Source organism: Sebastes umbrosus, chromosome 2, assembly GCF_015220745.1.
Source record: "Sebastes umbrosus isolate fSebUmb1 chromosome 2, fSebUmb1.pri, whole genome shotgun sequence".
Classification (NCBI taxonomy): Eukaryota; Metazoa; Chordata; class Actinopteri; order Perciformes; family Sebastidae; genus Sebastes; species Sebastes umbrosus.
Genome location: NC_051270.1, coordinates 6,187,080 through 6,331,258, shown reverse-complemented (window position 1 = coordinate 6,331,258; position 144,179 = coordinate 6,187,080). Strand labels below are relative to the sequence as shown.

The following is a 144,179-nucleotide window of genomic DNA, read 5'->3' as shown; positions in this document are numbered from 1 at the left end:
TGTCAAAAAGGCCTACTGGTCACGTTGAACTCAATGTGAAAATGTAATGCCGATTTATTGCTCCCCCGAGTGAATCCATTGATTCACTCGATCTAATTCCATTAGATATAATTTGATTTTGCCGGGGTATTTCGCCGTTTTAAATGGTGGTGTGACCATTCATTCTTTCATTCCTTAGATCTAAAACTACTACTACAATGTGGCATGTTGAATAAAAAATGGACCTCTAAAGTGCATTATCCTGCTGAACCTACTGTAAGGTCACAGGTCCTCTGCTGTGTGCGCGGAAATGAATATAATAACAGGGAAAACAATCAAAAACAGCTGACAAGGAGAAAGGTTGAAAAAAAAATGAAGGGTCTTAAACAACAAAGACAGGACTTTAGGAAATGAGAGAACAAAGAGAGCAGACATATTAAGACAGACGACACAAAAATGGCATTTAATTAACCATTAACCAATCACAGAGGTTTGAGGAAGGTAAGCGGTGAGGTAACCACTTCAGTTTGGGATTTAATCTTTGTGGTTGAGTGATTCAGAGGTGAGGGACTGTTCTCTGAAACCACGTGTGCATGCGTATATATGAGGTCACATGTTTTTAAGGAGTTAACGTGGAACTACTTATCAAAAATATATAATTCTTCTTTGAAAGTCTAACAGTGCAACATATAATTACATGCAACAAAATGACACTGTAAAAGGTTTTAAATGAGTATGTATTAAGTCAAATAAGTTGTGAGCGATGCTGTTTGACTTAGATGTGTGTGTGTGACATAGTGCTCAGCAGGACAGGGAAATCCTATCGCTGCCAGAATTGCATTATAAGGGATGTCTGCACGTAGAGACCTAGAGTCACCTTGGACAATTTAAGAGGTATGTCTCCTTACTCAGCCATATGCATACACGCACACATAAACACGATAGGACACAGCCGACGCCACCGGTGCATTAGTTTGTCTGTGACTAAGGCGGTCATTATTAGAATAGTTGCTGTTGATGCAGACCTTCATTTAAACCCGGCTAATGGCTCACTGTCGCCTGCACACACACACCCACACACACACCCACACACTGATAATTATACATTCCAGGGACACATTGTCTCGGTATGGCGGGTCTCTCCATGCCAGTCTGTCTCCTTGCGTCCATCTGTCCTCTCTCTCGTCTCACTACATCTCTTGAGTTTCCACAAAGTCGTTATCTCTATCGTCTGGGCTGGGCACCTCTGGGTCACGCTCACTCACACATTTCTAATGACAGACCCTGATTACATCCATTGCCTCAATCGACCTACAGAATAAACCATGTTTACGGGATATCATTTTACTATTCAGACTGATGTTTTGTGATAAATCTAAAGCATATAATACCATAGACTGTATATAAGAAGTAGACGTAGTCACCGTAACGTCACCCATTGGTTTGTGGACTACAGTTTTGAAACCTTGAGTTCGGCTTTTTTGTCGTCGCACATCTTGGTTTTGGCCAATCGCATTCTTGTTTTTTTTACACCGAGAAGTGACACGAGACCTTGTGGATGGTTTTCTTGACTTTCCAAGGTCAGGAAATAACTTTGAACCTCAGCAACTCTACAAGCTACATTGATGCGGTATAGTAGCAGTGATCTCTTTGGTCCCGGCGGGTCCGTTGACCGGAGGAACGCTGAGAGTGCACTGCAGGCTTGCACGTGTTTGCGTTGTCTTGACGCTTAACGTGAGCTGTGAGTTGACTGCTTCAAATCAAAACAAGATCTTCTTCTTCTCTGGGTCTTTGACAGTGTAAACACTAATCTGGCACACTGCTGCCTCTCATGTTAAGGTTTGAGATTGCACCTATAAACAAAAGTTTGGTTTACTCGTCAAACAGTTCAGACTAAGTCCTGCCTGTGAGAGGGCTGATAGCCCCAGGCCACTCCTTGGACAGGCCCCCGGCACTGAGAAATGTATTGCTTCTATTTGCTAATAAAATAAACATGTAATATCTTGTTTTTTTGGATTTATACACAAATATTACTCATAATTAGTGGCTTTACAGTGAGTTACGTGCTGTAACTATTTCTTGCTGAACAGCAGCCAGGCGCAGTGGCTTCGCTGGATTTTGTCATGACCATATTGTTGCCAGCCGACCAGCAGACGCTGCACAGAAGGGCTGCGCTGACAGATAAAGTTCAGCTCGCAATTCCCTCTAAAACCACAATTTGTTGTGTTTACATTTCTGTATGCAGATTAAACAAATGAGATGTTAATTTTGTGCTCTGTGTTTTGCCCCTGCTGCCAGTCTTTATGCCAAGCAAAGATAACCGCCTCCTCACTCTGTAATTACTGAGCCCGCAGACATGAGAGTGCTATTGATTTTGCTCATCCAACTCCTGGATAAGAAATGTTGAATTATGCCTTTATTACCTTTACCCTCTGATCTAATCTCAATCCCAAACTCAAATCCTCGAGTAGCCCACTGTAGAAGTATATGAACCAACAAATTGTCCACATTGTACTGACATCCGCTGTTTAGAATTACAGTCACACACACACCAGTCGTCTCAACCCCCTCACTCTGTGCTGCGTTTTGTCATCAGGCAGCGTTAAAGGCTGTCGTGCCGTGTCAGAGTTGTTGATGGACCAATTTCATTTTAAACATCCCTGACAACTGAAAAATTACACACGCATGATTCCGCACATACCAAACATGTGTACACTCACGCATGCACACTGTCCTTCCATGTACGACTACTGTAGATACACATCAATATGCCGCCCTGCTTCTCTCTGTTTACGAGGACTTGTCCTTTTTCCTGTCCGCTGCTTCCAGATCATAACTCCACCCCTCCGTTGCCCCCACCGGTCGCTGCCTGCAGAGCCTCCACAAATGAGATAAGAGCACTAATGTGATTGGGAGAGAGAGAGACAGAAAGAGAGACAGAGATAGAGAGAGAGAGACTTTCTAATTTAATAGAAACTCCATCAGGCTAATGGAACTGTGGACCGACTGCCCAGCCTCCTACACACACACATACACACACACACAGTCATTTACTCTTCACTATATTGTACCTTGTGAGCGTGGGAACCTATTAGCATTCACCACAATACGTTGGGCCATGGAGTTAAATGAATACGCAGAAAGAGGGGACATGGGAGGTGGAAAGAGGAGGATAAACCAATGAGTGTGATAGATGGACTGGCGGAGAATAAAAAGATGAAATGATACTTTAAGATGGATGTTCAAAGACAAACAAAAAAAGGACCCCAAATTAGAGAGAACAAAGCACAAAGCGAGGCGGACAGGCGACTGATGTGACGGTCACCCAGTGCAGACAGTTCACCAATTATGGCTGTGCAGGTTTATGGGACTTGTTGAGGCTGGGACAACGCGAATGGAGACTGAGGAGGTGGAGTCAGGTTAGAGGGGGGATGACGGATGGTTTTTCACTCACAATCTGTCCGGCACAACGGAAATAAATGAGTGTGTACTTCTTCTCCAGCTATCTCGTACACACAAACACAACTGATTCTCATTCACACACGCAGGCTATCAGCTGATTTATTTCCACTTAGACTCTCAAGTGCGGAAATTTGGACGAGTGACAAAAAGTACAAAGAGGACGTGTCCTTGAGCTGCACGGTTCTTGCTCTTCCCTTTTTATCCCTCCACGCCGGCGATAGCCGTGGCCAAGGGGGGATTATGTTTTTGGGTTGTCTGTAAGTCCGTCCGTCTGTCCATCCATACGGACATACGTCCCATTCTCGTGATAGCTCAGGAACGCCGTGAGGGAATATCTTTAAATTTGGCAAAACATCCACTTGGACTCAAGGATGAACTGATTAGAATTTGGTGGTCAAAGGTCACTGTGACCTCACAAAACACATTTTTGGCCATAACTCAAATGCATATGCTAATTATGACAATTTCACACCGATATCTAATAACATATAATGATGAAGTGGTGACATTTTGGACAGACATGGATGTAAACTGCAACTTGAGTTGTTGGCAGAGGCATTCAACCGTTAGAAGGTAATTGTAGTTTCCCTTGTTCTCTTTCTTTTCTTCTTCTTTTTCCACCAACAGTCAGAATCTTCTCATCTGACTTCCTCATTTCTGACAATACAGCTATACTTTTTTGTTCTTTTCATGCTTCCCTGCCTTTACTGACAAATGGGATGTCATCACATTTCCTCTATTTTGTGATCCCCGAAATTCAAAAAAAAAAAAATCCAAAGTCCAAAAGTTTGAGTAGCCTTCTACATAACGTTTATACAAAAAGAAATCAGCTTGAGCAGCAAATATCTCCGACAGAATGAAACCAAATAACTGTCATCTTTATTTTGTATTACCTCTAATGCAAGACTCAACAATCCAGATGATTAGATTAGAGAACTGGTGCAAAAAGCTAAAAACCTCATTCTCATTCCATACGACAGCATGAAACACAAGTTCCAAACTTTCTAATAAGGAATAAATGAATACACACGAGTTACAGAATTAAGCGTGCCCAGTCTGATATTTTGGAACAGAAAATAACTTCAAGGGCTAGTTCCACATTTAGGGAAAAACTTTGCTTTCTTGCCAAGATGTAGTTGAGAGGATCGATACCACTAACGGGTCTAAGAGTGGTATCAATCTTCTCATCTAACTATCTGCCGGAGAGCAAATAGGTTGCCTATATATCTCCCAAAATGTCCAACAATACCTTTGGAGGTAAAGCAATTACAAGTACAGGGAATGTCAGGGATGTAGAACTCAGACTTGAACTTGAGTCAGACTTTAAGTCACAAAACTGAGAGACTTGACTTGAACTGGACTACTGTGAGAGTTTTAACCTCGAAAATCCCAAAAGAATAAAAACTAAATAAGACAACACAGAGCCTGACATTTTATGTGCGTGTCATTTATGTAGAGTCCACAGTGGATATAAGTGGGCAGTGATGCAAGAATCCCAGAAGATGCAGGGTTCCCCCATTTGTCTGTTTTTATAAACATTTAGCATAATATATGTCTGTTAGTAATTCTGGTGCAAAGCTCAGGAGGCCACCAAAAAGATTGGGATGGATCTGTTGGGAGACCACTTCCCTAGAAAATGTGTTTTTGTGAGGCCTTTCCTGGGAACAAAGGGAAACTGTGACTCAACTTCTCAGTTCAGAAAATCAAGACCACTATAAATGTCTGGGACACTTGATTTGGGGGACAAAGACAAACTGGCACAGAGAGACAGAGAAACACACAGACTAAATCCACTGGGGAGGGGAGGCTAACTAGGAGCAGGTGAGGATGATTGGGAGCAGGTGCAACCAATCGGGGAGGAGAAAGTAATCACACAGGCGGGAAAGTATCTAAAACGAGAGGAGAGGTAAGTAACACAAACTAAAACAGGAAATAATAACTGTAGAAAATAAAACACATAACCTAAGGAGCAGGATGAGACATGACACAAACAGACAGAGCTTGAGAATGACAACTCTATTTACTGAGTGACATGTGCACTGTGTGTGTGAACTCTTAGTCTAGTTTAACCAAGCGTAACCTTGACATAGATGAGAATGACACATGTAACCACGGTGACTGTACACATCAACGATGGCAACCGCTGTATCCTTAGAAAGAAATGGACTAAAATTTTAGTTTTTGTTGAATTAGACAAAAATTGGACAAAAATCAAATGACTAAAATGGCTTTTAAATACTATTTTCATCAGAAGGCTGAAACTAAATTTAAATAAAGCAGCAAAGTCACCACTGTACATAGGCCTGTTGTGATTAAAGGTCAAACTTTACAATTTAAAAAAATACTCTCGCCTGATTCTGACAAGAACTGACTTGATAGTACATCTTAACAGTGCTCTGGCATTTTTTTTTTAAATTCACTGATTGGCTTAAAACAGGTTATAATTAAAGGTCAATTCTAAATGATCCTAAATAGCATGTTCACATTTTTATTCAAATACATTTTGCATTTGTGTTACGGCACTTGATTGGCCTAACAGGGTCGCTGTATTAAAGGTCAAAACCTTGATTATGAATGAATTTAATTTAGATGAAACTCCATGCATAAATATGTCTTTAATATTGGTGAGCTATAAACACTACAATCTGTGCTTGAACCAATGCTGGGACTGAAACAAATATGAAAAGATAAATCGCAAAGCAGTATAGTACAAATAATTAGAGGGGAATGGCACAAGGTGTACAGACATAAATATAAGACAAAGTGGGTACAGTACATCATCTGGGACTCAGACATCATCAGTCCTGCTAAGTAATACAATTAAGCTGAAGTAAGCAAGCGAGGGAGGCCTGTCTCTGTCTGCTGTCTCCCTTCTCATCTCTTTTCCATCTCAGACACCGTTGGTTCTGGTCTGCAACGTCACATAAAGAAGAAGAACATGAGGAAGAAGAGGCAAAGCTTTCATTACCAGGCCGATTACTGTTATCATCTTCTGTAATGAGATTACTGCATATTGGATCATAAAGGGTCCATAGTGTGTTTCATTGATTTTTGCATGTGTGTGGTAAAGCTGGTTACAAGATCCATAATGTATTATAAATGCCACCTCTTCCTAAGAGCCAAGATTTATAAAGGCAATCACACACACAAACACGCACACATCTCCCACTAACAACCCTAATGTAACCCCTATATATTCAGAGCATTAATGTAGCAGCAATCAACTATTTGCTATGTAAAGATATAGTGGAGTAATGTCTACCTGAGCAGAGAATGAAGTCGCTCTCCCTCTGCTACCGCTGACAACGCCATCCCGACTGACGGCGTCGTCGCGGAAGGGTAGAACCCACTGTCCGGTTCCCCCTCAGGTTAACACTGTTAGCTCTGTCAGCACTGTAGCCGTCGTTTGCACTGTTAGCATCGTTAGCTGCTAGCCGCTGGCTGGTTGGGTCTAGAAGGGAACCAGCAAATTGGAGAAACTCTCGCGTGATAGTTAAGGTTGGGCATTGACCTCAAATTGTTATGGGTAAGATAGGTCGTCAGGCAGCGAGGCTTGTGAGAGTTTTTGAAAGTTTTGCAGATCTCAAATCCGATTTCACAAGTTGCGGGTTACCTTCTAGAAATGACCCCGCTGGCTCAGCCGTTGCCATGTTCAGTTGTGTTTTGTGATTTGCAGAGCGTGTCTGTATTTATAAGTTTACAAGTTATTCTTTGGGGTTTACCAAGCAGCATTACCACCACCTCTGGACTGGAGTAAAGAGACAACTCTGATTTGCATGTAGCCCAGGAAAAACCAAGATCAATTGCTATCCGATTGGTGATCTGGCTAATGGAGACGCAAGAAGTGTCTTACATCACATCTGGTTTTTATCTGGATATGAGTCACTTGAAATGACAAGTGTAGATGTGGTCCTCTAGCAGCTGTAGGAATTGAGTCCTTCAGGACCAAAGGAGGAAGTAGTGTGACGTTGTTATAAAGCCACAAAGTCCACAGAGGGAGGAGGTCAGTGTGGATGGATGGGTCAACAAACAACTCTGGACTTTGATATTTTAGACTGCTCTTTCCATCCTGTTTCCTACCGACAGTCAATGTTAGTTTGTCGTTCCCTAACTTTAACTAAGTAGTTATTTTAACCCAACCCAAAAGTGACAAAAGCTGTTGAGAGATCACCATCGGCCTTTGAAGTGTTTATTAATATCAACAATCACACACACTTGTTGCCAGTGTCCACAAAATCAGCCGACCAGAAAGCCACTGGATACACTAACACTGTGCATATTAGTAAATCTGTCATTGAGCAACAGAGAGAGTTTGTTAGCCAATAAGAACTGAATTAGTATCTTTCATATTCATTGACATGTTGGCCAAATTTCTTGGCTTTATTAATATTTTTTCTGTCAAACAAACACTCTCCGACGCATGTACACACATCCTCCCACCACTCACACAGACTCCACCCACTTCCAGTAACAGTTCAGCTACTCGATTAACCCGTCAATGTGTGTGCGCGTGTGTGTGACGTACTGTGACAATGTGAATGGGGAGGTGTGCGGATGGAGCTGTATTGGAACTGGGTGTGGAAATGTGACTGTGAATGTGAATGTGTCCCAACGGACTGGCCCACACACACACACGGGAAAGCCCGTGCGGACGAGCTGGGAACATAACTGGCAGACCGGCCTCAGAATGGACTTGGATAGGCACTGTGCCAGCTGGCTAACAGAGGAAACTGGTGTGTGTGTATGTGTGTGAGTAGGACATAAAGACTGAGAGGGATGTTTATGAGTGTCAAGACAATCGCAGCACACTGTCTATACTGTTATTTGTGTTCACTTTCTATTGTGTTAACCTTCACCTGCAACATTTCCGGAGTGGCACTGTCTGGATATGGATATTAACTACGAGGCCTCATTCAGCTATTCATGGCAGCAGCTGTTTTGGCATTAGCCACATAAATCCAGTGACATTCCCTTCAGTCTAAAAACAGCTCGCCCACAAAGCCCAGCCACTAGATCACTGTGGCAGCCGCTGATGGGAATCAGCAGCGAGGCCCGTTCAGCCTGGCAGGACGACAGAGGAGACAGACGTGTGTGTTCATGCATAACAAACATACATGCACACTTGCATATAATATTCCCCCCTTGGAAGTTTTATTATTTTACAACACTGAATCCACGTAGATTTATTGTCTTTTTTTTTTTTGATGATCAACCAAAAAAGATCCCATAGTGAAAATAATCTCTACAAAGTTTTGTAAATTAATTCACACCAGCCACAACTTCATATCGGGAGAGTATTTATTCATTGAAAAAGATCAAAGAACGGCACTGAAGGCTTTTTGTGATGGAAAAGATGTTTTTGCTCTTCTCCTGACTTGCTTCGGTAAGAGTTTGATTGACAATCACCTTTTTGAAAGTGCCAGCATTTTTCCAAACAGTTGCCAATGATGGATTCTTAGATGGTTCTGTGTAACAAACCATCTGAGGCGTCAGGTTATTTAAATACAGCTGTATCTGGGTCTAAGGTTTAACTTTCGGTGTGTCAGTATCGTGGCAACACCTCAACCAAGACAAAAGGACGCTCTAAACAATTCTGCGAATGGGTGATTGAAAAGCACAAGCTAGAGGATGAAACCAATCAATCATTAAGAAATGGAAAGCTAATGACAGACCTGCCGAGAGCCAGAAAAAAAACTGAGCGATGGTGCAAGAAGGAGAGTATAGTGAGCGAGGCCACCAACAGACCTAAGACAACTCTGAAAGAGAAAGATTGGAGAGACTGAGCAGCACTTGGCTGGGTACTTCACTGAAGCCCCCAGGAATTCAATTCAATTCAATTTATTTTTGTATAGCGTCAAATCACAACGGTGGAATTACAACTTCCGTGTCCGTCACGTGATGCCATTGGGCCAAAAAAAGACTTTTCCCCATAGACGTACATTGGGAAAGAGACATCTTTCATAGGAATGAACGGAAGCCCGTCTACAACGCTGTGTCCAGTTCTCTTTATACATCCGTGGCTTCACCAGTTGCAGCTTTATGGGAGAGTGGCAAAGAGAAAGCCCAGCTCTTAAAAAAAAAATTCATATCACAGCAATGTTTTGGTAGAAGTCAGCTTGAAGAAAGCTCTATGGTCTGATGAGAGCAAAGTTGATCTTTTGCAAGAAGATTTGTTTTCCAGCAAGACATCGAGCCCAAACGTGAAGCCAAAGCAACACAGGAATGTCTTCAAACAACATGTTAATGTCCTTGAGTGGCATCTTGTAAATACTGACTTGGAGGGGGTGAACAGAACAGACAAATTCCTAAATATTTTTCAATCCAATGTTGTATGACAATAAAACATGAAAACTACCCAGGGTGCTGAATACTTTTTAAAGCACTGTATAAAACCATACGTGCACAGAGAGAATGGTTATTATTGCAAAAACAGCTTACTAAGCAGCAGTTCACAGAAATGTAAATATGGCTTCATTTCCAATTGTCTCTCCATCTGGTATCATCCTCTACCTGTACAAACACGCAGGTGTAATAACATTATCTTATTAACACACGCCCTCCCACCTGTACAAACACACACTGCACTGCACGTCCTGTAAATGCACACAGGAATATATGCATGCAGCTGTGCACAAAGTAGGTCAGATCACACTTAAAATCATAAAAGAAGTAGGGACTTTTCGTGGAGATCAAAACTAAATAAAGACACACACACACACACACACACACACACACACACACACACAGGAAGGAATACTTCAGCTTTGCAGTGCCACTGGCCAGACAGGAAGTAGGAAGTGGAGAAAGGAAGCGTGGAGTGGCTGATGACAATACCGTCCACATCCTACTGCTCTGCACAGCACAGCTATAGGTCAGACTGGTAGAAGTCCATTCATCCACAGCCACTGCTGGTCTGAAAGATTTAGAGACTAATATTATAACATGTAAAGACCACTGATGATATAATGCTCAAAAGAATAAAGTAGGCAGATATTAAATGTAGTACAAAAGCTCATTCCAGCTAAATCCAGTCTGACGAAATCATTTACACAGCGTGTATCTTTCCACCAGGTATTAAAATGCAGACAGCAGCTTCACACACTATAATTACACAGAGGTTAAGAAATATATTAAATTCATCCAAGATGACTGGAATATTTGATCAGCGATACAGCCTCTGGAAGTTGTCAGTGATGAATCTGACAAAGAGTCTAAACCATCTAACTGCAGAAATGGAAATATCAGCTATCAGACAGCTTAGACAGTGATCAATGTAAAAAAGGATTATTGTGGATGAGGACTCTGCTGGTTCAGGGGCGGGGTACAGTATCTGGTCAACCGCAGACAGATCATTCAGGGCAGCTTATAATATGATAAGACAGGATTTTATAACTCGGATCGTTGTATCCTTCAGTACAGTAGAAATATACCGTTCACGTTACAAAGTAATCTGCGCACTTGCACTTTGCTCACATTCACTATGCTTTTCACTCCAAACATTTCCCCTGAACAACTCAAATATCAAGATCTAGTGGGAAATGTGCCATGAAATTTACTCGACGTATCCTCACACAATTGTTCGTATAATATCTTACGAAAAGTTTGGTTTTTTTTTGTGCATTTTCCTACGAATATCCAGAAACACGGGTGATCAGTGCACCTGTGCAAGCCCCTGAAGTGTTTAGGGATCAAAACAACTTGGTTAGGTTTAGGAAAAGATTGAGGGTTTGGTTAAAATAAAAGTGGTGCCCCACGGGTCTAAGATCAGCTACAGGTCTCTAGGGGTACTCTTGAAGCTGGACTTCCATCCTCTAAAGTGACACCAGCAATCTGCACACATGCTCCTATTTACCACCCTCGCTTGCCTGTGATACTTTAATCTATAGAAAGCAATACCAAAAGGAATAGAGTTGCAAAGACATGTTGAGTTGGTGATTCCACCATTCTCTTAACAGCATGCTGCTCCCTGCTGTGGAGGAGGCAGTTTGGACTTCCTGTTAGTGATTTCCTGCCAGTATAAATACCAACACCACAATTTCATCATCATTGCCTCTTCTTGCTTTGCTCCGTTTCTTGGGGTAAGAAAAAAGAGGCTTTTTTAAAAAAAAATTCAGATATAAATGGATAGATCAGCTTTAAAGAAATACTCATCAATTACTCATCCCGAGTTACCTTGAATTCTTGAAGAAAAAAAATGTTTTTCTCGCATACCTCCGCGATGCACGGAGAATCCAAAAACGGAGAAGAGTCTTGATGACTTGAAGTAAACAATAGCAAAACTATATCAAAACATCCATTTATAAACTCTCACACAGCTCGAGATTTGGGAAATAGTGAGCATACGACTGGATACGTGAGACTTGGATTATATTGCACGAGTTGTGTGAGAGTTTGTAAACGGATGTTTTGATACACAGTAGTTTTTGCTGTTGTTAAACGCGGCCCCCATTTACTTCAATTCATCAAGACTTTTCACTGTTTCTGGTTCTTTGCTCATTGCGGAGGCATGCAAGAAAATCACGAAAAGAAAAGTTTTCTTCAAGAATTCAAGGTAACATGAGTGATTGATAATCAAATGATAATTTTGTGGTATTCCTTTAATATCTAGATAAACCAGATGTGGATACATTCTGGATCAGAGAGGCATTTTAATTCCAGGTGTAAATAAAGCCAAGATGGCAAAGGTCGTAGCACCAAGTAGCACCAAATCCCCAGGAAGCCGGGCTGAGAAGCAAATTTTCGTAGTGACCAAACGACGGTACTACTACTTCCGTGTCCATCATGTGATGCCATTAGGCCCAAAAAGACTTTTACCCATAGATTTAAATTGGGAAAGAGACGCAGCAATTTTTTTTTTTTTAGGTAAATCAACTTCCCAGTAAGAACACTTGAATAGCCCTTATTTAAATCATTAGGTCCTAAAAGTTATAAAATGCACTAATAGCTGAATATAGTTATTTTCCTTCCTCCGTTCATGTGAATGACACCGGAGCTGGAGCGAGGGCTGGGAGGTGGAGTTAAAGGAAACTCTACAGCGCCTGCTCCACGGGCCCAATGGATGCGGAAGATCACCACCGGCAGTCGACCAATTTTGGCTTCATGCGCCACTGGGCAACTCTCATAGGAATGAACGGGAGCCCGCCTCCAACGCTGTATCCAGTTCTCTTTATACATCCATGAGTAGCACAGTCCAGAGGAGGGATTGTCTCCAATTGTTTATGGGTTTCAGAGTGTCTGTGTGTGGCAATACAGCAACTAATAAATCCACTGATACGCAGTGTGTTAACAACCGCTGGTGACCAGTTAAATCACAAGTTGCTGAGTAGACAGAAATGAGCTGAGCAGCTAAAAAGGACACGACTCCTTAGACCACAAGTTGTCATTGAGGAGGAAGGGGAGTAGAGGTGACCTGATCGTGAATTAGTGGCGGAACCAGAGGAGGAATCATGATACCATTAGACCACAGCGGTCGCAGTATGAGGATGGCAGAGAGGGGGATCAAGGTCAACTTAAGGGTGTGGAGGAGAGCATGTGTTAAGAACTGTCACGCCGGATGACGGTGGAAAAGGGAATGGGAATAAGTGAGCTGTGAAGGGATGAGATGACATATAGACAGACAGAGTTCAGGATCAGGCCAAGGGAGAGCTGCTGCAGGGTGTGGATGGGAATGGCCTCTTTGTGTGTTGAGAGCCTAGCATGGTTTCACAGTCCCTACAGAGCTGTATTCATCCCTATATAAGTACCTTCCATGGCTGGACTCTTCATAAAAACGCAACATGTGTTAGCCCTTTATTTCTGGCTCAGGTTCTGGCACAGTTTCTCTGGCTCGGCATCAGTGCTAGAACCGACACGCAAAGGTCAGAGCTAATAATGTGGCGAGGAAGAGCTGGGCTCAGCAATAAGATGGCTAGTAGAGTAGATTGAGCCCGGCTAGCGGCGTGGTTAACGTGTTGAAACAAAGCAAGAAAACACAGCTCGACTGCCAACCAAAAGTTGCTACGACTGAAATGCTGACTTCACACTAGGCGTTTTGCGGTATCCAACTTCTGGTTCTACTTCAGATAATAGAAAAGACGGCAGATTGGATTGCTGTCGTCGTGTATAATCCATACAGCGCAGCATTTTAATGGTGCATGATTGTGGCAAGTGTGATCGAAGGTAATGGAAGAGTGATTACCCCTCGTGATTTATTAAAGAGAAAGCTATTAGTGGCTGTGTGAGGCGCTGCTGCCGCTTCAATTATCATTAGATCCAGTTCGGACCAGTCAGCTAATTGGTAAGCGAAAAGTGCAAAGCTCATTCAGCATCTCTGTAGGGGTTCATAATACAGTAACTGTAGATAGAGAGAAGTCAGGAGCTGTAACGATGCCGTGGCATTTGGATTTTTACGCATCTTATTTACTCGCATTGGAAAACAGTTCAGGTTACAGGTCAGGGAGAGTTGCAGAGCAGCAGTCCTGGAGCACCTGATTCGACTGTTATCAGCTCATTAAATGAGTGTTAACAGTCACTACAAGCCTCATAGATGTGGGTCAGTAGAGGTCTGCTACGCCTACTACGTTGTAAAAGTGAAAGCGAAACCCGCTCTAACATGTAAAATTGAATGAAACGTTACTAAGAGTGCTTTTTTAGGTTTCGGCAACAAAATCACTTTGTTAAGTTTAGGTAAAAAAGATAAAAGTGAAAGTGAAACTTGAGGTTGTGAACACAAACACCTATTGGTTTCATATAAGATACAAATTCTGGTCTCATGGGTGAAGGTACTGTGTTTTGTCCCATCCATTGCCACTATACGGAGTTTCACGCTGTTTATACAGTACTGCGCCTGTCTTCTGCTTTCACTCCTGTCATAATTACTACGGTCGCTAGAGGTCACTGTCGTCTTCTTTTATTCTTTCTTTCGGTGATCGCCTATGTGACTTGATGATAAAACCTTCTAGTAGGTGTAGCAGGCCCCTACTGACCCACATCTATGAGGCTTATAACCACTGACAACTCACATTTAATAACCTGATAACAGTCTAACCGGCTGCCTGGAAGCGCTATTAGGGATAGTGCCTTTCTCAACCTCACTTCAGATGGGAAGTGTGTTTCAAGTTGCCTAAACAACTCTGACCCCCTTCTTCCATAGAAATGGTTTGTTAGTTTCGGTGGTACTCCTCATTTAATACACTTGATGCTCCTCGCTCCAAACTGACAAGCAATTTAAGAGGCTGAAGTGTGTTAATGTGATGACTCTGCAAAAAAAATATACAAACACACAAACAATCGAAATGTGCTGGAAATAAGCTGGAATTAAGCTTCTGCAAATATACACACAAACTTCTCAATTTGGGGAAGTTTACACTGCAGCAACCCAACCATATTTTGTTAAGTTAATCCTAAAAAGCCTTTTCTCTGGAAACATTAGATGTGAATCATCATCACTGACTAGAAATGAGAAGTTGCTTTTGTCTACCTCTGTCTGAAATCGATGGCCCATTGTTTCAAAAATACAAATATTTTGAAGTGGTAAATTGGCCGTTATCATTTTCAACTTTCATATGTGCCGTGCGAGAATGGAAAGCTTGTTTTATTTACTTTTGTATTGAAGTGGCAGTAGGCAGTATATTTTTGCCATTATTGGGCAAAAATTCCATAATTACCTTTCAGCATATTGTAAAAGTACTACACATCTGCACCTCCTCATGGCTCTGTTTTCAGGCTTTAAAAAAATCTAGCCCGTGATGGGAGACTTTGAACAATCACAGGTCATTTCAGAGAGAGAGCATTCCTGTTGGCTGTTCATTCAACAGGGGCAGCTGTCAATCACTTGCAAACTCCGATCAAACTTTCAAACTAGGCAGCGCTGATCAAATATGAATCAATATTCTGTTACTGTAATGCATGTTTCTTGCATAAAATGTTTTCAGAAAGATATTGTAGCGTACTGTTTAGCTGTAAAATTAGAAAGTTTGCTCCATTCTGCCTACTTCAGCTTTAAAGCAATTGCCTGAAGTGACAAGAGACAAACTTCCACTAGTTTCTGAGCATGCTGTGATGTGGAAAAAGACATGTTTCCGATTCTGCTTAAAATAGCGAGCAGCCTTGAGAGTCTTGAATAATTGAGACCTGCATCAGTCTGACTCCCAAATTACTGTCAGCGGCTGTCATTGACTCTGAATGCCATGCCAGCTAATGTCCCAAATTCTGGAGTAGGGCGAGGCCTGGTGAGGCCGAGGAAATCTGGTCAGAAGGGACCTTGGTGTTGTGGCTCTACCCAGTTTGGCAGCTCCATCTCTGGAGTCCAATGCCAGCTAATGTCCCTTACCCTGCTCCCTACCCTCTGGACAACTGGCCGTCACCCGGGCAACACCGCCACACACAAACCCCCATCACACCCACCTGTCCCCAAAGCAACCAAACATGTACATACACATCCGTTGTACAGTTCATGGTGTATCTGTGAATTCAGTCGAAGTCAATTACTCATTCTGTCCTCCGGTTGTGTTTTCGGGAGTAAACTTCAATGTTGCTGATCTCTCAGCATCATTTATAATCCGGTAAACAGTGTAACTACAGCCACAGCAGCTCCCCTGCAGCTCTGTCGAGCTCAATTTGGCTCCGCATTAGCGATGCAGGATTCAAACTGTTCTCAAGTGGAGTCTGACTATCAACACAAGAGAAGTAGAAGGAAGTCAGGCCCTCGACTCCCACACTCCAAACATGTAAAATATGAGCAATTTGGTGCCCGAGCTCCTGCTGGTGTGGCCGCTGATGTGTGAAGAGAGCGCCTCCGCGCCTCACAGGCCTTGTTAATATGAGATGTAGCATCTACAACCAATCATTTTTACCACATCAGCTATGGATTTGTGGCGCGGCCTGGAAATCCTTTTTAATCCCTCTAATTCTTTCTCTGCTCCTAATCCCTTTTTAATTCAACTCTCTCTGTGACTTACAAGGAGTCAAGCCTAAAATGTAGGTGTAGGATTCTGTCAGCTTATTTTGGCGGACCCCTTTTCTCAAGTTAAGACCTGTTTCAATATGTCTGGAAGAGCACAATGGAGGAAGATTTTTTTTAGAGTTTAGGTGGGACGTACGTGTTGTCTGGCTTCGGGCTAAAGACGGATGCTTTTGGTCTGTAGTTATAAAGTTTAAGTTGAGGGGGTTAGGGTTACAGGTGCTGTATCTGACAGAAGCTCTGAGTCACAACAGCTTTGGGGTTATCTTTGCCTTGTTAAAGCAAGTGTTAACCAGACCTCCTAACCTTTAGCATCGAAACTAGAGGGACTCTTTAGTCATTCTGGATGTGTCATCAGTCCATTAGCATTAACCATTAACAAGACAGACCAGGCTTGAGGTCAGAGGTCAGAGGAAAAGAAAAGGAAGGAAGGAAGATCAGTGGAAGAATGGAGAAAAAACAAAAGGGAGACTTGAGTGACTCACTTCCTTGTCAGAGAGATATGCAATGAGATGTTACTAAGCACCTATAGCCATGTGAGGCTTCATTTTGACACAGTGGTGCTTTGAGTTAAACAGCAAGCTAACATGGTCACAATGACAATGCTAAAACGCTGATGTTTAGTAGGCATAATGTTTACCATCATCTTAATAAGGAGTGTTTGCATGCTAACATTTTCTAATAAGCACTGAACACAAAGTATGCTGAAGCTGCCATTAGTTGTGCAGGCATTTTTGTCAAAGTATTGAACACTTTCTTTTAAAACAATCAACTAATGATGGTGCTATGTTCTGAAGGTCACATGAATGTGTGTACCAAATGTCCCACCCTGTCTCCTACAAAATTGCGTTCCCATACAACTAAACTGCATTCTTAAGGGGACGTCTTTTCTCCCGGAATACGGTCCCAGTTTTAAACACGTGGTTAATGTTGTGAATTCAAACAAAAAACAAAAACACAACATTTCACGAACTGTGGTGAGACTGTGTTGCGACACCTGCTGTCAATCGGCTCATCACTCCTCCCAGTCAGCACGCCTTCCTCCCATCATCTCATCAGCCTGCAGTTTATCAACCCTCGTTCTTCAGTCACTCATCGCCAAATTGTCGTTCTATCTACTGTGGCGGTTACGCTCTCGGCTCTTACTCAGTAAATTATTTCCTAGTGTTGTTATCCTCTCGTGTTTCCCATCGTGTTAACGTATATCTCTTTGTGCTCCAGGATCATCTACGCTTCTGTGCCATTCCTGCCAGCCTGCTCTCCCTCAGGCTCCTCGTCCCATTCCCCGTAGCAATAAAACTCTTTTCACTTTACAAGAAACCTCTTGTCCGTGTCCTGTGTGTGGGTCCACCTCTCAGTTCACAAGGCAAAAATGAGCACGGCTCACATACCCCCCCGCTCACTGCATGACCTCTACTAAAGTAGGGCCAAAGGTTTTGCCTTTTTGGAAAAATTTCAACCACACAGTCAACCATCATACCAAATTTGAAGTTCCTAAGTTAAATAGTTGTCGAGTTCTGCTCCGGAAACGAAAGTGTGACACGCGAACGGACGGAAGGACGGACTGACGGACACGCGTAGCGCTTTATACCCCCGACTACGTTGTCGCGGGGGTACAATAACACATCTCACTCTAAACCACATGTTAACCTCATGGTGGAGCTCGAGGAAAAGTCCGGGGAATCGGTAGGACACATAGTCTGGGATGCATGAATGTCTGTACAAAATTTCATGGCGATCCATCAAATAGTTATTGAGATATGTTGGGCCGACTGACCGTCGCACATTGCCATCCCTAGAGCCATAACGCTAGCGTGGCTTAAAACAAAAGCTTGTGTGGCTGCTTTTGTTGCTAGGCTGTTGAAGTAGAAGAAATGAAATAAAGACACATTTGCAATAAATGCAACCATCAAACCCAAGCACAAGAAATCAACATTATGACGGCTAGAATCGCTGCTTTGCCACCGACCACAAGCAGCCAGTCTATCTGACCTCACTCACCGCAATGTGATTATTAGGCGTACCTCTAAAGGCCTGGAATGCTCTTTAGGGGTCTGCTGTACTTTATGGAACATGTGAATCGTCAGTGCCCGCAGTTTGCTGACAAATCATGTACATGCCTCCCTCTGAGGTGCCCCTTTCCTCCCGGCTTACGACTCTCACCCACAAGTCTCTCACCCCCCAAACTTCCAATAAAAACTAATTTGGCCTCTCGGGAAATCAAGCCAACTTTGGCTGAGGAGTGGCACCAACTCCAAGTATCCCATTGTGCTTTCTGTATATCGCATATCCACGACTCCCCCACTCTCTCTGTGCCTCTCATTCTCTCCGCCATTCACTCAAACTCACAACTTTGCTGTGGCTGTTTCCTTCTCCCCTGACCCTCGCCTGCCCCGCATTGCAGATGAATGCGCAGCTGCAAAAAGGGGCCTTCCACAATACGGTTATTGTGTACACTGGACATTTATATGGATGGGTGCATGATCCCCACTCGCAAATTCAATATTCTGGCTTTTAGTGTCGTCACAAAAAGATCCTCCTGCTCTTCAGATTTCCACCTCTTTCAGAGAGAGCTATCTGTCAAGTCGGTTATGAGTGAACCCGGCCGTCATCACACAGCGGAGCCTCTTCAATCCCACGCAACACTTCCTCCTCGCCTTCAGGGATAATATGAGAATCAATTAACCTGGAAATAGAATGATGGGTAATTTGGTTCCATGTAATGCAATGCAATGAATCTGGTGCATATTGCATTAGCTTTGAACAAAGGCAAGGGGAATCAATGGGTCTTCCATTATCATAACTGATTTATATCCATAACTTGTATCATTACAGAGATAGGAGACCTACTGATGGTGAGGTTCAGGGAGCAGGCTGGTGCTTACATGGCATAATAGTCTGACGGTTGTGATGGATTAATAAACACACTTGAGAACAACCTGTCAAATCATAAATGGCAACATCGTCACATACGACGATCTATCTTACAGGAATACTTGATATACAAATGATCATTTGTATATCAGTTACTCACCCTGTGTTACCTTGAATTCTTGAAGAAAATTTTGTTTTTCTTGCATGCCTCCACGGTGAACGAAGAAAAACTGGAGAAAAGTCTTGATGAATTGAAGTAAATGGGGGCTGCGTTCAACAACAGCAAAACTATATGAAACATTCATTTTCAAATTCTCACACAACTGAGTATAATCCAAGTCTCATTTATCCAGTCGTGTGCTTACTACTTCCCAAACACATGCATCTTCGTTTAAACCAGTGGGAAACCTCCGGATCTGAAAAGTGAAGCCAATGCGAAAGTGCCTGCTTCACTTTTCAGATCCGGAGTGCCTTAAACTTGCATTCTTTCTAGTGGCCAGCAGGAGGCGACTGCTCTGGTTGCAAAAATAAGTCTGATTTTATAGAAGTCTATGAGAAAATGATCCTACTCCTCACTTGATTCCTCAGTAAACATTGTAAAGATGAGTTTATGGTCTTAATCCCTCATTTAGTAAATTATGGTCCCATTTAGAGTCAAATAGACCATAAAGCAGGGTATGCTTTAGGGCGTGGTTACCTTGTGATTGACAGGTCGCTATCACGGCGTTGTCCGGCCTTGCAGTTGTCCTTGTTTTCGACTTACAGTTTTAACCCTTTCACAGTGTGTTTTCAGCTCATGAAAGTTAATTGTAATAATTGTTTTGCTACATTCTGGTAGCAAAAAAAACCAAGATGCAACGACCAAAAACCAAGATGGCGACGGCCAAAATGCCGAACTCGAGGCTTCAAAACAGCAGTCCACAAACCAATGGGCGATGTCACGGTGACTACATCCACTTCTTATATACAGTCTATGGCTAAGCCTTACTATTTAAAACACCACTTCATCAAGACTTTTCTGTGTTTTGGAATTCTTCGTTCACCGTGGAGGCATGCAAGAAAAACGTTTTCTTCAAGAATTCAAGATAACAGGAGGATTAAATGAAATGCAAATTGTCATTTTGGGGCTGACGTATTCCTTTGAATATGAATTTTGGATGTGAAAACCAAGGCAGCTTGTAGATTTTCAGACTAATACCTTTTTTGAAGGAAAAATCTTGAAAGCTGAGGTTCAAAGTTAATTCCTGACCTCGGGAAGTTGAGAAACCACCACAAGGTCAATTTAGATGCTGTTCTGATGCTTTTGATCATATCACATGACCTACAGAAGCAGAAATCTACAATGCTGTCCAGTGTATCCAAGGGGATCCTTTCTTTTTCTGGTGTACAAATTTTGATTCAACTGTGCTGACTTACTTACTGACTGAGAGTTCGTGATTTTACTTGAGGAAGACCTGTAGTCAATCAAATTAAGGGAGCAATGAATCCAGTGTGCAAATACTTCTTGTATTGCAATATTGATTTGTAATATCCACTGAGATTTTGTGGATGAGTGCACGACTACTCTAACTAAATGATGGCAATAACACAGTAAGTGTTTCTACATAAAAAGGAGTGCATTAAGAGGATAATGCAGTGGTTTGGGTGAATGACAAAAACCTTTTTGAAAAAAAAAAAGAAAAAAGTTTTGAATGGATAATGAGGGGAGCTACAAGTTTGTATTTTGAGCTGTTATTTAATGTGGGTTAAGAATACATGATTGCATGTGTGATCTCACTTGAGTGCTTTGGAGAGAGACTATGGAGATTTGTATACAAGTGCAACTCTGTCTTTTTCTTTAGCTGACCACTGGGGTTCGCTGTCATCTGCTGCCCCCCAGTGTTCAACATTAGAAATAACATCAGCTCGTTGGTGTGGTTTTCAATACTATCATATACTGTTGTATTAGCTAGTTTAACCTTCACAGTCACAATATATCTATTTTTTTTTACATAGGTCGATACAGGATCTTTGTCTTGAAGTGTTTCAATGATCTTTTGACTGCTGACTCATCATTAAAATGGAGAAGATGGCAATGAAATATCAGTGAACATTTCTAAAGGAAAAGTCACATTATGTGTAGATAGAAAAAAAATAGTCATAACAACAATTAGAGTTTGTTTTTTCACTTTATCGCTATAAGAAAGGCAGTGCTGGCATCATGAGGAAATAAAAACAAACAGCAAACAAATGTGATGGTTGGACGTACAAAGAAACATTTCTATCAACATATAACGTAAACACGGCTAGACCTCGATCTACTCAACATGTTGGTTTAACACAAAGCAAATACAATGATCCAACTAATTGTTAAGTTTCAGAATGCTTTAGTGAACATCAGAAAGAACAGAAAGTGCTGTTTGTTGCTGTTTAAGTTTAGTTTAACTGGTTATATCTTATAGTCTAATGAGTCTTTAAACCGGTCTATAACAAGGCTGGTATATGACAGTGAACATGCTGCTCTGAACCACAATGAGGGAAACAAGACAAGCGGTTACCTAACCCTAACCTAAAGCTCTCGTATTTCCCCCTACAGTTTGACATGAAAACGACTGAGTGAATAAATCTGAGCACTCAGACAACCTTTAAACAAAGATCACTTAACTACTCATGAGGCAGGTCTTGTCAGTGGAGCCAACTATCTCATTTGGTCCATTAAGCCAGTAGGGCAGCAGCAAAATATTGATTAATAATAAATATATCACTTTTTTCATTCATAATTACTCATTTAGTCTACCTGAGTGCTGACTGACATCATCAAACAACTTAACAGGTGTTAAATTTACAATGATGTAAAACAGAAAAACATCAAATTCTCATATTTTGAGAAACCAGAACCAGCCATGTTTTGTCTTGGTAAATGACTACCAAACTGACAAACTGCATCATGGGAATGTCACAGCATTGTGTAGAATCAACAAGTCCTTCAACCCATACGACCACATTGACCATTTGTTCCTTCCCTCTAATACGACCCACAATGCGTTTCCTAAGTTAGTGCCCCTAATGGTGGCAGGAGATCAACACGTCCTCATACCTAAATGTAACGGTCGCAGTTTTAAACACGTGGTTAACATTGTGAAACGGACACAGTTTGGTTAGGTTTAGGCAAAAAAACTACTTGGTTAGGTTAAGGTAAAAAATAAGCATGTTTGTTACGTAACTTAAGTTACGTACGGAAGATAAAATAACTCAACGTTGACTTTTTCACATGGGACACAAACAGCGGTCTCGTGAATCAACGTGGACTTTGTTGCTCTTTAAATTACGTCACCTGACTTCTTCCTTTGCTCCCGTCATAATTACTACGGCCTATAGAGGTCGCCGCCTAACAATATAAGCAAACATGGGTCGTAATAAGCTGCTTGTACAAACGACCTATGGAGTCATTTTTTGGGGGGAGGACACTTTGTAGAATTGTTGTAGACAACAGGCCACTGATTTTGGCGTATGCTGGTTGAAGTTGTGCTTGGTCTAACTAGCTCCAAAGATATATTGTACTGCTAAAAACGTGTTTTAACTACGTTAAATGGTCACAGCATAATGAAAGCAGCAGACTGGTGTATCAAACTGCCTTTACTAAGGCAGGGAAATATAGCAATGAATTGTCTGTACCTGTATATACAGTACACATGTACAGCTGGCTAAAGATGTATTAGAAATACATGCAAATTTTCAGAATGCACGGAATGTGGTGTTAAAATGATCAGTGTGGTGTATTCTTGATATGTATAAAACGCAAACACACCCCTCATGTTTCTAACCCTTACCCTAACCCTTTACCCCACCCTGCCTCTCTCTCTCTCACTCCTCCCTCTCCTTTCCCCCCCTCTAAAACACCCCAGGAATTAGTCGGGAAGGCACAGCGTCGGTGTAGCGTTTCCAGTCCTTGCCGTACTTGCTGCTGCAGCGGTGCTCGTCGCGCACGCAGCGGTGGACCAGCAGGATGGTCATGTAAATGATGTAGAAGTATGGAAGTATGTGGCCGAAGCCACAGGCGGCGCAGTAGGCCAGCGAGCCCATCAGGTCACCGGTGTAGTTGAGGTGCCGGGCCACTCCCCAGAAACCTGAGGTCATGAGCTTGCTGCGGTGCATGCCACCATCGGCAGAGCGGTACGAGCACTCGATGTACGCCGGCTTCCGGCCCCAGATGGAGCAGGCGCCCTCGGTGCGCCGGAACAGGTCCTTCTGGTGGTTGGCGGAGCGGAAGATATAATAGCCAACCAGGCTGAGTGTCAGGACGGCCAGGGCGTGGGCGTTGGAGAGCTGGACTGGGTGGTACACCAGGTACAGACCCTGGAGAGACAACAACACATGTATTACTATTGCTTAATATAACGGATTATTTGAATGTCCGGAGTGAGAGCTAGAGTGTCACAGGATGTGTTAACACGCATGCATGTGTTTGTTACCTGCAGTGTGTAGAGGTATGGCAGCCAGACACAGTCTCCCCAGCCCAGATACCATCCAAAGTGGTCATGGCAGATATCGATGGTCTTCAGGTACCACGCTTCATTCCAGAAGAAGTCCAACACATAAATGGCCTATAAGAAAGCACAAAAGACCTTCATTATTATGACTCAACGAGCAGTGTTTAAAAAAAGAATGATGGTCTCACATTTCACTCAAACTGCAGCTTCAGAGTCGAGAAGTTTAAACTTAATGATGAACACTTATGTTTAATAGGGCTGTATAATATAATAGACTTGTTACACTGGCCTCCACTCGCCCCGTTTTCTGTAGTTGTGTGATCATCTCTTGCCTCTCTTCTGTATATTTTCTGCATCTAACTAGAATATGCTCCACTATCTCTTTTTTGTGAAACTCATGGACTTGTTGGATATTTTCCAACATAAAGAAAAGTGTACTGTTAAGGTTGTTGTGTCCAGTTCTCAATCTGGTGTTACTCGCTCTTTCCTGTTTGTCCCCCTACTTCTTACTATTCCTGTTTTATTTTGGATTGAGTGAAGATGTCAGCTTTCTAGGGTTATACGTCATTTAGGTAAAATAATCGAAAGGAAAAATGAGACACGAGAAAGTTGAGTTTCACATTACTCTCCAGATATGTTTCCATTCTGCAGCACTTTTGCATCCACAGGATCAGTACATTGGTTTAAAATACATCTTTATTACACCTCACCTGCAGTACGTTGACCAGGATCATGGAGTTGGTGACATGGCCGTACAGTTCTTGCTGCTTGGCCATGTAGGACAGATTGATGAGAGTCCAGGCTACGATGCCGGGCCGACCGTTGAAGAAGAGCTTGAAGTCAAACCACTTGCCAATGCGTGGGTTGAACTCGATGCCCATCATGTAGTTGTAGAAGACGTTCCCTGTGAACTTGCTGCAGAAAAAGAATGGAGGGGGAAGAAAACAAATTCATACTAATACCTAGTATATAACTAGTTTACTTTTAAGATATTAAAAGCAGACATGGAAAACATTTTTGTTGTAGAAATCTGCTCCAACAACGTGTGCATCAGTACTCACCAGTCTTCAGAGTTCGTGGGGAAGAAGTAGGCCTTTATGAAAGCAAAGCTGGATACGGAGTAGCCCAGTATGTTTGTACACCACATCAGGGGGATCCAGTTGTCGAAGATGATGGTGGGAGAAAACCAGTGGAAATAGTGGGCATTTGCATACCACAGAGCATGAGTGATCAGCCAACACTGCAGCCCGTTGATCTCATACTTGTTAATCAGGCCTGCAATAGTGAACGGGTAGACAACATGGGGAGAGGTTGGATTAGAGATACTCTCTGGTTTGATAATGACTGAGAAATAAGTGTTATAAATAGGAACCATTGAAGGTATGTGTGTTAATTACCAGCAGGAGTTCGTGCTCCGTCCTGCACTCCACCAACATAGCCAGGGATAAACTTATGAGTAACATCAGGAACACACATGTACAGGAACACCTGAGGGACAACACAACCTGTTTTAACATTTGCCAAGATCCCTCTCCGTTAAGCAAGAGCTCAAAGCTCAAATTCTCCCGCTTTCCTCTTCTTCTTCTTCTTCTTCTTCTTCTTACCTGGAAGGCCACCCAGATGGCGTATATCTTGGCAGCTGACCAGGTGAAGGAGGGTGCCCGGGCCCAGATGGAGAGCAGCGTGGTCTCTCCTTGGTACAGCTCAAGCAGAGGCTGGGTGACGGAGCACTGGTACTGATCGCAGGCCATCACGAAGTAGAAGACAATGAAGGGCGCAAAGCAAAGGAGGCCAATCACGCTGCTCAGGGAGAACCAGTCCACCTCCCTGAGAATCAATCACATATGTATACACATACAGTATGAGAGCAGTTGAACATGATTGAGGATATCACGTATTTTATGGAAAAATACATTATTCACATGAACTCACAACTCATATTTCTCTAAATCTATACTGTGTGAGGTCCCAAGGTTTCAAATAGGGATGCACCGATCCAACTTTTTCAGTCCCGATACCGAGTACCGATCCGATACCAGTGTTTAATTAATAAGCTGTATTAAGCTGTATTTCTTATGTTCTTTTATGTGTAAGGCAACATCAGGTTTGATTTAAATATTGCTTTTTAACTCTGTAAAACAAAATGTAACAAATAAATACAGGGTTATAAATTTAGTGAATTGTTATTTATCATTAAAATAATAAATTGTACTCCAGCAACTTGGTAAAACATCTTCAAAATGAACAGGAATTACAATCCAAGTGTAAACCTTCTTAATGCTGCAACAGATTGATCAAAACTTAAACAGAAATTAAAATGCCAGTATATAATGTATATAGTATATAAACATAGAACTGTATTTTTATTTCTTCTTTTTTACATATGTAACTACAGTGATTGTGTATTGGTTCTGCCAAAATGTGAGTGACATACATTCAATACTGTGCCTGAACGCATCTTGTGTAGTCACATGTGGAGCACTGAAACTGATGCTGCTACTCTCTTAATGTGCCTGCTCACGATACGCCTCTACAGTTACAGTGAACATCTCAACTCTAGTAACAGGAAAAGCACAGGTGTAACTAATTAACGCTGTCCCAGTGAGGCAGCCTGCTGAACACCAGAGCCCTTTAATCAAGGTGATTAGTTACACCTGTTTGTCAAATTAACATGTCCAAAATGAACCTCTGATTTACACCACTAGGTTGTCAGATTAAAAAGGAAAAAAAAACTTCAACCACAAACTTCAAGTGAAGGATGCTATTTATGCACTATACTACACTATACAAGCAACTAGTAAGAAACAGGAGAAATACAATATAATGTACAATCTGCCATGCTTGTTAGAGACTGACCTGCTCCAAGGAAACTATGCATTAAACCCTGTGCTGACATCTCTGAGTGGTACCCAACCCAGGGCCTGATATATAGCACCTAGTTCATAAGGACATGAGGTTACCAGTCAATCATCATCACCACCTTTCAGCTGTGTGAGGACACTACCTAGGTTTTCTTTTATTTAGTAAGTAACCACAATGAAATACAGAGCAAAACATTGAAGTTTTGGTTTCTGTTTAGTTTTGTCTTTCTCTCTCTCTTCAGGTATCAAGGCTTCTTTTATGTGTTTGGTGGATAAATAGATGGAGATCATAACATTGTTGAATACAAGTATGACTATGTAGTAATCGGTAATTATGCCATAATCCCAAAGGACCAGATGATATTGAGTCTGCTGAGTCTACCACTTAGCAAGTTGTTCCAATATACTGACAAATACTGCGTCAGAGCTTTAATTGTGTGCAGTAATCTAAGTCGTGCCCTTCAATCTCAATTTACGCTTTAACAAGATTTTTTTTGTGAGACTAGATTTGAAGGGGAGCTTAACTTTGTGATGAACTTGTGGTGAAGTATATTAGATGCCAAAATGGCCTTAACATCAACTCACCATGCTCTCCCCCACTGTGCTGGCTGCTCCCCCTGTTCAGATGGTTTCCCATTGGCGCTGTGCTGCTGGTTGCGTTTCCTGGTGGCCTCCATGGCCACTGCACCGTTCATTTCTGGTGAAGGATCAGCAGGTAATCAGGTTAAGATCAGTTATGCAGTGGCACACTGTACTTTGTACACACACATACAGACCCTTTAAGACAGTGCAACATGCAGTGGCATTCACCAAAGCGCCGGTTGTTGATGCCACGCAAAACCTCCATAATTAATGTTATTAATTACACCTGCAATGACATGTCAGAATGGCCGCTGTTAAAAGGCACCTATGGATAGGTAATAGCACCTGGTTATTTTCACCTGGTCTTTGTGTGTGTGTCTCTTTTAACAAAGTGGAAGTGTTATGACACATGAAGGCATGTTTAGTTCCTCAAGCCAATCATTTATAAACAGATAATGAGGTAACTTGGGGAAATAAAGTTCATGTCCATGGAGAGATGAAAACAAACAGAGGCCTTGAGTGGAGATGTCAGCTTGATAAAGCTAGCTTGTACAACCGGCTCTGGATACACTGATGCCACCACGTTTATTCAACTGAAATACTGTAAAAGGTTTTGTTTTCTGTGTCTGCAAATCTCTCTCTCTCTCTCAATTCAATTCAATTCAATTCAATTCAATTTGCGTTATTGGCATGACTGTCAGGTGAACAATATTGCCAAAGCGTCAATTCAATATTAAATAAAAATTAAAAAAAGAACAAAATAAAAACAAAAACATATATATACATATATACAATTCATTAAGCAAATTACAATATATAGATATTTAAAAATAACATGCATGCAAATGGAAGAAAACAATAAAGAAGTAATTCATGTTTGTTCTGTCAATAAAACAAAGAAACAAATAAAAAACAATTAATAACAATATATTGCAATATCAAAGGATAAATGTAAAAAAAAAAAAAAAAAAAACATTAAGTTGAGGAGTAAATAAAAGGCAGAGTGTGAGTTACATCTATTATGTGTTGTTGTTGTGGTTTTCTCTTAAGCTGTGACATGCACTGACATATCCTGCAGCTTCTATGTTGATGTTGTATTTTATTTTTATTTTAAAAAATGGATCAGACAGCTGCAGCTGATTCCTCTGCTAGAGTCCTCACTAAGACCAAGAAAGTCTCTCTAAGAGTTTACATTTCATTTTGGTAAAGAATTGTATCCTAATTTCTTCAAATGTGCTACATTGTAGCAGGAAGTGTCTCTCTCTCTCACACACACACACACACACACACACACACACACACACACACACACACACACACACACACACTCTCTCGCTCTCTCTCTCTTCTGGAGCAAAGGTAATGGCAGGTCTGCTGGTTACACGAACAATGTAACTAACGTGCTGGATGAAAGGACTTGCTGTTGTGTCCAACATGCTCCATTATGAGCATGTTATTCAGCAGTTTGACCCACAGACAGAGGACAGAGGCCAGTGAAGAGGGAGGGAGGACAACCCACTGTTGCATAACATGAACAAAAACACCATACCTGTCTTTTTTTTCAATATGTGTTCAATAAAATGAATTTGAGCACTTTCTCTGACTCCAGATTAGCAGTAAACTGGAATAACTGTGGTTAACGTCGTTTTCTACCCTGAACAGTGACAAATAAATAGATACAGAGATGAAGTGACGTTAAAACACCGGATAATAACCCCGTTACTCACCCGTAGATCACAGAGAGACAGAGAGGGGAGATGCAGGTACAGCTCGTCTCTTCTTTCCTCCTTGGTGGACCAGGTAGGTGGTGGTTATCATATAACAACTGGACACCAAACTCACCGTCAGGCTCCGCCCATAACGCCACTGCATATTAACATTCAACCAATCAGATCCACGCAGAGGCGGGCCCTGGGAGGTGAGCTGGCCTCTGATTGGCTAATACTAACTGGAGCCACCAGCACCTGACAGATGAACCAGTGGTTGAATGGTGAAGCCAGAGTACAAACAAAGAACTGGCAACATTATGAAATAGCTGTCATTGTTATCTTCGTCGCTGGCCTTTGGCATCCTAGATTTTTTTTTATAGGTATAACTATGATACCAATGATTAATGCACAAAGATATAAACTGCCAACATTTGCTTAGATCAATTTTATCATGGTTATTCTCCTTAATGCATTTAATAGATAATAATAATCAATTTATTCATAGCACTTTTGAAAACAGATGTTATAAAGTGCTTCACAAAACAATAAAAGCAGATAAATAAAGTAAAAAATATGGTACCTGTTAAAACAGAACATTACAGAACATATCGATAATAAGAAAGTGGTAAAATGGTAGAACAAGGTGATAAAAACAAATATATATACTGCACATAAATGTGTATAAATGTACACATGCATACACAAACATATGTATACATACATATATACCCATACACACATGTTCTGTACACATACTTCACCACACATAAGCACATAAAAGAAATGCATCTAGGGACAATGAAAATCCTATTTTATTTTCCATTACAGGATATCATGGTTGTCACAGGTGGATGCAGTGGGCAGTTACCTCTAACTGTCCTTCCTTGACAAGTTATTTACCCTTCATATTTATTTTCCAATATTTTTTTTCAAAACAAAAGTCACTCCATATGCCCTATGCAATGGTTACTAAATGTTAATAGTAAAATCTGTAGCACTTGTGATGAAGTAGTCCTGTGTTTCCAGGTGCATGTACATAAACTAACCACTAGAGAGTGGTACTCAGCTGTGACATAAACAGGCACCAGGTTAAAATGAAAAATGTAACAGCAGCTGTAGGTTGAGTAGACAAAAGTCATGAAATGCTGTACAACCACCACCCCCTGCATATGGGGGGGAAGTGCACAGTTGAATTGGATGTCTATTTTCCAGCCTCTTAAAAAAAATCAAACCAATTTAAATGTGGAAAGTTGTGCTAGATCAGGGACTGCACATAACCTGCTCTTCATGTATGATTACAGCATTCTCTGAACTCTGATCATTCTGCTGGAGAACTCATGTTAGTTCTCCCAGCTGGATCTTCATTGTTCCTGATCATTTTTCAAAGCCCTTCGAAGGGGCAGAGCATTTTCTGCAGCCAGCCTCCAACCATCACTTGCTTAATTGTCATGTTTTATCCGCATTGCTCGCAAAACTTGTAGCAAACTGTGCAATACAAGTTGTAGTTTCGCCCACATCATGGGGTTACACATCGAGTTAAAATAACACTGGAAGTGGCGTGACTAACGCACATAAGTTATGTGACAAAAACTACTTAGTTAGGTTTAGGAAAAGATCAATTTGGTTAGGTTTAGGCAACAAAACTTCTTAGTACAGTTTAGACAACAAAACCAAATAACCATTTTTCCTTCATTATTATGACTCAACGAGCACTCTTTAAAAAAATAATGATGGTGTCACAATTCACTCAAACTGCAGTTTCATAGTCATCTTCTTAGTTAGGTTTAGGCAACAAAAACTACTTAGTTAGGTTTAGGAAAAGATCGACTTGGTTAGATTTATGCAACAAAACTACTCAGTTAGGTTTAGGAAAATATCAATTTGGTTAGGTTAAGGCAACAAAACTACTCAGTTAGGTTTAGGAAAAGATCACCTTGGTTAAGATTAGGCACCAAAACATCTTAGTTATGTTTAGGAAAAGATAAATTTGGTTAGGATTAGGCAATAAAACTAGTTAGGTTTAGTTGAAAAAGATCGTGGTTTGGGTTAAAAACGAACTCTCCAAAAAAAGTCCCATCCATCCTGACCTCCTCCCTGTGTGGCGTTTGCTGCTCTTTATACTTCCTGGTTCACAATTATGTGCATTACATACAAACTGATTTTGTGGGATAAACACAAGTATAGTGCAGTAAAGTGCATTACTTTTCGTAGGTATAGTTACAAACGGTGTATGAGAACAGCCTGACAAATAACTGAGTCCCCCTTTGAAATCTAAATTCTGCCTCTGGCCAGCCAACAACAAAGAGCAGAAGAAAACCACCAGGGAGAGAAAATAAAATGACCCACTTCCCACATTTGAATGTTATATCATATCTGAGTCTAAAAAAAAAATGATGGAGGGGAGGGAGGAGGAGAGAATCCTGTTTATTTTTCTATCCACTTTTGGAATGTGTTGAAATGTGAACAGTTGATTAGGGCTATTTTCTCTGCTCTACTGGCTCTGATATCGGGAGTGAGGATAAATTCCTGTCTCAATACTTGTGGCTTTTTGTGCCACGTTAAACATTCCACATTCATGTAATCAGCACCAAACACACTCCTTCTGAATCTCTTCAAGACCCTGCTGGTAAGAAATGCATGCTCATTGGACAGTATCCAGACGGTTTTAAGTTTATTTCAGTTCATGTTGGGAGGATATTGCTAATTTTTTAAACTGAGATAAGACAAAAGGTCGTAGTCCTGATTTGGTTCTTCTCCAGGTCTACTGGTTTCCTCCTCCTGCAGCATCATCTTGCATCATCAAATGACCTCCATCTTTCTCTGTTACTGTCTTTGCGTTACTGCTCTTTCAAACATTCTTCTACGTCTATTAATCCCTTTCCTATTTCCCTCTGCGACTCCCCTTGTTTTTGTTTTCTAGCAGTTTTCTCTAGCTGTCTGTGTTTCTAGTCCTTATTCGGTTTCCCTCTCTTCTTCTCTCTTCTATACTCTTTGATCCGATGCTGTGTTGCTATGCTGTATCCAGACAGTATGATGTATCTGGGCCAAGCAGCAGACAACACTGCTTCACAATGTGTCTGAGACAAAGAGGAGATTTTGTGCTGTTGGTACCTTTTGTTATCTTGTGAAATTTAATGAAAAAATGCACCAGTCTGGTCTCAAGGAGCTCATTGCTAGCAATCCCAGAATGCAATATGTCGGAATTTAGAGATGCAAAAATTAGTGAGACTCTGTGTTTCTCAGAGTGTCCTGCTCTCACTGTTTCTTTATTAAAACACAACAGCAGCCATATTCACACATATAGGGCAGTTACTTTGTCTAGTCCTAACAGGAAAATCACAGGTTTAACTAATAACATTAAATTGTCCCCCAGTTGGCCATACTATAGCCAGCATGCCCGATACCGGGGCCGTGGAAGTAGCTATACTAAATATAGCAGTAATAATGCTATTATTTAATGTTATTAATTTATTTAATCGCAATAAAAAATAATTATTAAAGGTATAGTGTGTAGGATTTGGCGGCATCTGGTGTGGTTGCAGATTGCAACCAACTGGGTACCCCTCCGCTCACTCCTCCCTTTCCAAGACTGCGGTAATGTGAGCCGCCGAGTACAAAACTGTGGCTATGCCGCTTGCCTTGCTCAGAGACCATCTTTACTATAATAATACTACTTCAGGATCAACAGAAGTCAGACAGCGGCTGGTGGTACCACGGTTTTTGCACTCTGCGGCTCACGTTACCGCAGTTTCACAAGCGTGTTGGAGAACTACGCTGGCCTTCAAGACGTAAAAAGGTGAAAGGCTCTCTCTAGAGCCAGTGTTTGGTTTGTCCGTTCTGAGCTACTGTGGAAACATGGCAGTGCAACATGACTATTATATTCCATTTCTGCTAATAGATCCCCGAAAACGTACATACTGTTCCTTTAAGAAATGTTCTCTGTGGGTCGCCAATGCTTTTTGCATTTGGAGGTGAAAGGTTTAGGTTTAGTAAATCAGTACAGGATGTATGTGGTGAAAAGTGCAAAATGTCTAGTCTAGTACAAGTACAAGTCTACTTTCTGGAATTTGGGCTCTCTAGTTACATAAAGGTTAAATAAAATAGTGAGGAATGTATAAAGGGTATTTAATGTATGGATGTTGTTCAGAACAGAAGCTGTAGAATGGGATACTATTAAGATAGATTTGTGCACATTATTTTCACTATGCATGTACGTCTGTTTTTTTGTGATAAGCAGGACTCTTTTTTCCTCACAGTTCATGGGTTATTCAACAAATTGAATGGGTCGATACAAAAGAATACAATAATATTACCAAGTCCAGGGAGGAAGGTCTGTGCACTGTGTGTGTGTGTGTGTGTGTGGCACATATGTGGGTGGGGGGGGCAGGTTGCTTGACAAATCTTACCCTAATCAGCTCCCCTGGGATACTGCACGTGTGTCTGTATGCATAACAGTGTGTGTATGTACGTATATTCTGAATTTATGAATATTGTGTATACATGTGCTGCCATATTGTGTGCATTGGTGTGTGTGTGTGTATGTGTCTCTTTGTTGGTGTTTAAGTGTCTTATGAATACGAGGGCGCTGCTGTACAAGAGACGCAGTGCAACGCGGCTCTTAAATAATTTACTATAAATGAAAGTGAAAAATTAATGAGAGCAGATCTTCTCTCCTGTTGTCCTGATGTAAATGTCCTCCTCCTCCACCATCAGGCATCAGCGTTGTCATCCGACGTTAAAAATCAAGAATCTGCAGGGTTTTTTTTAGGTCTTGCACGTGTCCACGTGTCCCCACATTTTGAATAGACTGTGTTGCCATTCTGTGCTCTCACCTCCTCAGAATAGCTGTTAGCATCGAGGCCGAGGTGTTAGAGAGGGAAATGTAAAACGGTCTGTGTGCTGACTGAGAGTTTGATGTATGAGTAAAGAATATATCAGATACATTTTACTGCTTTCTGATTTCAGACGATTTCAGAGTAGCTTTCAGAATGCAATTAAACATTTTCAGCCCTCCGAGGATGTTCCCGGCTAGTTGTCTGTGTTGTGACGTTGCTGTTGTCCTTCCTTTTCACAGGTTCTCTGCCTTCTCTTCTGACTGAACTCTGAGGTTGTGTCTCAGAAGACTCTACATTATCAGTCAGTCAGTAAAAGTCTTACCCCTGTAACTAGATTGTTCATGGTTCTGAACAATGGAAACACAGAATCACCCAACCTTAATACAACGTTATGTATCAGTAGGACCTGGAACAACAGGATCAATCATATCATGGGAAATTCATATTTACTTGTACAAAAATTAATCTCATACAATTAAATGTGAACCGAATACATAAATACATGTAAAATACTAATTGGAACATTTCACATTTCTCATTAGACATAAATACATATTCATAGTCATTTTACAAAATACAACACAGGTCACTTTTTGTACCACAGGTTATAAAAAAAATATGTGTTTTATAGAATATAGAGGTAATGTGTGTGAGACCATGTTGACAGGATGTAATGAAACAAAAACACACACCATCTCATGGGACCTTTAAAAAGCAGCCCAGATGAGTCACCTCACAATGATTTATTTAGAGAAATTCCAACAGTGAGGACCTTTAATTACAGCTCAGGATGTTTGGGGAAAAAGTGTGTCATATATAAGCACAGATGACCTGTTTTTTTAATTTAGAGAACCGATGCTACACCGATGTTCGTGTTGGGTTTCGGTAAGGAGAGCAGAACAGAGGATGTTTGGCAGATGAAGAAAGGTTTATTGAGTGATTTGGTACTCATTAATGTGCCCTGAATAACTAAGGTAGTGGGAGTACACCATGTTTTGTCTGTCCTCAGCATGTCCTATGTGCTATTAGTGCAATCCTACACGTAGCTGAAGAAAAATCTGTCTCAAGTGGCACAATAAAATGCATTTATAGATGTACTGTATTTTCCTTTAATGAGAAGGGAAAGGTCAGAAGTTTAAAGAGGACCATATGTAGCATCCGCCCTTGTCCAAGAACTGACCTGGAAGCGGTGCTGAGTTCATTTCCTTTAACGTAATGAATGGACTGTATAGCTGGTCCTTGTGCCCTTTGGGGCATTCTCATGAAGAAAATTAGACCAACATAATAAGTGAACCAACAAACTGTTTTTAAATGCCTGCAGCCTCAACGGAAACAAGTAATATGCAGTGGCAAAAGTCAGTTAAATTAAAGTCTGTGAAATGTTTCTTTTTCCAGTGTAACCACAATACTGGCAGCTTGATCAAATCTTGAAAAAAAAAAAAACATTCAACAATAAAACAACATTATTAGTAACAAACTCTGTGTTCTCATCCATGACACTTCCTGTAGCTGCTTCACAAAATCTTCCCACCATTCAACAATTCTAGTGTTAGAAAGCGTTAACATGTCAGCAATAACCCTGATGAGCTCAGAGAGGAACCACAGGCAAACCTGTGCTGTTTAGAGGCAACTAGGCACAGGTGAGCTCAATCTGCACACAATCAGTGCTCCTACAGGAGGGGAGGAGGAAGAATATTTCTCTGTTTGTCCTGCTACCAGCCAAATCTTTTCCCATGTCTTCACCCAGTGTGTCTAAAATAATTTACTTAATTTGATTAATTTAAAGCGGAAGTTCATCTAGTCAAAAGTCCCTTTTTGGTGGAAATATCTGGTCCCTACTTCTGGTTACCTCCTGTCTGATACTTGAGTGTCCCTAGACTCCATCCATCGCCAATTAGGTCACCAAAACAATGAGATATTTCCTTTTCCTTCTTCCCTGATCATGTGTCACACTGTCATCTAGGGCTGGAACCAGAATACCGGGAGGTTGATAAGTTCTGCTATCATCAATGCTTTTTTTCTCTTTGCGGTCAATTCCGAGACAAAAACCGAGACCTTCAAAAAGTTGTCTTGAGACCAAGACAGATTTTGAGTATTACAACACTGCTAGCTGGTGAGCATAGTGGAGCATTCACCAGCTAAAGAGACAGATATTTCCCTCAGGAGGTGGTGGAGACCAAAAACAGAGCTAAAAGAGAGTGAATATTGGACTTACATTCGCCAGGTGTCCAGAAACACGACTCCAAATGAATGGTAATGTTGCTCCGTAACCGCTGGATGTGTAAATAATCAAATGTTTGCTAACATGTTCAACTTGAAAGGAAAATATGTCAGTGTTGTGTTCACAGCTTGTTTATGCTGCCCCCAAGTGGCTAAAGAATTCAGATATTGCAGGTTTAAACCTTACAATTGCGTACATAATGCTGTTTTATACTGTTTTGTCCATGACAAACAATGTGTTTGTCACTTTCAAACACTTTGAAATCAAAAGGAGCAGCTGTTGTGGGTCTGTTTGTGTGCATGTCTTTCACACTGACTTCATAATAAAATGACACTTGGAGAGACTGTGGTTTAATTGCACTGACACAAAGGATAGACTGATTTGCTTATATATGTCAGGCTGATATTAGCCTCTTTCTAAAAAGCTGGCATCGATCAGTCAGTGTCTATAACCCTCTCTGATATAACTAGTAACACAGTGGAAGAGAACATTTATTTTTATGCTAATTTTGGGGAAAACGGGACAAAAAAAGATTTTTGGAGGGGTAAAATTTAAAGATACAGTACTTACTTTAAAGGCATACATTATGTTGGCTGTCATAACTGTAATATAAACACATTTATATCTGAATCAGAGTGTGTGTGTGTCTGCATCACATAAATATGCACAATAATAGCAATATTTTAATTAGAAATATCAAACTTGTTCATCCAAATATCCTCTCTCTGTGTTAAAGCATGAGACATGTTCAAATGTTTGCATACGTGTGCAGTCGTGTTGCAGATCATGCCAGCGTGTGTGTGTGCATGTGTGTGTTCCTCTGAGAACTGCTCCCTTTGTGTGTGTTTCTGCGAGCATATTGTAAGTGTGTCTGTTCCTGTGCGCATTTGCGTGTGTATTTCTGCGTGTTGTGACGTACGTGTGTGTGTGTTTAGTCTGTGAGATGCGTCAGTAACTGGGGCAGAACTGATTGTTGCTGATGGCTGTAGGCAAGCGCAGACCTACATTCTGCTCCGCCGTACAGAGGAGATGAAGGAGGAGGAGAAGGAGGAGGAGGAGGAGGAGGAGGGGTGCAGTAGGGTAATCAAAATTGGGGTCTCTCCTGTACTCCTCTCGCTCTTTTATCTCCCCTCTTCCGTGGCAACCCCCCTCACTTCTTTTCTTGAGCTTTCCAATCTGTGTTTCCTCCTCTCTCCTCTTCCCCTCCGTACATCTCTTCAGCTTGTCGTCTCTGACACTTGACAGACACAGAGACTTACTCAGCACACAGAGAGGAAATGTCTCTGGAAACGAGGGAGAGAAAAGCGTGACCAGAAGAGAAAGAAGAAGGGAGAGAGAGAGAGAGAGAGAGAAAGAAAGATGAGATCAAATGAATGACATCGATGGAGGGGGAAAATAAGAAAAATATTACACCAGTCTCAGTATATTTTGCCTTCCAACACCCCAGGATTATGGGGAAAGACATGCCGCATTGCTGCAACTGCAGATCATAAATGCACTGCCTTAATGAGCATTTAATACTGTACTGTATCATTTTGTCAGCAGCAGTTAAAATGTACACATTTTTTTTTGGTTTAGGATTCAGAATTTGCTTTTTTCTTTGTACTTTTCTACCGAGACTTATTCCAGGCAGTGTAGAAGGAGCTTTGACAGCATCTAGACCTTCATGTTGTGCAGTTGGGGGATTTCCTAATACAGTATTTTCCTAGGAAGTTCCCTGGAAAGGGCGTGTGTAGGGAATACAGTTATTTTAGTTTGTGTTTAGTTTGTTTTATTGAGTTGGAAGCAATAGTTCACCTCTTCTAAAATACTAACTGAAACCTTAAAGCCTCGGTTGGTAGTATTGTTTAAATATTTTTTTGTTATATTTAGTTACACTATAGTTACTCATTATATCCCGACAACAATCAATAAATCTAATGCTCTGACAAAAACAGAAAAATAAATTCGGTATCTGCGCCTGTCACAGGACTGTAATAGAGAGGCTAAGTCCCGCCCTTTCCGGTGGACATCATGTGACCATATTTCGGACAAAATAGAAACTGTAGTCAACGGTGAGAGACAAATATTTGTTTGATCCCGTTTGAATTATGCCATGAATTAAACATATGATGTTTGTCAATTTAAAAGATAATTCTGCAAGTCAATACAGTTGCAGCTTGTCGTAGTATAATTTAGTTTTGTGTGAAACCGCTCAGTGAACTACATCTCTTGTCTCGCACGATAAACATCCCCAAAACTAGCTAGCCAGCTAAGTTTTCTACCTATGTTCCACGCACAGATGAAACGTTGTCTTACTTGATGTGTTTTATCCAGCCACTCTTGTTCTTTATATCAGCCAGGAAGAGAAAGAACGAGCGAGACCCGGTACTCATGTGAGATCCCGGTACGAAACACACAAGCATCGCAGCTTCAGCGATAGAGACGTCACTACGCGACTTTTGGGTGCGTAATCAACAGTTTTACAACAAATTGCGACTTTCTTGTCTTGCAAAATTATATTTTAAATTGACAAACATCATGTGTGTGATTCATGGCTCAGTTCAAACAGGATCAAAAGATTATTTGTCTCCCCCCGTTGACTACCGTTCATATTTTTTCCGTTATAGTGTCCCATATGGTGGTCCGCTAAGCCTGTCAAATCATTTCATTCGGGCTGAATGTAATGATTGGATGGTATACCTGTCTGTCTACCTGTGTGCACTCTGCCTATGCATTCATTGTGCATCACCGGAGTCTTATTTAAATTATATCAGATCATATTTGTTGTTGACATTCATAATGAAAATTTTGGGGGAGTGGCTTCGGAGGGAGGTCTGAAGGGACGGGCTGTCATGGCCGACTTGGTGACTTTCTCACTAGATTTAGGGACTTTTGGAGCTAGTGCTGCTAGCTACATTTACTGGAAAAAGGTTGGTAAATCTGGACTGGGTTTTTTGGTTGGATCATTTTTAAAGTCTAGTCTAATCTTGCTAGTTACTCCAATGTTACCTACCCGTACCCAAGCTTTAAGGTATGGTGAGGTTAGGCATCTAAAACACTTAGTTAACGTTAGAGAAAGATTGTGGTTATGGTTTAATAAAAAGGAAAACTGAAACAGGTCTCTTGCAAGAAGATCTGACTTGCTACACACCCACATCCTGACTCTCCGTACCGCTACATGAAAGGGTCACTTTCTGCATTGGCAGTGGATGTTGGCAGTGGATGTAAAGCATGAGGTGTGGTTCCTACAGTAGGATACTGAGCTGTGATTAGAATCACAAGTTGCTTCTTTTCATTTGCCAACAGGAAGAGTTGAATCAACAAAATGTTTGGGACTGTATACTGTGCTCATGGTGTGTCCATGTTATATTACTTTGCTTGATCCAATTGAGGAACCAAAGTTGTGACTATCCAGTCACCAGTCAAAGTCACATACAAAAATAAAAGACTATGGGAGGTTAAATGTGGTTTTGAAAATCTGCTTTCTGTGATTACATATTGCTGACAAATGCTGCAGTAGCAAGGGTCACTGCCGGTCTTAGATTCTCTTTGGGCAGAACAAAACAAAAAGTCCTTATTAGCTGTCTTTCAAAGGACTTCCAGCTGATAATTAAATCAGCAACTCCCCCGATGACGCCGACACATATTGCTGCACACTGTTGTGTTGAGAACTGCTCACATCTGCTTTCAGTAGGCAACATCAGTTGCTCAAGTTCTGCTGCTTCCTCTCAAAAGAAACGCCTAGCCAGCAGATTCTACTGTCAGCTGACATCTGACCCCTGACCCCACCCAGGGACACGGATCTGAGTCCACCACAACACACAGCTTGAACCTGCTTTCACTCCAAAATGCATTGAGTTATGACATGAATTCTAAAAATATAAAGACTAAACGAGAACTCCATCTCAGATTTTTCTAATGCTTGAATGGTTTGTTTACATAATGGATGCATCTGGATGTGACTCAGCGTCTTTTATTGGACGTACATCTTTTGAAACAGAAACATGTTCATCCTACACTGACTCTATATAAGCTCAGCTTTGTCATTATGTGATTCATTGCAGCATCTGAATCATCTAACTGTCATTTTAAAACCCACTCACTAATCTACCATGCAATTTTACCAAAATGCTCCCTTTTTCTTATTTTATTTCTCATACTCATATTTACATAATCAGACCTCCACTTTAAGATGGAAGCGGACAAATATTTTGATGCCACAATGATGGAAATGTAGAATAGAAACATTCATACTGTACGACCTGTCAATGTTTGAGAGACTGAAAGTTTGACCATCTAAGAAATACCAAAAAAGGGCACATTACGTTGCGTTGTGTTGCGTTGTGTTGCGTTATGCTACACTACTTACGCTACATTACGCACGCTACGCTACACTACGCTACACTACGCTACACTATGCTGCGCGTTGCACATTACACATTGCGCTACACTGTGCGTTACGCGTTAGGCGTTAAATGTTAGACGTTATGTTTTACATGTTTCGTGTTATGTTACGGTAAATGTTACATTACATTATGTTACGCTATGTTACGTGTTACATTACGCGTTATGTTACGCTATGTTACGTGTTACATTACGCGTTATGTTACGTTACGCGTTACGGTACATTACATTATTGCCCACTTAACTACATAACAAACATACTTATTTTAACCCAAACCATAATCTTTTCCTAAATCTTACCAAGTAATTATGTTGCTTAAACGTAACAAAGTTGTTTCCAAGGGCTCAGGAAGAGCGCCAGGAATTGAAACCATTTTTAGATAGCAACCAAACAGTGGAATTTTAACTTCCGGGTCCGTCATGTGATGCCATTGGGCCCAAAAATACTTTTTCCCATAGACTTACATTGGGACCGAGACGTCTGTAAATCAATGTATTTTGAGGTAAATCAACTTTGCAGTACGAACACTTGAATAAACCCTTAGTTAAATCATTAGGTCCTAAAATAGCCAAGTACAGATATTTCCTTAGGCATAATGAACTGACGTTCATGTGAGTGAGCAGAGACCTAGTGGTTGGGAGGCGGGGTGAAAGGAAACGCTAGTGAACTTGCTCTTTGGGCCCCATGGATGAGGAAGATCACTGTAAAATAATTGTATACCCGGCAGTCAAACTTTCAAGAAGAAATTAAAATATACAGATACATGAATTGTGTAGAAAAAGATGTGCCTATCATGCATAGTGTAAATTGGTCACAGATATCTGAACATGAAATCAAACCCTGAATTTTTGAACACCACAACAGTGATGATGACAAAAAGGACAGTTGGTGGTAGATTTTTTCTTAGAATTTGTATAATTTTAAGTCCAATACCAAGAGAATAACAGATGAGAAAATGTAATCAGGGTTTTCATTTGTATGAAGAGAAACAAACAGGCCTGTCTGGCCCTTCAGTAGATGTGTGTGAGACACCTTTAAATAGAAACCAGGTCCACAGTTAGGAATGCAGTAAAACCTTGTCAAATTGATTTAACCTGGCTGGAATCTGTCACTTCACCGTACACAACTGTTAATACACACGGACTGTTTTCATGACTCTTTGAAGTGTGTTTAACTTCAACGCTGATCGGACCATTTTCAGGAAAAGGCCTCGTGGGAGATAAATGAGAGCCAAAGGAGGATTTTGTTGCGACTGGACACGCGCTCTTCAGTCTTCTTGCCAAATCCAAGGGAACCGGTAAATCCGCCGGGTGTTACGGTGGCTGCAGAGTGTGTGAACCAACTGTATACAGGAAGGGTTAGGCTACGACAAGAAAAGCACTGGCTGTGTGATATCTATTACATCCTTCCCTCTGTCAAGGTCACCACAGAGGGCCATCGGAGCCACATGAATGCTCACAAACATATAGAGTGCACATATGGTGTTCACACACACATACGAGATGCTCACTGGGGCGTGTTCTCTCCTGTATCCATATGATGTCTCTCTCAGGATGCGGAAAATTTGGCATGAGTTTAGAGATGAGCATGTGTGTGTCATGTCTGTTGTCACCTGCTCACTATAGATACAAGAACTCCTAAATGGTAATAAATGTCTCAGTTCTTTAGGGATATTAAAGAAAAAACAAGTTGGACTTGCATTTTTTGAATTTTTCTACTTATTTCGAAGAGTTCATGACTTCTTGGGTTAATTTCCACTCGACACAAAAGCTTTTCCAATAAAAATATAATATTAAAGACACCACATTCTGATATCATCATGAGATTATCATGTGACAATAACATCACACTGCCTGAAACCGATACAAGAGAAAGATCCCATCTACCACACTCCATTGATGTGTAATTCCCGAGCACTTCTCCCTGACATGATCCATCTGCGGTCACAGGAATATCCAGGGCTCTGTGACCTTTGACCTTTGAACCATCACTCTAGTTGCTTCCAGTATCGTGTTACTTGAGTGCTCTGTAAGTACAGTAGCCTAAATGTTGCATACAGACACAAAATACCTGCACTTTTACTCCAGATTTATGCACAAACGCAACTGTGTACTTCCCATTATTCACTTTTTTATCCAAACCAAATATTATTATCTAAATGATGATGTTTAAAGCAGCAGCTCTGTTCAGGAGGAGGGACAGTGAAAACAGATCCACATTGGGCAACCCACACTGGAAGGATTTCTACCCATGCAGCCAAGAACTGCTTCGGGAAACATGTTTGTAGTTAGTTGAGGCTTTTAAAGAATTGCATAACTTTCTACACTACAGGCATGGTGATATTAATGGGAGTTATTATGAGACTTATGACCACAGTCCTCTAAATATCTTTTCTCAGGGTCATCCATGAAACTCTTCATAGCAAAATCAGTAGAAAACAAATGGTCATAAAAACATGCATTTGTTATATAAAAGACATGCAGATTATACGTGTTTTAAAGTGGCAATAATAATTTTTTTTATAATAACAAAGTCTCAAATGACAATGTGACGATATGAAAGGGATCTGGGGCCTGAATGTGCAGCTCCCCTCTGCTTTACAGAGCTTTATAGCAGGTTTCAGCTCACTGTTTTCCTTGCAGGTTTAAGCCTAGGTCAATGCAGTTTTTGTGACATACTGTAACTGTTTTATATTAGAAACATCTTGTGTGTTGAATTCACTCCGTGTTAACTTCAACATACTGCAGTCCAACAAACACAACTTCTGCCAGAGCCCTGTTTGCATTAGAGTGAATTTAGGGGGTAGCTATCGTCTCATATTGATACAGGAAATAGTGAGAATAGCTGACAGGAGCCAATAGCTATCTCACAAGATATAACTTACCACGGGAGTTGCAAAGGGGGGTACCAGACTGTTGTGCTTCTACTAAGGATAATATAGGTAAGCACTGAAAAAATGGCATTTCTGCATGCTTAAAGAGAGTGAGGTTTTCATACCAACTGATTGAAAAGTTATAATGTCAAAATACCCAATGTAGAGTTCAACTAATCAAAGTAATTGGAAAATAGATTGGAATCCAAAGATTAAAGGGAGCAATGTGCAACATTTTGTTGGATCTATTAGCAGTAATAGAATATAATATTCTTAACTATGTTTTCATTAGTGTATAATCACTTCATTGAATCTCTATAATCAGTTTTAGTTAGCTTAGAATGAGCCCTTCATATCTACATAGGGAGCGGGTCTGCCATGTTTCTACAGTAGCCCAGAACGAACAAACCAAACACTGACTCTAGAGAGAGCCTTTCACGTTTTTACGTCACCTGAAGGCCACAGTAGTTCTCCTATATGCTTGTGAAACTGCGGTAACGTGAGCCACAGAGTGCAAAACTGTGGTACTGCCAGCCGCCGTCTGACTTTCGTGTTATTATGGTCAGGATGGCCTCTGATCGACTCGGCGGCCCACGCTACCGCAGTCTTGGAAAGCAAGGAGTGAGCAGAGGGGTACTCAGCTGGTTGCAATCTGCAACCACAGCACTAGATGTCGACAAATCCTACACACTGGTCCTTTAAGTGTGTCCTGTGGTTACATTTCATTATATTTTGTTTCATGGTGAGGGGCTGGGTAAGTTAAAAACTCTACATAGAAGGAGATTTGTGAATTTATCAACACCAAAAATGTCCTCAGTTTGCTGCGTTGCATCCCAGCTCGCTGCCATATGAATCTTATTAAACTGTTTTCAATAAGCCAAGCAGATTATGCCTTATAGGAAGTCAATACCACCTAATTTGTAAAGAATGATCCTATAATAGCACCTCAAATAAGAAAGTCATATTTTTAAAAGTGATTAATCAGGGTCATCAGGACACATTCCTACACACACACACACACACACACACACACACACACTGTCTTGGTCGCTAAATCTATTTGACATTCACCCCCCTGCTGAATTTTTCTCTGGTGGTCTACACAGTGTGTGTGTGTGTGTCTGCGCGTGCGTGTGGCCATGTGACAGGTCCGTCCAGGGTTTGTCCAGCCTCCTGTTTTTTTTTTTTTTTGGGGGGGGCTCCTTTTGCAGTTTGCATGGATCGTGTTACTGGCTGCTCTCCGCGCACCGCTGAGCCCACTACCACCACCACCACCACCACCACCACCTCCTCTGCGCCAATCACAGCCTTGCCTGCACTTCACCTACGCGCACGTGCACGCAGACACGGACCCCCGACACACACACACACACACACACGGCGATCAGTCGCTCCGGTTCTCCTCCGCTGCTGCCTTCACATGCGACTCCACGCCGACTCCGCAGCGTAGCTCTGGCTGCGCCAAGATGAGCGGTCCTCCCGGTGCCATCTGAACGTCTCACCGCCTCACTGACCCAGAGACAGAGAGAGAGAGACAGAGAGACAGAGAGAGAGAGACAGAGAGACACACAGAGAGAGAGAGAGACCATCGTTCCTCTCACAGTCACAACCCATCCTCCTCCGTTCGTTTGGAAGAGACCGCAGCGCAAAGATCTTTTCTTTTTTTCCACCCTCTGTTTCCTCCTCCTCCTCCTCCTCCTCTTCTTCTTATTACTGCATCCCTCCGTTATTGTCGCTGTCTCGGTTTTAAAAGGAGAAAACCGGAGAGCCCGGCTGTGATTTTGTGGAAATACATTTTTTTTTCCCTGCTGAGTGTTGGTAGCGCGCAGTCGGTGCGCGCTTTTAGCGAATTCCGGTGAATGGTGGATTTGGCAAACATGGAGACCGTGGAGAAGGAATGCGGGGCCCTCGGGGGTCTGTTCCAGGCGATAGTCAACGACATGAAGGTAAATAAAAGATTGTTCTTTTTACATTTCAATGGATCTGTGCAGTTAAACACATGTGCTCCCACTATGCAGCCTAATAATCAGAATGGAGCTCTCGGTTTCAAATACAATATCTGGACACCTCCAGGCTGCTAATAAAACGGGATTTTGATTGTAGACCTATTTAATATTAACATGGAGAGATGGCACCGTTATACAGACTAGTGATGCTGCAGCCAGTATAGGTTGTCGGTGCAAAACCCCCCATCCTCCTCCTCCTCCTCTTCCTCAGAATACTGGCTGCGCATGTAAACGTCGATGCATCCATTATCGGACATGCTTGCTGTGACGCTCATCCACCTTTCCCCCCCTGCAAAAAAACAGGACTGCCACACACACACACACACAACAGCTGTGTTCACAAAGGTTTCTCAATGCGTCTGGCACATTTTGCCACGATAAATATGGATTGTGTGTGGATTTAAATAGCCTGCAGCCTATATAAGAGCACTGGGGCCCTTATAAAAGCTGTCTGGTGCCTAAATGAAGCAGGAACTCCATCCACCTCGATGGGTTTATGGAGCAAATAGGCACATTGGAGAGGCCTTTTGGATGTGTGTCCGATAATGGAGCCATATGTTGGTTAGTTAGGCTACAGCTTGGACACATTCCATTACACATGTGAACCTGGGTGCATCATCATCATCATCATCATCATCATCACCATCTCCATCGTGTTGTATGAGGAAAAAGATGAAGACATGATGAGCATTGCATATTCTCGCCTTTTTTCAGTGGTTACTGTGTGTCTCCATGAGAGTGCAGCGTCATTGATTTTCTGTCAGGCTGATCTGGCAGCAAAACATGAAGGCGTGAGAAGCCGTGCAGCCGTCAGACACCCAGCCTCCCAGCCTGCCTGCCTGCCTGTCTGTATGTCTGATCAGTCTGTCCGTCAGCCCAGTGGTTCTGCAGCTTGATGGCACTAACAGCGGCTGCTGCCAGGCTTCAGTGGTTCAGTACCCACCCATGCACCCAGCATGCTGCTGCTGCACGATGCTTTGGATGAAAGCACCCATCAATTGGTGCACGGCAGCCTCCAGTCTCTGTCAATATGTCTGCCTGTCAGACAGACGCCCATATGCAGCTCTGCATGCCTCTTCTGTCTGCCCGTCATTCTCTCCTCTCTTTCTCTCTCTCTTTGTCTTTCCCATTCTAAATATCAAGGCTGTTCTCTTCCACACTATGCATGTTTGTTTGACCCCAAATGGTAGAGGTCACAGCCAGCGCTTCACTTTTATTGCTCCATAAGGAGAGCTTATTGGCTTTCTGTTGTGCAGTGAGACGTGTGGGTGTAGGAGAAAGTGATACACACAAGTATGATCCTGGATATCAAGTCAATGCTAATCCAACACATGATACATGGATCAAAGAATATCTCCGATAGTTCAATTTAATTCAGCATTTCAAGTGCATGGTGGAATGACTGAATAAACAAATTAATGTGGGTAATTTAAAGGGGTATTCCAGTGATTTACTATTTCACCTCCATCGAGTTTGGGAACTGAATAAAGCACGATTTAAAAAAAAAAGAATGGTCAATATTGAAGCAGCGGAGGCCAAGATGACTGATTCTTAGTCCCTAGTGTGGGGTCAAGCTCCAAAACCACTGGATCCTACATTTCCCACAATGCACTCATGATAAAATCTTTTGTTAAACCATCTTTCAGACTCCCCCAGTTTGTAATAGGGATGCACCGATACCGATACCAGATCGGATATCGGGCCGATACTGACTCAAATAGCTGGATCGGATATCGGTGACAACGGGGCCGATCTATTCAATTCAATTCTATGTTTATATACTATATACATTATATACTGGAATTTTAATTCCTGTTCAAGTTTTGACCAATTTGTTGCTGCATTAAAACGGTTTACACTTAAATTAGAATTCCTGTTAATTTTGAAGATTTTTTACCAAATTGCAGGTGTATGATTTACTATTTTAATAATAAATACAAATTCAATAAATTTATATTCATGTATTTGTTATATTTTGTTATACAAAGTTAGTCAAGCCTGTAGTTGCCTTACACATAAAAGAATGATCCCAGTTACTTCTACACCCTACATTTAGTTGGTTGCAATCTGTAACCTCACCGCTAGATGCCACTAAATCCTACACACTGCACCTTTAAGAGTTGAAGCAATTTCCAAGCCAAATTGTCTAACCTTCCATAGTTCCAGATTCTAAATTGTTTTGGAGGATTTGCTGCCTCCCTCCTCACTCGGGGAAATTGTGAAGGGAGTTTTCTGACATTACAAGAAATCAGTTTATCCTAAAATTACGCGATAGGAGTGATTTATTGTGGTGTAACACCAAATTAAAATGTCTAAATTAAGTCTAAATGAATGGCAGGTTCTGTAGCATGGGTGTCAGGCTTATTGTCTACAGAGCCTGGACTGTAGACACGGCAGTGATGAATTTAAAAGCATTTCCCATCCTCTGATAGGACATTAGCAGTTCCCACTACAAAGGCCATTCATCTGTGCTTTGGAGGGGATTCTTCTGAGAGCTGTAGAACGGGACGCACCAACCATGCAGATCATAATTTAAGGCAGTTTCAAGGGTCCCTGCTAATGGGAAATCATTATTCCACCAAATGCAACCATTTGGAGACGATAACAGACTTGTTACAATGTTCATCCCTCTGAAAACCATTCGGGTTGGTTGCATAGCAACATCAGCACCTATGACACAGCATCTGTACTGTTCCTTAACAGAGTACAGCACGTAGATATAAAGTGAGAGGTATTGCAGCACAGTGAGATGTCAGTGAGTTGCTTGAGCACATGTTTCTATTGGGACAGTGAGTTACATCTCCATTGGTTCTTGTTAGATGACCCCATAACATGCAGTGGTGGTCTTTTCTTATTAGTAGTAATATTTTGGATAGGTAAGATTTTGCATGGAGACCATAGACTCTAGATAAGAGGCGGACGTAGTCACCGTTGTTGGTTTGTGGACTGCGGTTTTGAAACCTCAAGTTCTGCATTTTTGGCTGTTGCCATCTTGTTTTTTTGCAACCAGAAGTGACACAAGGGGGTAGAGCAACCGAACAATGGATATGACATTTTTAGGCGACCAATTCACTTTCATGAACTGAAAACAAACTGTGAAAGGGTTAAAATTTCTAAGACGAAAACACGGTTGTGTCTAGAAAGTAACCCACAAGTTGTGAAACTCTTGCAAGATGGTTGAGGTTAGGCATTGACCTCGAATGGTTAAGTGTAGTATTAGGTCGTCGGGCAGCGAGTCTGGCTTGAGTTTTTGCATGTTTTTGCAACTTGTGGGTTACCTTCTAGACACGACCAGAAAACGTGGACAACTCCCACACCGGACTACGCCGTGGTAGTGACCTGTCAATCACAATGTAGCCAAGCTCTAAGGCATAACCTGCTTTATGGTCTATTTGACTCTAAATGGAACCATAATTTACTAAATGAGCATCATGCTGTATTGAAGAAGACTTGAAACTAGCGGTTGAGACCATAAACTCATATTTACTATGTTTAATGAGGTAATAAATCAAATGAAAAGTAGCCTCATTTTCTCATAGACTTCTATACAATCAGACTTATTTTTGCAACCAGAGGAGTCGCCCCGTGCTGGCTATTAGATAGAATGTGAGTTTAAGGCATTGGCTTCACTTTTCAGACCCTGGAGGTCGCCCTCTGTTGTAGACATGGCTGAATTGCCCCCCGGGCTACAGAGCAGTATGGTGTCACACTGTTGTTTAAAGAAAGCTGTGGTTTCTGCTGACACTTTGACTTTCTCAGAATTAGCATTGTCATGGCTAGGCCTTCTCAAAATAAGTCTGCTCAATTGAATACATTTCATAGACAGAAACATCAAGAACAATACCACTACCACCTTGCACTTCTCTTGTTCTCTCAGGCACTGATGCTCAAACACAAACACACACAATACAGAACAAGGCTGGGTAATCAATGTTCAAGGAATACCACTTTAAGGGCATCTCCTTGTTTTCTCCTTTTCTTACACAGTCTCTGTCTTCATCTATTATTCATTTGGTTCCTAATGGTCCTCTTGTTTATGTCATCTCGCTCACTCTGATATATGTGGGTCACTACAACCTGGGCCAAAAACCACTACTGGCCTGTCTCGATTCCTGAATCCCCGAGGAGGCACTGAGTGAGCATCAGTGAGAGGATGTTGAGACTCATTGAGTCATCAGCCCACTTTGACTCAACAGGAAACAATGTGGCTTTAATCAGTGTTTATCAAAGAGAAGCCATTTGTCAAGAGGAACAAATGGATTAATAGTTTTTTCTTCATTGGTTCTGGGAAACAGGCTGGTTTTGACAGCTTTGGTTATTAAGTGGATGCAAGACTCGGGCAGTGACACAGTAACTGCAGAGGAGACATCTTTAAAATACCAATGCAGGCCTTCTGCCAATGCAGCTGCTCCACATGGTCCATGTTCACATGCACTATGTACACGAAAAGGCCACTAAAGGAATGCAGAACAGGCGGGATTTATTGGTTGCTGTATACAAATGACTAGATTAGTGATGTGACTGTTCAAATATCTATCAAATCAAACAGTCAAATATCATCCAAACTGTTGTTAAACTCTATAGGTCTTAGTTGGAGTTTCCATTTAGTCGCAAGTTTCATTTTTATGTAAATTGCATGCAAGTAAGGTAAGTAAATAAAGTAAATAAAATTGAAACAATGATTTGATTGACTGATGAGTCAATTGACCGAAGATTAACGAGGCAACTATTTTGGTAATCGATGAATCATTTTGATTAGTCATTTTTTCAAGCAAAATGCTTGTAACATTCACTGGTTGCAGCTGCTCAAATGGGATCATCAGAGTCAGACTCTGATGAAGACGCAGTTGGCGTTGAAACGTTAGTATTTAATAAAGTTGTGTGCCTTAAATCCGTGTGCTCCAGTATGCTTTGGAACTGCTCTCTGAAGTCTCTTCTGTCAACAGCCAACTGCAGATGTCTGGTAAACAGACTTCTTTCTAACTCTATATTCCCAGATTTTCCTTCGCACTTGAGTAGACTCAAGTGAAATCACTTGAGGCAATTTGTCAGATTTTGCTCAGCTCCCTCTGGAGCCACACAAAGCTTTAGACCGCTTTATACAGAAAGGATCTACTTCCAAACACCTGAATTTACAAGATTCAGCAAGAACTATCAATATACTGTAATATCAAGACCAGTTTTGCCCTGTAGGTGGGATGCAGGTCAGCCAGCTATAATGCAACATTCAGTTGGAGTCGTACCTTTGTCTTGAGTTTGTGGACAGCCTCTGTAGCCAGTCTGCCATCCTAAGTTTATTATATGGTTTCATCTTTGTTAATGGACCTGATACTGTACTTGGTGGTTTTAGGTGTCATGCGTGCTCACATTCCCGACAAGAGCCAAGCTAAACTCTTGCTGTCTGCCAATGTCAGCAGATTGAATCCATGCCGTTTAGAAAGCACTTTTTCTTCCTCTTTCTGCATCATCTTCCTCTTCCTCCTCCTGCTCCTCCCGGGGTCCTCCCTTCCTCTTTCTATCCTCAGCAGATCCTCCACCCAAAGCAACCCGTCACTCTTTGTGTGTCTGCTTTATGTGTATTTCTGTGTGTGTGTGTATGTGTGTGTGCATGATATATGCAAATTAGCTTTGGTCTCTTTTGTGTTGCATAAAACTGAATAATGGTGTACAGTCACGATAACAAAACATAAAGTAATAGTATGTGGTTCTGATTTTTACATGTGTTTAAAAATGAGGATGTTTAGCATTTGAAATATACAATACAGTGTGAAACCTTCCCATATGCTCATTATAGCAGATTGTGTGTATGTGTGTGTGTGTGTGTGTGTAAGGGCATTATGTTGTTGTCTGCCAATGTGCATCCCTGGAGGCTATGTCTCGCAACTTTCTAGTGAATTACACACACACACGCCCACGCACACTCACAGGTCACAGAGGGGTAATATGATGAGACACAGAGGTCATGTTCACGGTCAGCTGGCTATATGGACCAGTGCTTACTGGCCACATGGAATATTTAGTTGACAGTCGCAGTACGATGGAATAAAGAAGAATACAATTTTAGTGTTTTTTCACCTTGTTAGTCCTGTTGCGTTTTGTATATTAGCTCATGCATTTGTGATTAGTCCTAAAATGCTGCGTACAATATATAAAAAAAGGATGTAGTTAGATACACATAAAACATACAATGCTTTGTCTCAGGTGTTAAAACCTCCACTGTCACATAGAAGTAGTGTATATCATCTGAAAGCTGGGAACCTGAAGATTAATTTGAGATGCAGCTAAAGTTGTTCTAATCCTTAATAAGAAATGAAAATGTATTAATAAATGAATTAATCAATTAACATATATTGTGAAAGTGTATCAGGGCTTAGAACAGTGATAGCCATTTTTTACCAATCGACAATTGATAAAAATGATCAATAATCCCTCCAGAATACCACATTAAGACACCAAGACCTTGAGCAACACCATAGAAAAGCCATGCTGTGATTTGGTATCTAAAACCTTTGACATTTGGAGATTTCTGCATGAATTGTATTTTTTGGCGATTGGATGGCGAGCACTTCTGTTCTGGAAACATCATCAGTATCGTCCTCAAAAATACAGTACACACACACATGGACACATGCAAATACAAATTTGTTATATTGCAGTTATGTAGGAAACCACTTATTTTCCCAAAAAATCCCACTTATATAGACTCGCATACAGCCATAGAATTATACATGTAGTATCAGTTGAAATCTGAAACATATATATGTTTATATTTTCCTACATACTTATATTGTAACCTATATTAAGTGGTATGAAGAACATTATGCAAAGTCATGCTATGTTATGCTTTACATTTCATATCATTGTAAACTGGATACATTTGATTTTGTAGATTGTTTCTTGACACTAAATAAGGAGTTTTGAAGACATTATTTTTAGCTCTGGGAACTTGATGATTTGACATATATAGACTACATTAATGACTAAATTAAAAATAGTTGGTTGCAGCCTTACTTTCAAACATGAGAATAGTGTCAGCAGACCAAGACGGTTTCCCCAAAACTAGAAATACCCAAAATACTTTTGTTTCTGTACTGGAATCCAGTAGAATTACTGCTTTATGTTATTGTATATGTTCACTGATTGATTCATAGCAAGGACTGCTATAAAACTGTGGGATATAAGGATTTCAATAATTCCATGAACACATATCAGCCATAAATCAAGGCCTTGTTTTGCTTTGAAGAAGACTTGTTTCCGTGCAGAGATGCTTCCTCGTGCAGAGTTAAGTCCTCAGCTCAGTTCTGGTGGGAACCAGGAAGAGGCTGCGGCTTGTGTTGGCCAGCCACATCTGCTTTGCTTATATTCTCTGGCCATGACCATGCTTCACACCGCAGCGTGTGTAGTCTACCACATAACACCAAACATACACAAATTCTCACATGTGCATGTGTCTCTACAGCCTTGTAGCAGTGCTTTCATGTAGATGACTGCCTTGTGGCAGGACTTGTGTTAAATGTTGGCTTTAAAATTACTGTATATGACGAGGGCAATTCCAAAAACACTGGTGCTGGAGTGTCCTGGTGGATGAGTGGTTAAGACTCCTACCCCCATGCCTGGAAAGTCTCTGCTTCGATTCCAGCCAGGGATCTTTGTTGAATGTCATACCCCTCTCAACCCATCATTTCCTGTCTATGTCAACTATCTGTCTAAGAAAGGCAAAATGCCAAAACATTTTCTAAAACGTTTTTGGTCTTGTAGATTGAAAGGTATTAAAGTAATTTACCTACTGTGTGTATTCAGACCACTAACCCCACTGGCAGCGAGCTCTCTTTAAGCTTTCTTTATGGCTGGATGTACTCCAGGAGACGTGAGCACGGACAGTGGATGTGCAGGTGGTTCTGTTTTTACTGCTTCAAGTGTCTGCACCGGCAGATGTGTTCACACATGTGCAGTCGGCATTTTGGTCAGTGCGTTCAGTCCGTCTTCAATTTTGGGCTGCAAGTGAGTGGATGGGGTCGACCCATTCTCGTGAATGCGATATTTCAGGAACGCCTGGAGGGAATTTCTTCAGATTTGGCACAAACGTCCACTTGACCTGAAGGAAGAACTGATTAGATTTTAGGGGTCAAAGGTCAAGGTCACGGAGACCTTACTTCCGGCCCATTCTTGTGAAAGTGATATCTCAGGAATGAATGGAGGGAATTGTATTAAATCTGACACAAACATCTTGTTCGACTCAGGGATGATCTGATTAGATTTTGGTGATTAAAGGTCAACGTCATTGTGACCTCACAAAACACATTTTTGGCCATAACTCAAGAATTCATATGCTAAATATGATAATTTCACACAAATTTCTAATAGGAAAAAAGGATGAAGTGATGACATTTTGGACAGACATGGATGTAACTTGACTGGTTGGTAGAGGCATACAACCACAAGGTTGTAATTCTAGTTTTATCATTTAATCAACTAATAATTTGGTCTACGAAATGTCAGTGAAAATGCCAATTACAATGTCCTAAAGCCCAAGCTGACATATTCAAACTATTTGTTTTGTTCGAACAGTCCAAAGTTCAACGTCAAGTATCATAGAGGGTGAAGAAATCCAGCAAATATTCATTTTTGGAAGCTGGAGCCAGGTATGTTTTTGGCATTTTTGCTTAAAATATGACTTACACAATTAATTGATGATAAGTGGCACCTATTTCTATAGATTTGCAGTTCAGTAGCACCTGGCATTCAGGCCATAAAGGTCACATTTAGTCTCAACAGAGCAAACCTTTTGCTTGATGCCCTCAAAATCTACAGTCTGACAAACTCCATGTGAGTTTTCACGCTATCGTACAGGCTTCACAGCTGTACAGTTGCCCTGGTTGTCACATTACTCTGGAGTTTACAAATATGTACCTACAAGTTATCCAAACAACAATGTAGAAAATGAGACTCAGTACTTGCTGTATAATGCGTTAAAAGCCTTCATTTTGCAATCGATTCTAAGAATGTTGAATTCTGTTTTTCTACAACTTGGGAACAAAATCCCGTCAGTGTGAGTGTGAGTCTTGTCTGTCTCCTCATTAAAGTAGTAAGCTGGAAACAACATCAACAGACCAGGAGAAGTGGAAGTAAACTGGTCAGTATCGTCACAGAGACGGCCCATTGTTTTCCAGCCCTTTAAAAGCCTGCGACAATTATGTCCTATAACTGTGGGTCATGCTGCAGAACTGAAGATGCTCTGTGGAAGCATATCATTAGTCTAATCTGTGGTGTGTTTGTGTCTGTGTGGTCCAGGGAACTTCCCACCGCAACGCTGTCGTAAAACAGAGACCCGGGGTGCGTGTTGGTGGAAAGACGGAGGAAAAAAACAGACTGCTCTCTCGTCCCCCTGGCTCCTGTATGTTCATGCAGCCTTAGTTCCGTCAGACCAATTGGTCCTTTTCACAGCAGACAGTTTGACTTGTCATGAGTACAGTTGTTACTAATAACATTAACCGTGACTTAGTTCTATTGTCAGGCAGCATGTACACTACCAGAAACCAAATCAGCTAAATAAAATTCAGCTATCAATCATTTTTTATTTTGACATGTCTTCCACCAAAAATGACTGTTCCTCCAGAAACTGTTGTTTTTTTGCAGAGAAGCAAAGTCAGACAGATGGATTCAAGGGGGGGAGCTTATTTTGCTGGACATTCATAGGACAACGCATGAAAAATAACAAAATAACTTTTTGCAAGATGTCATACGAACCGTTGTATGAGAATATGTTGCTCAGTCATGCCCTATCAGAATGTGACCCAGTCGTTTGTGAATCCTTGCGGAATTACTGGTGGTGGACGTTTGGTGATGTAGTGACTTATTGCATAGTTTGCATGGTACTGTAGCTGGCGAGCCAACCAGTAACATGCTAGCTAGTTGATACCACACTAGAACTAGCCAGCCACAAATGCCCGACAAGCCAGCTGGCCTTGTTTACTGCAAGCCAGCTAGATTGCTTGCTAAACAGACAATTGGTAGTTGGTTGGTAGTGTGTCACAGCTTACATGATAGCTAGTTTGCAATTGTCAACTGCACAAATTTGAGAGTGAAATTTAACCTATGCAAAAACACTGCACAGATTTGCTTCATTCCCCTTAGCAATTACGCTTATCACAGCAACATCCATTTAAATGAATTGATTTCGGCCTGACATTTCGCTACTATAAGAGCTGCGGTTTTGGGATCTTAGGATATTTTGACTCTGACATCCATGTATCTCAATAATTTATTCAGCAACTTCATATTGAAGGCGAACGTTGGATGAAAAAGATGTAAGACAAGGTGAAGAAGGAATCTAGTTTGTGGAGAAGTTGATTTGTAAAGTCACAGAAGAAGCAGAAGCGAGTTGAGGGCAGGTTTTGTGTGTGTCTTGCAGCTTAAGGGGAAATCATCTCATTGGCATGCACAGTTTTGTTTTTAAATGACTCAGATGACCTTGAAACTTCCTCATTGCGAAAAACAATCATGTAAAAATATTCAGTTCAGTTTCATAAATAAAAGGTGCCGAAGTGCGAGCCGAATCACAGGATGACTAAAGGAGCATCTCCCTCGTTAGAACTCGTTAAAATCTCCGTGGTCGTCAGGGCCCTGGGGCTCGTTAGCGCCGGTAGAGATGAATGAGGAGGACTGGTTCGTGGGAGGCGTGGAGGCTGCTGGGAGCCTGCCAAGACAGCCCCTCTCACTGAGCCCTTTGTCAGGCCTGTCAAAGCCTTCTCATCACACTCAGCTGTTCACTGTAAAACACACTGATCATTATGAACAGGCCAGAGACACAGAATAACAATGACTATGGCAAATCAATATTCTCTTGTTCATTTCAAAAAGAAAGTACTGAATGAACACAAAGTTCTCTTCATGCTCTAAATATCACATCTTCATTTTAGAGAGATATGTTTGATTTAACTCTGTATGTTGCATGATTGCGGTATCAGACTTCAGATTGAGTTAATTTATCAGCATATGCAATTCAATGCTCGTTTCGTCTTTCATGCCAGAAGCTGCAGAGTCAAGTAGAATGGTACAGCTGTAGAGAAATTACAGTGCAGCATCTGCATTCAGCCATAAAGACGCTCCGCCCCTCCTCTCCATCAGCACTGACAGCCTCTTCATCTCACAGCATACTGTAGCTGCTGCTGTGCAGCCCTGCCTTGCTTCCTGTCATGTGTTTATATGCTTTACATTAGAACATCTTCTAATGCATTGCACGGTGGCCACGGATAACCCAACATTAGCAAAATACTGACATTAAGCAGCAGTAAATTCATATTAAAGCTGGTGTTGGTGGTGCTGTTCTGCGGCTGTCGTAGGACTGTAATAAACCCGTCCAATCATTTCATCCAATCATCAAGTCATGGTGCCACACCCATCTACACACCTGCCTACATTTCCCTCATCTGCTCAACAATCACCTGGCCTTCCCCGCCCACCTCCTCACCTGCATGTCATCGTCTAATCAGTCACTCACTATCAGTTCACTTCCTTTGTTCCTTTGTCCGTTGATCATTGCTATGCAGTTCCTTGTTGCCTGCCTGTTATCCTGTCTGCTTATCTGTCTGCCGGATCCACTGCCATTTGGACTTTGAGCACTGTAAGTCTTTTGAAATTATATCACTGAATTCGTCCTGCTGCTTCCTCATCTGTCTGCATTTGGGCCCAAACCTGTTTCCCAAACTGTCAGTTTGATTAAAGTGTTGAGACTGAACCGAAACAGCTAAGTTGCAGGACGCAAAACCAACACATTCTCACTCCCAACTCGTCAAATACCGCCGCTTGGTCAGTGCCCCTCGGCATCTTAGACCAATGCACAGGGTACCCTTCTTGCATTAATTTTGGACGAACCATGGACAGTGTGTCAATATACGGTCGTTACATGCATCGTGTCCTTTCAAAATAAACATTTTCACAGGAAGGTTGAAAGTCTTGTGTTTGTTTGACCCATCCTTCACCACTCCCGCCCGCCCTGAACGGACTCTCATGCAATTAATACTACGTCACTTGCTCCGACCATCAAATAACGCTGCGGGTGGGTTTACATTGGAGTTGGTTGAAAGACCGGTTCATCATGTACTGTTGCTAAATCCGTGCTTTGGTTTCCGATGCCAAAGGGCACTGACCAAACGGCGGTATTTGACAAGTTGGGAGTGAGAACGGGTTTGCAAAACCAAAACAATAAGCTAAAAATTGCTCCACAGAGCTGAGGGGAACCACAGAGTCGGTTGAAAGTTCTCTGTGGGTTCGGAATTTACGAGCGACCCCGTACACATTGCACATAATCATTTGATTTATTGGTAATATAAAAGCATTAACAAGTGCAGCTTTAATGTTTTTTCCTTTGATTTGAATTCTTCCTGGTTTGAAACTAATATTCCAGTCCACAACACAGGCTAATGCTGGAGGTCAACAGTAACTCTTCTAAAGCCACAAATTGTTGCAACCTTTATTAAAATAGGCTCAACTAATGATATACTTCCTCATATGTCTTTATGTCTAACTTTAACCAAATTTGCTCACAGTGTTGAGATTTTGGGACCAACTCGGTCTCATCTGTTTGGTTTTCATCAGGTCAGCTATCAAAGTCAAGTTCTCTCTCTGCTCCTTATCTCTGCATATGTATCTCTGTAAGCGCTGAGGGTCACAGTAACGGTTGCCGTCACTTACTCTAAGTGGTCTGACGGACGCACCTTCAGCGAGCATCAACAGCCCTTTCACGCGATTGGAGCGGTGCAGATAATAATGATTTTCAGCCCAACAAAGGAGGGGGAAAGAAAAAGCTAAGTGACATCTTTATACCTATAAGAGCCCTTGATGATGGACGGCTGCTTGTGAACATACCGTCCAATGACAGATAATGTTCCCGCCTCGGCCTTGTCTTTTATCAGTGTGCAGTCTGCCCTGTGTGTAAATTTCTCTCTGCATTACATAATTCATGCCTGAATATTTACGACAAACTGGAGGCATGGAGAATTTACCAGGCAGGTAGCATTATGGGAAGTGTAGTATCTAGTGTTTTTGAAGCTTTAAACATGCTGGGGACCAAAGTGAGGATATCTCGGCCTCTCCTGCTTTGACTTTGACTTTTTTTTCTCTTTGATTCCATTTTTGCAACGTTGCAACTTAATGGAAGTGCAAAGCTAAATTGCTGGAGTACTCTTTTCCATAAACCGCTTCTCTAAGTTGCAGCCACGATCCTAGTTCAATTTGGGTCACAATCCAAATGATTGTAGTAGCGTCTGAAACTAATGCTACTATCTTTTCCTCCTCATCTCTCATCTTTCATCCCTGCTGTGATACAGTAGCATGACACGCAGCAACTGATTAAGCGTGTACATTCATGGCAACCCCCCCCCAGTCTGCCGTATTGTTTTTCCCAAAACGTGGCGCAGACATCCCATTGGGCAGATGTTTCACTGATAGGGCGTCTATGATCCCTGGCCTTGCCGCGCAGAGACACAACAACACACAGATGGTTTCCTTTTCCCCCTCATCACTGTGTTTAGATTGGAATTAGCTGCTGCACTTCATCAATTATGCAGCGAGGCAGCCTCTGTCTGCTCATCTGCATGCTGATCCCTTTCCCTTTGATACAAAGTGCCAGCCGATGTGCTGGGAGAAGTGTTTTACTCAGCATGGTGGAGGAAAACATGACTCCACTTATCTTACATGATGCTTTTTTGGTTGCATGTTAGTTCTTCTTCAGCTACTTTTTTTTTTAATCGATCATCTCTATGATGTTTTGTACACCCACTGTCCAATTTCTGAACGTTACATGCATTACGTTACATGCGTTACAGTCTTTTAAAAGTATACTTCCATCTTCACAGGAAACAACTTGGTTAGGTTTAGGAAAAGGTCGTGGTTTGAGTTAGAATAACTACCGAAGTGGAGTTACTTAAGTAGGAAAAGTTACGTGACAAATAAGTCAACGTTGACTCCTGGTTTCATACGGGACATGAACAGCGATCTCCTGGGCGAAAGTCTGGTATTTTTTGACCCACCCATCCACTCCGACCTCCTCCCTACGTGGCGTTTGGCACTTTTTACACTTGGGTCATGATTACGTGGATTACATGCAAATTGATTTTGTGGGATATACACAAATTACAGTGCATTACTTTTTGTAGGTATAGCTACAAACAGTGTATGAGCGCAGCCTGGTACAGTAAGTGAATCTAATACACTGTAATGGTGCAGTTGACTATAGAGCAGAGCAGACAAAAGACACCATTCTGTCTGGGAGACGTGCTGATAGATAATATGTAGTATTTTCCTCTGTGGGTTATACATCCTTTATAAAAAATGACTGTGATCCTCCCAGCCTGTCGATTATGCATATGAAGCACTGTGAAATTAGCCCCTTTTGTTTGGTTCTTGCATTTCTCTTTTAACGTGTGAATTGGCTCGATTATACAACAAAAAAATCGGGCTAATCCTCACATCCCTCTCTGCCTGCCTCCACCCCGTCCTCTCTCTCCCTCTGTCTCTCTTGCTGGATTTCCTCTGTTTTTCTGTCTTGCTGTGGGGGAAACAAAGGGAACAAAAGAACGAGAGGAGACAGTAAGCTTCTCATCCACTGTAGTGGACTGGTGGAGTGGAGCTCTCAATGGAGTGCTGGGCAGACTGGGTGGACTGGTGGTGCTCTGAGAACTAGGCCAGAGGACTGTTGACAGCACCCCAGAGTCCAGAGTCAGGACCAGATGAAACGGAGGATTACCGGAAGAAAGACTGTCAGGGGAAAAGGGAAAAATTAGTCAATATATTGCTCGGTATCAGGGATGAGGGATTATTATGGGAGGGATATGGGAAGATGGAAGGGTCCCAGTACACTGTTGGATTTAAGACAGGGATCAAGTGGAGGGTAAAGCACAGTTTAATACAGATTGTATAGAATTTCAAATTGCACCCATTTGTCTCAGTCATAACATACACATACACATACTAATTGCAGATAAACATCCATAAATCTGCTTGGAAATCATATAAAACTGATAATCTCCGTAACTGATCAGATCTTACCTCCTAATTATCATGTTTAGATGTTTTCTTCAGTATCAGAAGTAATCCAGTTAATAGTTGTCTGTACAGTCCTGGTTACAGTGCAAACAGAAACTGCTAGAAGCGAATGCAGCATGACTTTTCTTGGTGCAGATTCTCCAAAATGCAAACACATATAGTAGTCTGATCAGATTGAATTGCCATTTTGTGTTAACTTCATTCATTAAGCTGACTGTGTTGAAGTTGGCTGATTTTGTGTTGTGTTTGTGTTGTTATTTTATTGTGTTTGGCTCGTGGCCAGAGGTATTATGTTTTTGGGTTGTCTGTCCGTTCGTACGTCCCATTCTCGTGATCGCGATATCTCAGGACGCCTGATGGGAATTTCTTCAAATTTGGGACAAATGTCCACTTAGACTCAAGAATGAACTGATTAGAATTTGGTGGTCAATGGTCAAGGTCACTATGACCTCACAAAACACGTTTTTGGCCATAATAGTTGTGACTATTTCACACAAATGTCTTTAATAGGATAAAATGATGAAGTGATGACAATTTAGACAGACATGGATGTGAACTGTAACTTGACTTCTGGTCTTCAGTATTGAAAGTAACCCAAGTGATTGCTCTCTGTACACTTCTGGTTACAGTGCAAACAAAAACTGCTGGTAGCAAATGCAGCATTACTTTCCTTGCCGTGGATTCTCCAAAATGCAGACAAACATAGTAGCTTTCTGTTCTGTTCATTCATTTAGCCTGAAACTGTGTTCATCTTAGCCCTAACCAATCCGTAGCGAGAGACACATCTGATATCCTTTTCTGTGGTAACGGTTGCGTGTTGACTTACAGCTGTGTCAATCTCATGCATGCTTGCTCCATCTTTATGCCTCCACGCCGGCGACAGCTATGTCCGGATGTATTATGTTTTGGGGTTTTCCGTCCATCTCATCACTTGGACTCAAGGATGAACTGATTAGAATTTGGTGGTCAAAGGTCACTGTGCCCTCAAAACATGTTGTGGGCCATAACAAAAAAATTCACATGCTAATTATGACAATTTCACACAATTGTCTAACCGGATCAAATTATGAAGTGTTGACGTTTTGGACAGACATGCATATAAACTACAGCGTCACTGGTTGGTGGAGGCCTACAACCACAAAGCCATAATTCCAGTTCATGGATGTAGCTAAGTGCGAAGATGACGTCCCATTCTCGATCCTGCCTATTAAACTCTGATTGGTTTCTCCAACTGGCAGAAACAGCAGCCAATGAGCACAACACCATTTCTATTTCAATCACTTCGGCCGTCTGGCGCTCATTTGTCGCCCACAGGAAACTCATTGTCTCCATGGCAACATTAAACTTCTTGTTAATGTCATGCAAAGCATGGTGGTTTCCCTGTTGGCAGAGTGGAGTGACAAAATTCATTAAAAATTTTCTTTTTTTTGGTTTCACACTATCGATCCATTTTTATACATCATTAAAGCCCATAAAGCTTAAAGACTTCTTATTGTATATTCCTGGAACAATGACACTCCAGTCAATCCATTCATATACATATATCTACTGTTTACTGTAAAACAATTTCAAATTGCATTAAATATCTTTCCATAAGAACTGTACTAAATCTATAGTACCACTGACAACTTATTTTGAAATGTCAGTGTTGTAGTACTCAAGATCGGTCTTGTTCCAGAGACCGGTCTCAAGACCACTTTTTGAAGGTCTCGGTCTCGTCTAGGAATCACATTTTTACTCCGTCTTGTCTCGGTCTCAGACAAAGAGGATTTTTATTTCAAGACCAGTCAAGACCACAACTGCTGGGCTATCTTTAAATTGTTATTATATGGCAATAAAAGAGATGAATGAGGAGAAATCTGTGGGTGTTTTAATGGGAATGTGGATATTTCAGATCAATTTGACGAGTCTCTGTGGTGTGCATGTTTCACATTTTATCGTGAGTGCGTCATGCAGCGTGGGACTATAGTCTGCTCTTGGTCTTGACTCTGTCTAACCCTGCCTTGGACTTGGTTGTGACTCGATCTCACCCTGCCCTGGACTTAGTCTTGATTTGGTCTCAAGCCCTCAAAGTTTTGGTCTTGTCTCGGTCTTGATACACTCTGGTTTTGGTCATGACTTGTTCTTGGTTTAGGTGGTCTTGCCTACAACACTGTTAAATGTACACAATATGGCGGCATTCCCTACTAAGACATGTAGTCAGTGACTATGCCATAAGTATGTAAATAATGGAAGTGAAAAGCAAGTAAACAGTTAAAGGGTACCATTGCTGATTACCAGTGATCATTAGCTGGGAGTCAGAGCTTATAAACTTTTTTATTTGACACCACTAAGGGTGGAGAGCAGCAGGGACAGAGGAACGAAGGAGTAATGGAGGAAAGGACATACAATCTATCAATCCAAGATAGTTCTGTGAAGATCAGGGACTGTCACTGGAAGAAAAGAAGGAAGGAAGAACGGAGGGAGGGGGAGTCTTAAACAGTTTCAGGGGTTAGGACTAAAGTTACAGCCGGACTTTAAGTGTTGATGCTGCCAGGCGCCTCATACATTCTACGGTTGGATCCATCGTGCTGTCCAAATGCACTTTGCTGCTTGTCTTTATGGTTGTTTAAGTTTTAGTTTCTTGGGTGAAATGGAAGCCAGATCTCAGGAGTGATTGGTTATCGCTCTAAAATTGTCAAAGCTCTCTGATTTCGCCACCTTCAGTGTTGTTTCATGCTGACAGAGGCAGCGATAAAGAAAGGGGAAGGAAGGAAGGGAGGGTATAAAGAAAGAAGGAAAGGTGAAGTATCAAGGTGAAGTGTACAACGCTGGAAATTTCCCCTGATATTATCCCATAAATGTAAGACAAAAACATTGTGCACCCTTAGATACAACACACTGAGTGCTTAGAGAGTGATATGGAAAAGTAGGGCAGGAAGAAGTTGGATATATTTTTAGTTGTGATATGTTTACACAGGGATAAATCGGGTAGTATGTGTGTGTGTGTGTGAGCGTAGGAGGTAATCATGCATGCCCCGCTGACTTTTTTGGTGACACAGGAAATGGTGATGTAATAGTATACAATCCAAAAGCTCTTTCTCACACTCGCTGTCTCCTGCTCTGTGTCTGTCTCTCACACGCTGATGATGTATTTGCCCCTCGGCCACCGTGATGTTCCAAGTCCTACAATCATGTGAGCGCAGTGGTTCTGGTCGCGGTCTTTGAGCTCTCTGGTCGAGACAAACACACACTCACGGACACATTTATGGAGCGTGGAGCTCGCTGGCTGAGAGCTTTGTGACCTCCTTAAAACGCAAAACTGATTTCAGAAGAATTCACGAAGCAGATCTTTGACTTTGAACAGACAGGCTTTGTAAGATTATTCCCCAGTTTCACCACACGGACCTTTAAAGTTTCATCAAAGAAAAGTATCTAATGTATAATAACTATGTTTTTGTTGTGCACCAGAGCTGCAACCCTGTCTCCCACAAAATTACGTTCCCATAAAGCCAAACTGCATCCTCAATTACGTTTTGAGGGAAACATATTTTTTCCTGGAATACAGTTGTAGTTTTAAACACGTGGTTAACGTTATTTAAGTTACAGACGTAAATTTAAAATAAGTCAACACTGACTTTTGGTTTCCTCGGACACAAACAGCAGTCTCCTGGGTGAAAGTCCTGTGTTTCTTTGACCCACCCATCCACCCTCACTTAAAGTCTGCGTAGGGAGGATGGATGAGTCTAAAAACATCAGACTTTCACCCAGGAGACGGCTGTTTGTGTCCCATGTAAAACCAGAAGTCAACAATGATTTATAATTAATATAACTTCCGTACTTAACACAACTTCTGTACTTATTTTAACTCAAACCACGAACCTTTTCCTACACCTAACCAAGAATTTCAAACCGTTATACGTAAGCTATAAGCTTCCGAAACCTAAACAAGTAGTTTTGTTGTATAATAATAACACAACAACCGATTTTTCACCCAGGAGACCGCTGTTCGTGTCCCGTGTGAAACAAGAAGTCAGCGTTGACTTATTTGTCGCGTAACTTCCATACTTAAGTATCTCCACTTCCATACTTGTTTTAACCCCAAACCATGACCTTTTCCTAAACCTAACGAAGTATTTCAGTTATTGTTATTGTTGTGATTCTGCAATATTACCAACATGTAAGGGACAGCAAGCCGGTCTTTAATGTGAAATAAACCCAGGCAGGGCGATGCAGATTCCCGTCTGAAGGGGTTTATTTCACAACAACGACCCGCTCGCTGTACATTATCCCACTTATTACACGGCTACTTACTTAAGAAATCAATAATTTGACACAAAAATGGTCCGCCAGGGTCTGACATCAGAACTGCACCCATAGCAACGGTCTGTTATACATAGCAACGGTCTGTTATAAAGAAATAACAGACCGTAGAATGACGAGATTGACCAATCAGAATCAAGTATTCAACATAGCTGTGTAATATTTACACTACTGTACAGTACACCAATGCCTGTACACATTCAGAGTGCTGCTGCATTTCTTCTCTACTCAAACATTAAAGTGAGTTTAGCATGTGACTGTTAACTTCAAAGTCAAAGTGAAATGTTTCAGGTAGTCATCTATTAATGTACTGTACCTCAGCAGAATACTAACACAGTGTGTGTAGTGGGGGGGGGGGGGGGGGGGGGGGGGAGACCTGCATGGTAAGGAACAGGAAGCAATCACACACATACTCAATCATCACTTGGTCACTTGCCACCAGGCTCTTTTGGATTGAAATGCCCAAAATATGCTAATGAGAATTAAGGCTGCTCATGTATGTCTGTGTATGAGCGTGTGTGTGTGTGTGTGTGTGTGTGTGTGTGTGTGTGTGTGTGTGTGTAGGGCACTTCAAACAGCCTGTAAGGGGAGGGAGCAGGGTGAATGTGTGAGTGTGTGTGAGCGTGTGTGGATGGTGGAGGGGGTAGCTTTTGGTACCAAGGGGAAATAGGACTGAGATTTCAGACCAAATTAAACCACATCAAACAGGCCAGATCAAAGAGTATACAGCCCTTACTGTCTGTGCCAGTCTGACATCACGACAGGATGCCCCACCCCCCAGCTCACACACACACACACACACACACACACACACACACACACACTCACACACACACACTTCCTTCCTACTGTCCTCCTTCGCTTTCATTTGTCGTTATTCTCTGCATTTCCTTAAGTTTCATTTTTTCATATTGGCAGATTTCCCGTATCTTTCTGTTCCTGTATATGGATACCATTCATACTGATATAAATACAACCCCCCAACCTCCCCAATGCACACAATTCACAGGCATTTAACAGGGTTATAGGTTAACCTGGATCAAGTATAATGTAATATGTGCTGAGGCTGGGGGCGCGTGATAGAGCACTCATCCAGTCTACAGGCGGGGTGGGAGGATGGGGGAGCAGCATCCATTAGAGACGCAGCTTCATCCTGGCTGCTCTACTCAGAGCCTTTGATGCTGCCTGATGCCAGTGTGGCTGTCAAGTCATCGGTGTATATATGTGTGTGTGTGTGTGTCTTGGTGGATGGATTAGGTAGCTGCGTAGGGAGGACAGGAGGGGTAGCTGCTGTTTTGGGGGATAAAGGTGGAGAAAGGGTGAAAAAGGGGGCGATACAGGGTACCGATGGAGCAGGGAGGGGTGTGTGTGTGTGTCTGTGTGTCTGTGTGTGGGGGGTGGTATTGTGGAAAGATAATAGGGAATTGGATTGATGACAGAAGCCGAAAAGGGTAAAGAGATATGTTATAAGAACAAAGACAGGGATCTGCAGTAATGTATTTATTATGTGTCTGTTTTAATTAGATTAATAAAAAGAGAAAAATGAAAAAAGACAGAATATTTCCTCATCTAAATACTGATTATTGTAATTATTATTATTCAGTATTGAGCCATTAACTGTTCAGTGCAATTACAATTTTTACTTAAGTAAAAGTTAGATCTGTCAAAGTTAACATTATAATGCAAATTTGTTCATTCTCACTAATTTCTTTAACGCATTAACGCAACTTGCGATTTTTAGTATGTAGTGGGCTCAGTTTTAGAGATAGAGTAAAGATACTGGTATCATATGAGACTAGCAAACCTAAAGAATCCATTGGTAGCAACCACCATCATACTAGCTTATCGCAAAGGGTGCTAAATAACGCTCCAAACTTACGCTAAATCTTAGCGAGGATCATGGCCATTTTCAAAGGGGTCCCTTGACCTCTGACCTCAAGATATGTGAGTGAAAATGGGTTCTATGGGTACCCACGAGTCTCCTCTTTACAGACATGCCCACTTTATGATAATCACATGCAGTTTGGGGCAATTCATAGTCAAGTCAGCACACTGACAAACTGACAGCTCTTGTTGCCTGTTGGGCTGCAAGAGCTGTCATGTTTGCCATATCTTTTATGCTAAATGCAATACTTGTGAGGGTTTCTTGACAATATTTGTCATTGTTTTGTGTTGTTAATTGATTTCCAATATAAAAATATACATACATTTGCATAAAGCAGTATATTTACCCACTCCCATGTTGATGAGAGTATTAAATACTTGGCAAATATCCCTTTTAAGGCATTTTGAACAGATGGAAAAATTGGCGATTATTTGAAATTAATTGCAATTAAATATTTTAACCGACTGACCGCCCAAGAAAAAGTAAAAAAAAAATTAGCAAAATATACTATAATTATCAAGACTGAGACTAGTCATTACTCAGAATAGTATTTTCATAGTGCTGTATTGTTATACTGTACATTATTATATTGTCTTATTACTGCTGCCTTAACATATAAGCAGTATTTACATGTAGCAACTGGATGTGATAGAGCACATTTTTATGGCTGTGACTTATCGATCTGTTGTTTCATTTTTCAGTGAATCACTCCACGGTCTGTGGATAAAATGTCAGAGAAAAGTGAAAAATGCCGATCACACTTTTCCAGAGCCCATGGGTGACATTATGAAATTGCTTGTTCAGTCTGACCAGCTGTCCTAGAAAAACCCCAAAGCTATTTCATTTTTAATGAAAAACAGAAAAGCATCAAATCCTCTCATTTAAGAAGGTGGAACCAGAGAATGACATTTTTGCTAATAGATCCCTCAGAGACCTCTAAAATTAGTAGTTTGGGTCTAATATGGTTTATCCACAAAAAGGTTCAATGACCTCATTAAAAAAATCCTAAAATTACATCTACTTCTTCTCCCTCATTGGAGAATCCAGAATTGAAACTGCTGAACACAAGATGTCTCCTGTTTCACGGTATAGTCCATTCTCAGTTTGTATTTGCACTGGAGGCTTCAAGTTTCCACATCACATTTGTATAAGTTGCATGTTGAGCCGTGATTGGTTCCAAATCGTGCTCGGACGTACTCATCTTAAACTGAGATTTAAGGTGAGCACAGAGAAACTTTCCACCTTCAGCAGGTAAACCTGCCTAAATGTGCCTTCTAGTGTCAAATTCTGCACACACATCATTCTGCACAGTGAAGCTCAAACATCAAGTAACAAGAACAAAAACAAACTTTTTCATTGGAGGGGGACTGTTGATCAACTAATCAATCAACTGATTGATCTAATTGACTACAGTAACGGTTCAGCTCTACAGATTTGAACTACTTTACAGTATTTACTCTTTGGCAGTTCCATCTATAACAATGCATCATATTGTAATGAAATCTTAATCTGCAAATTAACTAATACATTCAGCTGTCAGATCAATGTAGTGGAGTAAAAAGGACATTGTTTGCCTCTGAACTGAGTAGGATAAAGAGAAGTATAAAGTAGCATAACTGGAAAATCTCATATAAAGTATAAAGTATTGTACTTAAACAGTACTAGGTGCCCGTCCGGAACGCGTGCCCATTAGGAGCGGGCTGATTGCTTGGCCCCTGGAATTGCTGCTTGCAGCGTTGTCGAGTAGCTCATTGCTCCTTGACTGCAGGAAATTGAAGAAGAGTTTGATTGTAACGTTAGTATATCAGCATCCAGCTGCAAGAGTAAACTGCAATCAATGAGCCGCGGCCTGTAAAGGTCCGCTGCAGACGACATGCTCGACTCAGTGCGCAGAATACTAATATTGAACGTATCACATGTCCGAATTGCACTAAATTTGACACTGCACGTTCTTGGGTCCCCAGCAATACACCCGCCAAGTCTAAACTAGATTGGATGAGCGGTTGTTGAGATATGCAAAGGACACTCACACACATACAGCTAGACAGACAGAGATTCCTTGCTTTATATTTAGATATATCTCTCTCTGCTGGCACTCGCTGTAAAGTGCAGAGTGAGTTAGGGGCATTCCTGATACGTTAAATGTATCAATATGTAATAACTGTCGATATTAATGTATATTTTTGTCTGTGTGTTGCCAGTGCTCCTATCCTGTGTGGGAGGACTTCAGCGCCAAGGCCACCAAGCTGCATTCCCAGCTCCGGTAAGTTACTTTGACAACATAACAAAATAAAACAATTACTACATAAATAGTCCTTCCAAAATGTTACACGGCTTTTTGACTATTGAGCAAAAATAACCATTTTATGCTAAATTGGATGAAAGAATTTTGGCAAAAGAAAATCAGACTGCCTGTATCAGATTTTTTTCTGTTGGCTGATATTGATGCCAATATAGACATAAATGTTTGCCTAAAGGAGAAAAGCATTACATCATGTAAATGCAGTAATGTCATGGGTTTTTCCTCTTTGAATTATATACAAATTATGGGATGCATGGCTGCTTTTAATGTGACTTCAATTACAAAAAACTAAATTGAAAAAAATATGTTTCTAAATAAATAATGCAAAAAAAATATATGTTTGTTACCGTAGATGTGGGCAGGGTTACCATCTACAGAGGTGTATAACACAGATATCAACGTAGCAACATGCATGCATTTTCAAATGAATTGACCAAATCAATTATGCCATCGTTACATTTCCAGTGCAAAATCTGACCATTGAAAATGCAAATTATAATTACAAAACCATTTTATCTGACGTAATGAATGTTTTCTGTTCATCTAGAACCACTGTTCTGGCTGCTGTGGCCTTCCTGGATGCCTTTCAGAAGGTGGCAGACATGGCGACCAACACCAGAGGTAGGACAGCAGCTGTGTGTGTGTGTGTGTGTGTGTGTGTGTGATTGTGCATGTCAAAGAGAGCTATAATCTGTGTGCATCGGTATGTGTCCCTTTGCCAGTGCTGTGGTGTGTTTTGGTCCTCTGAAGCGCCCTCCACATGGCAGCACTATTAGGAATCTCATTATGTTGTTGAGATATTATCAACCAGCTAAATTCTCCTTTTACTGATGAAAGTGTTTCCAGCTGCCTGAAGGTACACGTTGTCCCAAACCTCAAAGCAGTGGCGCTACATTGTTTACAGAGGCAAAAAAAAATGACGGAAGTATCTGGGAGAGGTCAATAAAAGCTATTTGTGTAGCAGGATATATTTTGTTAGACTTCCGGATGCAACAGTTTTCCATTCTGTGTTGTAAACAACACACTATGGGTTATTTGAGGCGGATACCAGTGGTTTTTGGGTAGAAGCTGCTGTTTGTGCACAGTTTATGCCAGTCTATCATATATTTGAATTTGATTTAAATGTGTGAAGTATAAAACTCCTGAATTCTGTCTTTCTATCAGAGTTATTTTATTATCAGGCTTCTATGCTTAGCCTGTGGTTGATGTTTTGGGACACTCATAGTTAATTTCTCACTACCTAGCTAAGTTTGTGTAAAGTCTCAGTTAGCATTATAAAATCTTCTCATCTTCTTAAAACTGCACAGCTCTTTCATTTTAATTCAGATATATTGTACGTATTTTTATAGTTTTTTCATTGCAATTTTTATTCAGATATTTTATACATATTTATATAGTATTTTCTTGTAATTTTCTTCTATACAGCTTTCATTTTAATTCAGATATATTGTACATATTTTTATATTTTTTTCATTGCAATTTTATTCAGATATTTTATATATATTTATATAGAATTGTCTCGTAATTTTATTATGATTTTCTTCCATTCAACTTTCATTTAATTTCCGATATATTTTACATATTTTTATAGTATTTTTTTCATTTTTTCATTGCAATTTTCTTCTATACAGCTTTCATTTTAATTCAGATATATTGTACATATTTTTATCTTATTTCTTTGTATTTTTATTGTAATTTTCTCCTATTCTATATTAATATTTCTTGATTTTTGTACTTGGCTGTTTTTTAGCAAGTTGCTTCATTTCTAGATACATAAATTGATCATAATTAAGCTATCATGACATTCTGGCAATGTTTTGTTGTCGTTTTATACCCCCCTATTGCGTACACATCCTGTATTGTTTGATCATTTGAATGCAAGTTGCATTACACTCTGTTAGCTGACAAACTCACTGAACTTTATAGAATTATGGTCAATGGATTCTGTTTTTGTGTTTTTGGCTTGACACTCTCGATATTCCCTGCGTAGGCTTAAAGCTGGCCGCTAGTTTTAATAGAGAGTGGGCTGAGAGCTGAGAGGGTCAGACAAACACTCGCCGCCCACTGATGGCCATCTGAATACTATAGTAGCGCTGAGAGAAGACACCACTGTGGATGTAACACAGGGAATGTCTCCTCCTGTTGCGACTTATTAGGTGCAGCTGGCAGACAGTGTGTGTGATGCCGATGTGTGTGTGCGGCCCCAGGTGGGATCCTACAGAGGAGGATACAGGAAGACTGCTCGTACTGCTTTTACAGGCCAGACAGGAAATCACCAAAGCTCCGTCAGCTCATTTACACGTGCCGCCTCCGAGAGAGAGGCAAAAAATATAACATAAATGATGTTGGCACGAAGACGCAGGCTGTGCATCAGAGGCTCTTTGTACTTTCTGTACTGATGAGTCACTCCTGCTGGAGTCCATTCGTCACATTGCCGTACAATCGCTGCTCTTTCTCAGTGTGTGATGTTCTCTAATAGATTTGTTAAATAGATGGAGGCTGAAGACGGCACCAATAATGACGCTCTCTGTCTTCCTGCCATCCGCTATATCAATGTGCCACTTATTACAGCGTGCGTGTATGCGTGTGTGAATGAAGCCCAAAGGGTACTGATGATCCTGTGCTCCGCTTGTACCGACGCTCCCATTTATGAGCCTGCATGCGTTGGTTGTTTCCATTCAGCGTGACAGCCGACTGTTATGTGAACTGAAGTGTTTTCATCAGCTGGGTGGAAATTAAAAAAAAAATGTCTCCCCTTATACATTTTTATACACTGATCAGCCATGACATTAACAACATTATGACCACTGACAGGTGAAGTGAATAATTGATTATCTCGTTACAATGGCACCTGGCGGGTGGGGGGGGTATATTAGGCAGCAAGTGAACATTTTGTCCTTGAAGTTGATGTGTTGGAAGCAGAACAAATGGGCAAGCATAAGGATGTGAGTGACTTTGACAAGTGCCAAACTGTGATGGCTAGACAACTGGGTCAGAGCATCTCCAAAACTGCAGCTCTTGTGGGATGTTCCCAGTCTGCAGTGGTCAGGACCTACCAAAAGTGGTCCGGGGAAGGAAAACCGGTGAACCGGGTCAGACCCAAGGATCCCTGATGCACGTGGGGAGCGAAGGCTGGCCCGTGTTGTCCGATCCATTAGAAAAGCTACTGTAGCTCAAATTGCTGAAAAGGTTAATGCTGGTTCTGATAGAAAGGTGTCAGAACACACAGCGCATCGCAGTTTGTGGCGTATGGGGCTGCGTAGCCGCAGACCGGACAGGGTGCCCATGCTGTCCTAATGTTATGGCTGATCGGAGTATATATACATGTAATATTTACTTAAACTCTTTTCTGTATGATTATTCAAAATGCTGTACAAGTGGTATCACACATATTGAACAAAGCTTTATTCTACATCACATAGTGTGTCAGGTGGCCAATGGGAAATAGTACAAAAGTGCGATTTGTGCTTTCATCCTGCTGGATCGTGGCCATGCTTTGTTTTCTGCTGGTTCCCTAATGTTTAGGCACCAGTTGTTCTCTCAAGCTGATAAAGTTAAAGAAAGCAGCATTGAGGGTGAGAGAAACACGTTTTTCTTGTGTTTCTGATGGTGTGTGTGTGTGTGTGAGAGAGAGAGAGAGAGAGAGAGAGAGAGAGAGAGAGAGAGATTTAGCAAGTGGGTAAAATCCAGCAGGAGGAAATGTGCAAGTGTTTGTGAATTCCCTGGTGAGCGGTGAATTTGAGTGCACTTTCAGATGTGTTCCCCACTCCCCTCTTATAGCCCAAACATTCACTTTCCCCAGGGCGGACTCGCTCTATATGTGTGTGTGTGTGTGTCTGTGTGTGTGTGTCTGTGTGTGTGTGTGTGTGTGTGTGTGTGTGTGTGTGTGTGTGTGTGACAGCATACCACAGTAAAATGGAAGCACATAAACAAACACACAACACACCTCTGATTCCCTGATGTGGGTTGATGGAAGCCCTGTGTGTGTCATGTGTGTTCTTCATCCTTCAGCTTCTGTATCAGTGAGGAGACACATACACAGACACACTCAGGCATAGACACACATACAGCTTTATTTGTTCGTTCTATGCTAAGTGATTTATTGTCTCTTTCCTTTATGATGGAATCAGTTTGAGAAATGTCTGCTAAGAAGCTGAAACCACATTTAAGAGTGCGTCCATATTCGGCTGCTGTTTATTGGCCTTACTGGCCTTCTTGATGAGTCATGATTGAGTTAGACCACAGACTCTGTTTTGTCTCTCTGCTCAGATGATCTTGTATTAATCTGAAACAGGCACATTCATAATGAAAACACAGACATTTTAGCTTCGGTTGAAGTTTGTTTGACCATTTGAGAGCAGATCAGTCAGACTGAGATCTTGCAGTTTGTGTGGCTTCGTTCAGTATGACAACGTGACGCATCTGTGATGCAAACAAAGCACAGACTAGTGCGTACTGTCTGGATGAAAGACGTCTTAGATCAGACCTGCAGGCAAAGATATTGAGAAGCAAACCACAGTTTTCCTTTTTAAAGATAACTTTATCAAATTGTTCATTTGTACCACACTAGCCATCTGTTGTGCATTCTTTAGCTGATTTCTATCTGCTACTTTCTGTCACCACCCTCTTCCTCTTCAGTCATGTAAGGGTGGCACAGCAATGACATCCAGCTTATCTTTCAAGGCGTGGACTACATGCCAATCCAATGATGTGTGAGTGATGAATATTTCACAACATCATCGTACACTTTCAGCTTTTCCTTATTTGTCCCTGCATATAACATTTTTAGTAAGAGGTAATTGACTTTCAGACTAAAACAAAGATAGCAGAGCATCCACAGTCCCTCTTCTTGTTGTATATGTACACATATATCAAGTCGAATGAAAGTGTCCACTAGGAAAAAAAACTAACTTTATTGGTGGTCAGCAAGAATGTAACATGTTGCTGCTCAGATAAATATGATATATGAACAAAAATAAGTTACAGGTTTCAGCTAGTTGAGTCAGCACCATGGATAGCCGACGCTCAGAGGTCCTATAGCCGTGTGTCTGGTTTTTAAGTGCTGTTTAGGGAAACATGTAGAAATGAATGTCTGTAGAAAAACCGTACCGCTTTCCTGTTTTTACTGTTTAACTCATCAACTCTTCATTCTGTATTCCCATGATGACAATAATGATGCTGTCAGTGATGATGGTGCATCTCGTTATGTCCCCCTCCTCCCTCTGCCTCTCTCTGTTCATCTCCTCACACTCTCTCTGCAGTAGCAGCAATAAAACCTGGGTCAATCCCACGACTCTCACTATGCACAAGGAGCTGTAAAGTGCCACTGTGTGTGTGTGTGTGTGTGTGTGTGTGTGTGTGATAAGGATGATGATCTGATGGTACAGAATGTCTGGCGTTTTTTATTGCCTGGCTGCTTTGGAATGCAAGGTTTCATAATGAATATCATAAATCGTATTAATATACACACACACACACACACACACACACACACACACACACACACACACGCATACATGCTACCATGCATATAGACACAGACAACCCCCCTTCATTATTTAGACTCGTTAAATGGCAGTTGGTAAGAAGAGGTATACCATCTGAGGGTATATTCTCCGGCACAGATTCTGTTGCATTTTAAACATGGATTGAAATAATTAAATGCAGGGACCTTGATCAGAGCATGTCCAAAAGGGTACTCAAACAACAAGAACGACAAAAAAATAACAGTTAATATTCACCATTACTACAAGTTTCCCCAGTGAAAGTATGTAACACATGTTACAGCTGTTTCTGCCACTTCTCCAGCTTTACCGTAGAAGCATTGTCAAATAATGCTTATTAGGACATGATCACCCCCTTACCTCTATTGTTTTATCTGTAACACAATGGCAACAGACATCGACTGCATTTTTAAGGATAAAATGAGAATGAAAGGTTTTGCAGCTAAGGTCATGGCCACCCTGGGGAAAGTAAATCTGACAACACTCTTGACTACTGGTGACAGCAACTTGCATTCTCAGGTCATCTTCCAAACACTTCAAAGAAATGCATAAGCCAAGTGCTCAGTCCATTTTATGTTAGGTAAATCTTGCCCATTCTCTCTCGTCAAATACGTCAGCATGGTCAGTGGTCCTAAAATTCAAACTATGACACTTTACATGGCTGGTCAAATGACGTGGGACTTTCACCCAGGAGACCGGAAGTCACTTACATAAGTTAAGTTATGTAACGTACTTAACTTGCATTAAAAACATACTTATTTTAACCCAAAACATGATCTTATCCTAAACCTAACCAAGCAGCCTAACCAAGCCTAAATCTAACAAAGTTGTTTTCTATGAACATGAGCCACTGACCAAGCTGCCGTATTTGATGACTTGGGAGTGAGAACGTGTCGAAAGGTCAAAAGACACTGCTCACAAACTCTTTAGGCAAGGAGAACATGTTTATTAAAATCCATTTGGGCATATTAATGTTGTCTTCTCTGTCCACCTTCAAATGCCAAAACAAGGAAAACAGATACATCTCTTACTCTTCCCCCTCTTTCGTAATCAAAGATGGACTAGGTTTAAAATAGTGATTTGATTGTAGCTCAGTAATGCTACTTTTTAGCAAGATGCACTGTGATGACAATCAGATCCCCATTCAGTGATTGCAGAGCCATCTGACTAAAGTACAGTCAATGACAACACCTGTATTGTGCAACTGACTATTGTCTTTCATTTGCATTTCATCCAGTCTTGAGAGCGTTTTAGAAAAGCACAAGTCTTTTGGTGTAAAAACTTCACGTTTGTGCTTAAGAACGTCCAAATCAAAGAGTGCTTCACTGAATTACATGCAGACGCGTTGCTCCATAGATTTATAGTTTTCTGGCTGATGATGCCAAACAGACTGTCTTGATACTTTTTCGAATTACACCCTATACAGTTGGTGTGAAATGATCTCCAACTGAACATAAAATGAAGAAGAGTGATTGTTTTTCTACTAAACAAGAAGTGGGCAGAAACAACTACAGATGGTGGAGTGGAGAGAAACTAGGCTGGAAAACTCATTTCCAACATGTTTATCTTCTTCAGTGAAGCCAAAGGAAGGGAGCTGGGGGGCAGGAAGCAGTGAAGTTTATGGGAAATGTGGTCTTGATTTTGAGAAACATTACCACTAATAATACTGCTGGTGTGACAAAGAGGCAGCCAGCGAGCCCGGCCGTGGTCTCATGCGTTTACAGTCATTTTACCATTTGAATCTGAGAACAGTTTATTTGTGTATTAAACTGCTGCTCACAGCACATTTAAAACTAGACAAAAAGAAGAAGAGCACACTGATTTCCTGTAAGTAGAGAACCTCAGACAGTGGAGCTGTGTGGAGAAGGATAGTTAATGTGTTTAAATGGCAGTGAAATGATGCAGAGCAACAGTTGAGGATTGTTCCAGACCTCCGAGGAATGGATGGAGGACTGTATGAAGAGACAGAGAGCTTGAGAGAGAATTGAGTGTAGCGAGTAATAAAGACAGAAAACGGACAGAGGACTGTTGTGAGGAATTGAGAGGGAGTCTTCAACGGCAGGCCTGTGCCGTCACTGTGGATACGAGCATCAGCTAAGTCTGTGGCTTTATTCAGAAGCATCCCCACAGCCCTGTCAGATTCATCAACACCATGATTTTGTACTGGACGTTGTTAAACACTATTAACTGTATAAAGTGGACACATTGTACATTTTACATACAGTTTAATTGTAAATGTTTAGGTGGGTTTGGTCAGGATTGCATTTCGTTACTATGGCAGAGGCTAGATGCTTCAACCATGTATCCATTATGCTACGTTACATTAAGTAACCATTTAAGATTTGTTAATCTCTATAAACAGATATTTGAATATGAATGCAGAATCCTTAGGCAACGGGACAAGAGTTTGGAATCGTAAGCGTTCTGGTGTCCGTCTGTAGTCATTTTGTAGTCCTAGATAGTATTGACCAATCACATTTGAGCAGGCTTTGGTTGTGTGCAGGTAAACAGTCCATTTGGAGAGCAAAAGAGGTGGAACGCATTGGCCAAAACACAATCTCGGAACTCACCGGCTATCGTCTGACGGCGATTTAGATTTTTATAGCTTCCTTGCAACCGCAAGGAGGTAATTCTAGTTTAAGCATGTATCTATTACTTTTAGCTAATATTTAAACTTTTTTATTCATCACTTATTTCAACAAATTACTTTTAGTGAGCTAGTTAATTTAGACTTCTCTGCACATATTAGTTTTCAATCATTCTCACTCGCACTGTTGTGTGCAGGTGTTACAGCTGACTCAGTATGTGGATACATAATTGTTAATCAAATTGTAATTTGAGAGACAGAGAAGGTGCGGCAAAATATTGTTGCAGAGGGGGTAAGTGAAAAAAAAAACAATTTAATAACTAAACACAATAAAAGAAACAAAAGTTGCTGCTTGTTTGCCTTTGCTTCAAAGCGTATCTGCTGTGTGTGTGTGTGTGTGTGTGTGTGTGTGTGTGTTCTTCAGTATAATGAAAAAGTATTCAGCACTCCCTCATTAACTAGCTGGCTGCCTGGCAGGCCTGTTCCATGCTGGCTGCACTGATGACTCCCTGGGTGGGAGGAAGAGAGGTAACACTCAGATGTGAGGCCACTTAAGTTAATACAGCTACACACACACACACACACACAAACATAGTACATACAAACACATACAGCTCAGCAAGAGTGGTTCCCCTTATTCAGCTCGCAGCATGGCACCCCTCCGCAAGGACCTCCTGCTTGTTAATACCACTACACACACACACACACACACACACACACCCCTACACATGCAATTCTGACATGCATGCATAGTAGCTCAGAGGCATGTGTGTGTAAACATGTAGGCACTGCACAAGCAATAGTGACCACCACATACACGCATGCATGTTCCAGCCTGTTGAAATGACATGCAATGGGAACAATGGGAACAATGGTTCAGTGCCCTAGAAGAGCATGCGTGAGGTTTATTACTCATTTGTGTTGTGTGATATTTGTCAGTTCATACCTCCTGTGTGTGATGTATGCGTGTCTCCCCCTTTTCTCGCTCTGACTCTGACATGGATCTGCCGTCCCCTCAGCCAATCACAGACAAGTGGGATCACATTTACGAGCGCGGTTGCCAAGCAACAAGGAGAAAGAGAGAGAGTGAGTGTGTGTGAGAAAGAGAGGGAAGTGGTGGCAGAGAAAAAATAGCCATGTTGTTGCCAAGAGGAGAGGAGAAATGTGAGCAAGATGGCTTAATTGCTTTTCACAGATAGCATGCCATTCACGGTCAACTGGAGATGCATTTGATCTGATACGGGGGGATCATGCAACCAAAGAGGTTGGACTGAGGAATGCAGTCTACATGGCCGGGTTAGTATGAGGATTAGTCAGCTACCGGCCTCACCTTAACCCCACTGAATACATTATCATCTATAATCTATATAATCTAAATCTATAATTTAATTGTCTGCCTTTCTTCAACTTTGTCTCTCTCCGATATCCAGTTGGGCAGTCAGAGAATCAGCCAACAAGCCAACAGTTTAGCTAGATTAGAACCATGTTATTTGGAGATAAATACAAGTGCCATTGTTAACATGTTACTATTGGAAATTGTGTAAAAGTTCCCACATCCCAAGGTGGTCCATTACTATTGCTTGTTTTATTCAACCAACAGTCCAAAACTCAAAGATATTCAGTTTTCTATCATATATGACAAACAAAAGTATCAAATCCTGACATTTGAGAAGCACGTTTTCCATTTTTGCTTGAAAAATGACAAAAAGGGTTGATCGATTATTGGTCAGACCTATCTCCACAGCGATGTGTCAGAGCTAAAGAAAGGTCTGGCTGATAGAGACGCTCCGATACCATTTTTTCCTTCCTGATACCGATTCCGATACCTGAACTTACCGATCCGATACCAGCGTGATAAAAAAATATATAGTTATTATCCTAATTATTTAATAGCTGTTTGCTACTAACCATTTATGGATAGTGGACAGTAGTTGCCCGTGGCAGCCATGAGACATCCAGGGTGACAGCATAGTGAAGGCTGCTGTTTTGGAGCAAAATAATTTTTTTCCGGTTAAACAAGTTTAGTTTTTTCTGGGTTAATAAATTATGGTATGGCTGCACCCATTACCATTCTGCTATAGGGGGAATAAAACAATCTGGCTTTACCTCCAATAGTTAAGGTCAGGCATTGACCTCAAATAGTTAAGGTCAGGCATTGACCTCCAATAGTTAAGGTTAGGCATTGACCTCGAATGATTCTTCTTTCTTTCTTCTTAGTCCTCTTGGCCCCCTTGGGAGCATAGGGCGTCCACCATGGATCTCCACCTCACTCTCTTCTGTGCAGTGGTCTTTGCTTCTTGCCAGGAGGTCCAGATCTTGTCTTGAATGATTAAGGTCAGGCATTGACCTCCAATAGTTAAGGTTAAGATAGATTGTTGGGCAGCGAGTCTCGCAAGAGGTTTTGCAGCTCTTAGACCAGATTTTGCATTTTGTGTGTTACTTTCTAAACACAACCTATGTAGATATGAAGGGCTCATTTTAAGCTAACAAAAACCCAACTATTTTTAGTTTCAAGGTGATTATACACTAAAGAAAACAGTTATAAATATTATATTCCATTTCTGCTAATCCCCTAAATACTAGACTTCAATTCTCTTCCATCTTTCTTTCTTTCTTTCTTCTTTCTTTCCCCTCTGTAAGTAGGCCATGGCTGAGAGGCCTGTTGTTGTGGAAGGATACAAAAAACAACATTATTGTCTTTAATTAAGCCTCGGCCACAGTGTTCATCTATTACCCTCCCTCCATCCCTCCTCCTCTTTCTCTCTCTCCCTCCTCCATGGAGCTTTTCTCTCACTCAACTCTTCATTACTTCCTCTCCCCTCGTCGTTCACCCCGAATGCCACTCCCCTCTCCCCTCTTCTCTTGTTCCCCTCTGCTCCATCTTACTTCCCAACACGTTTCTCCCATCAAATCCTGCCTCCCATCATTCCCATTCCTCCTTCCCTCCATGCCTCTCTCTTCTCTGGCAGCTCTCTAAGGACATTTCCTGATGTCACAGTGCACTATTGTCCCAGAGGTCAACAACACAAGACACGCTCTGTCGCACACGCACACACGCACACACACACTCACACATATATGCAGTGCACTCGCTCGGTAAGCATGGGAAGCTGAGCTCAGTGAGTCTTGCTGCTCTGAGGCCAAGTCCTGTCTAATGAGACAAGAGGCTGAAGTGAGGAGTGCATGTACGAGTGTGTGTGTGTGTGTGTGTGTGTTATGGTGCATAGTCAGTGATGCCCTCCCTAAATGTGCTGTTTACTGCAGCATTGAGTTCTTTTGAAATTTAGATTTTCAGTTTTCTTGGGTGTTATGATTGAAGAGTTGTACTGAATTTGTCAAAAATACTGAAGCAACACTTGCAGAACTTAAACAGAACCGTGTGTGTGTGTGTGTATGTATGTGTGTGCGCATGTGTGTGCTCAGAGTTAGTGAGAGTTAGGTGTTAATCCGCAGCATTAACAGCCATCAGCCAGGCGTGATAACTGGTGTGGCTGCTGCTGGCTCAGCTGTACGCACACGCACACACCCATGTCCTGCTATCCCTCTGAGGACCCTCCATTGAATACATCTGACTACATTATTCTGTAAACCCCACGCCGCAATGATCAGAACTACACACCTAATCTCAGCCTTTTCTCGAACCTTAAAGGGATTCTCCACCCATCACTGCATCAGTCATTTAATCTTTTGCTTCACCATCGCGAGGTAAACAGTAGAAATATGCAGTAAAGTAATTATATGAGGAATATATGCTTGCATGTATTTGACATGCACCTCAGGGCCTTGCAGGATGACATTGCATTGCCTTCCAGCAATGCTGGACAACCCTGCATTTTTTGTTGTGTTTCTGCAGCCCATTCACACAAAAAAGCATATAAATATCACGATAACATGCAAGGCGTTTAACGTGCAATAAGTCTGCCTTTCTTGATTTCTGCGTGTCATTTGTATACAAGGTATTCTGTACTGACTGCAATGTAAACGCATCTGCGTACAAAATGCTATTGTAAGAGTTATTGACGTAGTATAAAAAGCGAGAAAGACCACTTTTGATGGGCGGGTGGATGGGAAGTTTTGGAAGTTGTCACATGACGATTGTCTCATGTTATTTATTGACATTTGTGACGAGTTTTTTGTAGTTGTGTTACATTGTTTCCATACGTGTTTTACTTAGTTTAATTACTTATTTTAAGCCCAGCCATGATGTTTTCCCTTTCTCTAACTAAGTGGTATTCTTGCCTGAACCAAAGTTAGCGTTTCTTTTACCTAAATCTAACTGCGGACATTAGTGTGGGGTACAAATGACACGGGAAAAGGCTTAAATGTGTACTTGTGACACGTGGAATGTCCGTGAAATGTCATGGTGTTTATACGCCTTCCCGTGAGACCGGGTTCCACTGCGCCCGCACCTTCCATTGTGTCAACACAGTGGTCTCCTTCAATAGATGAGGGCCATAGCTATTGATTACTTTCATCAATTTGTCTAATGTCTAATTTACATTTACAAGTCCCAGTGAAACGGACGGGCTAGAATGGAGCGCTATACGGAGCTACAGAGGAATGTTGCTTCTCCTTTGTCGCTAAAAGTGTCAGACTGATCGATGGATGGATGTCATGATATTATTGGTTGAAATTGGTTGGCACTAGTAAGCACACGTCATATTTTGTTTTACGGGAAGAAAACATCATTGGATTTTGATATAAAAATAATAAGAAATTTATTTTGTTGTAATTTGTTTTTGCATACATTGTTAAATAGGTACACAATATGACTATAGGGATGTGATCTAAAAGGGTTAAAAGAGGTATTTTTCATTTCATCTAGACTCCATTAATTGTTTTGTCATTGAAATGTTAAAAAGATGTGGAAAATGTCCTCAAGGCCTAAGGTAACGTCTTCAAATGTCTTATTTTGTCTGACCAATAGTCCAAAACCAAAGATATCCAATATACAAAGATCAAATTCTCACATGAGAAGCTGGAACCAGCAAATGTTTCAAGCATTTCTTGCTTGACAAATGAGTTTTAGTCGTGATGGCTCAACACTGCCTCTGTGTTCCTGCTCAAAGCCCTGAAGCTACGGAGCAAAATCTGAATATTCTCACATGTTCTTTCCTGATTGTGTCATGTTCGATAAGTAGTGCTTCCATTTGTCCTTCATGAAGCACATGTGTGTCTATTTGCGTACAGGTAGGCACATGTATACTTCACTTTTATCCATTCATTTTTATTTCCCTCTACCCTTCAGCACGTCTCTCTGCTGCGACTCTGCCACTGGGTGCATCGCCATGGCAACAGTGGCACACACAGATGCCAGTGTGTGTTATGTTTTTAGGGCTCTCTGTCTAATGAGCGGTTAGACATTCCTCCGCATGCTAATCATATTCCATTAACAATTATGATATCTTTGGACATGGAAATTCATTCATGACCTTGTGTGATTTAAAAAAAGAAAAACTCAACTCAAGGTCATCATGTGTGATGCAGTTGAAAGCAAGCTCATTGGAGTTGATATCACACAGTTCTAATATAGACACTGTGTATATGTCATCTATGGCAACACATTCTCGCTCCCAACTCGTCAAATACCACCTCTTGGTCAGCGCCCCTCAGCGGAGACCGACGTACAAGGTACCCCTCTTGCGTTACTTTTGGACGGACCGGGGACGGCGTGTCAATATACACTCGTTACATGCATAGTAACCTTTCAAAATAAACTTCCTTTTTCACAGGATGTTAGGTTTAGGCAACGCAACCACTTAGTTAGGGTTAGGAAACGGTCATGGTTGACATTTAGTTTCACACGGTACATGAACACCAGTCTCCTGGTTAATAATAATAACCCTGCGGTAGGGGTTTACATTGGAGTTAGTTGAAAGCCGTACACGTACTGTTCACGTACTGTCGCTAAAAGGTAACTCCATGTGTCGGTTTCCGATGCCGATGGGCACTTAACCAGTGGCGGTATTTGACGAGTTGGGAGTGAGAAGGGATTGTCTCTGTGCACAGGAAGCCTGTTTATTCACTGATGGGAACGCTCCTAACTAGTTAGTCGTTATTTGTTGTGGTGTGTCGACAGTTCTCTTGAAAATCACTGGAGGCTGGAAGTATTGTTAGAGAGAGACTCAGTGAGAGAGACAGACGTTTCCCACAGCTACCTGACCTCCTGCCAGCCAGTCCGCTCAAAACTAAAGTGTTCTCAGGGACACGCTGTCACCTCCTGACTGTGTGTGTGTGTGTGTGTGTGTGAGTTAGTGAGAGAGAGAGAGGGCTTACTTGATGTTTCTCTGACTTTGCTGTATGTGTGTCTGTAAAAATGTGTGTTACTGTCGGTATCGTGACCCAGCGCTCTCTCTCATTCTGCTAATTTTCCTCCAATCCGGTTCTCTGTGATGCCTTTATCTGTGGGGGTCAGGAGTGCGCAGAGAGGCAGAGGAGCACACATGATGCCCAGACTACATTACCCACAATGCTATATTTAGTCCACTGCAGTATGTGACTCAGCACAGCCGAGCCTAAAGCTCTGGTCTGACAGCACAGCTCTTTACTGATTATGCCGCTACACTATATGAACATTTATGTATGCATATTTAATTTGTATTTCTCATCAGAAAAACTGCATCATAACCACCATAATTGCTGGAAGCCACATGTTATGACAATGTATGATGGTTGCTGCGGCATTCAGTGGTTCTTATCCACGTGTTAATTTAAATCATACTGGTTTGTCAGACACGGAGGGATTTATTAGTGTGAGATTAAACGGGCATTATAATTACAATAAGGGTTAATATGCATTCATAAGCGTATGTGTGTGTGTGTGTATAATCCTCTTTCTGCTACCCTGACACACCCAGACGCACATCTCTTGCCCTGAAGCAGCTCATATGATGCATCCACGCAGATGTCATGCTGCATGTTACAGTGGATAAACCATCTGTAGAACGCACCGTTACCGTTGTGCGTATTTGACGTGTGAGATCTGGTAAGACTGTGTGAGAATGTGTGCTCATATTAGCATGTGTGAAGCTGTGTGGTAGGTAAGTAGGGAGGAATGTGTGCGTCGGTGCAGTAATTGGCGACATGAAGTGTGGATGAGCAGTGAATTCCAAACACCTTTTTTTCCACGCAGGGCATGATCATGTATGTTAGTCATGTTTCCAAACCTCTGCTTCAGCTCTACATGCAAACCAATGTGTAAGGTAGCTGTGACGAGCAGTCGCCCTGAGGGCTTTGTGTAACGTGTGTGTGGGAGAGAGTTTCTTTCCTAGTTGCTCTTCTCTTCAGGTTGGCCCACAACGGATTTTGACAATGTGAGAGACCCCACACATAACGACATGTTATGTTCAATTTAACAGTTTTGTTCCTGTAGTGTGTGGAGAGCAACGATTTGGCCAAAACTGCACACCACCAACTAACAGATTTATTCATGAACAACAAGACTCCCGACTAAAAAAAAACAAAATCTTGCAAAATCTCTCACGATCAAAAGTGACTTTAGTGTAAACAAACATGGTAGGCGACGGGCAGGAAGAATTAGCGATCCTTTTTTGCACTATTTTGTTCTGAAAATTCACGAAGGATGGATGGATGAAGTCATGGAGACACGTTAAATAAATACTTCTGTTGTTGCCACAAATCAACAAGTTGGTCCTCCATTTCTGAGATCCATCTTACTAATACTTTATGCTTTGCATTTTTCATTAGCTCATGCATTAGCCACGGCCGCCATGACGACGGTTGTTGCCCTTCTTCGGTCAGCTTGGTTCTCAATTGGCTATCGTTCTTTCCCACGTGACTGCGTTATCGGCTGTCCTAAGGTTCCCACACACAACAGGATATCCAATCATAAATATTTACGATTTGAAATTGGCGCGGCCAGGATGGACTTTTGAACCGATCGGGAATTTAAAAAGCACTCTTATAACACCTCGCACCTCTTAAGAAATACCATTTGACCTGACTGTAGCTTCGTCATTCCCTCATCGCTGTCAAAAAATACTAAAAGAAAAAATATGTTGGACCAGTCTGATCAAAGCCCTCATTTTGGCGAGTATCAACCTAGCAAAGTGTCCTTGAGCAAGATACTGATTCTCTACCACCTCCAGGGTAGATTTCCTGACCCCTGACCTCCCTGTGTATTTCTTGTTTTGCTCAATAAAACGTTGCCTGACAAGAGCACATGATTGCAGGTCAACATCTTAAATTTGAGGTCATAACTGCTGCACCGGGGACGGACATATCGGCTTGTTTGGGACCAACCAAAAGGATGCTTGAATCCTTCTTGGGAGAAACATGTTTTATAGCTCCAGCTGCTGGCTCAAGCTACATATTTACCATGTAAGGATACACTATGATATTGGTATCAATCATATGTATGAAATACTCCTTAAATGAAACAATACTCCTTAAATGTGATTTTCTTGAAGACGTGCCGCATAGAGGGAGATCATCTGGATACGACTGCTCTGATATTCCTTGTTTCAAGACCATTTTTGGAGATTTTGGTTATGGTTAAACTGCAGATTAGAACAAGCCAAATTATCTCACTCATACTGGCAAAAGTGTTTTGTTATTTTAAGGGAACAATCACAAGACTCTGGACTGCATTGCGTGACTCATTTGACAGATATTTCAACAGTGTCTCCAGTGGTAACCCTCTGTTCTTCGTGTGCATGAATGTTTAATCCTTGTTGAACCGTTGCAAGTGCAACGTGAGGATATTGCCCAGTGGCTACAATATTGTTCAGCTGACCATCTCAATGTGACACCAGAAAATGCATACACACACACACATACCAACAGAGTGACAAAAATATATTACGGAGATAAGCTTTCACTTGCAAGAGCAGCGAGAGCTCTTTAAGATCATGTGTCACGTAGCCTTGAGATGTTAGGAAGTCCAGACGGTGCAGAGAATCAGAGAGAAGCACCGCCGTCTACACCGGCATCAAACTGTAGCTTTGTGTTCAGTATTCCAGATTACAATAATTGGATTCAATTTTCAGGTCTGGATGTATATTGTTTTTGGTATTATAATTAGTGAATAAAAGGGTGACGTAGGACTGATATTAGACCTCAAACTGAAATTCAAACTTCAACATTTCTGTCGATGAGACAGGAAAGATGTCAGATCAATATCAGGTTGCTAAGGTGCACAAATGTATTTTCAATTGATTTTCCTTTCCATTGATTCTAGTTCAGTGTCAGGTTGCTGGATCAGAGTAAAGGGAGTTTGAAACTGTAATGTAGGCTACTGTATAATGATGTTGTGATATTGTTTTTCCATGATAAAGGCTAGGATGTTTTTTAAATGCATTAGTAAGGTCATCATCCACCATGGAGCTGGTAGGGATTCAGTTTCTTGCTCAAGAGCACTTCACTAGGGTGGCAGTCTTCCTTTACAATGCAATTCTTTAATGCAGTTTTAATAAATTTTGACATAATTTTAAGGGCTTTCCTATCTATGAATGCCATGGATTCGCAGAGCCACACACATCCATCTATGGTACCCCGAAACTGACAAAATGTAGTAAAAGGTTATCAGATAAGTCACAAGTATAACTGGTTATAAAGCAATATATAAAGTGTTATATAGGCTATAGAGTATTCTCAATTTTCAGCACACAACATTTCCCATTTCCCTCATCACTTTTCCAGTTTTCTTAATGCTTATCTGATAATGAGATGGACATGTCTGTGTATATCCAGGGCATAACTGTGTTGCTAGCTAGCTTAACTGAAAACACTTGTAGCTAAACACACACAGCACTATAGCCGTTTTAGCAAGCTATCTTTTGCCATAAAACACTGCTAAGGGCATATTTTGTTAATGTTTCATATACTGTCCTGCAAAACATCTAACAGTTTAATAATAGTAGTTAAAGCATTATACGTAGAGGCGAGGGGTAGGGCTGGGCATATTACATAGATATTGTGATATCGAGTATCACATAGATATTAGATATTAGACATTAGATTTTGGATATTGTAATATCGTTATATGGCATAAGCGTTGTCTTCCTGGTGTTAAAGACTACATTACAGTAAAGTGATGTAATTTTCTGAATTTACCAGACTGTTCTAACTGTTCTATTATTTCCCTTTACCCACTTAGTCATTATATCCACATTACTGATGATTATTTATCAAATATCTCATTGTCTAAATATTTTGTATAAGCACCAATAGTCAACCCTGCAATATTGTGGCAATATCGGTATTGACGTATTTGGTCAAAAATATTGTCATATTTGATTTTCTCCATATCGCCCAGCTCTAGTGAGAGGTCAATTAGGGCAAGTGGGGGGAAAGCCCCACACATTTGATGCCATATGGGGCTGATTGCTTATTGCCCCTCTGCAATATGTTTGGCTTTTTTCCAAGTCAATCGTAGTAGAAGCTTGCAACTGCGGCCACCGTGAACGACGTGGATTAGCCTATTTCCTAGACGGTGCCCACCAGGCACAGGATATTATTATAATATAAACCAAACCCCTGGTAAAAAAAATAATCAGATTTAACATGGAGTGGTTATCCAGGAAAAAAAACAAAAAAACAGCAAACTGTTAGCTTGTCAGTGTGTGTTATTGGGAGGGGATGGTACATGGTCAAGAACAGGCTTTCAGGATCTCTCTAGCATCTTTCTGAGAGGATTACCAAACATGAAAGCAGCAGGACAGTAAAATTGGGCAGCAGAGCAAACATAGCTTCCCAAATTGACAGCGCATACAAACGGGGAATTGAGCAGGTGAACGAGTGTGTGCTCAGTTGGATTATCACCTGTGTTGAAGTGCGGGAAAAGTGAAATAGCGCATTATGTCGAATTGTAAAATGATCCAAAGTAGTTGTACTTCTTTTCAACCTAAAAACGCTACTGATTGTATTGATGTATTCAGTTATGTTTTTGACTTTTACTTAAACTTTTACTGTTTTTTTTCTTCAGTTTTGGTGCTCCATAGTAGCGTACTCATCTGAATTTATGGTAGAAAAACAATAGGCCATGTACAGCACCTCCATCAAAGACACAGACGTTATTTCACTCTGGAAGACCAAAGGGCCAAACCTCCCAGCTAGCAAGTCTTTCATTCACACAGTAGCCTATGATTTGTGCTCATGGTTAGAGGCTACAGGTAAGATCAGGACAGAATTGTTTATATCCTGCCTTTTGCTTTACAACACACATTTCTCTCCTCACTGGTAAACATAGACCAGGAGACAGATCCAGGGGAACGCCTTTTAAGTCCCTTTTTTTCTTCCTCTCTGTTTTTTCCATGTTTCCACAGTTTCTTGTGTAACGTCAGTGCAATCTGGCCTGGCTGGTTTCACTTTCTGCGTTGCTATTTTTAGCAGCAGCAACTGTCCTTCGCTAACAACCCCCCCATTTTTGAGTAAATATGCCCTGTCTGGAGGCCTGTAGTTCAGCCCTGCCCTGGGTCTCTGGGGAGTGTGTTGAGTGTGTATCTGTACTACACATTGTATATTTGTGTGTGTGTGTGTTAGTGTGTATGAGAGATTTAAAGCCTCTGTAATCAAAGCCAGAGAATGTGCATGCTTTCCCAGGCCCAGCTGACTCCACTCTAAAGCATTACACCAGCACACTCAATGGTCTATGGTATCCTGCGTCTTAATGGGTCCAAGGCGCTGAGTATTTGTGCGTACATCTGTGCATGTGTGTGTGGAGGGTGAGGAAGTTGTCTGGCAGTGGGCTTCCTCTATGATGTTAAAGCAAACTCTATGATGTTAACACTGTTTGCCAAATGGTCTCTGCACTCCTGGAGCATTGATTCTGTCTTGCAGTTACACTGCACATGATCTCAGGGTTTGATGATGGACCCTAATTATGGATGTCCTGATCAAACGGTGATGGAATTCATTCAAACGTAGAAGAAACAACATGAACATGTTCTATTACATAGGCCATTTAGCCAGCTCTTAAAGGGTCAGGGCAGGAAACAGACACTCTGGATTTTTTATTTGTGGCTGACATTGGGGTGACCGTTGGTTTTTGTGATGTTAAAAACAGAAAGTGTTTGAAGTGCATCACACAGTAAGCGGATGTAAGAGTATACAGAAAACTCCTATCATGCAGTTTTAGGGCTTCTACTCTTTCAAGTCAGTGCTTTGAGCTGTCAAGTTGTTTGGGTGGTTATTCCCATGAGACAGGAATGCAACACATCTCTCTCTTAGACAGGGATCTCTGAGAATTAAAGAGAGACAGAGAGGAAGAGAGGGAGCAAGACTAAATCTACAGACATAGATAGAGCTGGCAGAGTTTAACCTGCTGTCGTCCCTAAAACAACAATGCACACACATAAAGTCAGGTGTCTCCAATAACTTTGGCCCTGACCAAAGTCATCAGTCCAATGATGGCATCATTGGGCAAAAATTCCGTAATAACCTTTCCGTATATTGTAATTCAAGTGTTCTGAGAGAAAACTAGACTTCTGCACCTCTTCATGGCTCTGTTTTCAGGCTTCAGAAAATCTAGCCCCTGACGGGAAATATTGGCCAATCACAGGTCATTTCAGAGAGAGAAATGTTTCTGAAAACATTTGAGTTGCGAAATAGGCATTACAGTAACAGAATCAGAGTTTGCGAGTGATTGACAGCTCCTAAGAGACGGCAGACTCCAAATCAGCTTTTCCATCGGTCTGTGGAATCTTGCAGATGCCATTAAGAGCACCGGAGGACATAGGAGGACACCGGAAGACACAGAGGCACATGAATTTTTTTCAGATTACCTGTCTCATGCACTACTGTCAGGATATAGGGACCGTTTTAAAATCGATTGATCGATCATCATTTGTTAAAGAAGAAATGTGTGTCAAAATACCATCGTAAATTAAATATTGTTGTGCTGCAGAGACGTCCTGGCCTAAACATCGTATTCTACAGACTTAAGAAAGCATCTTTGTTTGGTACAGATCCCTGCAAAAAATCACACCATAATCAATTTAGTATGTTTTTCAATGAAAATGAGAATAATTATGTAAAATTGATCATTCCCTCTAATACCTCAAATCTTACTGCAATTGCAATATCAGTCAAAACAATCAGAATTAGATATTTTTTTTCAAAATTGTGCAGTCTTATACCTAATAACAGATTGCATGAAGAAAAAGCTTGAAGTGCTGATTACCATAAAGGGTAATTTGCGTACTCTGAGGCAATAATAGTAGATAATCAGGGCTGAATAAGATATAATCATTTCACAGTTTACAGTAGCGCAGTTTAAGCTACTGTACACTGACACTGACGAGGCATTTAGACTCAGCTCTTACAAGACCAATGAACAGAAAGTGTCTGAAAACCATCATGCTGTGATCTAGTTTAACACATTTTATAGGTGAATTTCATTTAGATGCATGTGACTGGATTTCTTCTGAAAATATGAGTTGAATTATCTTTGAAAGTAAAAGACAGACACCTTTAGTTCTGGCCTGTTCAGTATGACTGTTGCGTCTTTCAGTCCAGACATCAGACGACTTCGCCGAGAGCGAAATGTGACTCACATGGTCTGTTTTTCTTTAATGTGTGAAATCAATAAGTCAGTAGGCTCTGTCATAAATCTTTTACATTTTCTGTCTGTTTTGTGAGAGCAGCCCAGTAGACTGAACACACAGTGTACTTGATTATTTCAAAAATAGATTGGACAGATGAAGAGATTATTGTTGTTTTTTTGTCATGGCCACACCACTTTATAATGATTTATTAATGCTGTTTGAGGAGACTGGGGATGGAACTGACTGGCCGTGGAAATCAACCAGACTGGACCAGAACAGCGATTATTCAGGTTCATCACAGTGGACCCTTATCTGGGTGACACTATCCAGCGTGATGGGTCGCTGAGGACAGTTTCTGATAAGCAGCAGCAGTAGCAATACATAGCAGCTGGGCATATTGCCAAGAATTTAGATGCAAAATATGATAGATAGAAAAACAAATGCTACTTTTTTCTCAAAATTGTTGAAAGATTTCTGTGCTAACTGGAAGAAGATAAGAACATTTTACAGACAGAAAGGGGAAAAAAGGGGCAAACTGTAACACTAACTTTCAACATCCATATTATTAAATTGACGAATAAAGTATGAACGAAAAAGACACAAAAGTTCAAGGGAAACAGCTAATTTGAGTTATCACCTTTTAAGCCTTGAGAGTATGTCAGTTCTGCTGTCATTGGCAGTTTTATCCTCCTGTCACCATGGCAACAACAGTTTGTTTGGAGAGATGTGTTTTGACAGGAAGTGACCTCGCCGTGACCTTCTGATGTCATGGGTCCAGGCAGGAGGTCGGAGGCCAAGGCTGGCATGTTGTGGTGTGTGTGTGTGTGTGTGTGTGTGTGTGTGTGTGTGTGTGTGTGTGTGTGTGAATGTCAATATCTGTCGACTAGAAGAATGTCTGACTGGCAGGACAACTTGTAGTTCCAGTCCTGTGGAAGCTTGAAATATTATAGATGAATTTTGGTTCACAAAATGTCCAGTTTGAGTTTGAACAAAACCATCTGGATGTATTATTTGCTGTTGAGTTAAGCTGGGCAATGAACCGTAACAGTCCAACAATTTACAATGTTTACCGAGGTAATAAATCAAGTGAGAAGTAGGCTCATTTTCTCATAGACTTCTATACAATCAGACTTCTTTTTGCAACCAGAGGAGTCACCCCCTGCTGGCTGTTAGGAATAATGTAGATCTATAAGACAAAGATGATAGTAGCACTGTTTTGTATACTGTCACATGACTGATCAATGGACCGTGTGTATGAAAACCAGAAACAACCTCAAACACCACCCTCACGAAGGTAAAATAGCCAAAAACATTTGGTTAATGAAGAGATGTGATAATTGTGATGCAGTGTTGTATTGCCATATAGGATATAATGGTCACAATACACAGTATATGGTTCAGGTTCACTTGGACATTGTTTTAACAATCCATTAATCTTGTAAGATTTGTTGACTTGTTCCTAATAGCTGCTGATCACAGCAGCCCAGGTAAATATTTTACATTTGTTTCAAGCGTACCCTGACCTTATTACAATACTCCTCTTGCCTCTGATCTAAGCAGAAGGCAGACAGATAAACAGACTCCCCATGAGCTCATTTAAAATTGATGTACTGGCTGTAACAACACACAAGTCAACCGCTATAGCTGTGATATGTTGCAACAAGGTTCAGGTTAGCTGTGTAAACTATTATAAGATGTTCTCTTTCTGACTTCTGATTGGACAAAGCTGCTTATATTACCTTATATTTCATCACGTCATTAAGTCACCTCTAAATATCATCACTCACAATATAACTTGGCCACCGCATTGTTAAGCTACGTTATTGATTAGCAAACCCAATGAGCCTTTACACTGTTGCCACTCATTTTCTCCTCAATCAAAATCTTTCCAAACCACGGCCTCTTGTGGCTTATTGCTTAAGTGTAATGTTTCATGCTGTAATGCATTCCTCCAGCATGCGGTATTTGAGGTTTGCTGCGCAGGATTTACCCTGGAACACACTTCAGTGTGCGTAGATGGTGTTGTATCAGAGACTGGTGGCTTGTTTTGGCCGGGATGACGACTGGCTGCCGGGTTGTCTGGGAAGCACGATCTCTGACTCGGTTTCATAGTGAGGGGAGAATGTAGGCCTCATGAATTATTCTGCTTTATCTGGCTCTGCTACTACTGCAGTCTCTCTGCTGCCTCTGCCCGTCTCGCCCTCTTTAATCTGTCTCCTCGTCACCTCCTTCTTTGCCTCCTCTTTTTGTCTCTCCCAGACATGTCTTTCTTTTGGTCTAACTCTCTCCCGTCTTCGTATTGTTGCTGTGTCACCGCAGAGATGCTGGTGTCACGGGAGCAGATGGGCGGTTGCTGCAGACGTCTGTAACCTTGGCAACCGCAGCCTCACCTGCTCTGGCATTAAGCCTCCCTCCTTGTTATGCCACCCGAGACACAAAAGCACCGTCATCCCCGACTCCATCTTCCTCTTCTTCCTTATATCACCTACTACATCCTTTTCCTCTTCCTCTTTCTAATATCGTCTTCCTCATTCCATTCCTCTTTCTTTCTTCCGTCTACTTCTAAACACTGCCTTATTGCCAGTATTCAATAGCTATGATATCGGTCAGTGAGTGGCAGTGAGTGTATGTGTTAATAGAATCTATCCACTTAACACACACAATGCCAAATCGGGCCAGAGGCGTAAAGTGTGTGGGGGCAATGGTCGCTTCCTACCCTTCTACTTTCAGCTTAGACCACATCCATCTTCAAACTCAGCCTTCATTTTGATCAACTACACACCCGTAATGTTCCGTGTCTTCATCTTGCACGGTTATGACGCTATCACGTTGACATAACCTGTCCACAAACAGACAGACAGACATATAAACACCTGGCAAAGTACTCGTCGCTGGTAGTTCCTGCTACAGTAGGTGTCTCCAGGACCACATTTTGCCACGCTGACACACACACAGACTCACAGCTGTAAACAACAGCACCTGACTACCTGTTTTTGAGATATTTAAGAACTATGCAATCAATTAGGATATTACAATCAAAAATATGTATTTTTTTGTCCCCTTGGGGTTTAATTATGTTATTTTAATTTATTTTACACAATTTATGCATCTATGTGTTGAACTTGAACCGGTTACCCTCCGCTTCCCAAGTCAGGTCCCTACAGACTGAGCTACTGCCAACACTTTGTTTTTTTTACAGTTTCAGCAAGAATACAGAAGCCTCCCAACAAATGCAACGTTTCTCTCTAATATAATATAATAGTAGGTTTCGTCATTGCATGCTCTTACAAACCTGTAACTGAATGGTTGCTATACAAACTCCATGCATAAAGAACAATATGACATCATTGTTGATATGCTAATAGAGGACATATGGTCATGAAAGCTCATAAAACATTTGGGTTTTCCTTTTTGATGTGCTTTCAAACCTTACAGCTAAAACAGCAGATGCTGTCTTAGTTAATGAGAGCAGCAGACAGGTGTTTGTTTTTGAAAGTGTGCTCTACTTGTGACTAAAATTTAGAGGAGCTGCTGCTCATTAGGTTACAATGTATGTGCTTTTAGCTGACTCTGTCTCACGGTTTGTATTTATATTTAACAGTCTAGGTTAAGTCCATTATAGGGCTAGACCAATAAATTGGCCAGTCAGACATATCGGATGATATTAGCTTGTTACAGATACATGTACATATATCGGTATTGGTGCATGTCGTCTGATAAATGATAAGAGATTGCAGTACAGAAATGCCAAACAAAGTTTGAAGCTTTAGAAAGAGTGTCACCAGTGCATAGTTGTTTTGTCCAACAGAAAGCAATGACAAGTTAATCTTTCAACTGTAAAATGTTTCACTCAGTTTGTAAAGAAAACAAGAGCAAAAAACAAACAGTATCAAGACTGTTTGTTAATTTTATGTATTTATGTTTAAAAAAAAAAAAAAGAAAAAGACTGACCAAGTCAAATTGGAGTCTGGTCGTCACCACCATTCACTTCTGCAGTTGCATGCTTGCTTGCATTGCGCAGCAAATAGAGAGACAGAGGCCGACGAGTCCCTCTGCAAGATTATAGATAATAGTTGCCATGGAGATGCACTGGTGGGAAGGCCACAGATGCCCCAGGCAAAGAGAGAGAGAGAGAGAGAAAGAGAGAGAGAGAGAGGGAGAGAGAGAGAGAGAGAGAAAGAGAGAGAGAGAGAATGTTAACGTTAGAGAGCAGACTGTTTAAAGAGGCTCATTGGTATTCTCTGGGAAAGCAACAGTATACGACAGCATATACATTTATGTGTGTTTGTAATTGTAATGGTAATCATACAGTAAAGTACCTGTAATCAATCCAGGATATTAAGTGAATGAAGTGTGGCAGGGGGTCCCTGGGCAGTCCTGCTAGACTATTAGAAGATCATTTGATGGTAAAATCTCTCCAAAAACCTCTTAATTTTTAGTCCAGTGTGTAAGAGCTGGCGGTATCTAGCGGTGAAGTGAGGAGATTGCAACCAACTGAAGTCTCTCCCGTGTGCCACTGGCTACTCATACGACAGCCAGTTATTGTAAGAGTGTAGGTCAGTTGGAGCAGAGCCAGTTTGTCGAGTGTGTGTGTGTATGTGGGAAGTGAGTAGTGAAGCAAGAGAGAGAGCGGCGGCGACAGGAGCGAGTAACGTTATCAACTCCGGCCCAAGTGGGGAAAGTTAACAGAGTTGGTTTGTTTGTTCTGGGCTACTGTAGAAACATGGCGGTACAACATGACGGACTCTGTAGAGAGGGGACCCGCTCCCTATGTACTGTAGATATAAATGGCTCATTCCAAGGTAACGAAGAAACGATTGTTATCATCAGGTGATTATACACTAAAGAAAACATACTCCCTAATCCCCCTTAATTGTTACACACTGACCCTTTAAAAACCAGCCTGGTCTCCCAAAAATTACGTTCCCATACAATGAATCTGCGTTGTCAATTATGTTTCTAGGCAAACACATTTTGTCCTAGATTACATTTATTTTTGACATATCACAAATACGCTTCTATTCAAAGTCCGTGGAAGTCTGCATAGGGAGGAGGTCAATGTTGGATGGATGGATCAAACAAACATCCCCAAGGAGATCGCTGTTTGTGTCCCGTGTAAAACAAAAAGTCAACGTCAAGTTATTTTAACGCTATATTAAACATTGCATAAGCAAACAGCTATTAGAAATGTTTCTTGCATTTCTATATCCTATGTGGTATGCAACAGTTGAATGGCTGCTGGCTGTATAACACTGTCATTGTAAATGTAATATAATAAAACAGTAATCTAGATAATAGAGTTATGTAATTATTTCCAGAATGGTGTGTAATGGTGTTTGTGTGTGTGTTATCTGTTCCTGTTCCCACTCTCTCTCTGCTCTCTGAGCTCTCTTCCGGTTTTCACAGTGAGGTTACTGTGTGTGTGTGTGTGTGTGTGTGTGTGTGTGTGTGTGTGTCTGTGTGTGGTGTTCCCTCTCTGTCCTTCAGTCTCTCTCTGTCTCTCTCTCTCTCTCTCTCTCTTGCAGTGAAGTTCAGACATTCATTTCCGTAACAGCAGACAATTTGACCTTAGCAACAAACCTCCGGATTCTCACCTTAGCAACAGGCCAAGATCTGCGCTGTCATGGAAACCGTAACAAACCTGTCAGTTAAGTCAGTTGCTAGGTGACGACGAAGAATAGTTACTTTGCCATTCACTGCATGGGCAGATGAACACTTTGCCCTGTCTACATTTAAACATGACTAAACATGATCAAATCTGTATATATATATGTATATATATACATATATATATATACTGTATATAGCCTCTAGAATTTACACATTTTTTTAGACATTACTCTGCATACACACAGGTCTTGTCATATCATGATTAAATTTCCATCAGGTAATTTTGTAACTCACAGGCGTGTTATGTTTGGTACTCATTGAATGTATCTGCAGCAGTACCCTATATTAATACTCTAGATGGCACTTCTTTTGGTTTGACCAAAGTTGATGTTAAACTAACTCAGATGACACAAAGTAGCCAATGCAAAGTAGCAAAAATGTGCTGCATAAAATACATTACTACAATTTTCATGATAGATTATTATTAAGTAGAAATAATACAAAATCATACATGATACTACACTCTTTGAAAGTAAAGTACAAGGGTAGTATTCAGCACCTTGTCTGGGTGGGTCCATCTCACAAACACATAAATAAGCACACATGTATTTTCACTGGAGGCTTTGCAGCCAGGAAGCAGATCAAAAGCAGGAAAGGGAGAGTGAGGGGGAGAGGAAGGAAAAAGAATAAAGTCACATTTCCCGGGAGGGAGTCCCTCCTTCTCTCTGCAGGCTGGACAGACAGACAGACAGAGAGACAGACAGAAAGACATAAAGGGGGTGGAGGGTAGAGGGTTGATCTCAGTATACTGGTACACGTTATTTACCCAAAATATATGTTTATTTAGGGTGAAAAAGGTCCCATATGCTCTGCCCTTTTCCCTTGAACTTGACATTCACATCCAAACAGACTGGATAGGGAAGCTGCTTTACATGTTTTACGACTCTATATGTTTTTTCAATGTCTTTGCATTTTGTGGGATAGTAAGTAAATTGCACATACTGTACACTCTAGACTATTACTGTTGTTTTCCTAAGGTTCATTGAAGACCAGCCTCAAATCAGTTCACTTAAGTGTCACCAGAATAAAACTCACCAAAACCGCCTGGGTTAGTCTTACCAACAATCACCAACTCTGGTTTGGTCGAAATCATCATCATTTTAATACTATATTGTATATTATTTTCCGTAAACCTATATTAACTTGGGGGCACTGAAAAAAATACTGATAACTGTAAATTGATATAGTGATTTTGTTAGCAAACATTTTAACACACGCTTATTTGCTTGTACACATCCAGCAGACACAGAGCAACATTATCATTCATTTGAAGTCATGTTGCTACTCGAAGAACGAAAGTCCAATATTCTCCGTCCACTCCTCAGGGAAATATCTGCTGCTAAATGCTCCAATATGTTCACCAACTAGTCGTTAGCTTGGTCTGTCTGTTGTTTCTTGCTGGGCAGTTAGTGTACAGTGGGTTTATCAGAGCTTTTTCACTGAAAACAGCTGCCGGCTGCTTCTGCTTCTAGTGATCAAAAAAAGTAAAAAAAAAAAAAAAAGAGCTGAAAGATACAAAGATGCTCCGTAGAGCTGAGGAAGCAACAGAGTTGGTGATAATTCTCTCTGGGTACATCAGTACGTGTGACCACCTTCAGTTACTTAAAGTCATTTGATCCACTGTTAATAAAACAATATTGATTAGTGCAGCTTTAAATAACAACAGTCACATAATGTTAAAGTGCTTCAACTAAAAGAATATCAATTACATTACAGATTTTGTTTTGATGATCTGCAAAAAGGCATGGCTTAAAACAGAGTTGCTATTACAACAGAGTTCCACGACTATAACTTGTAAACTTGATGATTGCGGCTGTGATGATGTGTCAATTAGTGGACTAATCGGTCGTTTTGGTCTTCGTTGACTATGATTTCTTTAGTCTATTAGTCATTTATTTATGATTTTTTTTACTGAATTGCTTATTTCCAAGAAATGTATGAGTACATCTCTGATAAACACAAGATTTAAAGTGGTCCTTTTGTGTGATTGTTTTTGGAGAAACTCCAACATAACTTTACAAATTGTATGAGTGTTAGTCAACTAAGAATGTCTTTGATGAGTACAGCCCTAGCGATGATTGATGAATAAGCAGATATATGAAGAATGTTTTTTTTCTCTCTCTTTGAGACTACACTAGACCGCACAAGTACAACCCATTTTTTTATGATGAGAACATAGCAAATTGTGTTACAGATTTAAAGTGCTTTGGACGTTTATATTTTTTTGATTTGTCAGCCTCTCAGCTGTGGTAGTTTATTTTCCCTGTGTTCACTCTCAGTTTCTTTTTTTGGTCTTTCTTCCCGCCAAATCATCATTACAACATCACCGACCTACAGCATGTGAACAGCTAACCCTCATAGACATACAATAAGACAGTATTAAATCAACATTAAAAATGCAGGTTTCCTTGTTTACAGGGGATTTTTCATGAAACAACAAGCCGGAATATGCGTGGTTCGAGACACTGCTAGGCCTCTTTTAGTTAAAAAAAAAGTGCTGAAACATGTTGATTTGCATTAGAAGCACAAACACTAACATACACACACACACACACACAGTAGCTGTATTCCAGATGTGAGTAGTGTGTGTTCTGTGCCGCCCCTCATCTAGTTGTTGATCTCCTGTGGAGTCTGAGAGGCCTGGTAATAACAGACAAACAGGAAGAGGACCATCATAAATGTAGAGATCAAACACACACACACACGCACGCACACACACTTGGCTGTAACTCCAGTCCCATGTTTCCCTCGCCAGCAGTGAGCTCATTAAAATGTGCAAGGCGACCCCTCTCGTCTTCATCCTCTCTCATCTCTCCTCCATCTCTTCCTCTCTCATTTCTTTCCCGATATTCCTTTCCCTCCGATACAAAATATCACACGCTCTCTCTCTCTCTTCATCAGTCATGTGACTGTTTGCTTCACTCTCTCCTCACGTCAGTTTCAAGTTACACTTATCGATTAGGGATTAGATCACACTGTCAACACGCAGTTCAAAATACCGCTTCAGTCGGACAACTGATCGGCATGCATGGTGTAAACTTGTGTGTGTTTGTGTGTGCGTGCGTGTGTGTGTGTGTGTGTGTGTTTGGGGGAGGGTGGCTCTGCTTTAATGAATGGTTGCCGGGTAGAACAGGAGGCGTGAGGGAGGAATTTGTTAATTATGAATGGAGCACTTCTCTCTGGATGTGAACAACACACAGTGCAAGTGCGTGTATGTGTATGTGTGTGTGGCTTGGCATTTGCGAGTGTATGGGTATGTGGTAACATGTGTGAGTATCATGTGATTGTTTTGATCAGGGGGTTGCTGGTGAGAATCTACAGACTGGCTGGTGAGGAAATGAAACAAGTAATATTAATTACCATTAAGGTGCTCAGGAGCAAGGCATTCTGGGTTTATTGAGTTTTAATGACATCTAATGTAGAAGATAATGCTTTTTTTTTTTTATCTAAACACACCTGTAATTAAAGGGTGCTTCATATAAGTTATTTTTTTTAATGTGAAATAAAAAGCAGTTCTATTATTGTATGACATAAACATAAATCCAAAAGAACAACAGTGTTCAGTGCAGGAATTACCTTTTACAGTATGCAGCAAAGCAGACTTCATGTTCTGTCTTGGACGTAAAATGAAAGTTTAACCTTTATATAACCTGTAAACTGATCTTTCCCAACCATAGTTTATTACCTATAACCATGATCGTTCCCTAACCTTGGCCACATGATTGCAAAGTGCAGTTATTCTACAAAAAAAGGGAGAATTTAAAATCATTTTAAATGGTATATGCCTTCCACGATTTTAGTTTTACATTCCCTGTTCATGCCACCAGATGGTTGAGGTCGACTGACACTCCACTACATCCCTGGTTACACCTTTAGAACTAAGCTAAATGCTATTGCTAAGATGCTCACATTGACAGTGCCAGCATGCCGTGTTTAACAGGAGACATTTGCCATGTTCCCCATCTTAGCTTATCATATTAACATGTTAAACAAGTAAAGCCGAGGATGATGGATTGGTAATGCCATTATTGTGTACTAGGCTTATAGTAAGTAGGCCTATTTGGTCATGAACAACCATATGGTCTGCTAATGGCATTAGATGAAGTCACCAAAGTTCTTATATTTAATCCTGTGTGGACTTTAAATGTCTGCACTGAACTTTATGACAATGCATTTTAGAGTAATCAGGATAGTTTGCTCCTAACCAAAATTGTTAACCTTATAGTGGCGCATCGAGTGACAAGGGATGTCCATCGAATAGTTCAGTCTATGCCTAAGTGGTGGACCGTCTGACCAACCATCTGACATTACCAATCACTAGCATGTTACTAGCGTGGCTACAAATCGTCTGTGTGCGTGTCTTATATGGTGAAAAAAAGAAAATCATAACTCAATAACTTTGTTTGCAATTTGAATATTGTCACACAACTAAAGTGTATAAAGAAAGTTTGTTTGTTTAGTTCCTTTCCTCAACAATGTGGTCACTTTACATGTATGGTGTTGCTGAAAAAATTGCATCATATTAATTCTGAAATTGTTGACTGAATCAACCCCCCCTTTTTTCCCAAACACTGAATTTTTCAGTTTGGGATGAAAATATTAATCTGGTGCATCATAACATTTTGGAATAACAACCTTCCTCCCTCTGCACTCCCTGCATTTCACTGTGTAAGCCTGTCTAAGCCCTTATGATAAACAGTGTCTCTCGAGGAAATCCCATTTGGCTGCTGTTTAATCTGAATTTTCCAGTGTGTACATTTCCGTGGCAGCAGTGATTATGGTATTCTCGAGGCACCGTATACTATATAAGCCATACCTCTGCTGGAAAGGCTTTAGCATGAGAGTGAAGCTCTAATCACATTCTTTCTTGTCGGCTCTCCACCTGTACAGCGGCGATGGCGGCGGCAGCTCTGAGCACCTTGTTTGGAAGTTAGCGGTGTCTGCCATCAGTTAAACTGACTTTAACTCCGGGGTCAGCTTTTTCCACATGGACCTACTCTGCCTTAAAATAGACTGCTGTTTACAGTTGCAGGTTAGCCGCTCACCAAACTGGGTCCCTGAGCGGTTGGCTCTCACACAAACACACACTCACGAGACACTGCTTTATTTGGACGAAGCAGGGAGTGTGTAGTATCTACGAGAGGCAGATCGGGGTCTTGTGTAAATACTGGCTGAATGTAAAAGGATACAAAAAAGCTTGGTAGTTGCTCATCTCTTTGAAGAATACAATGCTTTTACCAGCATTTACTTTACACAGCACACTAATAGCTGTAATGTAAATATTGATCACAGCTTCGCGTGGTTTCCTTGGAGCAAAAAAAGGGCCTTCGGTGGTGAATGTGCAATGAGACTCTTTTGGTAGCATCTGTATGTCTTTGTGTTTCATCATATGAACCTGGCTGTTTTGTGTTTCCAGGGGCAACCAGAGATATCGGTTCGGCTCTGACCAGGATGTGCATGAGGCATCGCAGCATTGAGGCCAAACTTCGCCAGTTCACCAAGTAAGATACAAGTCTTTCCTTCTTTTCCTTCTCACTGTTTCGGTACTTCTTGACCTCCTTCCTTTGCTTCCTTTCCTTCCTTTGTTGACCTTACTGTGTAGCCCCTTCAGGGATTTTCAGAAGTCAAACCTCATATGTGTTTTCATCTAAAGCTGACCTCGTTTTTAGTGTTACGCTGGGACTTGTTGAGGTTTTTTTGTCCGCTGTATGGATTCCATTAGGAACATTGCTCCGTCTGTACATATTGAAATGACTGTAAATGAATACAACCGTTGGCACACAGCACAGACCACTATGGAAACCTCACCGAGAGTCTGTTTCAACCGCTGTTTGCCTTTTCCTTCGTTCCCCATAGTCTCTAATGACTTTTCCATGGCACAAGCTATTACACTGATGGTGATGATAATGATGATGGTGATCTATGACCATGGTTAACGATGGGGGTCCCTTTGAAGACTGAGTCGATCCAAAAGCTATTGTGTGTCTGTGTGTATGTGTTCCAATAATCCTACATTTACTGTAAGTGTGCACATTTGTGTCACATATGTATGCATGTGTAGATAGAGGGGGGGGGGCAGTGTTCCCGATACTAAAATCACAAAGTGGAACGACACATGGAGGAAAATATATGTACGGGTCTCATTACAGACACTTCTCATTTTCAGTGGGTCTTGGTGGTCGGAATATGGGGGTCTAAGTCAGTCGTTTGTCAAGACATCACACAATGAAAATATTTGTCCGAGGATTGATTTTGATTGAAACAAAGCAGCAGTTCTTGGCGTCATGTCTGAGTTGTCTCTAAATTTATGGACCTTCCTCTTCAATCTCTCCCACAGTGCTTTGATGGAGAGTCTGGTCACTCCTCTCCAGGACAAGATTGAGGACTGGAAGAAGACAGCCACCCAGCTGGATAAGGATCATGCCAAAGGTACACACACACACACACACACACATCGCAGCATATGATGCTAATACATGAAACCACTGCATTACTAAGTTCTTGCCCCACATCATGCCTACTGAAGTAGCTTTAAAAAAGGTGCCTACTGCTTTGTGAGGTGCTGCTCTGTGGCTTATTGACCACTGTGATGGTTGGATCAAAGAAAAGTGTAATCACACCGTAGATCCCTTAACTGTCAATTATCCAGAACAACCACTTAACTAAATTCTAAAGAAGTATTCGTATCATGTCCTATTCGCAGGTTTTCGAACCAAAAAAGCATTGCGCCTTTGTTTTGTACAAGTACCAGTGAGACAATTAAATATGATCCAAGAAGTCCAGCTTGATTAATATGTTCATGAGTGTGAAGGCATATCAGCCCCCAAAACCACGCACAGCTGTTTCTAATACTATGAGAGAGGATTTACGATTGTCGATCGTGTCAACTATCGCAAAGTAAACTGCAGATTTTCACCTTTACAAAGTAATCAAATTTACGCTTGCAAATATTTGATATGCCAACGCAGGTTAATCCCTGATGACGTTGCAAAATCTGAGCCAGGGTTTTGGGTGGAGCCCTTTGTGTCAGGTTCTTCGATACCAACCTAGTGGCTGAAATTAATAAAAAAGCTTTTTTTTTAATGCAGTCTGATTACTGCCTGAGGGTGCTTTCACCCCTGAGGTTGGTCCAGACAAAGTATTTTTTACAGTGGTTTTAATCCATTTGTATGTTCACACTGACTTTTAAAAAAACTAGGAGAGCGCCAGGGCTGTTTCCATAAGTGAAAAATAATGCGTGAATTCGCCTTGTGATTTGGATCCGCTCCAAAATGTAATGGGTTTGTCCTTGGCCCTTGCTATACCCTCCAACTAAGTTTCATGAAAATAGAGCCAGTAGTTCTTCCGTAATCCTGCTGACAAACAGACAAACAAACAAACCAAACCAAATAACCTCGTTGGCGAAAGTAACAAACCAAGAGCTGTAGGTGTGAGGTCATGTGGACTGACTGTAACTCATTCATTGGACAGTTTTGGGACTGTCATCCTGAACCATCATCATGAAATTAAATTCCGCTGACTGACTGCATGTCATGCTGCACTTTTTTTATACTAATGTGTTTATTTATGTTCTGTGTTACAAAAGGCTCACAAATAAATAACTGATTATGAGCATATTAGTGAAGTTTGTAACTGGACCTCATATTTCATAGTGACAGAGGGTGACATTGTAGCTTCTGCATTATTATTACAGGGGAAAAGTTACTGTGTTTTATGCTTGATCAGGGAAAATCCACTGATTTGCTGTGCTAATGTATACACTATACATAACCAACCGTTACAGATTGAATTCACTGCTTTATGACAGTTTCTCACGCTTTTCTATAAATCTTACTGGTTTCAGATCTACTATACTGATAGCCTGGACTGGCTGACTCAAATATATTGTTCAATACTGACTGTATTCATTAAGGATTAGTGTTTTCTTCCAATCCAATGTCAAGTCTTTATCAGTGAACTCTTGGTTTCATAGCTTCTGGAAGCATTTCTATCCAAGTTAATATTGGAAATGCAACATAATATGAGTTCACACAGAGAGGGATTTACATTCCTGTTACTAAAGCATCTCTGTTCATCCCGTTTCAAGAGTACAAGAGGTCACGCCACGAGATCAAGAAGAAGTCATCTGACACCATGAAACTGCAGAAGAAGGCTCGTAAAGGTAACGGTCAGCCGTCGAGCTCAGGCTCCTCTCACGTTTGACAGAACAAGACAGAAAAGTCAGATTGTAGAGGTCAAATAGTGTTTTTGCAAGGACACAAAGACAACATCAGTTCTACTGATATCAATGGTGTTTCTGTGTAGCTCGTGTTCTGCAGCTGTGGATAATTTGGATATTCGGTTAATATTTACCTCTGTTATCTCTATGATATCCTAGTAGTGCTAGTGAATAGTAAATCATCACCAACAACAATACTCCCTGGGCCAAAACGGGATCAAATGTTGATTTATGGTTTGTATCCAATTTGGATGCTTGATCATTAAAGACTCAAATACAGTGGTTGCATTCTGTGCCAACATGCACATAGAGAAAATTGAGTCATTCACCGAGGTCAAGAACCATCGACTTTGTACAGTCTAGGTCAAAAGAATTGCAGGTTTATATCGTCATCTTGTGGTGATCGACAGTATTGCAGGTCTTTTTCTCATTTGTCCTCAAACACTTCACTCAGTGATGCAGCAACCAATAATTAGTGCCTTCTTTCTGGAGCAGCTTCCGTTCAGTTGCCAGGCAGATGAATACATAAATACAAGATGTCTGTAAAGTAAATTTCAAAGTGACATCCTTTTTCATGTATATTCTGTATTTTGTTAAAGACAACTGTATGACTGTAACTCTGAGTACATGTTATGTACTTAGAATTGTCATTAATGAAATGTGATACATGCATTAAATTAAATAATTAAAGTAAACAACATTATTTACAATAGAAAAACATTAAAGAGGACCTATTATGCTTATTTTCAGCTGCGTACTTGTAAATGGGTTTCTATTAGATGATGTTAACATGATTTAATGTCCAATGTCTGCACCAGTTCCTCTCTAACTAGCTTTGTTTGAGGGGGGTGCTAAACTAGCCGTTATGCAAATGTGTTACTTGGTGACATCACCACGTTACAGAGGTAAAGGCATGACTTTGAGCAAGGTGTTTTAGGCAGTTCAGGAGCAGAGTAACTCCCTTTGGGGTGGACCTTGGGCTTTGTAACTTTGCAAACCTTTTACATGCACACAAAACAACACACTTACGGAAAGGGGAAAAGCATGATAGGTCCCCTTTAAATAATTCAACATGGGGTAAAACAGTGTAGTGTCCCTTGCCGTTATGTTTGCTAGCGTCTGGTTAACGCTGTCAATGCTGATGCTTGGCGGTATTATTATTTCTGGGTTTTGGTTGCAGCCGTGTTATTTTGCGCTAACCTGTGGCACTGTGATGGCTTCCTTGTACTAACCTTAACAATGAGTTCTGCTATTTCTGCTCTCTCTCCCCTTCTTTCTCTCTCTCTGTCCCCCCTTTTTCCTTCCTTATTTTGCTTCCTTTTTGCGGTCTCCCCTCCTCACTGCTGCTATTTGTCCCCCTGTAATAGAGATCCAGGGTAAGTATCAGCCTATCGCTCGCTACAGCTCTGCCGCGTCACCTCCTTTTTTTTTACTCCCATTCGCAACCTTCTCCTGCAGATTAGCATACAGTACAAGCATGTGTGTACAGTACAAGCTGAACTCAGTTTATCCTTCATATTACTTAGTGGTTATTACTATATTTGTGAGGCAAGGGTCCCCAGTGATCATGGAAAAGTTTATTAGGGAATTGTTTTATACTGGATTGGATTAACCCATCAGGGGGGCCCAAAGAAATTAGTTTGTGGTAACTTGATTAAGCATACATTTATATGGTGAAATGCACCACATAAGCACAATGTAAACCATAATAACAAAAGCCTTGAATCTAGATTTTTATCTCAGCTCCCCTATACAACATGGGGCCTCAAAATCAGGTAACATTGCAAATATAAGCTGATATAGTTTAACCCTTAAACACATATCTTGGTCTTCAGAGGACCATAGCAAACCCTGTCTGATTCTTCATTTTATTCAGTTAAACCATTGAATCCCATCATGATTGCTTAAAAATCATTGTTTTTCTATCGTTTTTCTCTAAAAAAGTTGGGTTTTAGAAACACAATATGGAGGAGGGTCTTTTTGCCGAGGTATGCAGGTAGCATTGTGTTTTCCTGTTTGGCCTCATTTTGTATCACTCGTTATTATGTTACTACAGGTTCACTGCAGAACAGCACTTTCTTTGATACTGGAGGGTTTCGATGACAGTCACTCAGAAAATAAAGACGTGCCTGTTGCAACTGATGATGAGGATTATATGTTTATGCCAAGTGAACAGTCAGATATTTCAGAAGTAGAATTCGAGCATGAGTATGACAATTGTAGCTCGGTTGTAAAATTGTGGACAGATATGTGCACTGCACACAACCATGTTGTAATGACCATATTACGGTGATTGTGACTTGTGATTACTCTGCTGGCATTTCGTAGCATTTTTTGGAATCTATAAATGAAAAAAATAATAATGAAGATCAAACATTAATATTATGTTCTGAAAAATTTAGAAGTAATGCTATTTAAATTTGGTGCTCAATCTGTGTTACCTAAGGAATGGGTCTCTAAAGACCGAGGTATGTAGGAATGTTTCAGGAATTATTTTAATTTTGTCATTTAAGGGGATGAATTCTGCTTCTGTGCACATTCAATGTGATCAAATTTATTTGCCATTAATTGTATTACCACAAACTAATTAACTAATGTTGAACCGGGAGCTTTGGGGCTCCATTTAATGAACCAAAATGTTTAATTGTTTTGTCTCATTATCACTGACAGGAGGTCATAGATATCAAAATTATTTCATCTTTTTTCTCCGTAGAAAAATATGTGAAACCAGCTACCATGACTGTTTTAGAAAACTAGTTACAACACTGCAGTTCTTGAAAAAGCTTCACTTAAGGTTTTATTTCCTGGTGACAGATTAGAGTTCAGCTCCTGTAGTTGTTTGAGAAGTTGGAGTCGTGCAGTTTCACCCCCGACAATGCATGATGTAATTCGACTTCTTCTTCCTTGACTCCTGGATGACTTGTATAGCTGCTACTATTAGCTTTGTAGTCACACCGCAGGCTCTCATTCTGCTCTCATGCTACCCCTCCTCCCTTGTCCTCTCCTTCATTCTATCTCCGTTACTGCAGACAACTCCGCTGACTTTTTTGCATGCTGTAACACTACAACGAGTTATTTCATGTCTTGCTTTCTTTTCATTGCATTTCATGGTTTATTTTCTGTTAACAGTAGACAGTAAGCACCTATGTCTTACCTTTAGTCATCAAGTGATTGCTGTACAATTACAGCACGTAAAGCCAAGTTTTAAGGTAACTCATTATTTGTGTTTTGGCTCTATACTCAGTTTTTTAATGAAGCAGTCTGACCACTTTATTATTTAAAGCTGCTATGACGAATATAAAAATATAGCTCAGATGACTGTGTAATGTGAAATGGGTTGCTCATAGAGAGCCCACTGATAATTATCACCTGACTCTGTAGTTCCCCCCCGCCCTACGGAGCTTTTTTCGTGTCTTTTATGTTTTGGTTTAACGACTTGCAACTTTACTGTTTTGGTTCACTCTCGCAGCTCTCATGAGGCGTGTGCCGCTCTAAAAACCCACTGTACACTACCTGCACCGCCAAACAAACAGACAGACAATGTTAGCAGCTACCTGGTGAACATAGTGGAGCATTCACAGCTAAAGAGTCAGCTATTTCCCTCAGGAGTTGGTGGAGACCAAAAACAAAGCAAAAAGAGAGTGAATATTGGATTTACATTTTGTTAGGTGGACGCAAACATGACTGCAGTACCATATGTCCACCAGGTCCAGTAAAATTGACAAGAGACAAGCCAGGGACAAGGAAGACAAGAGGAGTGAGGAACACTGGGAAACACAAGGCCGTGGCCGTGACAGATGTTTTTTTATGTCCCTTCATACATATTATACAGAACATTGTGTCATTAGGCTGGCTGCTGTCTGTCTAAGATGATAACATATAATATAATATGACACACCATGATGCACTTGCAGTACGGTTTCCACATAAAAATAAAAACAATAACTGAGCCAAAACATCAAACAAGGTGTTGCTGCTTACTTGGTCTTACTCAGTCTGAGTTTCATCATGTATGTTAGTGGTGGAGAGATATCCCATCAAGCCCACATCTTGTTAATGTTTTGTTTTCTACTGCTGTACCCACACACACATTTTCTCCCTTACACTTTCACACTATCTGCACCTCCATCTTTCTTTCCACCTCCTCTGGTGAAAACCACTCTTCTTTCCTTCATACTTGTCCACCATCATCTTCTCCCTGACCTTCCCTGACCCCTCTCTCTCCTCTATCTCATATTTGTTTTCTCTCACCTCCACCACTCCACCCTCCCCACCCCAGGGCGAGTGGACCTGCAGCCTCAGCTGGACAGCGCCATGCAGGATGTGACTGACATGTGTCTGCTGATGGAGGAGACGGAGAAGCAGGCGGTGCGCCGGGCCCTCGTGGAGGAGAGGGGTCGCTTCTGCACCTTCATCGGCTTCCTTCAGCCCGTCGTGGTGAGGAGACGGATGAGGAGGGGTGGTGGCTGAGTGGCGGGAAGGGAGGAGGGAACGATGGGTAGACGGGTACATGGGGGGGAGGGCAAGCACTTTCTGACCTGCGGCACAGTATGAGCATAGTCTTCTTCTGTTGCTGAGCAGCTACACTGATAAAGATCCGGGTTCAGTGCCTTGCTCAACGTGACTCAAAGGATGTTGTTTGTGTGATCCCTAAATACAAAAAAGGACACTATCACTGCACTTGATTTCCACTAGGAGGCAACATACTGCAATGTAACTGACTAATACTACTATTAGAGCTGACACATTACAGTACAATGTACTGTAAATCCAGTGGTGGAAGAAGTACTGAGATGTTTTACTTAAGTAAAAGTAGCAATATAGCAATGTAAATATTCTACATTAAAACAAAAGTCCTAAAACAAAAGCAGCATTTTAAATTTGTCTTGACAATTTAACTATACTTTTGGGTAGTCAAATCTATTACAATGCTATTGTATATGTTTTAAATTGAAAATTGAAAATTAGAGTAGTTAGGAAAAATATATTAGCAGTTAGCTGTGAAATGAATGTAAAAGAGTGAAAAGTACAATATTTCCCTCTAATTTGTAATGGAGTTTAAGTACAAAGAAGCATACAATTGAAATACTCAAGTAAAGTACCTCAAAATTGTACTTTGTACAGTCCTGAGTAAATGTACTTAGTTACTTTTCACCGCTGAAATGACCTCGCACCATGTTTGCCTTGGAGTTTATCAAACAAAACAAAAGTAGAAAGTAGAACCCCAACACTAATGTTATGTTATTTATTATAATTAATTAACCATGAGGAATGACAGAAGATTGTATATAGGGCTGAGCAATATGGCTGAAATTAATATCACAATATCTATGACAATGTTTATTTTATATCAGCGTATATCATGATATATTCAATACAATGAATATGGTCCAGTTATTATGCATAACTCATGTGTAAAAGACAAATAAACTCAAGTCCTATTGTTTTCTATTCAAATGTACACAACAACACCAGTATCCGTTTTTCTGATGTTGCAAAATAATTCTAATTTAATTTTGAGATGTTAAGATTCCCTCTCTTGATTGACACATCCCCCCTACTGTGCCTAGACATCTTGTTTGGTGACAGCATGTCATCCTGTTCCGTCGTAGCTGTCACAGTGAACCAGGAGAAACACATTGTTGATGTATAAATATATCTACAAGTGACAGTCTAAATATTATTAAATTATACTAAAAGACATTTGGTAAGGAATCTGGTAAAATAATACACTCCTGATTATAATACAGCTCTCCATATAGTCTAACATTTGCAACAGGAGTTGTAACCTGACATGTAATCACACTTGTTGTAATCTATAAACAGAGAATCTGTTGGCAACGGGACAAGATTTTGGTATCTGAAGCGATCTGGTTTCCGTTAGTGGTCCGAGTAGTATTGACCAATCACGTTTGAGCAGGCTTTGGCTGAATTCAGGTAAACAGCAAAAGAGGCAGAACACATTGACCAAAATGCATCCGGGAACCCATCGGCTATCGTCTGACAATGATTTACCATTTCATTGGTTTAAAATTAGCTTGTAACTGGCTACATGTGAAACAACCCGGTCGTACACATCGTCTCACAACTCCAACTCCAGTCTCGCATCTGAAGTTGCTAATCGGACTGTCAACAACAAGCAGTGTACGGAAAATTAAGTCTTGGCCCGGGATATCCGCTGGCTATACTGGAACCCCAGAAATATAGCCCCTTGCCCTCAGAGTCTTATTCATCGATACCCAATGGGCTCATTCGATTGCCTGACATGCCAACGCACAAATCTGATGTGTTTTTGACTTTGATTGGAGGAGGTCAGCAGGAAATTAGTCCTTGTTTCTCTCTTGTTTTTTTTAGAACGGAGAGATCGCCATGCTGGGAGAGATCACCCACCTCCAGGCCATCATCGATGACCTCACTGTGCTGACAACCGATCCTCACAAACTGCCCCCAGCTAGTGAACAGGTGAAACACACACACATACCACAACATGCAGAACACAAAAAAAAACACAGAAAGAAAGAATCTAATAAGATATAAACTCACTCTTGTTGTCTCTATCTCACTCAGGTGATTAAGGATCTGAAGGGGTCCGACTACAGCTGGTCCTATCAGACCCCTCCCTCATCCCCAAGCAGCTCTGGCTCCCGCAAGAGCAGCATGTGCAGGTACACACACACACACACACACACACACACACGTACACACATGTGCACTCAGACACGACCAATACCTTCTGCTCGCTCTGCAGTGTGCTTTGCAGTGATTTTAAGAAAGAGGAGCTGATGTTCATGTTTCACTGTGACTGTCGGTCCTCCTGTCTGTGTGTCAGTCCATCATTGCTGCTTGTCCAGTCATCTTCAATTTAGTGGGATCTGAACCACGGCCTTCAGACAGAGAAACATTATGTAGATGGATTTTCTTTATGCTTAAGCAGCTGAACAAAGGATGGCTCAAGATATTTAATTTTGGCATAAATAGTAAATATCATCAGCATATGCGCAATTTCTGTGCACATGCTTACAGAATCTTTGAATAACAAAATTAATTCTACAAGAAGAATACTTTAAACTAAAAATGTATTTATGTAGTTCTTTGTCTGAAAAACATCACTTGCGTATGTGTGTGTGAACCAGCCTCTGTCAGTGTATGCATGTAGCAGCAGTCGCCCTCAAGGCATGCAAGATCACAGCCTTTTGCCTGCAGTGTTTAGTGTGTGTATGTGTGTGCCCTGGATCCTCATAAGCTTACACACTCTCTGTCTACCCCTCCACCCCCCTCCTCCCCCTCCTGCCTTTTCCCCTAACCATAACCATCATTCTCTGTACTTGTTTGTCTTCTATTTTCTGTGTCTTGTTTGTGTGCCCTTGTGTGATTTGCCCTCTTTCTCTTGGTTTCTTTGGCTACCGGGTATCCTTTCTTTTCCTGGGGTCTCTGCTTTGAACTGTGTGACTTAAATGCGTCATCGCATCGCGTGGTTGTCACTAACCTGATAACCCAACAACTTGCTGTGTGAACTGCTCCTGAACTTCACCCCATCACTTAATCCAATCCTCCATCGCAACCTCCAATCATCAATCCATCATCTTCACCAATAACCAAAATTTGGTTTGAACTTCCTCTTCCTAAATGGAACCATCACTTTGACACATCCCTCTAATCATGCTCTCTCCCCCAAAATACTGTCCTTACTCCACACTGGCAAACGTCACCTTCATCCTCCCCTCACACTCCTCATCACCCCTCCACCCCTGCTCCTCTGCACCTTTCCCTCCCACCCCCTCACCCACCTGCAGCAGCGTCAACAGCGCCCACAGTAGCGCCTCCCGTTCGTCGGGGGGAGGCGGAAGTGGTGGTATCGGTGGAGGCGGTGGAGGCTCCCTGCCCCACTCACCCACCTCATCCTCCTCCTCCTCCTCCTATCGCTACCGCAGCAGCCTGCCGCATCAGCCTCCGCCACCGGGGGGCATCGCTGCCCACCGCCTCAGCAGCGTCTCCTCCCACGATTCGGGCTTCGTGTCCCAGGATGCCAACATCTACTCCAAGCCCCCCTCGCCCATGCCCTCTGACATCACAAGCCAGGTACACCAACATACACACACATATTTATGTGCACAAAACCATAGTTAGTGTGGTATGATCTCACTTAACTGGCATTTTTAGCATGTTTTTGGAAAAATAAATATGGATATTTCGGCAAATCAGTAGACAAAGTTTTGTGTTTTTCTGTCTCCCTGCTGTAGAAGTCATCCAGCTCAGCATCGTCAGAGGCCTCAGAAACATGCCAGTCAGTCAGTGAATGCAGCTCCCCCACCACTGTAAGTACTCTTATTCATACTGTACAATATGGAGTCGTCAACAGTATTAAAACTGTCTGGGTATTGCTTGTTCTTCATTTCAAAATACATAAGGGAAATTAATTAACTCCATCAGCAACATAAGGAGATAACTGTGAAATTAAAGACTTCCAGAAATCCTACAATAATGGCATCAGTAAACTGTACACAGCATGCCTATATTCATCAGCCTAGCAGTTCTGTGATACTGATGCTGTAAAGCAAAGAGTATAGAAAGAAAATTAAACATTGGTGAGCCCAACTCTAAATGGGGTGCATTCCAAAACTCCTGTTTCATTCTTAACCCTTGGGGCCTCACTAGGAACATTTTAGTTTTTTTTAGTTTTTAATTTGTTGATCATGTTGGCTGTGATATGCATATGGCATACATTTTGGCAACAGTTCGAGTTTTTTTTTTTAATTTTGGAAGTTCAACCACAGCTCCTATAATACGTCTATAACAAACTGTGTAGCCAAAATACAGACACTCAGACCCTTAAAGACCAAAATGTCCCCATTGAGACCCATCAGGCTTTCAGTGGAGAGCCTTTTAAAAATGTAGTTTTTACTATTTTCCTCCAGATTGAGCCACGTTCTTGTATTTGCCCAGTGGGGCAAATACATGCTATTCTCCTCATGTCCACTAGGGACATTGCTGCTGTATTATGGAGCACTGCAGTGTTTGATGCATCAAAATCATTGTTGTTGCTAATCATTGACATATCCCAGATTGTGAAAAAAAATACAAATCCCCCTAGCATTTAGTATACAGATTGTTTTCATTTAAATGGTAAAAATTCTGAAAATAAATGAATATTTGGTAGTTATGATCGGAGTTATGGCAGTTTTTTGACATTGACATTTTTGTCCTCTAAGGATATCAGAGCAACTTTTTTAATGTGAGACACAAGGGTTAAGTTTTGCACATTTGTGATGAGACAGTTGGCTCTGTTGCAGCCCCACTTTGTGACCTAAAGGTTGATGCCAGTTTGGATTTTTATCCCTCCATCCCATCAATGTCCATAGAAAGTCTAACCCCTCTGATGTATTTGCCACTGTCAGAGAATACTGCCATCTGCTCTGCAGTAAGTTTGCTCATCAACCCAAATTGGTCTCTTAGTGGTTTCAGAAATCCATTAAAACAGCCTGCAGATAAAACCATATTCAACAACTTTCTTTTATTTGTATTTTTTTTTTACTAAAACATTTTCATATTTTTTTTCCAATACTGTTTTCTTGTGACAGTGATGAACAAAACCAAAACTTAATTTCTGGTAAAATGGGACTATTGTTAAATGATGATTGTGGTGGTATAAAGTCATTATAGAACCGAACTATAACACACATGCTGTTTAAAATGATGAGTTGTATTCAACAAGGTAGCAGGAGTTGTATTTTAAGAGTTTAATGGATTTTTGAAAACAGTGGGAGACTTTGACATCTGGGTAGTCAGACAAACCGACAACAGAACAGACAGTAGTAGCTCTCTGTGGGCTAAATGGGCTCTCCAACAGAGAATGCTTTTTGGTGGTACAAAACCAAGCAACATCAAATCAAACAACATCGACCTACGAGAGAACGATGAGTAAAAATGCACCTCAGACATCAGGTTTTTGTTGAATAAATGTATTTCCATGCTTTCTAGATAAACAACTTATTGCAGGAATTAGACTCAAAGCGCTATATTTTTTTTTTCAGGATAGTGCAAATTGCACAAAGGGAATATTTCAATTACCTACTTATGTTTTGTGTTTTGATGTATTTTGGTGGCTCGATGCAGTGGTAGAAGAGGCGCAAAGTGTCACTGGGAATTCACAATTTTGGATTTTACGATTTGCAGCCTTTTGCATCGTCCCCCGCTCACCAACTCAGATCAGGTCAACAGCAAAGTACGCATGGACCGCTTGTATTCTGTGCTGTTTTCACCACTTTAGCTGGTGCAGGCGCACTCACATAAACCTCTCCAAAATCACAGATTCCTTTTATTTATGCTTGAGAGCTTGTCTCTCTCCCATTCATTATACATCCTTTGACCAGTATGCACATCTGTCTGCAACATAAATACAATTCCAATGATGCTCGCGAGGCAAAGTAAATATTCATGTCGGATTTTAAGCAGCATCTGTCATCCACAACAGCTTGCATATATGACTGCCTTCCCTTTCAGTTGATTAACACCCTTTACAACCATCTGATGGCAGCAAGTGTGTGATACATCTCCAAATGGAGTGACATGCATTGTTGAGATGGATTGCGTGCACACCACATACCTTGATTAAATATTGCACAACCACTATGAGGCTGTTGGAAAACAATCACAGAAACTTCTGTTCTCTTATCAAAGAGAAATTTATGCTTTATTGGAAGAGTTTTCAAACAGTATTATAACAAAGAGAAACTACTTCAAGGATGAGGGCTAGACACTTAGTTTTGCACCTTTGGTTAACTTCCCCACCTCTGATAAAGAGCAACGCACAGCCGCTTCCCTCAGTTTTTCTGTAGGGACCATCCAAGACTCATAGTCTTAAGGCTAAGACACACCAAACCAACATCAGAGAACTAGCTGTGACGAAGGCTGACTGTTTCGTCGCCTCAGGTTGCCTGTGTCTTGGCCAAAAACTTGGCGCTCGAACACACCGCAAAAACTACAACCAACAGCCAACTAGCACATACGTGAACTCTCCAGACCAGCAAGTGGTGGTAGTCTGTATTCGTCATTCAAAAAGAGAAACCTGAAGAGCCGTTTTCATGATACATACGTGACTGATTCGCTTAAGCTGCCGATTCAATATGCTCAATTTGCCGAAAAGCCACAAACACTAGGGTGACAAGACGCTCACCAATGGCCCGACATTGGCCGATGGCCGACAGTCAGCTTGGTGTGTCAGGGCCTTTATACGAGCGCATTAGAAACAAGGTTATCATCAAGTTACAATTGTCTATATTCTGTGCTACAATGATGCACTGAAGTAGTAACTGTCAGATCAAATTCTTTTGATTTGAAATGCATGCAGCTTTAACACATCCCATTGTCTTTCTAACATAGACATAATATAAGTAGGTGTGAAATGTAGGCTTTCTAGGCATCACTGACTTAGTTCTTCTAGAAATTTTGATGCATGAATAGCAGCCGCTTAAGGCCTCATCTATTCTAAATCCGCTGCTAATCTATTCCTCCTCTTCTGTTTCACACTGAGGACTTGCTGTGTGAGTGTGTAATGTACAGTAGGTGTGTTTATACTGTACATGTGTTTGGCCCGGTGATCCTCCACCGCAGCTGGCTGCCTCTGTCTCTCTGGGTCTGTGTCTTTCTCTGATGACACGACTATGTCTCTCATCCCGCAGTTTGGCCCGTCCTTCGCTACCTTCCGCCCTGCTCTCTCTCACCCTGGCTCCACCAGGCCTCTCTCTGTCATTCTTCCTGTTCCTGCGTCCCCACCCTATAACTGCCCCCCCCGGATCCAGCTCCTCCTCTCCCACATCAAAGGTTCCTATCTGGAAGGTTTGTTCTCCATTCGCTTCCATTTCTTCAGTTGCACCTTTTTCTTCTGTTTCTGTTTAACACGTTTCAGTTCTGGGGTTTATTTTCATTTCATTTCCATCACCTGATTAACTCATTCATAACCACATTGCTTTGCTTCCTTAAATTGTTCGTCCCCACTCGCTGTGTGTGCATGTATTATTATTTTTTTTGGCCTCCCCTGTCTCACTCACTGGTTTAGCAATCTACCGACTGGAGATTGGCCAAAACTAAACAGGGTTGGGGAGAGCTGACCAATCGAACTCATCAACATAAACCCATTCAAACGCTCTAAAAGGCCCCTGCCCACACACACCGCACTCTTCCAAGCACCCACGCACAATTCAACCGTAAAGGCCCTCTTTCTGCACTCAGATGAAGGGCTTCAAACTGCTGGATAGCGGACAAGTCTCTCGTGCTAATCCTACCTGCTAGTTCCTGTTTATTAATTTGACTCGCCTCTTCAGGATTGGTCCAAAGCAGGTCAGTATGAGCAGCCGGTGGCTGCAGCAGCAGTTCAGAGGAGAAAGGAACCTCTGGATAGACTGAGGGAGAACGAGATGTCGCCGGGTTCCCAGGGGTACGCCGGGCCATCACACCCTGATGACGCGCAGAGACACAGGATGACCCCGGCTACCATCGCTGCCAAGGTAACGAGGATTATAGTAGGAGAAACCAAGGAGATACTGTAGGTTTGTCTAGGTGTGTGGAAGAATATTTCCAAATTTGTGAGTTTGTGTAAAGCAATGGATAAATATATGTAAAGTATTGCCTATGATAAGCCATGCTAGTCATTGTGGTCAATTGGATGCAACAGAAGTGCATCTTCCACTTACTGTATATTAACTTGCCCAGTCTGAGCTACCAAATACTATTAAGTTAATACAAAGAATACGAACATGCTTCCGTTGTCCCCTTCACTCACTGGTGCTCTCTAAGGGGAAAAGAAGTACTTTAAAACATATTGTATACTCAGCAGCAAAACATAATTGTGATTGGCCCCGGTGCAAATCAGACGATTGCCATGCCACCATGGAGAGGCTCACCATGCAACTCTCATCCTGCAAACTACCCTTAGATCAGCACCACGGACAGCAGCCAAAGTGGCATATTAACAGTTTACACTGGACTCAGCAGCCAAATCCTACAGACACAGATTACAGTAGGTGCACATTTTCAAACAAACCAATTACAGTGTTATAGATTTAAATCCCTGATCCCACTCCATAAGAACAAAAAGAAACCAGTACTCACCCATTAGAAGTTTATCCTGCAGGTCTCATGCTCTGCAAAGTCATAAACAACACTGCTTAAGAAACATGTCCTTTTTTTACTGGAATGTCCTGGCCGTGAGTGATGCAGCGCAACGTGACATGCATTTTTGAGCTGAACTTTCGTCAGATGCCCAGATGTTTCTATTTATTCCTGTCGCTCACCTTGAAATTGCCTCAATGGACCAGGAGCGGCTGATTGGTAAAGCTGAAATGAGGAGTTATCTATACAATAACTCCTCATTTCACTAGAAAAACTTTAATAAGGTGGCAGCTGGCTGGAGGGAGATCACCAGAGAGCTGAAAGTTTCCGATTGCTGTTGGCTATATTGTATGTCACTTCCAGTAAATATCACAATATTAAATGTGTGTTTTCTGTTTAAAAAGAACAAACAAAGGAAGATAAGTGGTTAAATCTCCAGTCTGATGTCGAGCTCACAGCTGATAGGTAGCCTGTGTGGTTTGTTTACAAGACGACAGAAGTGCATATAATGGATTCAGTGGGGAAACGGTGTAGGAAGATGATTTTTGGGCCCCTGACAGCTTCTGGGCCCCGGTGCACCAGTTGCACCGTCGATATTTATGCCACTGCATATACTAATAATATTTAAATATAATATTTTCTTTTAAATAATATGCCCTCATGAGTAGGGCTTGCAAATAAAAAAAAATCTTTAATAAATACGGGCTTGCACATTATAAAAATACGCCAGTACACTGGCCTCCCTCAGGGTGTGACCCACAATTAACCAAAACCTATTAGTAGTCTTATTCCACATGACTGTGTACGAGCACATATTAGCCCACTAAGGGTAGGTTTAATGAAGGGATTATTACATACTAATTAACCACTGGAGACAACATGGAGACATACAAAGGTTGGTTGAAAACAACATATCCAGTAAAGTAACTGAACAAAATAATAAAATCTAATGAATTAAAGAGTGGACTGATATGTGCTTGCATGTACAGTAATGTACATTATGTACTGGGTTCAGTTCATATTAGATCAAGATGTGTATCAAGGAAAGTAAAGAACACCCTGAACGAAAGGGAGGCAAATCCAGCCAAGAGCTGGTGGTACAGTTTTGCTTTTTCACTACTTTGTTTTCAGTTGAGGACAACACAAAACATTTCTTACACATCCCACATATGATCAACAAAAGGAAGATATAATTCCCCTGAGTTTGAATAAACACCATTGTCTGTACGTCCTCAGCATGGAGAGGAGGTTTCTCCAGCAGCCAGTGACCTGGCCATGGTGCTGACCAGAGGCCTGAGTATGGATCAGCAGAAAAGCAACAGAGACTCCCTGCAGTACTCCAGTGGCTACAGCACAGAGACCACAACCCCTTCCTGCTCCGAGGACACAATTCCTTCGCAAGGTGAAACTTTAATCTGCTATCCACCTTACTTGACTTTACGAGTTTACCCATTATTCATAGCGGAGGCCTATTTTCCTCTTACTGTTGTCTTTACATATGAGTTGCTGTAATTGTCGCTGTAAAAGCCGAGTTTTAGTACAAATGGCCAAAGGTTTATACAGAGTACAGATGTTTAAAAAAGTCGTGAGGACAGTTCTGTACAGTAACAATGCCTCACCCGTCACTTCTGACGGAGTGGGTGACACAAAGCAATGGATGTTAGCTACATCAACATCGTTAATTACTTTGTAAAAGTACTTTTTTCTGGAGGTGTCGATGACTAAGAAGAGGAAGAGGAAGCAGAGCACATAAGTATATACCTACCTGCATAGTGACAAAGTAGGTAAAGTACTGTTCAAGAAACACTTTATATTTCTGAAGGCAGCAGTAGAGCCCAGCCAGAGTGCCAATCAAGCTAAACATATGGCGTGGGTGATGCTTAGGGAGAGAGGAGTCGTGGAGACAGTGGGCTGCTCATGCATTGCCGGGTTAGTGAAGTCATGTAGTCATGCAGCAGCTATTCTGAAGGTATCCATAAACCCAACTGTCTCCTCGCATACAAATACACTAATTAATTGGGCTTTTATTGCCAAAAATGATGTCAATAGTAAGAGGAGAAGTGATGAAGATACTATTAATGTCATCATTGCAGGTGTAAAATGCGGTGGTCAGTGGAAAGACCAACCCGTTCTCACCCCCAACGCGTCAAGTACCGCCGCTTGGTCAGTGGCCCTCGACGTCCAATAATGACACATCGAGGCACCCTTTAGTATCTGTGTTTGACACACCAACTAACTCCAATGTAAATCCCACAGTCAGATGGTCAGAGCAACTGAAGTGGATTAAATATTGAGAAAGTCTGTGTAGGGCCAGTGGGAGGGGAGGAAGGACGGGTCAAACAAACATGGACTTTCCACCCAGGAGAACACTGTTCATGCCCAATGTGAAACCAAGTGAACGTTGACTTATATTAACGTAGTTTTGCTACTTAACTTTCAGACTTTCTAACGGCAGTTATGTAACAAGCCTAGTTATTTTTCGTAAAAAAAAATATTTATATTAACCCCAACCAAGATGCTTTCCTAAACCTAACCAAGTAGTTTTGTTGCCTAAACATAACCAAGTAAACCTAAAACTAAGTAAACCTATGTTGGAAGTTGATTCTGAAAAGAGACTGTATACATGAAACAAGTGGAAATTGTACATTTCCTGTGAACACAGAAGTTTATTTTGAAAAGACACTATGCATGCAATGAGTAGAAAGTTGACTTGCCTTCCCTGAGTCCAAAACTGACACTAGAAGGGAACCTAGAGTGTTGTTGAAGCGTAAAGCCACTGACCAAGCTGCTGTATTTGACGAGTTGGGAGTGAGACGGGTTTGACAGACAGGGCTTGCATGTACAGATGAGCAGCGCTGGTGGAATGCAGGGACATTAAAGAACCTTGATCCTAAACGTCTGAGTCAGATTCACTTCAGTACCACAAGGCAGAACAACAATACTGTCGACAACAATAAGTCCCAAACACACCCCATCGTCTGCCACACAAAGACTTCAGAGACAGTGTGGACAAAGCTCCCATTCAACCACTCTTTGTCCTCAAGAACACCTTACCAGAAAATTGCTATAATGCCTCACCATCGGAAAGACTTAGCAGGACAAACGATGCGGGTGATGACAAGATTTTTCAACCAGACCTTGCAGTTATGATCTCAGCTCTGACTCATGCAAGACATTCTACCAGGCGTATGTTGAAGTTTGTGATGCACAAGCAGCTCAGCTAGAATTGGAAACAAGAGAGCAAAGTGCATCTGATTTGTGTCACAATTGTAGGAAAATCAGACTTACAGCAAGCTCTGTAAAAAAAAGTTCCTGTACATGCAGCCATAAGAAGTGACACATTTCTATGCAGGCTGTTCTCAAACACTGTTCGTAGCTATACCTACGAAAAGTAATGCACTGTAATTTGTGTATATCCCACAAAATCAATTTGTGTGTAATTCAAGTAATTGTCAACCAGGACATGTAAAGAGGGGCGAACGCCGCGTATAAAGGAGGTCGGGGTGGATGGGTTGGGTCTAAAAATAACAGACCAGCATTCGAAAAGTCAATGTTGATTTATTTGTCACGTAACTTACGTACTTTAAGGGTTAAGTTTACACCACTTATTTTAAGCTAAACCACTACCTTTTCCCAAACTTAACTAAGTAGTTTTGTTGCCTAATCCTAACCAAGTCATTATTTTCCTAAACCTAACTAAGTAGATATGTTGCCTTATCCTAACTAGGTCCATCTTTTCCTAAACCTAACTAAGTAGTTTTGTTGCCTAATCTTAACCAAGTCAATATTTTCCTAAACCTAACTAAGTAGATGTGTTGCCTTATCCTAACTAGGTCCATCTTTCCTAAACCTAACTAAGTAGATGTGTTGCCGAATCCCAATCAAGTCGATCTTTTCCTAAACCTAAGTAAGTAGTTTTGTTTCCAAAACAAACAAAAAAGGAGGAATCACTTTTTCCTAAGATATCATACGAAGCGTTGCATCAGAATATGTTGTTCTGTGTGAGCACATATACTCCTCCTTTCATGTTAAAGAAAATAAAGTCAGAGCTTGCCACCAACTGAAAGAACAGGGCATGAACATTACTCACAAGGGCACTGTTGTAAATGTCCAAGAACCATGGCTCTGTGCAAGTCCTGATGATGATGATGATGGTGGCTGTATCATTCTCTTGAATCAAGGTTTTTGTGGGTTTTGTAAAAGCTTATTTCATAAGCACAGACATTATAAATTCATTGCTAGCATATCCTTCCAGCGTTGACACAAGGATGTTAAATGTGTCAAGGGCTATACCAGTGTAGAAGAAAAGCACCTGAGTGGTTTTGAAGCATGAAGTAGCCAATCTCATCGCACTCAGTCATCTTATCATGCACATCTTTTTCGCCGGCCGTGTTGCAGTAATCATGATCATGTCATGCACGGTCCTCCCACTGTGTGTGAACTGAGTGGCACTGTGGTGTCAGGAGGATGTGCAGAACATGAGATGCCAGCGTGGTGTGAGACAGTGGAAGTGAAGTCCACCGAGGAGACAAGTAAACATTTTCAAGATGCCCAACAGCTAACGCTACTCATCATATGCTATCTGATGGAAAAAGCGATGCTAACATATAGCGTAAAACAGGGAATAACTGTATTACAGTTTAAATTACGAGATCCATCTTCAAAGTCTTGATTAACGTTATTGTTGCTGCTGGAATTAGCTGGTTGGGTCACTGTCGCACGGACCAATTTTTCTTGAAACAGCACAAGTTGAACCTGAGCACATTTTAAAAACAATTTAACATTTATGAGATAGCTAATTAATAAAATGTTACTTTTGGCTAGCTCTGTTTGTAGCTCTCATGGGTGGTTGAATCTTGTTCATCCTAAGGAGCCCACATGTATTATTTTTCTCCTGGCCGAATTCATCTTCTTATATTTTGTGAAATCTCAGAAAAGCCAACCTGTCAAAGGATGGTTTCATGATTTTTTTTTTTTTAAGTGAAATATCAATATTTACAAACTCTGCAGAATCTTGACTTTATCACTTCCACTAGAACCCCTGTCTTTGGTTACCACAATCAAACAAAGTGAATCATCCATTTAATCATCCAAGCAGCTGGCGCACTATATGACAGCTCTGACAGTTTCCTTGACAGCAGCTGGGAGATGACAATATAAAGATAAAATTGAATAATATTAAATCTGTTCCTGCACCATAATGCTGTCTGTCAGTTTTGGGCTTCCTTTATCCAAATACCCTTCCCAAATGATGTTGCTATCCCTGTGTTAGGTGACCACAGTTCGTTGTCTTTCCTCTCTTTCCTTTGTGATGGCATTCTCTCCTCAATCACTCGTCTCTTTTCTCCCTTTCCCCCCATCATCAGGTTCAGATTATGACTGCTACTCAGTGAACGGTGATGCTGAAGGCCCAGATGGACAGACAGAGTTCGACAAGTCCTCCACCATTCCTCGCCACTCTAACATCGCTCAGAACTACCGTCGCATGATCCAGACGAAGAGGCCAGCGAGCACAGCCGGCCTACCCACCGGGGTTCTTGGTCCCGGGGGTCATGTGATACCAGGACAACCTGGTGGGGCGGGTGGAGGCGGGTCAGGTACTCCAGGCACCGCCACCATCCGCCGAACTCCGTCTACCAAACCGGGCGTGAGGCGCACACTGTCCAACGCGGGGCCTATCCCCATCCGACCACCCATTGTGCCTGTCAAGACACCCACTGTTCCCGGAGACTCGCATTCACCTGGCGCAGCTGGCGGCGGTTATGCGGGTGGAGGGCACTCGGGTGGCATCCCTGTGCGCGTGGGCAGTGAGGAGTGCGTGTTCTACACTGGAGTCGAGGACGCACAGGGATCGCTCGATTACGTGAAGGCGTCACCGAAGCGCCTCAGCCTGCCTAACACCGCCTGGGGGTCGGGGGCGGCGTTAGAGGTCTACGCGCAGCAGCACGGAGGCCTCGCAATGGGAACTGGCTCAGGGGCCGGATCAGAGGAGGATCAGATGATCGCGGCCAATCGGCATAGTCTAGTGGAGAAGATCGGCGAGTTGGTGGCCAGCGCGCACGCCCTCGGTGAGGGGCAGTTTCCTTTCCCCACCCTCCCCGACGACCCGGCCCTGCCACCAACTGGCATCGCCGACGATCAGTTAGGGACAGAGGGTGCGGTAGGGACCGGTGATATGTTGACCACCATCAGGAGAGGAGTCCGCCTTCGCAAGACGGTCTCCAACGACCGCTCGGCGCCACGCATCTTGTGATTGGAGCAGAAGCAGGAAGAGGATGATACTTGTCAGCCAATAGGGAGTCAGGTGTTGGTGTGGTGCAACCCAACCGCCTAGTACATACACAAACACTTAACTATGTAGGGAAAGCTATAATATAACAAGAAGATGAATGAAAACATACACAAAAAAAACAAGTTTAAAGACACCATTAGAGTAAATGATATATAATATAATGATAATAATAACATTAATAATGTTAACTCATGCTGACAATTAAAAGTGAATATTGACAGGCTCCTAGCAGGCCACTATAACTAGTGTGTGTTGGACGCATGTTTGTCTTCTCTACACCTTCACCCAGGGACAAAAAGACTACAGATAAGATTAAAAAAAAAGTGGCAAAGAAAGAGAGAAAGACTGGGTTCTGTTTGTCAATTTACACCCTTTCCCCATCCTCTCCTCCAACTAACCCGACTGTCTAATCCCAGATGAAGGACTGAGGACTGAAGGAGGGCCCTGTGGGGGGCGAGAGAGAGAGGGGTCAGAGTGCCATGTGACCAGCTGGATTGGCTGTCTTAGCAGCAACATACTGTACTTATTTGCCCACTGAACTGAAGCTTTGGTATTAGCACGGGGAGCTAACAAGCCAGAGGGTTCCTCTGGTTCATCCTAATGTAAAAGAGTCTTTAAAAAAAATAGTGTTGGCATTGAACCGTGCTAGTGCCCCCTTCCCCTCTCTCTCTGTGTGTGTTAGTGTGTGCGTGCATTCATGTGTATGCATGTGGGCAAATGTGAAATGTGAGTGCACATGTGATTGACTGTGCGTGTGTGTGTGTGTGTGTGTGTGTGTGCGTGTGAGGGGGGTGGGTAGAGCTCTGCTGCAGGACAGCTGGTTACCCAACGAGGGCAGGGCTTTTCTCCTGTGTGTCGTATACGTGTATTTTCTTGTTTCTATCGTGACGTCATTTACCTTGTTACAACTGTACGAGAAGTTGCGAGAAGTAATCCAGGCGTATAGATATATTCATATATATTTTCTAGAACCAGAGAGAAAAAAAAAATGTTAAATCAGAAATGGAGCAATAAATGTGTTTTATTTTCTTGTTTCCAAGAAGAGGATCGATTGGAGGATTTGCAGGTTCTCCTTTGTCACATTCAGGCAATCATCAGGAATGCTAAAATTACACATCGACTGTGAATTCATAGCCTAGCCGCTTTTTTTTGGCGTGCGTCTCTCTCCCTGTCCCTGTCTCTTTCTGGTGGAGGAAATGGATTACAAAAAAAACAAACTGTAAAGCACTTTGATATAGGTGGTAGAGTATGTACAATAGCCACTAGGTGTTGCTGTAGTCATACTGTATGGTAGGGAGAGTGAACGTGAGAGAGATGGTTGCCAATAAGAGGGGAGGACATTATTTAATTCATAGAAGTGGAAGAAGTAGAAGACAGGGAGGGACAAAGAGGAAGTGATACAGATTGGTGGAATTGGAGTGATTGGTCAAATGAGAGAAGGGATAAGGAAGTAGAGCAAAAAATATTTGTCTAAAAATGGATTGGACGTCAGGGCTCTTCAGGGTTCTACAAGCCATCTCCTGCTGTGGATTGTGAAGCTTTTTATGATGTGGTTGCACTGGTATCTGAACACATAATGCAAAAAAATACACTGCACTGATAGGTCGGACTACTTTTGCATACAGGCTTTAAAGGGTTGGTTGGTGGCAAACATATTTTATAGTCGTAAAGTATGCAAGAAAATGTGTTTATTTGTAATTTGGGTTCAACAACACTTACATCAACAATGGACTTGAAATATATTTGCACATGTATATTATGTTCATTGGATATACATTTGCGAGGCATAAATTCACTGTTTAGTTTTCAACATTGAATGCTGTGGGACTGTATTTCCATTGTCCAAAATACTGTATATAAGAAAGTAGTCTTCACTCATGTTCATGTGCAAATACATATCAGCTCACCAGCTTATCTGCAAATACATTCTTACCTATAAATACTGTATATTTTTTGCATTATGAGAAAACGGAGTTAAACCTTGAACATCGCTGAACAACAGTCTTTGACTCCAGTTAAAACTTTCCTCCTTTATAAAACTTACTTCAAAAATCTCGAGTTTCAAAAACAAAACACAGTACAGTGGATTATAGTAGCAATAATGTTACCATAGGAGGCAAAAAATTATGAAAACCATTGAGAGAACACGTTGGTTGCACAGTGTTAGTAGCTTTGTCTGTGCCCAGGCCTTCAGTTGAGGATAGGACTGGGCGTTAACAGTGGTTATCAGCCTCATAGATGTGGGTCAGTAGGGGCCTGCTACACCCACCAGTAGGTTTTATCATCTATTCACATGGTCGATCACCGAAAGAAGGACTAAAGTAGACGACTAGTAATTATCACAGGAGCAAAAGCGGAAGTCAGGCGCTGTACTATGGACATTGTGAACACATGGGAACACGTGTATTCAGTCACAGAAAGTCAATGTAGTTCCAGTAATCAGCTTCTTTTACCGAGTGTTGTGTGAATGCTACCCCAACAGGGTTCAGCTCAGTTCAGTCGGTGCAACTAACCCAGTGGAGCTCAGGACACGGCTGTATGAAAGGACTATTTATAGACATTAAGATGTGTGAAAAAGGTGAAGCCTGTTTAATGCGCTCGCTGATGACAAAGAAGCAGGCGGGTTTAAATTAGACTGTTGAAGCGGACAGAGAGAGGGAGATATGTGTGGAATGAGCATTTCACTGCCTCTTCATACAATATGTACTGTATGTGCTGTACTTGTAAATGAGAATCAGGCGCACAGATTTGGTATAAAGGTTTGTTAGAAAATATGACATGGAATATTCAGTTTCAGTATTTTATTTTTTTTTTTAATTCTGCGGTATTGTTTGAATATTTAGTCTTACTTTTAATTAATGTAAAAAAACAACAAGAAGAAAAAAAACTCCACTTGTTACGCTGTGTAACATATGGATGTAGGATGTGTGGGCCGAGAGTGAGTGTGTCCTTGTTTGGCTGGTTGAACTTCATCAACATGTCTGTGCGCTCTTCTAGCAGTGACCTGAACATAGCTGGTCATCTCTTAACAAGCCCCTTTTTGTTGACGTATTTCTGAGCACTGTTTTAAACATATTTGTGGCCGTTTTAAAAAGAAAATTATGATTTAATTTAAAGAGATAGAGAGGAGAATGTTTGCAATTTTTTAAACATCGTCACCCTCTGCCAGCACTTTTCTTTTGTTGAACTTTGAAACAGTGCTTCGGCAAAGGGGATGATTTATTATATTTTATTTGTCCGAGGGGACTTCTGTATGTGTGATGTCACATGTGGATGCTGTGTGTTGTATCAGCTGAATCTGACTGGGTGAGAGGGTGGAAGGGGAGAGCAGCGGGCTTGGACTCCATCGCCCCCCCAAAAAAAACACATTTTGGGTGAGAAAATGTTCATCTGAAGAGTTTGTGTAAGACCGCCCGTCGAGGTCACACTGTACACGAATATACGTACGTATGCTGAATGTACTGCAAGGTGAAGGGGGACATCGAACTGTACATGTTTGACTCGGTTGACCCATTGCAATGTCAGAACTTTGTTCTTGTACAACTGAATGAAGTTTAAACAGTAGGAAAGCAATACAGAGATAGCGTGCATGTACGTACATTCACAATGATGTTCCAGTGTGGGTATGTTAAAGGAAAATACCACTGTTTTGTCCACTCTATAGGATACCTGTGTTCCCCATCTAAAAGATATGGCTCTGATGGTATGATTTGGAGTTTAGACACCCTTTACTATACGTCCGAGGACACTGCAAGAGCCGATTCCACTAGTCTGAATGTGTATGTGCTGTATGTTTATTAATTCCAGTGCAAACTGAATTCACTGCCAGTTATCTAAAGTAAGTTATTGCTTGATTAAAGGGTTTATAACGCCCTGCAGGACAGAAACGCTGCTTAATTCCAAATGATGGATAACAACTCAGGACAAGACCATGCAGGACAAAATTGTTGGGTTTTCACATCGGATGTGAGATCAAACTGCACACACTGGCTATAGGATGAGTGTGAGATGAGAGACAACACTGCTATTTTCCTTTAAAATGCCCTGTTAACAGCACAAAAAGTTATCTAACTAAACAATAATGTCTTTTTTTTAACATGCTGAATTAACTGTGTACTGAACTAACTGTCTGAACAAGCTGAAATAACTACTCTGCTACAGATGTGTCAATATGCCCATTTTTACGAGTGTATGTGTACTGTATGTGGGTAGAAGTAGGCCTACCGGCACGTTGGCAGAGCAGGGGCTACAACGAAAACAGGACACCCAGTAGGAACATACATACATACAGCCAGATTTACATGCGTGCAGGCATGCGTGCGTACACACACATCATAGGACATACACACAAAACAATCCCTTCTTCCTCAACTGAGAAAACTACACAGTCCTAACTACTGTACAGTATGTCCAAAATGAACTAGTTCTGTAAAAAGTAAAATTTTAACATTCATTTCATACTTTTATTGAGTTAAAAGGTTAAAAATATCCCAGCTGAACTTTCAGTGATATTTTAATTTCTTTTGCTATAAGCTGTCTTGTTGCCAAGCAAGGCTAGCATGTGAGCTAGACATCTATATTAGTACAAACGTGGAACATGGTACATTTCTTTCAAGTTACAGGCAGTAACATACAGTATGCACACTTGATTCAAAGTTGAAATAATAACAGAAAATGCTGTGTCTCTTTACATACAGGTAGCCCGACAGACTTAATAGTGCTGTTGAGTATTAGGTATGTACCTATGACTAATATGAGCTCACGGTCAAATGTTAAAATAAGTGTTTGGGAAATATCTGCATGCAGATGGCTAGCTTAGCTTAGCATAAAAACTGGAAGCACAGGGAACCAGCTAGCCTAGCTTTGTCCAAAATTAAAGTGGCAATAAACAAGTTTTTTGCTTTAAAGGGGACATATCATGAAAAACATACATTTGGGTATCTGGAGTGCCACTGTGTTGTGTCCTGTGTTGTCGATCGGAAAATGTATAGCGCTGCGGTTGACTTTGCGACAGTGGCGCCAACAATAATACCACTTGGAAACAATATGGTAGGAAAAGTTAAAAACATGTCTATTGCCACTTTATATAGACCATCTCATAACTAATTAACACAAAATATTTGTTTGCGTAATTCGCACAAATTAAGAGGAGTAAAAACGACCCATTGTGGTTTTACGGGGAGTTAATGCGCTGATGTGCAATGACTTCCTGGAGTCTCTGTGACAAGACTTTAGGAAGAAAGAAATCAAATAACTCCTGCTAAAAAGCTAATTTTCCAAAATGTTGAGCTATTCCTTTAACTTAACTTACAGTAGGATTGAGACGGAAACACTCAACAGCACCATTGTCTGAAAAGCCTAGAGGTGTAGGCCTACAAAAACTACCATTTAGACAACATTCAAATTTGTGTTTCAACACTCACGTATATGTATGGAGACTTTTTTTTACACCGATGTATCCCTCTCTTCTTTTTCCTCTCTATCTCTATCCTCCTCTCTTCTCACCTCCATTCACTGGCGCAGTACACCCAGGGATGCCGTCTAGCTGACAAGTTAGAAAATGCTGCTTGTCATGATGAGAGTCCCATCGGCTGTACTCGGTCTCATTGTGCCTCGCAGCCCATCAAAGCTAATGAAACATAATTCTGATGAAGCCTTTATTTACACCACAGTCAATATGAGCTCAGCTCTGCCTCTCTCTCTCTCTCTCTGTTCATCCCCCCTTCACTCTCTTCCCTCTCCTCTCCCCTTGTGTGTGTGTGTCTGTATGTCGGTATGCATGTGTGCCACGGTTCAGATGTCAGTGTGTGTGTGGTAATGGCTAACGGGTGGTATCGTTATGAGTCTGGGGTGTGTTGTTCCAAGAAGGGCTGGAAGCATTAGCCAGGGTAAACGTCTCCCCGCTGTACGCAGTAACGTGAGCTGGTTTCAAGGCAAGCAGCTGGATGTCTCACACTCCATCTCAGTGCTAGATTACATTTTAATGAATTTTGATCATCTTGTTGGCATCATCTCACAGGCAGCTTATATTACTTTGATGGTTACTTGGTGAGCTTCTAACCAAGAAACCTAAGCACGCAAGAGTGAGCAGTAATTCATCATGCAGTGGGACTTTTTACCCACATTGCCATTACAAGAAATCTGCCGGGGTTTAAAGCACAGGGTTGGTAAATCCATCGACACACTGTATCTTAATCAATATAGAGTGTTGGTCCTTCTGTTAAATTGAGATAAACTGGCTAAAATAAAAAAAAAGCATTCAAAGGGAGACTAGGCAACTTTTGTTGGACAACTGCCACTGTGACCATAAGTGACAATTACAGCATAATGCTAAATGCTAAGATGTAATGGAACGTTAGCACAAGATGGGAAGAATTGTAAAGTAAAAAAACTGGCTTAGCAATGTCAATAAAATAAAATAAATCTATTAGTTATCGGTAAAACCAGACCAATCAAGGCTGTAGAAGAAAATCCTGAGTCTATTGAACCGAGCAAAAGTTTGTTTCATCGCCCATTAATTTAACTTTTCATAAGTAAGAGGAACAAATCTTATTTTAATGATGCAGTGTGTAGGATTTGGTGGCATCTAGTGGTGAAGTTGCAGATTGCAACCAACTTCTGCCAATCGTGTAAGAGAACTACGGCGGCTCTGTGAAGAGGTAGGGTCTAGAAGGGAACCAGCAAACTGGGGAAACTCGAAATTGTTAAGTTTAGGTATTGACCTCAAATAGTTAAGGTGTGGGTAGGTCGTCGGGCAGCGAGTCTCGCAAGAGATTTTCTACGTTTTTGCAAGTCTCAGATCAGATTCCGCAAATTGCGAATTTCACGACCTTGTGAAGATGATCTGTTTGTAGATATAAACAGCTCATTCTAAGCTAACGAAAACACAATGGTTCTTATATTCCGGTGATTCTACACTAAAGAAAACATATGTATTGTTATTATGTTCCATTTCTGCCAATGGATAGGGGGAAATGCTATCACACTGTTCCTTTAAGTAGACATTAAAAACAAGATTATATGTCAAAGTCTTAATTTAATACTATACATTATCAAATCACTTTAAAAGTCAAAGTTTTCAACATATAGGGGGTATTGTAAAAGCGCTCAAAATGCATCTGCATTTTCATAGTACAGAAACTTATCAACCCATGTAGCCATGGTTCTGCTTTTGATTCCACTGTTCTCTCTGTACTAAATTTTGGCACTGCTCAGGATGTGATACTAAATCCATATCTTGCATAACATTCCTTGCAAGCCAGTAAAAACACACATTACTGCTCCAGTAATCGGCAATTCTCCAACCACGGTTTGAGCTATTCCTTCTGTAGACGTTTTTACAATAACGTTATAGAGATCAAGGAAGGTTTGAGCATTCAATACTTGTCATTTTTCTGTTGCCAGATCTGACAGGATGAATTAAAAGTAAGGTAAAACAGAAGCTCGGGCTGCCTGTTGAGTGTTGAGCTGAACGTTCAGCTATGGCCAACTTCTCTCAGCCAGTAAACTTATTGACCGTCCGCTCCTCCGCTGAGTTTCCCTGGTTACTCAGATTTATAGGAAATTGGCAGACTTCCACTGTGAGCATTTGCTCGCAGCGTGAACACACCGTTACAAATCTATGTGGAAATGTTGTGGATAGCAGCCTTTATTTGTGGTGTGGAATGCTTCCCTTCATAACTTTTATTGCCTCCAAATATACTTACTGTGTGTCTTCAATAAGATTTAAAAATGCCAAACACACTGAAGAGCTTTATCGGACCGATTCAATAAGAATGACCCCCGTGATGGCCATTTAAGGGCAACTTGTGTTGTGTTTATGATGACAAGTATTGTGAATTTGCATGTATGTACAACCCACTCCTTTAGCCATCTGCCCAGGTTATAATGAATGTGTATGTGTGCATGAATGTGTGCATGCGTGTTGCACAAGGACACTTGGTTAAGACCCCTACTGTTCCTCCCTCCCACCTCCCACACGCAATCTGTCGAATCCTTCCTGCTGTCTAATACTGAAGAAACACGCTACACACACACTCGCACACACACTCGTCTGAAGAAAACATGACTAAGGTAGATTCTACATGATGGTCCGCTAAAGTCCTCCGGGGGATCATGATGAAACACGTCGCAACTTCCTGTCATACAGCCATGCAGAACAGAGGGGCCAAAGTGGCCTCCTGGTGCCACTGTAACTGAACTGAATGTCTCACCGTCAATACTCTCAGTGGTGTCGCTCGCTCGCTCGCTCGCTCTCTGTCTCTTCTTCTTCCTCTCCAGCCTCCAAATGAACTCTACCATGAAATCTCTCCACAGCTCACCATCGAGACGTTGATATCATTTCTATGGGGCAATTTTGTTCAAAGGAGAACATTGTGACAACATCTGCTTTATGTTTCTGTACAAACCCATCTCTTAATCCTCTCCTCCCTCCCGCGTAGCCCTGCAGGCACTGTGGTCTTGTCTTTCTCTCCTCTTTCTCTCCCCTCTTCTTCTTCTTCTTTAATTTATTGTGAGTTGATTTCCAAGGTTGTTTTGCCTCTGTCGCTGATGATACGGTTTTCTTTTTTCCGTCTTCCTTTTTGTAAAATTGACCCTTTTTTGTTAACTTTAGTCACTGCTAATGTAACAAAACGCACTGTGATGATTCCAGTATTAATAAAAGTTGTACTTAAACTGTGCGCTGTGTGTGTGTAGCGGGTCTTTCATAATTGAGAAAGAAACGAGGTAAATAGGTCCTGAGCCCGCCCGCACAATTCAGGAGATAGTGTGGGCTGAGAGAAGTGAATGAATATGGGTCAGTGGATTGTCTGCATGCCTTCTGAAGGTCAGTGGGGTTCAGAGAGGCTAACTGTAGCCAATGAACCTAAGATGTAATAACAGCATGATACTTTAACAGCGAAGGTTCTGTGATGAAGAGATTATATAACAGCATAGCTGCAATTTCATCAGCAACAATATTATATTAAATCAAATATTGTAAATAAAAAAGCACCTGTTTACACAGTGTTCTTAATGTTGTAGCAGTAAATAAAGACATGACACTGGGTCAGTGATGACAAACCGATGCAAAAATAAATCAATAATATATTTATAAAGGAATTAATTGCTTTATTTTTTACTAAATAACAATTTGGTGAAATGAAAATTGCTGTGACAGATTTAGTACAAGGGTGGTTGTTTCCAGTTTCCTGATCAGTCATGTTACCCGTAGGTCGCCATAGATTTTAAGAATTAATATTATCATCATAACTATTAAAGAAATACTACAAAATACCTATGTACATTTAGATGATACAGAAACGTACAAGAGAAATCTAAATGGTCTGAATGAATGAGTGTGTGTCCACAGCCTTTTGAGCGTCTTGTAGCGATTATAGCATAGTATTGAGATTTTAAGTATCTGGAGACAAAACTTTCTTTTTCAACTCCATCGTAGATCATAAATCCTTGAAAATAAAAATGAAATTGGTTGAGAAATGAATAAAACATTATAGTGCTTTTTATCCAGGCCAGTCCTGACCTCCCCAATATGGCGGCGACGTTGACATATTGCAGCAACGGGCTGAAGCGGCCAATGCGGTATCTACGTATGTACATCTATGATTGTTAATACTCACAGCTGTCAAGCTAGCAGCGTGTGGAAGACTCCAATGATGTGCAATGACTGCATGGGCAGAGTGCACGTAGGTAGGCAGGTAGTCTGTCCAATCATTACATTTGACTCGAATACAATGTTTGAATGATTTTTAATTTTTTTTGTCAGAGCATTTCATTTATTGATTGCTGTCGGGATGTAATGAGAATTTCAACTAATATAACAAAACATATTTTTTAAAGAACATTACCAACCCTAGCTTTAATAGCAAAACGTAGTCACTGTGATAAGAGACACAGAGTGTTGGAAAAGCCCTGTTCAATTATACATTAGAAGTAATCTACTATACAGAGAGCGGTTGAGATGACAATAACAGAGACAGTAAACCAGGTCCTGTTCACACCTTAGTGGACATCACAGTTTCCCTAAGTGAATGCTGAGTGTGCACTTCAATTCATTTGCCTTTTTTCCAGGTCATTGCCCATGACAAAGAGTTGTACAGTGCTCACAAAGGTGGAAATGAGGAGAGAGAGAGAGAGAGAGGAGAAATGAGATGTGTTGTATTGTGTGCTGGTAGGGGGCGCCCAAGACCTTTAACTTGCAGAAGCAGACGGAGCAGTGATGATACAACATGCTGCTGCTTATACACAGACGGGCCATCGCCATGCAGATATGTCAGCAAAGCAGCCAGGATACACTTTCTTTAATTTGTGAGTTTACAGTGTGAACACAGTATTAGATGAGTAAATGTTAGAAAAATACCAAAACTTCATACAAAAGGAGTTAAAGAGCCACTAAAATATTTATTTTCAAGCATGAAGTAGCACTTCATCCATACAACCTGGCAGACTAATTTTCATTATGTAAATTCTATATCTACTTCTGAAGATTTATGTTCAGCTTCCAACAATAAAAGGTCAAGGCCATCATCTCTTGAGAACTATTGAATAGTCTATTGGTTAACTGAACTGAACTCTCGTCAGCCTGTCTTGATTAAAACCACACTGACGGAGCAAGGACAGACGTCTTTTACTTAACACCTACTCCCACGTTACCAGCATGGAACGACACACAAAAAAAACTTTAATTAAAAATAAGTGGGCCACAATTAATCTGAGGAAGGCACGCTTCATTCAAACTCGCAGCAGCTTGAAACTGTAAGCCTGATGTACTGTCTTTTGTGTGTATGTGTGTGTGCGCGCTCGGCAGTGACAGTAGAGAAGTGAGTGGGAGTGTGTCTCTCTCTGCCTCTCTGTCCTTCTCATGTTGCTACTCTAATTAAATGTTTAAATGGCGAGGCTCGATACTAGCACCACTAGCAGCGAGCTGCTGAATGACACACTGAAAAGACTCGATTGAATTGCAGCACACAGACAAAGTGGCATATGAAGTTCCCCAAGGTTTAAATTCCAGGCCGTGTTTTTTTTCCTTTTTTTTTTCTCTCCAACCTTTACATACTTTTATGGATACAAGTTTTGCAAAGAAAAAAAAGTTGAATACCATGCCTACGCCGATGACACTTACGCACTTGTCACAGAAAAGGAAATTATAAGTGTCTGAATATGCCAAAATGTCCTCCAGACGAACCTGCGATAATTGCGTTTGTTGATGAATAAAGGCTTGAAGTGAGTGCATACCTCAACTCTTTGTCTCTTAACTTTTTTTTTTTTTATCAGAAAATCTCCTGAAGATATAAAACCAACAAGAGCTGAATGATGATGTCAGTACCACTTCATTTTACAGGTCTGTAATGTTCATGGCAATGAGGTGATAATTAGCAAGTAACCTATTTTAAATTTCTTTGGAATTACTGCCAAATTACCCCAATATTGAACTCAAAATTTATCAAAAAGAACTTTATTATAAACATTATTTAATAATTATATTCCGCTATTTGACAATAACTGGTAATTAATTCAATACATTTTCAGGAAAAATGCTAATTATCATCTAAAATGTCTAATAGATGATAATTAGCAAATAACTTATTTGAAATTTCTTTAAAAAATCCCTGAACCATTACATTAGCTACCAGGTTACATTTGTGTAGACAATAAGTCACACAATGGTGAGATTTGTGCCTGATCAGAAGTGTCTTCAATTAGTTTTCCACCTCCGATGAAGAGCAGCCGCTTCTCAAGCCTGAGGGCCCTATTTTAACGATTATATGCTATTTTAGCATATAATTATTAAGTAATGTTTATAATAAAGAATTTTCGATAAATTTTGAGGTAAATATTGGGGTAATTTGGCAGTACTTCCAAAGAAATTTCAAATAGGTTACTTGCTAATTATCACCTAATTAGCGTTATATTTGCGGATCTGTAAAAGGAAGTGTTACCATGATGTTGTTGTTTCATTTTGTTTCGTTTTATTTTGAAACCTCTCCTGTCATTTCAGTTCCTTCCTCTGTGTGTCTTCCCCGCCCCCCGGCTTATACTCACCTGCGCCCAATTACTCACCTGCCCCTGATTTTTCCATTAGTCAAACCTGTTTATATATGCTCCCTTGCTTTCAGTGTTCCCCTACCAGATTGTCTGTGTTCATCCTCGTGTGTTCATCTCTTTCCTGCAACTCCTAGTGTTTGGTCTCTGTTACTATATTGACCTCTTACTTTGCCTCCTGGTTTTTGGATCCCCGCCTGCCCCTTGTCTGATACTGTTTGCCTGTTGGACTGCTCTTCTGACCGGCATGTTTTGAGTAAAGACTTTGCCTTTTGGAAACCCGGTGTTCTCTGCTTCTGAGTCTCTGCTCCCCGCCTGCATTCTCACAAAAAATAGCCAGACTGTTACTATATTTCTTCATTATACATGACCACTGTGGCTTATCCTGAAACTACCAGCACCGTGCCAAGCGAACGTCCCTAAGCCTGCTTGGGGAATGTGGTTCAGTGTTTATGTGACAGATGATATAATGTAATCAGGGGGCAAATAGACCAAATCCACCAAATATTGACTTTTGTTTCATTATGTTTTATGATCACAATGGTTTAGTGGCAGCTGCCGTAGTGAGGGTGTCCTTGTGTTTTAATGTCTTTTGACACCCAACACCAGCAGTACTAATATCAGAGGGACCGTATAGCTTTTGAGCAGTATTCTAGAGCAACCCATGATCTGGGGAACCTGGTCTCCTAAAATAATGTACCCATACAATGAAACTGTTGACAATTACATTTCGAGGGAAAACCTATTTTCTCCCGGATTATGTTTGTTTTTGACATATAATCATAGTCCATGGAAGTCCGCATAGGGCGGAGGTCAGAGTGGATGGGTCAACACAGGACTTCTACCGAGCAGGCCGCTGTTTGTGTCCCGTGTGAAACCAAAACTCAATGTTGACTTATCTTAATTAATGTACTTAACTTAAATAACGTCACAAACGTACTTATTTTGAGCCCAACCATGATGTTTTCACTAAACCTAACCACGTAGTTTTGTTGTGTTCTTTTTTATTTTGTTTAAAATTACAATGTTAACCACGTGTTTAAATCTGCAACCTTAAGGGGACTGCTCATTGTTCCGACGACCCATTATTCCGAAACCCCAATAGGCCCATCACTACGAAAATACACACTCTCCGTACAACAAACAGAAGCACATTGCTAATTACTATGCAGAATGTCATCAGACCTTCCCAATCTGTGTCTTATTACTTGTTGTCTTCGTTGGTTGTTTAGGTTTAGGCACAAAGAGTGATATTAGCTAGTGTAAGAATATCAGGGTAAGCCAATCAGAGACAGAATAGGGCTGGTCATACCTTTGCCATTGTAGGAAAAACACTGTCAGGGCTTTGCTCAGAATTTTGCATAATTATTAGCCATGTGCTTCTGTTTGTTGCAGGGAGAGTTTGTATTTTCAGAGCAACAGGCTTCAGAACAATGGGAGTTTGTTTTCAAGATAGCGGGCTGTTGGACAAATGGGTTTTCGGTCCAATGGGACACATTTTTTCACTGTTGGGGTTTCAGAATAATGGACCGTTGAAACAATGGCATGGCACCAACCGTAATCCGGGAGAAAATATGTTTCACTTGAATCGTAACTGAGAATGCAGTTTAGTTGTTTGGGAACTTCACTTTGTAGGAGACAGGGTTGTGAGTATTTGTATTTTTGTTTGTTTTTGTGTTGTGAAGGAATGCAGTTGTTTACACGACGACCTGCTACGTTTATAATTAGCGGTATGTTTGTTGTACCGAAAGGGTATGGTTTATGTGTTTTTAACATTTTGATGGCAGTGTAAATGTATGGCATAGAGATTTTAGGGCCGTTGCATGGTTCTCTGCTGGCCTGTGCTAACACACTCCCATAAGCCTCCAGCTGCACCAACTGCGTGAATCTCCATGTTGACGGTTGAATCGATGTACAGTGGGACCCTCAACCCAGTCACTTCCTCTTCCGTCTCTTTCAAAAAACACACCGATAATCAGAAAACCAACATATTTATAAAGACGAGAAAAACAAGGAAGCAAGTAGAAAACAACACACATGTTGTACAGTGTCAACATACAGTTACTGGCCTACTTTCTTCTTCTATAGTGGCCTTCCTGTGTATTGCTGTAGATTAGTCCACAGTACCGACTACAATGTCAGAGAGGAAAGGCGGTTCCTGCACGGACGAGAGTGCAGCAAATAGATGATACGACTTTAAGGATTCATGTCTAAATAAGTCTTTGAAAAACATATTCTTGCCTTTATCTCCAGAAAGTTTCATCTTCTACTTCTCAGTTCTTCCCAAATAAAAAAAAGCCTGTTAGACAGCTACAGCTGCACACAGTTGTGCTTTAAATGCATCACTGAACTGATTATAAAATAGTGCTGAATGTTTACCCACTGGTTTAGGGCAGAAATGCATCTCATAGCTGCTTTTGCAATGTGAACTCGCTCGGTCATCAGAGACTGGCTAAGATAAAACGTGGTGAGTGAGCATTTAGTTACACATGGTTGTAACATCTGACACTCTGTAACGGTTGCTACTTTTTAATCAAGGCAGAAAGATATTATATTTAATGCTACATTTTTCTTAAAAATTGTAACTTGTGTGTTTATTATTTATCTATTTATCTTCCACTCTGCATTTAGCTATTCACATTATGTTTTTCCGTTTTGATTTTGCACTTTGAAGGGCACAGTGTGTGAAATATGTGTGCAATGTAAATAAACGCCTTCTGCCTCCTTCTCACACACCTCATTGTTCTAGAGATGGTGCAGTAGGTGTGTGATGTCCATTTAGTCTCTTTGATGAAAGATAAAAGGAGGTTTAAAGGCGCCCCTTTATCTGACACACCGCACAATGACAGTGAGGATCAAACTGGAGGAAAGGACTCATGAATAATGCTACGGAGGTTTCCGGCTTTTTAAAATGTACACGCAACATGTGAAGTGAGGAAACCCGCTGACATCATTCAACATGATTACTGTCATATTCAATACTCTGGACCTTCACCCCCCCTTCATTGTTCTGGTGAACAAAGTAGCATTGGTTGTGTATAATTTCATGCACTGGGGTGTACAGAGTGTGCCCTGTGTCCATGAGTAAAAAGGCAAATTCCACATGGCGTCACACATCATTAGTCACACTAATGATTTTATAATTATTAAAGAAACACCAATTTTCCAGGTTGTTGAGCAGAAGCATTTTACCTCCTGCTGTGCCACAATCCAACAATAAACTATTATTATTATTATTATTAACATTATTAATGAGAAAAACTAATATTGAAAAGCCTTTTCTGAAATATGGGTCAGTTAACTAATAATGCCGGGTACACACTACACTAGACTCAAGCCGATTTTGGGCCCAACTCTCGACGATGGTCAGCAAAGCCCCAATTTTTCGATGGTTCTAAAGATTATCTTTCCAGATATTCCTGTGGTATTAAGAGTGTTTTTTACATACCTGATCGGCTCCAATGTCCATCCTGGCTCCACCGATCTCAAATCGTAATATTAAACATTTACAATCGGATATCCTGTTGTGTGTGGGGAACCCCGAGGACAGCCGATGACGCAGTCACGTTGGAAAGAAAAAAATGGGCGTAGTTCCCCCTTAAAAGTTCCATGTGGTAACTTTAAGTTCAGTACTTGAGTAAATGTATTTAGTTAGTATAACCACATCAAATTATGAATACACTTTGATTAAACAATGTCAGGTCAAGTAATTAAATAAAGTCCCAAACAGGTGTTTCAATTAACCTGCTGATTATACCTCCAGTCAGGTGGAAGCTGGGTGGAGCTTTGCTGGGAATTATGTGAGAAGTAGTCTAATGAGAAAAGGATAAGTGAAAAAACCTGTGTGGATGGAGTACGGGTGTATCGGGGCTTTTACAGTAGACCCACATTAGAAAATGGCACAGAAAATGTTCCGTTCTTGGAAATTAGCAGTAATGTTACCTGGGTGCTGCTGGTTGCCGAGGTAGAGCTGGGCCCGGCAGAGTTTAGTCTATTTCGTCCGTACACCTTTCAGCCATAATCACCACCCACACACAATACAGTACCTCCATCTTCACCAAGTCCAGTCTGAACATAAGCCACTGGCACTTCAATATTTCTCCTTACGTTACTGGTTTTCCAGTATATTTAAGCAATAAGCCACGAGAGCGGAACGGCTAAGAAGCGTTGTTAGGCACGATGCGGAGCGGAGCGGACTGTCTAAGTGCTCATTTGGAAAAAGGGCATGCACTGTAACTAGGTCTACTGTGTCAAAAATGCCAAGCTGTAGAGCAGCTGCTTCTGAATGTGGGGCAAGAAGCTGGTTATCACAGCGAGCAGAGAATGATAAAGTACAAGCTGTGTAAATCAATAGACACAATAAAGACAACGATATATCATATTTACAGGTATGTAGCCGCATCACCTGATTTGTATTTATTACCAACTGTTACAGTTTTATTGGAGTCTGTCTATCAGTACACATCCTTCCCAGCTGTTTTTCAGATCATATGAAAGCTGATACAGATTTCGGTCACAGATAGAAGAGACCACCGAGTTCTGGATGGTGCAGTACAAATGGGTGATTTGATGGATGAGATGTAACAAATGTACCACTGTAAGTTAAAGTGTATCTGTACAGCCCAGTCTCACAGAAGAAGTGCTTTACAGAGGGATACATAAATGAAAAAAGAAGATGACTGGCTGCTCATGGGGCATGCACACAATGGTTCAACGATCTTATCAGTCCATACTCTTTACACATTAAACGCCAGTTATTGGTATTCCATTTGCAGTGTTCATTGCTTATATCCTGCCTCTGGTTGGGTTCCCTTGGTAATTTGGTATTGGGAGACCCTCTGTATCTGTCTGTGAGAGCATGCAGCTGCATATATTATCAATTGTGTAATCTGATAGATCTGGATATGAATCCGGCTTCTAGAGACGATCATACATTTTCATAGATTGCTTCTCTTTATCCGATACCATCTTGGCACTGTCGCTGAAATTGTTTTCCTTCTTTCTTTCTTGCCATGTGTTTGGGACGCACCGATTGTTAAATTGTGGGTCGATATCGATGTTTAAAATAACAATTTGACCGATAGCCGATGTTTTTGTTTATTTTTTTTATTTCATCCCCTTTGGCACCAGGAAAATCATCTTCAACACATCTTCATGATAAAAAAATAACTGAGCTGTTTTAAAGTCATTCATTTAGTTGCACTGTATTTGAATGAGCACACATTCAATCATCCAAATTTATGAAACAACCTTTAACTTTTAAAAAAAAACTTCAACCTTTAACCTCCTTTCACATGAAAAATATTCCTTTTTTAAATAAACTGCTTCAAAAGCCTTTCTGGCTGCTATGCAACTACCTACTCAATGAGAATGTTTCAGTACTTGCATAACCCAACAAAAATATGTATTTTGTGAAATATAAATTAAATGTCATTGCAAAAAATAAGCAGTTTCTCAAGTATATTTGGCGACCCATTTTAGTATTTTTATTTTTATTTTTAATCGGTCGGAGAGAACAAAGCCATCCACGATATAACTAGTGGACTAGTAACGGCAAAACGCCGCTGGTGAGCAGACCTCGCTGATGGACCCACGGCGCAGTCGTGGGACTACAATGCGGTGGCCCCTCTGCAACAGATAAACATCAGCCACTGCAATCTGCAAATGTCATTTTATTTGCCGATAGGCCGAAGGCAGTCAACAAGATGAATATCGGCTGATACCGATGATCAGCCCTGTTGAACGACCCTGTTTCCTCCCCTCTTCCCCTTACCCCTCCTTCCCTCTACCCACAACCCTTCATCCCCTCATCCCTTACCTTTCATGACTTCATCCACCGACCCTCATCCATTCATACCTTACCCTTCATCCTTCGACCCTCATCCCTCATCCTCTTTTCCGGACCCTTAATTCATCCCTCCCACATCGTCATGGCTCCCCTCCATCTTCTATATGTAATTAACTATTCTAAACCTATATCTTTATTGCCATGGTCTTTGTTAGTGATTGTTAGTTTTAGTATAAGATACTGTGATGCACATAAACCGTTAAGCACTGGAGACACCAACCTCTTAAAACATCCATTCAAGAACTTTTATTAAGGAAAAAAGTTTGTCTTTTAAAGTGGACACAGTATGATGAGAAATGGATAAGAAGAAACAGAGAGAGAGAGAGAGAGTGAGGCAGAGGAAAGAAAGAAGGAAAATAAAGAGTGATCATTTTGCTTGTGATGAAATAAAATTCTAATCATGGAGCAACAAGGCTACAGAGTGACATGTTTTGATTATCACACTGATGTGTGGCCTACTGTGAGACCTCACAATGAATCAGGCAGATCTCATGTTTAAATGTATATATTATTGAAAATAGAGGGAGTGCGTGGGGGGAAGAGAAAGGGACGAATCAGCGGAGAGAATAACAAAGCAAGGTTGCTGGAGATGAAAAGGATGTCTGGAGTTTTGGCGTCTGAGTGGATGACAGAAGAATATCGGTCTTCTCTGCATTCTGTGGCTCTCATCATATCTTAACGCGGCTGTCAGGCTTCAGGCGTCAGCTGCTGAAAGCCAGATCAGGAATCACAGAATACCTCCGCTCACAGCAAAAACCATCAAGAGCGTCTTCATCTGCATACCGAGTGGCCTCGAGAAGAGAAGTTTTGACGGAGGAAAAACCTGTCTGTCTTAGTAAATTACGTGCTGTGTGCTCTTGCAGCATGTCCACAACAGAGTGAATGACACAAAACAATACGACGAGAAACTATGTCTGTGAAAAGTAACACTGAGAGATGACAACAAACACAGACGCATGCATAAATTATAACAGAATATAAGCTGTCAAGTGTTCACTGAATACACTAGAACTTGAATATTTTAGATTTGACAGAATCTTTCAAATGATGAGTCCCATGTATGGTGGCCTTGGTAGGACATCTCAGGGTCAGCTTGAGAGACTCCACTTTCATCAGCCTAACCAGCAGTGTCAGACTCTGTATGAGAAACATATATTTGTCTACTTCAGTTGCACTTTAAGCTTAAAGGAAAACTAGGGGTTTATTACAGCTTGGGTTTTATCTTTGTGGCTTTGAGTCTGTCTTTGTTTTTCTCTTCCAGATAAGTTTGACTATCTTGGGGGGCTTTATCTACAATCTGTCTCCTCATCTGACCGCTGATGTTTCTTCCACTGTAGGACTTATATTTAACAATGTTACTGTTCTGAGCAATTACCACCATTACAACCCTCTGAGACCCGTGATCCCGACTGACTTTACTATCTTTCAGAGGCTCTAGTAGGTTCAGTTTTAGGGATAGAGTGAAGACACAGATATCATATTAAAGTACAAAACCTAAGAGGCTAAATAATAAATGTAATAAATAATAAATGTGTTATTTTCGCCTATTCTAAAATAATGTGTTTGAATATTTCTGCATACTGCAGTCCCTGAACAGTCTATGAATTACATAAACAGGGTATCACTGTAAAGCTGAGACTCTTGTGGATCCAATGAGTCCAACTGTATTCATGTGTGATGATGTTAGTCTCCATAGGAGCCATTTCATTGTAGTGGGACCATTTTTTAAAACTTGACCTCACTGTATAAAATGACCTGTGGTGACCTCTAGGATAATCACAGCCTCATGAAACTTTACAACCACAAACTAGATACCTAGAGCATTCAGAGGATGGATGGCTGTCCTAGGTTGATTGACAATAAGGGGGTTTTCGGAGCAGTTCCCAGAACGGAAGAGCTCGTAATCGAATTGCCGAAAATTGCAATTCTTGCAGAAATCTCAGAATTTCAAAAGTTTTTGATCCCAAATCACAGCATGTTTTTTTCTACGGTGTTCCTGAAGGTCTTTGTGTCTTAATTTGGTATTTAGGTGGGGTTATTGATAATTTTTTATCAATTTTTAGATTAGCACTAAATCTGTGTAACAAATGGTATCAACTCAAAAATTGCTGCAACAACTTATGAGACATAATAGAGCATGGGAATGACCATCATATACTTCTATCATAATGTTCTAAACCTTTATTCACTTTTACAGTTCATTTTGAATAATTAATTAATTAATTAATTCATGTTTATTTCTGATTCATGACTCAACTTGACACACAGTGCTGAGCAGCATCCCAAATTAATTGCCAGTTCCCCAGCTTTCAGATGATGTACGCCACTTCTTTGTGACATCTACTGTTGACCTGCTATCTCCCCCTAAAACCACCCTGTACCCTCCTAAAAAACACAAAAACATCAGTTTATTTTTGATTCCCAAGGGGCGTTATCAGCGAGTTATCAATGTGTGCAACCCGCTCTCACTCCCAACTCGTCAAATATTAATACTAATACTAATAATAAATTATTGTTTACTAATGTAACAAGCAGCAAACCTGGGCTTGGTATTCCAGCATTGCTCCAGGCAAAATATAATGAAGCTTGTCATGCTTTGTTTGACATGTGTACTCTATGGGCCCTATTTGCTCTGGGGGCCCTCGAAGGATCATACCAATCGTACCATACCATGC

General features: G+C 41.2%; 2 protein-coding genes across 2 annotated transcripts; one reads left to right on the top strand and one right to left on the bottom strand.

The window, feature by feature from the left end:
- Window positions 1–21,404: 21,404 nt before the first annotated feature.
- On the bottom strand, window positions 21,405–29,047 carry dhcr7 (7-dehydrocholesterol reductase). Its single transcript, XM_037755161.1, has 8 exons — window positions 28,895–29,047; window positions 27,171–27,282; window positions 25,329–25,551; window positions 25,122–25,212; window positions 24,786–24,999; window positions 24,435–24,639; window positions 23,707–23,838; window positions 21,405–23,590 (listed from the first exon to the last, which is right to left on the bottom strand). Exons 2-8 carry the CDS (start codon window positions 27,278–27,280, stop codon window positions 23,126–23,128), a joined length of 1,440 nt encoding a protein of 479 aa, XP_037611089.1. The 5' UTR covers window positions 27,281–27,282; window positions 28,895–29,047; the 3' UTR covers window positions 21,405–23,125.
- Window positions 29,048–44,401: 15,354 nt separating this feature from the next.
- On the top strand, window positions 44,402–132,295 carry mtss1lb (MTSS I-BAR domain containing 2b). The gene is made up of 15 exons (XM_037793178.1): window positions 44,402–45,137; window positions 68,631–68,692; window positions 69,279–69,352; window positions 101,414–101,498; window positions 102,335–102,426; window positions 104,084–104,158; window positions 105,583–105,591; window positions 108,495–108,652; window positions 110,570–110,677; window positions 110,783–110,880; window positions 112,009–112,294; window positions 112,456–112,530; window positions 116,536–116,718; window positions 118,559–118,724; window positions 122,689–132,295. Exons 1-15 carry the CDS (start codon window positions 45,051–45,053, stop codon window positions 123,573–123,575), a joined length of 2,445 nt encoding a protein of 814 aa, XP_037649106.1. The 5' UTR covers window positions 44,402–45,050; the 3' UTR covers window positions 123,576–132,295.
- Window positions 132,296–144,179: the final 11,884 nt, after the last annotated feature.

Excerpts from the sequence above, each read along its gene's own strand:
- dhcr7 (XM_037755161.1), bottom strand. The coding sequence starts at position 27,280 with ATGAACGGTGCAGTGGCCATGGAGGCCACCAGGAAACGCAACCAGCAG. Across the intron at positions 25,213-25,328 it reads CCATCTGGGTGGCCTTCCAG|GTGTTCCTGTACATGTGTGT; the intron begins GTAAGAAGAAGA and ends GTTGTCCCTCAG. Across the intron at positions 23,839-24,434 it reads TCCTGGTCAACGTACTGCAG|GCCATTTATGTGTTGGACTT; the intron begins GTGAGGTGTAAT and ends GCTTTCTTATAG.
- mtss1lb (XM_037793178.1), top strand. The coding sequence starts at position 45,051 with ATGGTGGATTTGGCAAACATGGAGACCGTGGAGAAGGAATGCGGGGCC. Across the intron at positions 68,693-69,278 it reads AAGCTGCATTCCCAGCTCCG|AACCACTGTTCTGGCTGCTG; the intron begins GTAAGTTACTTT and ends CTGTTCATCTAG. Across the intron at positions 101,499-102,334 it reads AAACTTCGCCAGTTCACCAA|TGCTTTGATGGAGAGTCTGG; the intron begins GTAAGATACAAG and ends TCTCTCCCACAG.